The sequence below is a fragment of the Vidua macroura genome, chromosome 10 (assembly GCF_024509145.1).
Source record: "Vidua macroura isolate BioBank_ID:100142 chromosome 10, ASM2450914v1, whole genome shotgun sequence".
NCBI lineage: Eukaryota > Metazoa > Chordata > Aves > Passeriformes > Viduidae > Vidua > Vidua macroura.
Genome location: NC_071580.1, coordinates 1,289,885 through 1,397,280, shown reverse-complemented (window position 1 = coordinate 1,397,280; position 107,396 = coordinate 1,289,885). Strand labels below are relative to the sequence as shown.

The 107,396-nt window shown below is 49.6% G+C and overlaps 1 protein-coding gene and 2 long non-coding RNA genes across 4 annotated transcripts; 1 reads left to right on the top strand and 2 right to left on the bottom strand.

Annotated features, from left to right (window-relative positions):
• Positions 1–11,189: 11,189 nt before the first annotated feature.
• Positions 11,190–12,191, bottom strand: LOC128812243 (uncharacterized). Of its 2 annotated transcripts, none has more exons than XR_008438662.1 (2): positions 11,614–12,191; positions 11,190–11,558 (listed from the first exon to the last, which is right to left on the bottom strand). It is a non-coding gene; the product is annotated as an uncharacterized LOC128812243 (long non-coding RNA). The 2 variants fall into 2 exon arrangements; XR_008438661.1 differs by having other exon boundaries at positions 11,190–11,428.
• A 6,322-nt stretch (positions 12,192–18,513) lies between these two features.
• LOC128812194 (uncharacterized) lies at positions 18,514–21,004 on the top strand. Its single transcript, XR_008438646.1, has 3 exons — positions 18,514–18,809; positions 18,974–19,069; positions 20,806–21,004. It is a non-coding gene; the product is annotated as an uncharacterized LOC128812194 (long non-coding RNA).
• Positions 21,005–53,912: 32,908 nt separating this feature from the next.
• LOC128812216 (lysosomal amino acid transporter 1 homolog) lies at positions 53,913–94,839 on the bottom strand. Its single transcript, XM_053986471.1, is given in 8 exon segments — positions 53,913–54,053; positions 89,174–89,217; positions 90,089–90,224; positions 91,091–91,140; positions 91,143–91,200; positions 92,080–92,162; positions 93,420–93,510; positions 94,648–94,839. Coding segments are annotated over 8 exon segments (795 nt in total).
• Positions 94,840–107,396: the final 12,557 nt, after the last annotated feature.

The window sequence follows — 107,396 nt, the reverse complement described above, 5'->3', positions numbered from 1 at the left end:
CTTTGCACGTCGGGCACGCTGCTCACCAAAAACACCCACGTGCTTCCAGCAGCCTCCTTTCACACAGGGAAAAATCACCCAGGGAAAAACTCCGGGAGAGGTTTCCAAAACGGGGAGGTAAAGATGCACAAAAGGAACGAGGGGCAGTTTGGCTTTCTCAGCAGCTACAGGCAGGCCGAGAGCACCGAGGGCACAAAGCTGGGGCTGATAAAACGCAGTGCCAGAGCTTTATCTTTATGGCCAGCTTCCCCCAGCTCGTTCAGGGAGCAGAGAACAGTCTGAATAAAGCTTTCAGGAGTGCAGCTGCACCACCCTGCAGGCTGAGATCCCACGTGTGGAGGGTGACACCACCCCGGTGCTGCAGCCCTGGCTGTGTGGGGTCACTCGGGGGCACCCCCAGGTCTGTGCAGCCCCAGCAGCAGCTGCCTGCACGTCCCCTCCCTCTGGCAGCTCTTTGCAACTCCCACCTCGGCTTCTGCATCTCCTGGACGAGGCAGGCAGCATCCACAGCGGGTGAGCTGCTCACATCCAGCTGTTCACACCCAGCTGTGGGTGTTTGGGATGCCCAGCTCAATGTGTGCCCTGCACCAGAACTGTCACTCGAGCCTTTTGGCTTCCTGGGTGTGCATGAAGTGCTCTCCTCTCGCCGTGAAACAGGAATTGTGCTCACAGCTTGGTGGCTGTGGGGGCACACTGACCCCACAGTTTCTCTGGGAAACTCAAGTGTTTTAAACCTCCAGTCACCCTCTCCCACCCGGCCCCTGCAGAGAGAGGCTGACAAGCTGCACACTCTCTGTACCAGGGGAAACATCTCATCACTCCCATGTCGGGCAGCCACTGCCACCATTCCTGCTCCCACAGCAATCCAAACCCACTGGGCTCTTTTCCTTCCAGGAGAGCAGGACCCACCAGCCCCTGCTGGGAGCTCCAGCTGGAGTGGAGCTCCACACGGGGGTGGAGTTACCCCTGCTGGAGCAGCTGGGGCTGGGGAGAGTGTTTGGGAAATAAGGATTGTCTGTGTGTTACAGAATCATGGAATCGTGGGATGGTTTGGGTTGGAAGGGACTTAAAAATCATCTCTTTCCAGTGCCCACCCCCTGCCATGGCAGGGACACTTTCCCCTGTCCAGCCTGGCCTTGGGCACTGCCAGGGACCCAGGGGCAGCCACAGCTGCTCTGGGCACCCTGTGCCAGGGCCTGCCCACCCTCCCAGCCAGGATTTCCTTCCCAAATCCCATCCATCCCTGCCCTCTGTCACTTTGAAGCCATCCCCCCCTTGCCCTGTCTCTACACGCTCTCAGAAAAAACGTCCACATTTTGGAAGCAACCAGAAGAAGACACAAGGACCTTTGCTGGAGGTGATTTTAATTCACCTGGCTGATTTTAATTCACCTGGGCTGAATTCTGATGAGGGCTGGCCCAGGTGGCCTCCCCTCCTGGTGTGCCAGAGGATCCAGGAGGGGGTTTGGCTCCCCAGCACAGACAGCAGTGTGCAAACTGTTATTATTAACAACAACACACTTCCCACCCTCTCATTGTCCTTTGAGTAAATATTTAAGCAGTGGAAACTTGGCTTGCACTTCCCCAGACTGGCAATCTGCTGGAAACTGAGATCCTGCCTGGATCCCCTGACAAAATCCCTGTGAACACTCAGAACATCTTTTTCACCACTCCTCCGCTTAATGTACACACTTTAATTATTATGCAGATTCTCCCTTAGGAAATATTTGGATTTGGAAGTGTTTGGCCATGTGGTAATCTTTAGGAAGAAGGTAAACATATTCTTTGTTAAAGCAAATGTAAATAAAGAATTGCCCCAGAATATCTCGGAGAGGTTAAGTGCAGGACAGTGGGAAGCACATGGAAATGTCCCTGCTGTCCCTGGGCAGGGAATTCAGGGATGTTCCCAGTGACTCTGGTGACTGCAGCAGGAATTCTGCTGGGGTGAAGTCCTGGCCCTGTAAGAAAAAGGGAACAATGGAGTAAGGAATTAACTGGGTTTGATGGATTTGAAACCACAGAATCCCAGACTGGTTTGGAAAGGATCTTAGAGCTCATCCCAGCCCACCCCTGCCATGGGCAGGGACACCTCCCACTGTCCCAGGTGCTCCCAGCCTGGCCTTGGGCACTGCCAGGGATCCAGGGGCAGCCCCAGCTGCTCTGGGCACCCTGTGCCAGGGCCTGCCCACCCTCCCAGCCAGGAATTCCATCCCAAATCCCATCTTACCCTTTGTCATCTCATACCTGGTTTAGGTCATCCCAACTACGTGAAGAGGCATTCATTTACAGAGGTACCATGACTGCAACGTCCATCCTCACTCTGCACAGGGAAGTGAGCTCATCCTTCCCTGCTCCTGCTCATTTTTGAGCTGCTTTTCCTCCTTGTCCAACCCCTGCAGTGGGATTTGGGTTATTCCCCCACGGCTGGAACTGCAGGAGAGCATTTCCTGATGGGATCTGGTGGTTTCAGGCCAGTTCCTGACCTGGTGGAAGCAGTGGCAGCTCTGTCCTCCACCCCCTGCAGCAGCACAAGAGGTGCCAGACCCTGGGTGGGTTTTGTCCCCGTTCCATGCAGCTGACAAAGAGCTTTGCAACGTTAAGCAGATGACAATTTTTACATGTGTAATCAGTTTAATTACACAAGCCCTTCACAATATTTTCCTACCCAGGTAACGGATTCTGCATGAATTTCAAAACTAATTTGGCCACATTGGCACAGCTGAAGGAAACAGGAACATTTGCAATTCATGCATTATTTCACGTTCAGATGTAATTATTTTGGATTAATTTCTAATGAACTCGTTTTGCTGGAGATCAAGAACTTCTTTTCCTGGGCTGGGGAAGTGCTGGGAATTTTCCCTGCGAGCTCTCTTGCAGAACATCTGCCCCGAGCTGTGTCTGTGGAACAATGGAGAGGCAGATTTACAGGCTGCCAGCTCTGCTCTGGGCCTGCAGGAAGATGAATTAAGATGAATTAAGCTTTCTCTCAGAAATGGAACATATATATTTCAAACCAATTGTTATTAGCCAAGATACGGCCCGGGCCAGGCTGAGCTCTGTGTGAAGTACTCCTGTAGTAATTACTCCTGTGAGTAATTTATCTCCAGGGCTCTTAAATGTAAGAATTTATTTACATTTTTTTTTTTCAAGTTGTGCCTAAGTTCTTTAAGTGTCCTGCTTAGTTTTCAGGACAATAAAAACAAACACTGAGCAGGATTTGGGTTTGTTTTTACCTATTTCCTGTGTGCTTGTACAGCCATGGGCCATTCATGGGGGAGGAATCTCGGGGGGTTCAGTGGACTTCAGATGTGGTCAAGGAGGAAAAGGGGAGTTTGATCTTGTCTAAGTTCAGAGAACTTGGAGCAGAGGTGTGGATTAATGCTGGAGGCTCAAGTAGCCAAGAGAAAAACTGGAGCAGAAAGAAGAATTTTTGTTCTGCCATTTGCAATTAAAATTCAGAGAATCACAGAAGGGTCTGGGTTGGAAGGACCTTAAAGCCCATCCCATTCCACCCCCTGCCAGGGACAGGGACTTCCACCATCCCAGGGTGCTCCAAGCCCAGTCCAACCTGGCCCTGAAAAGTGCTCAGACTTTTGTGTTTTAACCCCTATAAAACGGGGATGGTCACAATTTCAACATGGAGTTGAAATTGCAAAAATGTAAAGAAAACCATAAGAATTCTGCAAGTTGTTGTTGAGGCTGCACTGGGTGCCTCTGTGGGCAGCACCCCCCTGCTCCTGTGGTCTGAGGAGGAGGATGGAAGGATTGCCTTCAGCCAGCCTTTCCAGAGAAGGAGCTGCAGAATGTAAATGAAAACAAACAAAAAACCAAAACAAAAACAAACAAACAAAACCATCAAAAAAAACCCCAAACCCACAAAAACCCCACCCCCCAAAAAAACCCAAAAACAACAACAACAACAAAAAAAAAAACCAAACAAACAAACAAAACCCCAAAAACCCCCACAAACAAACAAACAAAACAAAACAAAACAAACAAACAAACAAAAAACCAAACCAAAAAAAAATCAGATTTGGGCACAGAAGAAATGCATTGCCCACAAATTGCATTTTTCCTGATTTCTGTACAGCTCTCCAATTGGCACAACCTTGTTTAGCTTCAAAGATCTGAGAAAATGACAGCCCAAGGCTCTTGGATGGTGGCTGAGCGTGGCTCTTATCGCTGAAGTCCTGGGGAATAATTTAAGGCCAAATGTCCATCCCAGCTCTCCTGCTGTGAGATTCCCAATGTTTGCCCTGGGACACCCAGGAAGGCAGAAAATGTGGGCAGTCTTTAGAGCAGTCTCACATGAAAAAGGTGTAAAATTATTAAAATCAGCTGCAGTTCCTGCAGAGAAGCATCCCTGGGAGTGTCCCAGGCCAGGCTGGCAGGGGAGACCCTCCTGGAGCAGTTCTGGGTCAGGAAAAGGAGATGCATTGGAGTTTTTCTGTCTCCAGCTCCTGTTTATTGTTATCTTATCAAAACTTCAGCACTGTCTGCACCAGACTCTGCATGCAGGAAAAACAGCACAGAAATGGCCACGACCTCGTGGTGCAAGGCTTTTCAATCTAATCAAAAACTGAGCTGCACAATTAACAAGTGACACCTAAATTATTTTCCTTTCTAACCCAATAACCGACCCCTAAAGACCCACAATGTGGATTTTTCTGCCCAATTACAAGACATCACCCAAACCCAAGAAGAAAGAAGGGAACTCAAGACAACACCCTGTACCCTCCACCTTGAACCCATCCTAAAAATCCTAAAACCTGAATTTCTCACCCCTGTGACACACTGCACTGCTCTCCACAATCTATTTCACACTTTTGTGGTTTCTGGTTCACCTTGAGGCTTGGGAAGTTTTCTCCATGAATGAGGGTCAGGGTCAGTGCTCCCCTGGGGGTCAGGACACCCCAGAGCAGCCAGAGGAATATTCCAGTGCCCTGGGTTTCCACAGGAACAACGGAGCTTCCCTGTGTGACAGAGTGGCCAAAGCAGCAGGAACCCATCCCTGCAGGCAGGGAAAATCCAGGAGGGGCCATGGATGGGGGGGTGTGGGCAGGGAGCAGCCCCTGGGTCAGGGAGGAGCAGGAGCCAGGAATGTGGGCACGGGGAGTTTGGTGGGATCCATGGACAAAACCAGGAGCATTCCCAGCTCCTCTGGATGCCCGTCCAGCTGGGCACGGTGCTCTGGTTGTAATAAACATCCTCAGGCCGTGCCAAGGGAAATACAGGTTGGATATCAGGAAAAAGATTTTTACAGAAAGGGTGATAAAGTTCTGGAATGTTCTGCCCGGGGAGGTGGTGGAGTCACCATCCCTGTGTGTGTTTAACAAAGCCTGGGTGTGGCACTGGGTGCCAGGGTTGAGTTGTGGGGTTGGGGCTGGGTTGGACTCGATGATCTTGAAGGTCTCTTCTGGTTATTTTGGGAATTCTGGGAATTCTGGGAATTCTGTAAACCCCGATGGATTCATGGAATGTTTTGCTCACTCACCAATTTTTCTCCTGGGTGAAACAACCCAAGGGAGCCTGGGCAGTCTGTGCCACACAGGCTGGCAGTGCTGGCCCTCCCACAGCTTGGAAATTCAGCAGGTAAAGGTGGGAAGGGATATCCCCAGTTTGGCCCTCGGAATGTCATCACCTCGTGCACATTTGTGACCCACAGAAGGACCAGAATCATGGAGTGCAACCGGGAAATTCAATTTTCCTGCTACCCATTAATCCATCATCCATGAATGGCCACTGTCTCCATCATTCCCAGGGACAGGGAAAACAAAACTCCTTCAGGGGATTGGGGGGTTCCTGCAGGCATCACAGCTGGATGAAGGCCATGGAGATCATCCTCCTCCTCATCAAATGTCCTCCTGGCCTTGCACCTGCCGCCAGCAAGGCAATTCCAAGAGTGAGGATGATGGAAACCTTGTTGGAAAGGGGATGGGCAGTGATGGGAAGGAAGACAGAAGATTTCAAGCTGTAAAGAATACTTTTTCCCTCCACCAGGATTGGTACAGAGAGGCACAGGAGCTGCCAACCTCACCCTGGCTACCAGCAAACTGCGAGCATTTAAATGCAATTAATGCAAAGCTGCATTTAATTCCAGCTGTGTTCCCTCATTTGCAGCACGTGGATAATATTCCAGTGGGGTGGGACTCCATGGAAAGTCTCGTGAGCAGCACTCACTGAGCTCTGTCTGTGTAAGTGGGACTTCACAAAGGGTAATTTTTATTTTTGACATCCATTTTAAAGGAAATTCAAGCCTAAGTAACAACTTATGTTCCAGCTCTCAGCAGAGCCATCGGGTCCCCAAAATAAACTGTTGGTTTAGCATTTGTTTGTGTACAAACCCACACACATTTGTCTGCAGAGATCAAAGTGGGTTTCCAGTTTACAGACGAAGCCGTGGCCGTGGCAGAGCTGTGGAAACCCTCCCCGGGTGTTTGAGCAGTGTGTGTTTAAACACAAAAAATCACACAGAGCCCTGGGCTCCGGGGGCACCCAGGAGCCCTTTGTAGGCTCCGTTTGGGATTTCAGAGGGGAAAACATCCCCGGATCAGTCATTTCCCGGCGTCTTTATTTCCCACTCAAAGCGCAGGGCAGCAAACAGCTCTGCCAAAGTGATGTGAAAAGGTTTCCAGCTGCGAGGACGTGTTGGGATCTTAAGCCTCATGCTGGAGCAGCTCCTTGCTGCTGGAGATGAATCCCAGCATCTTGCCCTTCTTCTGCTGGAGGGGAGCAGAGCTCCAGCTGGCCAAAGGGATCTTCCACAGCGTTTTTCCCAGCCCATCCCTCGGGAACCAGCCGTGAGATCCACGGGGAAGTAAAAGTTAATGATGGTTGTGCATCTCAATCCTGGCAGTGCTGGGATTCAGGGGATCAAGGACTGCAAGAGCCTCTGAACAGAATCAGAGTTACCTCGTGTTCAGGCACTCCCCACTGGGCAGATACTTGGAGTAGCAGATGTAGAGTTAATGGTGTTTAATAAAGTATCTGCAAAGGGGGAAACACCAGTTCCATACCAGAGAGAACAGGATGAGTGCTCTGGCTGCATTTCCATGGCCAGTCTGGTTCCATTTCTACCATCCCTTTATCAACATTTCAGGCTTGATTATTTGGATACAACAAAGAAAAAAAAAAAATACCACTTGGGCTCCAGGAAGAGCCCAACCTTCTCAAGGACGTGGTGGATTTTAGCTGATGTTGGTTTCTGCTCAGTGAAGCTATTGGCAGTTGCTGTGTGCGAGGGGGTTGATCTTTAAAGCATCAATTCACGGGGTGTTTGTCTTTCCCCGCGCCTGCTGTCTGCAAATCCTTTAGCAGGCAGAGATCTGGGGCAGTCCTGACCACAGCAGCATATTTTATTTGTTGAAAATCAGTTTTGTATTGTAATAAAGAATATTTGCTGTGGCAGCCTGAGGTTTTTTCTGGAGACTGATTTATACCTGCCCAGACAGCTAAAGAAAAATGCCTTAAGACTTAACTGCACAATTCTATTATCCTAAGTATCGACTCTCAAATTCCTGTAGAGAACTGACTGTGAATTTCTGATTAAAAATGAATTCTAATTAATTTAAGGATCAGAAAGAAACAAAAGGAAAGCCACGAGCTACTACCTGACATCAGGCAGTAGTGAACAGACCATAGTGAACAGATCCTGGAGTCCCAGAGTGGGCTGGAGGGACCTTAAAGCTCATCTGCCATGGGATGCCTTCCACCATCCCTGGCTGCTCCATTCCCCTTCCAGCCCAGCCCTGGACATTTCCAGGTCTGTGGTGGAGCTGAGCTGGATCCCCTGGCAGGGCCTGACGAGGCAGGAAGGGAAACCTGCAGTGAGAGCATCGTGGACAGCTCCTTCCCAGAGTGTCCCCCTGAAGGTATTCCTGCTGCCAGGGGCTCCACAAGTCTGGAACTGGGGGTTCAGCAGCTCAGCTCGGTGATGGGAGGCAGAAATGCCAAATTTAACATCACCAGGAGGAGGTGGAGGGAGGGATGGATGGGCTCAGGGCTGGCAGAGGGGAGAGGGAGCAGAAGGGGAGGGTGAAAAGGCAGGAATGACTCCGTTTGGAAACATTCTGTGTTCATGATCTTTGGCAGGGGGTGACTTTCTGCTGCTCTCTCCTCTCTCCTCACCAGGACCCCGTTCCTGGCTGGTCCCGTTTGTCCCACTGGGATGTTTCTATTTATAGGAATTTGGGATGGCTGTGCAGGGACAGCTCAGCAGCCTGGGCTGGGCCAGCTTAACCCGAGACACAGCTCAGCTGGGACAAGCTTAACTCCCCTGAAACCAGCAGCCCAAGGAGGGGCCTCCTCCTTTGGGAATCTCCTTTCCAGAGGGGAGCTCTGAAAAATGCCCAGGAGTGATTGTGGTGTCCCCCTCCTCCCCTCACCCTGATTTCCATGGGCTCCTTCCACCATCCCTGCCCTGTCCAGCCTGGCCTGGAGCACTGCCAGCATGGGAATGCAGGTGACACGGGAAAAACAAGGAGTGGAAATGGAAAATGGTCACTCACCCAGGCAGAGTTCATTAAAAAAACAGTCCTCAGCCCCTGTTTATTTAACTTTTTGTTTGCTTGTTTTTAATTCTTTAATATAGACTAGTCAGTTTTAATTATTTTAGATGCAATCAGAGCCCCTTTTTTTTTCTGATTTAAACCAGTTATAAATGCAATTTTCTCATTGCAAGCCCAAGGAGTCCCTAAAGCAGTTCCAGATGCCAGACATGGACATTTGTAACATTCCTACTGGGGGGATAACTTTGGATATTGAATCCAAAGCAACAAGTTTGACAAACAAGACACTGACACGTGAAGAGATAACACGGTGAGAAGAAAAAATTCAGTCTGTAAAATTTCCATGAAACTTCTCCAATTTGTACAAAAAGTTTTACAAACGTTGATTTAAGCAAAGGTACAGCTCAAAAATGAAACCTGACAAAGAGTGAAAGAACTGGACTGGGGAGAAGTGGAATAAAATGGAAGGAAGAGGCAAAGGAAGAGAATGAAAAGAGTCAGTAAACAAATGGGGGCTTAAGAAAGAAATGCAAAATGTCAGAGGAGAAAAGCAGAAAATCAAAAGAAATGCCAAGGAAGAATAATTTCAACGAGGCAGGGATAAAATATTGAGGAAAAGTGCAAGAAATACCAGGAGTTACAATGTTCTAAAGACAACAAAACTGTGAAAACACTCAGGAGGAAAGAGAAAATATGAAAAACCCTCATTTTGTATTAATTGTGTTCCCTTTCAGACACCACATTCCAACGCTGGAAAAAACCTGCTGTAATGAGATTATTGTTTACAGCAGGTTGTTTATTCCTCAGCTGCTTCCTGTTCAGCCTGGCTGTGTTTGATCTCATTCTGTCAAACCTTGCAGAGCAGCCCTTGAGTTGCTACCTGAAAATAAAGACTTAATCACGCCAATGGATTTGGAACAAAAACCCCTCATTATGGGCCCACTTTTCCTAAAGGCTTTGTGTGATTCCCCAAAGCTCAGGCTGCAGCTTTTACAGCTCCTGGCAATCCCCAGCCATTGATGTTTGGGGGCTTGGCTTGTTCCTTGACCTTGAGCAGCTCAGGTTTGGGGTGGCAATCACCCAGGATCTCCCCTTCAGAGCAATGCCAAGAAACACAAATTCAATTAAATGTTAGAGCCCAAATATTTAGACAGAATAATTATGTCTAATCCCTTAATGGTTGTTGAAGATTGCCGCCCTCGCAGCCTGGCAAATCTTTGTGTTTTTGGGGAAAAGGACGTTGGAAAACAGGCCTGAAACCCCCCAAAGAAGCAATTAGCTAAATAATCCCAGGGACACACTGAGGAAGCAAGTGGGAAACGCTGTATGGAGATGTGCTTATCGAGGGAAAATGATTTTATTATCATGTGTTTTAAACAAGCAGGCGCCCACATTTTTCATGCGACGGCACAATTGCGTTAGGCACTAAAATCAGATTTTAACATACTTTTAAATGTTCTCCCTTCCCCTCCACTCCAGGGCTTGGAAGCGTGGCTTTTGTCACCATTCCCGTGGCTTCCAAAGGTTCTTTTAACCACGCCACAATTACCAGAGCTGGCTAATAAACCATCTCCTTGATAAACTTCCTCGTTAAGGGGAGCCCGGGCCAAAAAACGAGCCTGGTTCTTTAAAAGTTTATCCCTGTGGCACCATCGTGTAAGCATCCATATGGGACAGTAAAAATGGAAGACGACACATTAAATGACATTATTATAAAATGCAATACTCTTGGAATGATCCCTTATTAAATTAGGCTCTATGATCTGAGATGAATTTCCCCGATCCCTAATCCATCACCAGAGAAATATTAAAAGATAGGTCTCAACTGGCATTAGAATCGCACTCAGTCTCTACTTTCATTATTTTGAATTAGGGTGCTACTGGGGGGAAGCCTCTTAATGAGAATTAGAGTGATTCACTGGCCTCCTTTTGGATTTTGACAAGTAAAATATTAACTCTTCAGTCACAGCTGTCGGAATTAAAATACTTGGCAGCCACAGATGCACAAATTAAATTGGCCTTTATGTTTCCATATTGCTGACCTCCTTAGAGGCAAAAACATCAAACCCAACAATAACAGCAAACCCACAGCATGTCATTCCTTGGAAGAAAATATATTTATTGAAGTTTTTATATTTGTTTCAGTTTTGAACGCATAATTGAACAAATACGGGACGTTTCTACAAAAGGCTCTTATTTTAATTTTGCGTTCTGTAAAACTTCAGCTACAAATCAGTTCCTCTGAACCATTAATCAGGCAATAAAATAATAAATGAAGTTATTTCGGGGATTTCTTAACTGTTTAAACCAACATAAATCAGATTTACATGCAGTGCATCAGTGAAAACATCTTAATGGCTTTGACTGGCATTTCTTTGGGATTGTTTCTCTGGTTTTAATAGATTCTTTTTCTTAGAAACAATATTTGAAAATGCACAATTATTGCAAAAGAACAAGGCTTTTTATTAGCAGCGCTCCAGTTCGGAACAGCAAAAGAAGCTGGAGTTTAGCAATGTCAAGAAAAGATCCTTTCTGATCTTTCTCCCTCTTTTTTGATTTACAGCTGTGGCAGTGGAATTTCAATTAATCTCAGTTAAACGTGTCTCAATTAAGTGCATTTCAATAATAATAAGAGTTTCCAAAGTGGGATTGCAGCATGGAAAAGAAAGGAAGGGCGCAGAAGTGCTGCAGAGGTGGCTTTATTTTTATTTTTTTTAAGCTCTCCTTAAATTCCCTGCTCCATCACACCCACGCCAGCCCGGGGTTTGTTATCCTTGCCTGTGTCTCTGGTCACCTCCAGCCTGTCCCTCCTCCCTAACGATCCCGCATTGATCCCGGCTGGGATGGGCTGGGGACGGGGATGGATGCCCTGGAGCCCCTCACCCTTCCCCACAATCCCGGGGTGAGCTCCCTGCACTGGTCCTGCGTGGGGAAAATCGGGGGCTGTGGCCGAGGTGGGCTCAGGGGGGTGAATTCTGGCTCCTTGGGAGGGGTCACAAATGGAATTCCTCGGAGCACGGGTTGGGATTTGCCGCGTGGAGAGGCTGCAACGCTGCCAGGATGGAGCACCTCGTGTTTGATGGGAGGAAATGGGGTTTGGTACCCACCTGCTGCTTCCCCAGTTTTCACTCATCCAGCCCGTGGAAGGTGGTGCCTCTTCTGCTGCTGACAGGGGAGTTCCAGAGCTGACAACACAGCATTGTTGGAATGTGAAATAATCCAGCTCTGAAACTTTAACATGAGGAAGTATCTTATTCCCCGGCAGGGATCTGCTGGATGCATTTGCACTGTGCACATTTGTTGTTCCTCCTCTCCACAGGCACCTCCCCAGTGACATGGGACACGCTTGCTGTGCTCAGGACAAAGGAACCGGCCTCAAGTTGTGCCAGGGGAGGTTCAGGTTGGGAAATCTGGGACATTTCTTCACCAAAGGGGTTGTCCTGTGCCAGGGCAGTGGTGGAGCCCCATCCCTGGAGGGGTTTAACGGCCCTGGGGATGTGGCACTTGGGGACGTGGGTCAGTGCTGGGGATGGTTGGACTCGATGGTCTGGGAGGGCTTTTCCAGCCTCGACTGCTCTTGGGGATGGTGAGGTGCCCTGGTGGCTGGGACAGTTTAGGGCTGTGACATCCAGCCCTGCCTGGTCAGAGGTCCAACCACACCGAGTCATCCCTGAGCGGGGTCCTCGTGCTGGGGACAACATTCCATCAGCAATCCTAAGGCTCTCCTGGAGCCACTTCTCCATTGTTTTTATCCCTTTTATGACATCATCTCAGCCATGCAAACAGCTCCTTCATGGCATTGGGGCTTTCCTAGGAGCACTCACCCCATCTTTCCTCCTTGCCACGTCCCCACTTGGTGCTGAAGCCCTCCTCCCTCGGAGCACCGCTCCAGCCCCGTCTCAATCCGGAATTCCCAGTCTGGATTGGGGCTGAGAACCCACACAGAGTTTTCCAGGCTCTGTGGTTCCTTCCCGGGCTCCTCGTCCGGAGCCAGGAACACCACGGAGCCACCTCTGCGTGAATTAGTCCTGGGAACTACTTAATCCATCTTCCCTGGAATTAAATGTGCACGGAGAGCTGCCGGGGGCCGCGCCGCGGGCGGCTTTAATTTCTTTTTTAGAAGGCATTAGCAGAACTCGATAAAGGGTCAAGTAATTTCATCCAACTCGCCACCAGTTAGTTAAGGGGAAGCGACAGGGCTGGAGCCTGACGTCGTTACAACCCCGCGGAATCATTTTATACAACAGGAGGTTAAAAATCCCATTTTTTTTTTTGGCCGGAAGAGCGATGGCGGGAGGGACGGCGCCGAGCTTTAACGGATTGCCCCAAACGGGGCACCACGACGGATCTTTGCAGTTTTGGGGGAGGGCCAAGAGCCCTGAAATGAGATGGTTACTTGTGGCACGGCAGCGGCTGCGGAGCCAGGCCGGGGAGCCTGGCCGGGGAGTAATTCCCGGGAATTGTGAGCGGACAGTGGGTCCGCGGGGAGCGCTGGCAATCATGGCGGAAACAATGTTTGCATCGATCAGCTGTCACGGTGATTTATGGCTTCATTTTGCTGTAATGGAGAATTAGTGGAAAGATTATCAGGGACTCAACACTTTGGCTTGTTACCCATGTCCAGACGAGCAATTTGTCTCCCTGAAGCAGTGAAATACTTGTGACAGCTCCAACACTTGCCCTAATTCAATCAAGAGAAAATGTTGGAATTAATTTGTTACAAGAAAATTTAAATATGTTCAGCAAACAGTAACCGCAGAGCAGCAGCTGATTTATTGTGCTCGGCAAGATATCGATCCGCTTCGATCTGGTCCATGTTGAGGTTTTAATGTGTAATAATTTCCAATTTAAAGCTCCTTTTCAAGATCACGGGTTTAAAGAGAGGGCAGGCTGGGTCTCAAGACCTGATTAGGAGCCTGTTGCAATGGCTTTGTCAAAAGCCTGTTTGAATGTAAATTCATAGTTATCTTTTGCACTATCTTTAATATTCTTGACATGGATTTTATTGTGTGTCAAACCTCAGGCCAGCTGCCTGCCACAACCATTAATGAAACATCTTAGGAAATAAATCTCAGTCTTTATACAATATTTTTAAAAACCTGAAACATTAGATGTCAGCGAAAAAGGTGGAACAGCATCCTTTTTTTTTTTTTTTCCCTGCACAGTAAAGCATCAGAGATGGAGCAGTTTTACAGCTCCTCTCCATAATTAGATTGAATTATTGTGCAAATTCTATTATGCCATAAGCCTAAATTCCGAAGTCTGCAGGAATATTTTAGGTGCTTGTACAGATCTGTTATCTTCATTGAAGGTGTGACAGCTTATTTGACCCTTACAGATCTATAATTTTTAAGCTTTTCATTATTAAAACGCTCTCCCCTAACGCCTGTGGGGTGACACCACTCAGGGAGGTGGCTGGAGCGTTGGAAATTTAGCTCCTTATAATTCATGGAGCAGCCGTGGTGGTCTGCAGGCTGTGCCAGCTCCTCTGCCACCCAACTCCTGCAAAACGGGGGGAAAAAACCAAATGTGCTCAATGAATCCTTTCAACCACATTGTTATGATTAATTAAAGGGAAACCCAGGGATAAAACCTTGTTTAATAACCAGCTCCAACTCTGAGTTTTCGCCAACATTTTTAGGACATCAGTGGGTCACATAATTAGAGAGCAATCCTGTTCAACCTAATCAATAAGGAGTCGTCACCACCATTGGACACATCCATAGCCAAGATGGATTTTTTTACTCATTAGTAGAGCTTATTTTAGTTATTTTTAGTTTTGCTGCCTCAGACTGAGCACTGAAAAATCAGCTGTCTTCATTTTAACCGGTTTTGAAAGTATTCCTAACAATGTCTGGGCTGTCCAATGCAGGGTTTGGGCGTCACCAGCGGGCCAGCAATGCTGGGAGGTGCAGCCCCCCAGGTTCTCCCAGGAAAACCCACACTAGGCAGCGGGATTTTTCCCAGATGGTGATGGGAGAGGTGTGTGAACACCTCAAGCCCACCTGGGTGATCCCAGGAGGGCACCTGCACCTTCCCAGTGCAGGGGAAAGGACCAAAGTGCTGGGGAAGCAGAGCTCCTGAGCTCCCTTGGTCACCAGAGCACCTGTATGGAATATCCCCATCCCTAAGTGTGTGCAAAATGCTGTTTAAGGATGAATGTTGTCCCTTCAGACAGGAACCTCCTGCCTGGCAGCCACAGGAGCCACTTCCCGGGCTCTGAACTTCGCTGGCTTTGGAGGAGCCTTTGAAGAAGCAACATTTGGCTTTGTTGTAGTTTTTGGAGATAAATTGTGAAAAATTCCTGGTCCTACATGCAGTTCTGAGTGAAGGTAATCCACAAGATGTCCAACGGGGACCACATTGGGTCAGAAACTGAAGATGAGGTGAATTTGGACAAAACAGCCACACGTTGCTCCCTGGAGACACTCTGGTTCAGGGAGGTGTTTTGGTGGCCTGGCAGGGCAGTGTCACCTGGCACACCCCTGGGGAGGGGACACAGCAGGATCATGGTCACTGTGCTGGGACACATCCCTTGGATGCACCTTGGTTCCCCTTCAGAGCAGCTCTCACTGTGCCCTCGGCCTCCTTCCCAACAAACCCTTCCCTGACTCCTCAGGGAAGACAAAACTGAAGACAGGATTTCATCTGCCAGGGGCTCCAAAGGCTCCCTCGACCTCGGGTGGTGTCTCAGGTGCCAGGATTTAATGCTGCAGCCACATTCCCACCTCACTACTCCCCATGATGGAGCTGAACCTTCCTGAGACATTCTCTCTTTATCCTTCCACATGTGTGCACTCAGTGCCTTTGGTAAAGCAAATACAATTTTATTAAATTCTGTGCATGAGTTGGATCATAAAGGAAAAGGGATTATGGACATGCTGTAGCAGCTTTATGAAGGGAGGTGTCCCTGTATTTCCGAGATTCACTCTGACTGGGGGATTCAGGATTGGGAATTAATATTTTTTTTTTATAAATGCCGTGCTGATATTGTGCTCCCACCTCTGCAAATCCATAATTACAACTCAGTTTTTCATTACAAACTAGAAACGTAAATATTTCTGCGGTCTTTGATGGAATTTAACTTCTGCAGCAAATAATATCTGCACATGTGTTTCCTATCTTGTTCTTTCCCGTGTAATACCAGGCATGCTACAGCCAGTAAAATATTATTATAAAAGTCCCTTTGCTGCAAGTCCTGACCAAAAAATCCACAGCTTTCTATCAGAAGTGTTCCTGAGGGTTCCTGGGAGCCAGCAGAGCTCTCGTGGTCGGGAAGGCCACGGCAGGAGCAGCTTTGTCCTTCGTGGTCACAAGGTCAGGGGGTGTCCCATCCACGAGATCCTTTACTCTGCACCACAGACCCTCACATCTCCTTTTCCTCCCAGTTTTTGGGGAAGCCAGGCTGCTGCTGGGTGATTTTGGGAGGCTCTGAGCCCCCAGCCCCCTTGGAGAGCCAGGCTGAGCATCCCTGGGCTCTGCAGCCCGGCAGGGAGCGAGGGCCCACACCAGTCCTGTGTGACCTGGAGGAGAATCAGGCCCTGACATTTAAAATTGAATTCGACTGATATTTAAAACAAAGATAAACTGACATTTAGAACAGTCCAATTTTCTGTTGTCTCAATTTGATTCTATTTTTTTTTTTTTTCCTTTCTTTCTTCATTTTTCATGGCTCAAGGCCCCACCACATTGGAAGGGGCTCACTGGGGGTCTGCTGCTGGATCATGACCTGCAGGGACCCCAGGGCTGAGGTCTCACTCTTCTTCCCCCAGCCCTACAAGCAAGAAGAAACCTCCTGGCTGACTCCAACGGGATGCAGTGCTATCCTCACCCGTTAATGTGTCAAAATGCAACACCAAAATCAGCCTGTGATCGTTCCCGAGCCGTCGGGAGCAGTGCCAGCTTAAATTGTATTAAAATGTTGGTCAACAGTGCTAAAAGGCAGCATTGTAGATTAATAATATTGAGAGAAATCTAAAAACCTCATCTCATTTTTGGAGCAGCCCTGCATTTGTTTATTTTTTTTTTTTTCTCTCCCTCTCTGCTGGAACAGCCAAGAACTGGTTTGGTTCCTTCTGTGCCTCAGTGAGCCCCAGAAATGAGCTTTTCCAGCTCCCACTCATCAGCGTGGCCCTGCAGCCACGGGCTGCAAATCCCACTGGGGGATGTTGATTTGTTTTTAAAAAGTCCTATCAGAATCTGGATCTGCTTCTGCAATTGTCTTCAGCGCTGAAATACAAGTTTAGGGGCTGCTCACGGCTGCAAACACCAGCATTGGGAGAGGGCTGAGAGAATGGCATTCCTTTCAAGTCAGATTTGCACAAAGCACAAAAAATCCGGGGAAAAATAATCTTTAAATAAGTTACCAGTTGTGAACTTTATAACAGTGCCAGCCACTAACAATAGACCCTCTTGGGGTGGGTTTTTCTCCCTTGCCATAACAATTTTTCCTTTCTGCAAGGTCATTTTAGGTCCTCAGCCTCAATAATTATTTGCTCCACGAGCCGTTGTAGACAGGGCTGTCTTCAGCCTCTCAGCTCGGAGGGAGAAACCCGACCACGCCTTGGGATCCTTCCTAAATCCAACAGAAAAGCCAGAAATGGCTTTATTTTGTCCAGAACAAGGATGACAAGGGGTTCTCCACGAGGCTCTGGCACCTCTTGGGCTCTGCCTCCTGCCTGTGGCCCCGGAGCCGGGGGAAAGGACGGGGCTCTTCCGTGGGGGTGAAGCCCTGGCTGGGCTTTTCCAGCATTCCCATTGTTGCACAGCTGAATCCAATCACTGCTATTTGTTTTTCAAAACAGGGCCCAGCTCCCTGTTGCTGGATGATGTTTTCATCCGCTGACATTTAAAAGAGCTGTTTCCAAACAAGCTGAGAAGGTTTCTAGAATGCCTCTATTTTTAAGGTTTTATCGAAATCAGCTTTTAATTATCTGTTTGGAAATAATTGTTAGTAAACAGCTCCGTGCCTGCTCTGAAGGCACTCACCAGACCTGTAAAAGCCAGCTAAAAACAGCCCATTTTGGGAAAGGAGATGATTTTTCCAAGCCCACAGAGTGATCAGATAATGCTCAAGCCCATGTGCTGCATCCCAGACAACGTGGCTGTGATTTACCATTTCCTTCAGCTCCTGAATCGTTGTCTCACTCAAGAATAAAGGTAGAGCAAAGTTATTTAAAAAAGAAACAGCCTCTTCCTTGGAAAACCCACAGCTGGGCTCTGCTGCCCGGAGGGAGCTCCCAGCAGGAGCAGATTTCAGGAATTTCTGAGCATCCTGTTGTGATGGAGGGTCATTCTGGGGGATGCATTTTATGAACGTTGGGAAATTGGTTTTGCTTGATTATGGTTAGGACTCTCTTCAAATGATCTGCCAGGACTTCAGGATGTCGAGGAAGAAAAGGGAGAAGAAATTAAGGCCTTCAGAAGACATTTTTGACCTGCTGAGCTGTTGTGTCTCCTGATCCCGCCACAAAGAGCTACCAGATGTCCCTGTCTCCTTTCCAGGAGGCTTTCAATAATTTACATTCCCAGCAAAATGAGAAGCCCCAAAACCAAGGCTGACTCACATTTGCTGTGGCCACGGGCTTTGCCCACTTGGCCATCACCACACGCGGCCCCGCGACAACCAATTACTCATAATTAATTATCAGCAAATTGCCAGAGCGGAGTTTCGGCCTCGTGTCCCTAACGCCAGCTCACAATTAATTTAATTCACCCCCCAGCCTAACCCAGGTTTGACTCTGCAGCTTGGCTCACTCAAAGACAACAATCCCTGTGCCTGGATCAGAGGGAAAGGCTGCCCAAACCAGGAATGCTTTCCAGTGAAGCATCAATCCCCATCCCAGGGCCCGGGTGTTGTGCGGACATTTGGACGTTTGTTCTCCCATGAATGAGGAGGTTTTGGAACGGTTGTGACCTCTCAGCAGGTGAGGTGTCAGGGAATCATAAACCCATGGAATGGTTTGGGTTGGAAGGGACCATCTCACTCCAACCCCTGCCACCACGGAGCCGCCCCTGCTGCAGCACATCCAGCTTGCAAAGCTTTTGGCATTTTTTAACGATCTGCCAGAACTTGGCTCTCTTGGCACGAAGGACACATTCTAAACTGAGATGCCTGTTTAAATCCCACCTGGCAGAGCCAAGCTAATCAATTTACCTTATCAAGCTGCAACGTCTAATCAGAGCTCTCCTGACACCACTCCCAAGCTGGGTTCAGCTCGTCCTGGAGGCAGTGTAGCCCTTTTATTACTTTCTACAACTTAATCACTGTGCTTTAAAGACATTTTCTCTGATTTGCTCAAAGGTTAGCCCCTCTGTCAATTTAAGTCAATATCCTCTTCTTTTCAAAATTAATTGCTATTAATTAATCACCATCTGAAGGAGTTTATTGGTATTGATTGGGTCCCTTTTGTGTGTTTCTGTGAGATCTCTCATTGGTCCTCCTCACTGGGTTTGTTTTTCCCCCAGGCCACAGAGCCCCTTTGGGTGAGTGTGGGTTGGCAGTGGCTCCAGACGAACATCCCAAAGTCCAGGAAAATCTTTCTGCTGAAGGATATCCATGGTGTAGGTTCCTCTGGATTTTATGGGATTCTCTGTTCTTCCTGAGTCACTTAAAATATCAGAGCCCTTCTTTCAACCCTATTTGGAAAACAGGTTTTGAAAATGTGTCTCAGTTTTGGGTTCCTGGCACCCTTTTTCCTGTGTCCATGGGACTGAGGAGCTGCTCCAGCACCCACACCTCAGTGGTGTGACCTCTGGGCACAGACTGGGGCCATCTAATCAGGACACGACCACACATCTTTCCCTGCTTCGTGTGCAGTGGGAAGGAGAAGACCTCACCACAAAGTCCCTGTGCAAGGCTCTGCTTCCCGCTGCTCTGCGGTGCTGGCGGGAGGCCGGAGGAAAAAGCATTAATTTCCTTTCCAGTTTTGCACCGTTATTGGCATTTTCTCTCCGACCTTTTTCCCAGTGTAATCATATAGCAGTGGTCAATATATTAAAAGCCAGTTTTCCTTGGAAGCCCCTCCTGGCAATGTGGAGTGACCAGTGTGGCACCATCTTCTTTTAACACCATCTTCTTTTTTAACACCCCCAAACTGGTGTTTGGGGCTGTTAAAAAGAGCCCAGGTCATGCTGGGACCTTACAGGGCTGAGCAGAGCAGGGAAATGCAGCAGGAGTGAGGATGGTGGTGGGAAGAGGTTTCACACTGAAGGAGAACCTGCACAATAAAGAGGTTTTCACAGGATGAGGAGCCACTTAAACGCAGTTTGATCTCAGGATCAGTTTTATTCCAACAAACCTGCTCAGCAGCAGGGCCTGGGACCCTTCAGACCTCCCTCCTGGCCCTGGGACAGCCTCAGGACAATTCACACCTGAGAGGAGAAGCAGCCACACTTCCCAGCCTGGCAGCAGGACCCACCTCAGCTCCTCCCCTGAGGATGAGCAGGGGGTGATTCCTAAAGCAGAGCTTCCCACCAGCTCCCCTGGAAAACCCGACGGCTTTTCCAGCTGGGGGTTCTCATGGTCCCTCTGGTCGGTGACACGACGGGCCCAGGGCACCGTCAGCGTCACTCTGTGTCTGATCCAGGACTCCAGGAGACACGTTCCAGGCTGCTGAGCCTGTCATTTGTCAGCCTCTGAAAAGACAGAATTCCTCCTCTCCAAAGCTTCCCCAGCTCCCCAGGGATGTCGTCAGCGGCTTTCACTGCCTTGAAAAAAATGTCATTTTTCTTTTTAAAGAGCACTACAATTATTATCACCAGGCCTCGGGGCACTTCACCCCAAATCACACAATGCTATTTCGGGTCTCTCTTTTACCACAAATGTTCAAAACCAGCTGCTTAAATCCGGTTTTCAAAAGTGAATTGGGCATTTAGCAGCCCGAGAGTCTCTTGGCGCCTCTGAGATGCTGTGGCAGCTTCCAGTCAGCCAGGAGCACCCAGAGGCTCTGTCCTGAGGCCAGGGACCATGTCAGAAGTGCCTTTCTGGGATCCTTCAGGGTCAGGTGGGACTTTTCTCCTTGCCTCACTCTTCAGGATGCCCAGGTGTGAGGATCCAGCTGTGCAGCGCTGACTCAGGCAGGGTCGCGCTCACCCTCCTCACAGAAAATATGGATTACATTTTGTGTATAAGGCTTTTTGGATTAATCCTTGCTCAATTTGAGGGGCTAATTACTCCTGGGACAGGGCCACAGGAGTCTTTTTGCCTGTGCAGCCTCTCCTGACCATGTTTATGGGTGAGTTTCCCCGAGCACCTCCAAGACTGAAAGCTTTTTTTTTTTTTTTTTTTCACGAGACAGATGGAGCTGTTCTTTCCAGGAGTGAGCAATATTTAACCTTAAGCACTTTCAAATCCGGCCTCAGGAATATTGAGATGAAAGGCTCGTGGCACTAAGCTCCTTTCAAATGGATATTGCAGCAGAGCTGCCTGGACATTTGTCTGGCTGAAGCTGAGCAGTGTTTAACATGCTGCCGGTGTGCCCGTGCTCCTCGAGGAGCCCCGACAAGAATAAATACTCGTCTTTCAGATTTAATTTCCAGCGGCGGCTCCGCTCTCGCTATTGTGTTTCTTCTGAGCATCCTTTATTGGACTTGAAGTTGCTGAGAGTGGCGGGGAGGGTGTGGTGTGAGATGGCTTCACCCTCTCCCTGCCGGTGATGAGGAGAGCTCCTGGGGCTGGGGTGGGACAGGGGACAGCCCTGGTGGCTCAGCATCACCGTGACACTGCTCACCAGCACCGTGCTGCAATGGCCGTGGTTTGGGTGGGAAGGGACCTTAAAAAGCATCTCATCCCAGCCCTGCCACGTGCAGGGACACCTTCCACTATTCCAGATTGCTCCAAGCCCTGCCCAACCTGGCCTTGGACACTTCCAAGGATCCAGGGGCAGCCACAGCTTCTCTGGGCACCCAGTGCCAGGGCCTCCCCACCCTCCCAGCCAGGAATTCCTTCCCAACATCCAACTTAAATCTACACTCTTTCAATTTAAATCCATGAGCTGTAATTATTGAAATGATGATATTCAATCAATGGAATTATAGAGTGATTTGAGTAGGAGAATAACAGCTGGAGAGAATGAAATGGGAAGTAAAAATGCATTTTCAAGAGCTTTTAGGTTTTCTCTTGGCCTGTTGATTCTTTACACACAAATCCTCATCTCAAAGTTGTGCACTGTGGGGGGAAGGGAGTGACTTTCTCCTCAGCGCACAAAACACGGGCACTTCTCAGGTTTTCTTAGGCTCTTGTGTATCCTCTGAGTTTTCCAGGGAGCCTTTTGGCTTTGTCCTCTGCAGTGGCCCCATGGCCCGGCCACGATCTGTATTTGTCTTGATCAGGATATTAAACCCCAGTCGTGCACAAAGCACCGAGGTCCCAGTGCACCACTGTTGAACTAAGAAATCATTATTATCAGCCAGAGGAGAAGGATGGATGATGGATAATGGGTCTCTCCCTGCCCAGCGATCATTACGCTCCTGCCGATGAGGCAGCAACTGTCTTAAGTCCCATTAGTGGATGATGGGCTGTCTGGAAGAGGATCCTCATTGCTGGGCAGGCAGCTCACTGCCTTAACCCCGCCGGGGAGGGACCGTCCCCTGCCAGCCCAGCCCCCAGCGTGTGGGAAAGGTGAAACGGCATCTCCCCTCGAGGCAGAAAAATGCAGAAACTCGAGCTGGAAGGCAACATGCACCTTCCTGAAGGGTCTGCCGGGCAAAAAAAAAATACACTTAGGGACGTGTTAGTGCAAGTCTGAGGGAGTTTTGAGAGTTTATAACTCAGAGGTGTCTCTTGTCTGCGCAGCTCGGCGAGGGTTAAACTCTCCCCGTGGCTGGAGCATCGATGGCCGGGCTGGGGCTGGGGGTGCAGGGAGTAGAGACAGCAGGGTCACCCCGAGGGATGCTCAGAGCTGTGCACGCCCGTGTCACAGCCAGCCTGGGGGTGGGCAGTGAAATGGGAACGAGCTGGACAGCAAAACCTCTTCAGCTGTGAAGGGGAGGTGGAGTGGGAGCCAACCCCAAAGTGATGTGGGAACCACCCCCAAAGTGATGTGGGAACCATCCTCAAAATGATGTGGGAACCACCCCCAAAGTGATGTGAGAACCATCCTCAAAATGATGTGGGAACCACCCCCAAAGTGATGTGGGAACCATCCTCAAAATGATGTGAGATCCACCTCCGAGGTGATGTGGGAACCACCCCCAAAATGATGTGGGAGCCACCCCCAAAGTGATGTGAGAACCACCCCCAAAGTGATGTGGGAGCCACCCCCAAAGTGATGTGAGAACCACCCCCAAAGTGATGTGGGAACCACCCCCAAAATGATGTGAGATCCACCTCCGAGGTGATGTGGGAACCACCCCCAAAATGATGTGGGAGCCACCCCCAAAGTGATGTGAGAACCACCCCCAAAGTGATGTGGGAGCCACCCCCAAAGTGATGTGGGAACCACCCCCAAAGTGATGTGAGATCCACCTCCGAGGTGATGTGGGAACCACCCCCAAAGTGATGTGGGAGCCACCCCCAAAGTGATGTGGGAACCACCCCCAAAATGATGTGAGATCCACCTCCGAGGTGATGTGGGAACCACCCCCAAAATAATGTGGGAACCACCCCCAAAATAATGTGGGAGCCACCCCCGAGGTGATGTGGGAGCCACCCCCGAGGTGATGTGGGAACCACCCCCAAAATAATGTGGGAGCCACCCCCGAGGTGATGTGGGAGCCACCCCCGAGGTGATGTGGGAGCCAGCCCCTCGATGGAGCAGGGGGAGGTGAGGATGCTGCCAGGGCTGGGGGAACAGCTCTGGGGTGTCTGAGCAGCCCTGCGGGCTCCTGGCATCCATTGCCAACCTTGGCTGGGAAATGCCGTGGGAAGGGCCGGGTCTCTCCCGACCCTGCAGCCTCAGAGAGGGCCTCCTGTCACAGCCAGTTCTGTTTTCATGGAATATTCTCCTGTTGCTGTGTGATCCCCGAGACCTGCAGCTCTGCAAGGTGTGGGGGGGGATCTGTTAATCCCAGAATGGTTTGGGTCGGAAGGGGCCTTAAAAATCATTTAATTCCAACCCCCTGCCAGGGGCAAGGACACCTTCCACTATCCCAGGTTGCTCCAGCCTGGCCTTGGGCACTGCCAGGGATCCAGGGGCAGCCACAGCTGCTCTGGGCACCTGTGCCAGGGCCTGCCCACCCTCCCAGGGAGGAATTCCTTCCTATTCACAGAATCAGAGAATCACAGAGTAACCTGAATTTGAAGGGACCCACAAAGATCATCGAGCTCCAGCTGGCACCTCCCACCACAAAGGGTATCCAGCCCAACCTCTGATCTAAGCCTCTCTCAGTTTAATGCCCCATCCCTCTAGAAAAGCGCTTGTGCAGCTCAGTAATTTTAAGTAAACTTTGAGAAATTGAATTTTAAGTCATATCTAAATCAGATCCGTCCCTGGCCTGTGACCTGGGCACAGGGTAATGAACAGAGGTATCTGCTGGGTGTCCCCGGGGAGCAGCTCTTCCCTTGGCAGCTTTGCTCTCAATTACACGGCCCTGAGTGCTGTGATTCATCCTGACGTGATCCCTGGTGATGAGAGCCCAGGACAGGATCCTGTGTTTAGCTGGAAATACATTTAAAAATGCATTCTGGAGGGTTTTCTTTAAATTATTAAAGAACAGTAATTCACCTTTTAAACTCACCAAGATGTAAAGCACTTTATGGACTATCTTTCAAATCGTTTTAAAAATCTTCAGATCCCCCTCTTGGTGCTCTCATAACTATTTAGTAAAACAATAATAAAACCAAAACCAATACAAATGTTGCCTGTTGTTTAGAGAAGTAAATATCCTTGGTAAGTCTTAGCAAAGCACTTACAACAGAGTGGTTTGGATGCAGTCCAGACTGTTCAATAGTTAATATATTATTCATATTAATAAAATAATGTTTGGAAAGGCACCAAGAGTCATAATCTGTGCAGCCAGACCTGGGGTTTAGCAGTTAGTTGACAATTAGTTACCAGCTGAGGGTTTCCCATGTTTCTCTGAGTTTGGGGTGTGAAGAGGATTTGAAGCCATGTCAGTGTCACAGCTGTGATTTATTCAGCATTCCCAGAGTCCCAACCAGGCTTCTCCTGGACCCCGGCGCTGGGCTTTCACCCAGGGGGCTCCATTCATTGTAAAATCAAATCCCAGCGGGACAAAAAGTTTGCAAAGCTCCTGGGTGCCCTGGCCGAGGACCCCTCTGTGCCCCCAGCCCTGGCCAGAGCCCTCCCAGCAGCTTGGAGGGGCTGAACCCTCTTGCCGGAGCAGGGGAAAACAAACGAGCCATTTGTAACCCTTAATTTAAACAGCTCCCGAAGTAATAGTATAAATAGTATAATGCAATTGTAATGGCTGATGAATTATGCATGCAGCCTCTTCCCTCTTTGAATATGCATGAGGCAGGAAATCGCCAAGCGGCACAATATTGCTGCTTTAGTGCTTACTTAGAGCCCTGCCCGGGGCTCTGGGGACAGCCAGCCCAGGGCTGCAGCTCCCCTGGCTCCTGCTCAGCACAGGGATGCTCCAAACCTGCTGAGAAAAGAGCTTCTGCTTTTCCAGCCAGCAGCAAGACCGGCACTTCCAGCCTTGGGCCAGGACGGTGTAAACAGCAGAGCCAGCCCCAGCTTTGTACAGCCCAGCTTAAAAATCAGGATAATATCAAACTAGTTCTAGGAGCTGAAGCAAATAAATTAATTTCAGTGACAGGAATAAAGTGGATCTAATTAGAAGTCCCTCTGCAGTGCCTCATTAGTGTGGTTGGTAAGTAAATGAAATTTCAGCAGTAGTGAGTTGGACTATTTGTCTTGGGGTATTTTTAGGATTCACAAAATGCCAACAAACCGGGTTTTCCTCACAGAAAATTTCCTTCATCAGATGTCTGGGGGCCTTCTTCACAGAGCATGGCACAGCCACTTCATTTACATTCCTCGGGCACTTGCCTTGCTCTCTGCAGCTCATTCATAAATTGAAACAAATCAAAGGGATTTTTGGAGACAAATGGATTTTAGCTGTCTCACTGCCTGCCTGTAACTCCACAGAGCAACGTGCTGCTGCTGAATCTGAACACTTCAGAAACTTCCTCCTTTTCCCCCTGTGAATAAACGACTCTTTTTTCCTTCTGTGGGTGCCACCACCCTCCTGCACAGACACCCGCACGTCGCAGGGTGATTTTATTACAGGCCTGTGCAAGGAGCAGTCATTTGTCAGTCTTATTCAACTTGAGGCAGCTGTTGGTAACCTGCAATCCCAGACTGTCACTCAGCACCGATTTCCCCTGACTTTCAGTGCCTAGAAAGTCATACCCCGTGGTAATTTAATGAGCGGGACATAAAAATTCTGCTCATACCCGCCCAGCAGTGGTCCTGACAGATCATTTAGTGAGAAGCTCTCCTTTCAGGACAGAGCCCTGCGATGGAAAGCGCAAAGTTATCCCGTTAATGATGTCCTCAACACATCAGAACCCCCAAAACCCCAGCAATTCACAAGGCTGATATTTCTGGGATGTGCTGCCGCCTCCGATCCCGTTGTTATTACAACACCACAAGGTCTGGATATTGGGAATTTAATCAAATTAATGGAGTTGCTGTTCTGGAGAGGTGGCTGAGGGACAGGTGCCCTGAGCAGGGAGTGACCTGGAGCCTGGCTGAAACGCTCTGCTCCTTGATGAGGGGAAGCTGAGAGATCCCAGGAGCTCTGCACGTTGTTTGCAGCTTTTCAGGGTTTGTTTCTTGTGCAAAAAAGAGGGGTTTTTGCATAAAAGGTGAGATTGCTGCCAGGGAAAGGTACAGGTTGCACCTCTGTGAAGGCATTTGGGTGCTTCCTGCCTGGTCTTTCCGTCAATAGGTGCTCACAGCCTCCCCTGACACCTGGAATAACAAGAATTCGGAATAGCAGGGGAAAAGCTTCCCAAAAACCTCCTTTTGCAGGACTGGGATAAAGAACTGCATGAGCTTTTGCCCCATTTGCAACCTGAATTTCTCTATTTAACAATAACCCCTGTGATGCTGGCAAAACGTTTGGATTGGGATTTTGGTGTTCAGCTTCCACCTCCAGAAATGCTGGAATTAAACACAATTTTTATGGCAGATTGAAGTGTTCAAGGCCAGGCTGGACAGTGCTTGGAGCAGCCTTGGATAGTGGAAGGTGTTCCTGCTCATGGACGGGGGTGGAATGAAAAGAGCTTTAAGTCCCTCCCAAACCAAACCATTCTGTGATTTTAAGCCTGATTTTAACACAAGAGCAGGCTTGGAGAGGTGGCCCAAAATTGGGGCCTACCCATTGCAATCAATTCTAACAAGGATATTAATTTGAACTGGGCTTTTAAAGCTTTATTAGACTGCAGAGGTTTTGACATCTAAATTAGTATAAAGTTCTTAAAGGATTTCCAGCCAATGGCTGTGATTAACATCTTTATTAAGAATTTTTACATTGATTAAATTCAGACACTTCCATTCTGTTCCACAGTGTAACTGCCTAGAAATTGGGCCACACAGGATGATTCATAAAGTTTAGATACCAGAATAACATCCTCAGGCAAGAATAATTTGATTTCCCCCCTCCCCTCAAACATGTTGCCATAGATTTTCCTAAATGTTTTACAAACAGTTATTAAAAGCACATTGAGAATCTGAATTCCCTGTGGGCAAAATGTTTTTGTACTTAACTTTCGTTTAATTCAAGAAAAAAAAAAAAACCATCTGGTTGGAGTTGCAGCAAAACATGGGAAAATCCTTTCCCAGCTATCACAACAACATCGATGCGAACCCAAAGATTGCTCGTGGCCACCTTCCCTCACCCCCTTCCCTCTGGGGCTGGGCAGAGCCAGGTTTGGCTCTGGGAGCCCCGTTTGGGATCAGGACAAGGCAAAGCTTTGGGGGCTCAGACATTTCCCCCTTCCCAAGGTGAGCTTTGCTGGGTTCCCAGAGCATGCTGAGCCTGTCACCCCGTGGGTGTTTGCACAGTGGTGGCCCTGACTGGACAACCTGAACGATAGAATCGTTATGGAATGGTCTGGAAAGCTCAGCCTGGCACTCCTGCCACGGGCAGGGACACCTTCCCCACACCAGGTTGCTCAGGGTGGTATTAAACAACAAGTAGGTGTTGTGGGGCTAAATGTTCAAAACGTTCTTCCTTACAGCCACCATCAGAGACATCAAAACCACTCCAGCATTAATTTAGCGAGAGTCAAAATATGCATTTATCAGCTTGTGCTTTTAAATAGCTCCTAACTGAGCAAATGGATGGGAATTAAAAAAAAAAAAAAAAAAAAAAAAAAAAAAAAAAAATCCAAACCAACACCCACCACCCCCTTTCAAATCTCCCTTCCCTTAACAGCCCTGGAAATTTTCAATGTCATATTCCTGTGCATGGCTGCCCTTAATCTGACAGTGTCACAGGGATCTATCTTCATTTTCTCACTCTTTTCATAATCTAATCCTCAGCTCTAACATGCAATTAGTGCCCTCCTCGCCCCTCGCATACCAAGCAGGCTGATTGCTACAGCTTTCCCTGTGCAATCCATTTAGCCCCGCGCCTCATAATGAATATGTACATTTGGAGGACCTCGCCGAGGAGGGTCACAGGCAATCAACCTTGAATTCAATTATGCGAGTCAAGGTTAATGACTCGGCGCAGTGGTCGGAGGCAGCGAGGCTCCCGCAGATTAAATCGGGCTGTCACAGCTGCCAGCGCCGCGTGCCGGCGACAGCGCCGGGACAAGGGGCTGGCACTGCCACACCCCATTGTCCGCCTGCCCCGGCCCCAATGGCATCGGGCAGCAGCAGGGCAGGCCTGGGGGGGCACGGGGGGTGTCTGTGCCCTGCCCCGGGGACAGCGCTGCCACCCGGGCAAGGGGCACCAGGCGAGGGCTTCTCGCAGCACGAGGTTTGTACTCCGCGGGAGAAACCCCAAACTCTGTCCCGTGCCACGGTCCCTGCCCTGCGGGAAGCCCGGAGTCACACACTGCTCCCACTTCCCGGCTCATCCCGGGGCCAGCACCCCGCGGGTGGCTCCGGGGCTCTGTGCCCGCTGCGGCCGTGCCAGGGCTGGCACCGGCTGAAAGGTGCCACCAGCCCATGTGGGAGCTGCCAGGAAGGGCTGCTGCCAGCCCAATCCTCACCCTCATCACCCCAAGGACAGATAATGTTGTTTCAGGACAACTTCCCAGCTGATATTTAAATGGCACCCATTTCTTTGATTTTCTCTCTCAGGGGACACATTTTTTTTTTTTTTTGTTTGCTCCAGGACTAACGAGGGTGTAAAGGAGCTGAGGACAGGCTGGAGCTGGGGCTTTGCTGGGAACTGCAAAGACTTTATGACAAATTTCCACACCCATGAGGGGGTCAGCTGCACCCCTGGCTCTGGGGTGTCCCAGCTCAGGGCAGAGGTGTTCTGTGCAATGTGTTCACCCCAAACAGAACCAGAATCCACAGCCAGCCCTGCCTCCCCCTGCCCATCCAAGGCTTCCCACAGGGCTGCACACTGAGCACGGAGTTATTTAGTAGTGCAGACAAATTAAAAACATAAATAACCTTCGACTGTCGGAATCTTTTCAATAAAAACAAATTATGGGGTTTATGTATGTAAAGCAGTTTCGCTTGGTGTGAAGAATCTTTTACAGGTGATTTATGCTGTTATTAAATATGGGACAATTTTTAGAACCAAATCACTGCTGTCATTTGGGGACCATTACATTGTATTTAACACAAATTCTTAATGAATGTCTTTTTCAAAATGTTCTTCCAATGCTTAGATTTTAAAAGAGAAACCCCTTTATTTAAAAAAGATCGTTTTGTTTATTTTGTCTTCTTTTCCTTTCTTTCCACTGGGAGAAAAAACTGGAGAGGGAAAAAGAACAACTGTAGTTCCTATAACTAGGCTGGCAGAGATGCAGCCCAAGACCTGGCAGAGCATTTCAATATATCCAAATTCCTCATCCCTCACTTTGAAACATTTCCCATGCTCAGATGGGCACCCAAGGCCTTCCAGCAGGTGCCCATCACTCTCCCCACTGCCCAGTGCCAGCAAGGATGTGCCTCAGGAGATGGAGTTTTGGAATATGTTCACGAATTCCTTGGTAAAAGCTGAGGATCCTTCTGGGTTTATTTTTTTTTTCTCAGTGTCTTTACAGCCAAGGTGTTCAGCACTTGGTTGTGCAGGGCTGGGCAGCACAGCCATGCCAGGACAACCCTGAGAAACTTACCCTGGAGAAAAGGACATCTTGATGTTTCTATTTAAAAGTCCCAGCTTTCCCCTCTGCCCAGCGCTGCGGTGTCAGGGGAGAGGGGGGAGCCCCCTGAGTGAGGTCAGAGCCAGAAGAGCTCCAGGCTGGGGCTGCTCCATCACCTCCTCCGTGCCCTGATGGCACAGACCACCACGGACCCACTGCTGGGCTCCCCACGATGATGGGACACTTTTAATTGTACTGGTTGTTCATGCAGGAGTCATGAATTGCTCCCTACAAATGGTGATTAAAAGGGAGGATAAAATACAGGTAGGCAGGCTTAAATACATTCCTGCTACTTAGAAACTGGAAAAGGTTGCTGGAGATCTGTTCAGCTGTTCCATCAGGAGTTAAACATCCAGAAATCAGCTCTCCTGGGCAAGAGGAACGAGCTTGTGAGTGTTTGGTTCAGCCCTGGAAATCTGGGACAGACTTAAACTTCCTTGAAAAAAATATTTGGACGAGACCCCATGATGTGTGCCCAGGCTGAGGGGTCAGAAGTCAGGAACTTTGGGAAATCCTGGGGATTGTTCCCAACAGGAGCAGTGCCTGCAAGTGGTGGTGGAAAGTTTAGAGCAAAGACGAAACAGGAGAAAAGCAGTGGGTGCTGCCCGTGGAGAGGTGACAGCTGGCATTAAGGGAAGGCTTTGTTGGTGCCCAGTGTGATTTGTGTGACACACAGATTCCTTCACAGCCCACGGAGACACCTCTCAGGTGTTCCAGGATTTAAATGAGTTGGTTTGGGCTGTGGGGAGCCTCTATTGAGGATTCACGAATCCCCCGCTCCGGCGTGGACACCTCCTGTTATTTCAGCTCCTGAAATGCAATTCTAGCCAAAGCCAGAATTTGTTCCATCATGTTAGGGACAAACAGCAAATTGAGGCTTGTTCAGGAGGGGCAGCGTGACAGGAGCAAAATGCAAACTTCTGAGGGGCTGGCACAGCAAGCTCAGAGCAGATCCGTGTGCTCAGGGAGACATGGAAAACTACTGCTGGGCTGAAACTGTGGAGAATCCACTCTGCCCAGTGTTTGGATGTCCTAATCCTGGCCATTCTCAGACACTGAGCAGTGGCATATTTTAGGATTATCTGATCAGAGTCACTTAAAATTGCTTTAATTAGATTATTGGATATTACAGCTCCAGAGGATGCTGTGGCGATGAATTGGGTGCCTAAACATTTCAGATTTAATTGGTCTAATATAAAATATAGGATCACACCTTCCAGGCTTTATTTCCATTTCTTCCAAGTACCTAAAAAGTCTTGCAGGGAAAAGCAATGAGGTTGTTTTGCCCCATCTAATATGATATAAATGGTTGGCAGGGAAAGGGCTTAGAGAGGAAGTTTGGAAAACAATTTGGTGTACAGGTGATACACTGGTGTGACTGGTACCAGTATCCTTAAATTTCCAAAATAAATTGTTGTAGCAAAATATATTCAGTAACAGCTGTGAGATCAGACATTACAAACCAGTGTCGTTATTATACACATTTATATTAAATTAAACTTTTGCATTAATAAAAGCCACCTCAAACCCAGACTTTGAGACACTTTTCTGGGAGCATCCAAAGCTTTTGCAATGAGAACTGAGAGTTAAATAAAGCTTTCCAAAGGATTTATCAGGTAAATGTTATGGATTGACATGATTTAATTTATGGAATTAGTTTGACTTTCAATTACCAGGCTTCACACTGAATCACTTTATATTTTGAGCTCTGTAAGTAGCACTCCTTACACTCGATCTTTCATTTGGGGAAGGATTATCAATAATTAGACACCGTGGCCTTATTGATCAACTAATCAATAGCCACATTAATCGTCAGCAGTCTGAAAACAATTCACTCTTTGCATGAAAAGGAGTGGGTGCAATCAAATTAACATCCTGTGCCTCACCCCCTGCAGGTGGTACCTTTCTGAGAGAGGGGATCTCTGAACCTGCTGCTGCACACCCAGAGAGCCTTTGCTCTTCTTTTGAACTTCTTAATTAAGTTTGGGTCATTGTTTCTCAATTTTCTGCTGTTGATTTGTCACTAACAATAACTTCTGGCCCAAAAACGTGTTGGATAGAGAGAGAGAGTCTCCAAAGGTGCCAGTTTATCCCCACATGAGCAGTACAGAGGGATTGCAGGGTGAACCCCAAGGCTGAGCTCTCATCCACATCCCCATCACCCCAAAGCTCAGCAGAGGTGAGCTGGAGCTGCCCCCCAAACCAGCTGCTTCACATAAATGTCTCTCTCTGAGTTTTCCCCCTTTAATCACTCAAAATTTTCACATTCCAAAGAATTATACCTGCACGTTTTCCAAGTTACACGGGCTTTCCTCAATCCAGAGTGGAGCACCTGATTAAGTTTGTGTTTGCTGTTCTTGGTCATAAAAAATCATTTATAGCCAAGCCTCTCCATCAATCAGGTGAGACTATTAGGAAAACAACAAACTGCCCAATAAATTATCCTAATCTGCTGTAAAACTGATCTTAGTAATTAATTTAGTCAATTATATTTAACCAGTTGGCAAGTGGCCTAAATAATGTAATCGCATTGGGTTTTTCAGGGAATAAAACCTGAGAGAGCCGTAAAAATCATTCAGAGTAGCATGGAACTGTAATTTTGATTTGGGGTGTGACGCAGAGCAGTGGCTCAGGTGGGCACACGGCCTCAGGCACAAAAAATGGTTTTTGTGGTGGTAACTGCTGAGGGGAGATGGGTGCGAGGCCCCCCGGCTCTGCTGAACCACATCCCCTTCCAGCTGTGGCTTTAGGGGGTCCCTGTCCTTGGGTGAGGGGACTCTGGTTGCTCTGACACCCCTGGCAAGGTCTCAAAGCTTTGGCCCCTGGGGTCCCTGCTCAGCCCCCTCAGCTGAGGGAGAGCAGATGCAGATCCTCCATGTTCATGGGAGTTGGGCCTGCAGGCCTCAGCAGGTTTTGTTTGTCCAGAGTCAAACAGCAGTTCCCGGCCTGGTTCAGAGCAGGATTGGTGTGGTTCTGTGTGGTGTTTTGTGTGCTCATGAATCCTCTGGACTGGCAGGGATGTGCACATCCTGGTGGGAAGGGCCTGTTTGTTTCCTTCCTCTGAACAGGCCCCTGCTCCGGTGTCAGGGCCTGCCTCTGCACCTGGAGATAGCAGCAGCTATTCCAAAGGGATTGTAATGGACACTTGATGGATAATTGAGGTGAAATCCACGTGTTGCAATTTATGGAGTTGGATAAAGGCCGTGATTATGGTCAGGGAGGCAGAGTTTGCTACAGCAAACCCTAAAAAGGACCTGTTGGGGAGGCCATTGGGGAGTGCCCTGTGCAGGAACCACGGCTGGAACCACATTCCCAACGCTCCCCTGAACGCCATCCGTGCCACTGGTGTGTTCCTGCTCCTTGCCAGGCACATTATCCTTGCTTTCCAACGATAAGAACATTTCTCCATCACATCTTCCCATCCTTGACATTAACCAGGGGGCTCATTCCACACTCCCCTCTCCACAAAAACCTGGCAAAGCAGCAGCGTTTGTTCCCCCGTGGTCACCCGAGCCTTCGACTGGGAGCGACTGGATCCTTTGTGTTTAACCCATTGCATCCAGCCTTGGGCACATGTGGGACATGGGGATAGTGGGATTTGCTCTGTGTGATATCAGAGGATGTGCCACCATCGTGAGGGGCTCAAACTGCTGGCGTGGAGTATTTTACCTTTGGGGAGGTAGCAGTTTTGTGCTGTGAAATGGCAACAGGGCTGCTCCTTACCCAGTGTGGTCCTGGGAATGCTGCCAGGGACACAGATCCTGTCCCCACATGGGGGACAGCAGGGAACAGCCAGCCCCCTCCCAATGCAATTAGCATGAGTTACCTCAGCTCTTTATTAGTAGTAGTTGCAGTAGTATAAAACCCTCCAATGTGTACATCAAGACCCGTATCCATACTCAGATCCACACATCCCTGATTTCTTTGCTGGTGGCTGTGAACCAACCTGCTGTACCCTGCAATTCCTCCTGCTCTGTGCATGGCATGGAATCATGGAATCATGGAGTTGTTAATTAATAAAACACCCTCTAAGATCAGGGAGTCAGACCACCCCCCAGCACTGCCAAGGCCACCAGTGACCACGTCCCCAGGTGCCACATCCACACGGCTTTTGAATCCTCCCAGGGATGGAAATTCCACCACTGCTCTGGGCAGCTGTGCCAGGGCTGGACAACCTTTTCCATGAAGTAATTTTCCCAATATCCAACCTAAATCTTCTCTGGTGTAACTTGAGGCTGTTTTCACTTGTTCTTTGGGAAAAGAGACCAACCCTCACCCCGGCTGCCCCTCCTGTCAAGGAGTTGTGCAGAGCCAGAAGGTCCCTCCTGAGCCTCCTTTTCTCCAGGCTGAGCCCCCCCAGCTCCAGACCCTTCCCCAGCTCCATTCCCTTCTCTGGACACTCCTGCAAGATCCCACATCTCCAGCAGGCTCCATGCGTCCATCCCACCCTTGGCAGGTCGGACTCTCAGCACGTGTCGGGGCTCACGGAGGAGTGAGAACCCCTCGACTCCGTGCCCAGGGTGACTCCTGCCTGCCAACAGCGCCGTGCAATAAAGCCTGGCTTAAAAGCCCCATAAACCCAGCAGTTATAAGACACGGAATGATCTGAGGCAGGGCTGGAGCAGAGGCCTCCTGCCTTTGATGTTTATTGCCACAGCGGAGCAAATCGGAACAATGCCGGGCTTCGTGAGCCCTTCTTAGCGCTCGGAATTTCACATTTGTTTCCAATTTTACCAGTTGCCATTGTGGGCTTTCCTTCTGCCATTGTCTGAGGGGTGGCGGTTGTAATTTCTGTTTTGTGCTCCGTAATTCCGAGCAGTCCAGGCCAGGCAGGAACATCTGCATGGAGGGCCCTGCCCTCCTGCACCAGGCCGTGTTGGAAGGTCACTCTCCTCATAAACTTCGTTATCGCTGTTGGTTTTATTCATTATATTTGACATATTAAGCTTCTGTATCTTGGCATAAAGGACACAATATTGCAGCATATTGGCAAGCTCATTTGCTTTTCACAGCCAGTGTTGTGTCCAAATAGCAGTCCCTGGGGAGCAACACGTGGATATAGACTGCAGGAAAATGAGCCTCAGCAGCAGGTGGCCTTTTGCAGCCTAATGAACACGGCAATCTGTTACCAGCACGGCGAGGCTTTTCACCAGACAATTAGGCAACTAAGCATGTAATTATTCAGGCCAACAAGAAGAGCCTCTTCTCTAATTTCATCTTTTCATTGCTGTTTACTCACCCACACTCCCCTCATTAATGAGAGATTTTCCAGTCTATGCTAATTGGTTTCAATAACATTCATTTCAGTTGAAAGGGAGCGATTCTGTTAATTGGGAATCGAAGGCGTCTTTTCATTTCAAGTGCGTCCTGCCATGGAAATCTGAACACTCTCAACAGGTTTGAGCTAATGAAATTAAGTTACACAGCCACTGGTGGTGTAATAGAAATAAAGTAATTTATTTTCACTGAAGCATGTGCTATAGGTCCTGAACAATTAATCCAGCTCGTTGGGGAGAGCCATCGGAGGAGGTGATTTGGAACAAACAAGGCTGCAGCTCCAGAGCTGCTGCTGCAATTCTCAGGGTGGTTTCACTGCCGAGCTCTTCAGCACCACCCAAAATGTTTAATGGGAATGAGAAGCATTTATGGAAACACTAATTCTTTAAGAGCTGTTTGGGAAATAAAGAAACAGAGCGCAGAGCTTGCCAGCCTGTTAAGTGTGAGGGTGGGTTAAAGCACCATAAAATAAACAAATGGGTGTTCCCGGCTCTGAAATCTGAGCCCTCCACAGGGCACGTGGTGCTGAGAGGACTGGGGAGCTGTAATCTGATTTCTCCAGCGCTCGGGACCTGGAAAGCAAAAGGGAACTGGAGCCCAAGAGTCAAATATGTTTGGGTTTTTTCATTGACCACAAGTATGAGGAATTATTTTGAAGGAAAAGTGAGATTCTCAATTATCGCTGTAACTTCTGGTGCTCAGGCTGTAAAGAAAACTTCAGCTACCTCATTCCAGCTTTAGGCTTGAAGTGGTTGATTTTTAAGGTCCCTTCCAACCCAACCCAGTGCAGGATTCTGTGATTCTGCCATAGATAAACCTTAGAACATCTGCAGGGAGCACCAAGGTGGAGGAGGCAGCTTGGAGGTGTCTGAGCATCCTGGCCATGCCCTGTCTTTTCCTTGTGATGGAATCCCAGAACAGTTTGGGTTGGAAGGGACCTTCAGGGTCATCCAGCCTTCCACTGGACCAGGTTGCTCAGAACTTGGTTGTCCTGGAGTGGGTGATCCTAACTGCTGCAGGTCACTGCTGTGGCCATTAATTGATTCGAAACAAATTTGCAGGATGAGAACTACAGTCTCCAAGCAATGCCAGGGATAAAGGATTGCTTTCCATGTGGGAAAAATCAGGGAACTTTGAAAACTTCAGTGCTTCAGTGTGGAGGAGACCAAAGCTGGCACGTGCCTGAATGCTCTCTGGAGCTGAACATGAGCCAAGGGCAGAGGGATATGGAAATCTCTGCAAATTCAGATGTAATTATGGATTTTTAAATGAAGATACAGCATATATTTAAACTATCTCTCGGACATCCAAAATGCATATGCAAAACAGCATAACAAGTACCCCAAACCATACATTTTCTTGACTTAATCAACTTTTAAGGGATACTTTCAGCTTTTCTCACCTTTTCTTCCCTGGCATTAAAGCAGCCTGATGAATTTGACACAAGTGAAAGGACAGTGTACAACTTTTGTTTTTATCCAACCTGATAATGGGAGGTGCTGTTCCAAACCTTTGTGGATAACCCATCCCCTGTGCTGTTCCTCCAGCTGGAATATTTGCTTGGTGGGAGATGCCCTTTCCACCAGCAGGAAAAGGAGCCCTGGTTTGCTGCTCGTGTTTCATCTTGGGTTTATTTATAAGCATTTATGCCAGCGTGGGGGATGTAAATGCTAATGTTGGTTCTTTTAAAACCTGGCTTCCAAAATGCATAATAGGCAGAGCCTGATAAAATAATACTCTGCAGCCTGTTATGAATATTTCAAAGAATTATTTCTTTATTTTGCGCAGAGCTCATCGGGCTGACGTTTGATTCATAGCTGCACAAGCGTACCTGGGGTTGCTAAGGTTACCCAATTTCATTCACCCATGGATAGTTGAGATCTACATAATCCCATCAGATCTTCCACTGCATTTCCAAGTGCTATTGATGAATGGGGCCTTGCTCAGATGATGTGTCCATTTACATGTGATATATCTCACGAGTCCTGTCTTCGGGAATATTGCAGCTGATGAAATTTCCCATTATGTGCACACACAGAAAGCAGAGGTGCGTGGGTTTATTCTCAGCTTGAACAGGCCCCAGAATTAGGAGCCAAGGAGGGTATTTTGTACTTGAATCTCGCTTTTTCTGCCCAAATTGAGAGTGTTGTGACTGTAACACCAGATTGTGCTTTGGTCAGAGTTCTCTGCAGTGATACCATCTCCTGGTTGCCACCAGAAAGGCTCAGGCCCTCACTTCATTGAGCTCACCAGTGACACCCTCAGCACCTTTGAATAGGAAATATCACATGAAAAATGAGCAGCTTTTCCAGCAGAAGTTGCAGACCCTGGGGGATGGCTCAGGTTGGGCATTGTGGCTCTCAGGGTGACATGAACCAGGGGACAACTGGGGTGGGGGGGAAGATGCACCACAGAGACCACAAGTCCTGAGCAGTGCCCTCCCCACCTCCTGAGGACACAGATTGCACACAACATAATTTCTGTGTTCGAAACCACAGCCAAGCCATAGGTGCCCTTTAATTTGAATTTACAAGGGCTGAACAGCAACTGTCGACCCAGAGTGTTGGGAGACAAAGGAGACTTTAACTCCCCCGACCAGCCAAACCCAAATCCCTCTCCTTGTGTCCCTTCTCCTCAGAAACCCAGCCCAAACCACATCACACAGGCTGGGAAGCTCTGGAACTGTGGTCTTGCTGGGACTGGGGTGGGCTGGGAGGCACTGGGGGCCCATGGAACCCCCAGGAGCCAAACTGAAGTGTGGGTGCAGCCAGTGTGGTTATCCCAGGGGAGCAGCCCTCACTGCCCCAGTGCCCTGCTGGGACAGATCCTGTTTGCATAAAAGGCTGAAAATCAAACAAATTTGGTGTCAGTGGGGCGAGGACTGACAGTCCCAAGTCATTTATTCCCGGAGCAGACCAAGGCAGCAGCTGATCTCAAAAGCCAGAGATGTACATCCCAAATCTTCTCAGAGCTATGTTTGCAAGTGGAAGGAGGAAACTGTTATTGAGGCAATCTGAGGCTGGAGCCTGTGCAGCCCTGCAAACCCACGCTGTATTTCATCCTTTAAAAGCTATCACTTTACTTAGCAAGCTGCGTACTACAATTATACAATGTTTTTCTTGGCCCCCAGCTACATTAAACATCCATTTTACAGCGTTTGCTGTGCTCCCCTGAAAGCCTGGCTCCCGAGGAGGGGTTATAAAGGGCGATACTGTAAAAAAGGACACGGGTTCCTCATTAACTTTATAGTTTTACTGCCTTGTTTTGGGGCACCTTCCTTTCCTCCCTTCCTGTGGCTGGTGCACAGCTACTTTACCCAAGCGGATTTGGCTGGGAACGTTTTCCAACAGCATCCTCTGCTCCTGGCCGCAAAGCCCCTCCTAAAGCGGATCCAAAGCCCCTCCTCTCAAAGCCCCCAGGCTGAGCACACAGAATCTTGGAATCACAGAGTCATTGAGTGGTTTGCGTGGGAAGGGACCTCAAAGCCCAACCAGTCCCACCCCCTGCCATGGGCAGGGGCACCTTCCATAGTCCAGCTTGCTCCAAGCCCCGTCCAAATCCTCCGGCAGGATCCCTCCCACGGCGGCTCCCCTGCTATCAGGAATAAGGCACCTCTGCAGCGGCGAGGGCAGAGCTCCCTCCAGAGCCGCCCGCCGCAGGATTTATGTTTCCCACACGTTCCCAGGCCAGCTGGACTTTTTTACACCCCTGCGCATTATCGAGACAGGCAGGGCAGCCGATTAAATCATGTTTGAACGTGCATAAAACCTGTCCTCGTTCCTGCACAGCCTGGCCAGGCACAGGCTCTGCTTGCTGCTAATTATAGCCGATAAAAACTGCCCGGCGCGGCGGAGCCCTCCCGGCGCAGACAACGTCTCGAGCTGTTGATTATTTAGCCCTATTATATATTGATAGCTTAGGATTTATTCCTGAGAGCAGAGCCCAATAGCTGGGGCTCGGCTGGCGCTGGGGAACGGGCTCTGAGGCCGTTAGCCTGGGGTAATCTATCAGCGGGAGGAGGAGGAGGAGGAGGAGGAGGAGGAGGGTGCTCCAGCAATTAGGGAGCAGCAATCCCGGCGATGGGCTATCGGCAGCATAATAGAGATAATGGCTTTTACTGGCCAGGCCGGGCACGGGGCTGCCGGGGAAGCAGTGACATGAGATAAATAGAGAAATGCTCATTAAAAGCTGCTGCGAGCGCGGGCGCGAGGCACCACGGTGTCTGGATGGAGCAGATCCTCCCGATACGGGCGGATGTTGCAGGGAAACCTAGATGGCTGCAAATTTAAGGGCATACATTAAGCTGGTGTTTGTGACAGAATTAAGTTATTTCCAGCCCAACGTGTTTCTTATTACAGCCCCCCGCTCCCTACGATACTATTTTTACTGCCTGCATTGTGAGATGCCCTTTTTTCCCCTCAAGTTTTCTGCCCCAAAACGCCAGATCTTCCCCAAAACTCCCCTCAGCACCAGCGCTGGCTGCCAAGGTGGCCAAGGGCAGCTGAGAGCTGTGGAAAGCTTCAGCTGCAAGGGAGCATCTTCTCAGTGGGGTCAAATGTCCATCACCCACCAACAGCAGTGGTCAGCCAACATCAGGCAGCGATCTCTGCGCTCTGTGGCAGGGACAGGACCCAGGGGTGGCTGGAGCTGGGCCAGGGGAGGGTTAGGTTGAATATCAGGAAAGGTTCTTCCCCCAGAGGGTGCTGGCACTGCCCAGGCTGCCCAGGGAATGGGCACAGCCCCGAGGCTGCCAGAGCTCCAGGAGCCTTTGGACAGCACTGCCAGGGACGCCCAGGGTGGGATTTTTGGGGTGTGTGGGGTCAGGGGCTGGACTGGAGGATCCTTGGGGGTCCCTTCCAGCTCAGGATATTCCATGATTCTATTTTATGAACAGGCTACAGGAATGGTGACCACCCTCTATACCCATTTCTCCATATTTAGTGCAGTCTGCCTAAACAGTTCTGATCCATTAAGGGTTGGAATAGGCTCCAAATGCTGGACTCCATATAAATGCATGACCTGTTCACACGAGGAGAGCTGAGCCTGGAATGGGCAAGTGGATTTAGAGGGAAGCAGCTCTCCAGAATGAGAATGTGCTTTACCTTCATTAGTGTTTAACCCTTAAACAAAGGGTTTGAGGGGTACAAAATTAACAGGTGAATTATGAAGGTACCACTTCACACCCAGGCATAAATGAATACATTTACTACAAACCCCTGAAGATGAGCAGGCAGCAAAGTGTACAGGTTAATCAAGTGTTCAATAATAACTAAATTTATATACTGGTTATAAATTACTTCATTTTGTCATCACCCAATCTGTGAACCACAAGGTATCAGAGAAAAAATTCATATTGGAGTTCTGCTGCCTGAGTTAATGGGAGCTGGGCACTGGAAGAGGCACAGGGCGAGCATCATTCCCTGGCAAACACCACACACATCCCTCTCTGCTCAAAGGAGGCAGCGAAAGGGTCCAGCTTGAAGATTTTCTCCTTCTGAATATTTCAGTTTAGCTGAATATAAATAAATCAGGCACTTCCAGACTCAGCAGGATCCTACCTCCTGCAATATTGCTCTGTCATCCTATTCCTGCCCAGCCTTCCTTCGGCATCAGCCCGGCTGCATCCTTTATTAGTTCTGTGCTCGCAACTGGCCGGGGTAGATCCGGTTACCGGAACTCCCAGTGGCAACTGGGAGCTTTCCACTCACCAGTTTGGCCTCCCAGTGCCCAGGGAAGGCTGGGAGTGGGCCCATCCCAGCAGGGACATCCCTGTTCCCAGCATCAGCCCCGCAATGGGATCAGGTCCAAAGGCAGCCCTGGCACAGGGGGATGCACATGGCCAGCGAGCAGGGACCGTGTCCCTGGGGAAGGGATTCCACCCCCTGGCATGTGCAAAATCCCTCTCTATCCAAGCAGGTGAGGGCTTTTTGGATTTTCTCTCCTCTCCTCTGACGTGGACTCAGTGAGCTCAGGCCTTTCCTGAACATCCCTAAAGAGACAATGAGCTGGGATGAGCTGGGAACACTGGAGGCTGCTGGGATCTGCTGGGATCAGCTGGGACATCCTGGCACTTGCTGGGATGAGCTGGGACGTGCTGGGACAAACTAGATGAGATGTGACATCCTGGCACATGCTGGGATCAGCTGGGATGTACTGGGATCTGCTGGGACATCCTGGCACATGCTGGCATGACTTGGGACGTTCACCACCATGCTCAGCTCCCTGATCCACACCAAAGCTGACTGAGAAGGGCACGGGCATGGCTCTGTCCAAGCATCCCCTTTTCCCAGCATCTCTTTATTCCCAGTCCCTCTTCCCACAGGCCCCAGGGTGTGACTGCTGCTCACACATTCCAGGCAAAGGGGGGGAAGCAGGGATCTGGCAGAGCACCTTCATTTTGGCAACTCCTACATCACCATCAATCACAGCACACAAAACATTGCAATTTTACTGCAACAACAATTTTGGAATTGTTTCCAAAAACACGCCTGAAGGTTTTCCCTGTATTTCTCTGAAGATTCATGAGACCAGGCTATTTTTCCCAAGCAGGCTGAGTTTTACTGGCGTGTTCTGCTCAGCAAAGGAGTGAATCTGATAGTGCTGGGCCGGGAGGATGTATTGATCTCAGCTCTGAGAGTGCCTTGGCTCCGGGTGGATGAGGCCATGCAAAACGCAGATTGATTTTAGAAAGAGCTGCCAGGAAGAGCTGGGGTAGCTCAGGGATGGCAGAGGCACCTGGTTCATTCCTCAAATATTTGTCCACAACCCGGACACCGCTCCGGGGGATGGATGAAGTTGGGAGATGCTGAGATGCGTGGCCTGAGCACCCCTGGTGGTTTTGGGACCAGGGAGGGGGTGACTCCACGTGTCCTGTGGGTCTTGGTGGGGTTGGAGCATCCCCTTGTCCCTCCTTGGGGTCTCCCACACCCTCCACTGTGCCAGACCCAAAAGTTGGACTTGACCCTTGTGGGTCCAGATTGGGATATTCTGTGATTCTGGGATTCTGGAATTCTGTGATTCAGGGATTCTGTGTCTGACCCCCTCAGGTTCCATCAAGACCCTCACAATTCCCAATTCCTTCCCTTCTCCAGGCCCTGATTGGCTTTCTCTTCCTTACATTGGTACTGAAGACATCCCAGGGAGATGACGTGGAGTGGGGGCAATAAAAACCCCAGACTTTGGGAATGGAAGCAGCACCGACCATATTCCTTCAGCCGCACGCTCATTACACCTAATTTGCATGTGCTAATTTCCAGTGCACACAGAGAACGTGGCGAGCAGGGCACCCTCAAAGCTCAGTCCTCCCAGACTGCTGGGAATTCTCCTCTGGCTGAGGGGACTGAAGAACCACGACAGGCATCAAAACCCAAGGGAAACAACAACAAAAAAACCATAGCAGCTGTTAAAATGTCTTGTGTTTCTTTCCTGCATGAGAGAAACTATTTAAACTGGCACAAAATAAATTTAGGGAGCATATTCTTGGAATTACATAGAAAAATACCCCATACGTTTTGGCAGCAGCTAAACATATCCTTAATGGAATTCATATGGGGCCTGGAGTGATCACAATGTTTGGAGAGGAGCCAGATAGTAAGTAATTTAAACATCACAGGAAATTAAATTTTAGAATTCAATTTTGCATAAAGTTTTCTGTAATGAAAATGTCACACATAAATTATGAAGTCTGATTATATTCTTTTTTGACTTTTTAATAAAATAATAGAGGCACTTGACAGTCAAGAACAAATGCATATTTTATGTGAGGAGCATTACGTTAAAGCAACGTCCTGTGGAAATAATGGAACAGATGTTAACACTGCTCTATCAGTTATCAGGTGCTCTGTTCAACAGCTTCAAACACAAGTATTTATTAAAAATGCTAACGGGATTGTCTCCCAGGGTTATCTAATTGTGGGCTTAAAATGGAGGTCTTTAATGTAATTAATTATAGCTGTGGAATTATAGAGTTAGGCCATAATTTATTGAATATGTGGATGTGTCCACATATAAATTATATGCTGCTGTTAATATAGAATTAATTCCAGGCAGGGGGAGAAGGACTTTGGTGAAAACACAAACTTGGTCATAACAGAGCCATAAATCAGAACTAATCCCAATTGTCCCTTCATTTCCATGGAGGGACTCAAGGCTGGCACGTCTCAAACCTCACCCACTCTGGGGGCCATCGAGCCCCTGAGCTGGGCTGAGACCCTGGGGGGACACAGGGACAGCCCCGAGACCCTGCTCCACTGCTGGTCCTGCGTCCTCCACTGCTGATGCTGGACATGCCGGTGGGCATCGTGGTGGGCATCGTGGTGGGCATTGCAGTGGGAATCATGGTGGGGATCATGGTGGGAATCATGGTGGGAATCATGGTGGGCATTGCAGTGGGAATCACAGTGGGAATCATGGTGGGGATCATGGTGGGAATCATGGTGGGCATTGTGGTGGGCATTGCAGTGGGAATCATGGTGGGAATCATGGTGGGAATCATGGTGGGAATCATGGTGGGCATTGCAGTGGGAATCACGGTGGGAATCATGGTGGGAATCATGGTGGGCATCGCGGTGGGCATTGCAGTGGGAATCACGGTGGGGATCATGGTGGGAATCATGGTGGGCATTGCAGTGGGAATCACGGTGGGAATCATGGTGGGAATCATGGTGGGCATTGCAGTGGGAATCATGGTGGGCATTGTGGTGGGCATTGCAGTGGGAATTGCAGTGGGAATCATGGTGGGAATCATGGAGGGCATTGTGGTGGGCATTGCAGTGGGAATCATGGTGGGCATTATGCTGGGCATTGCAGTGGGAATCACGGTGGGAATCATGGAGGACTTCGTGGTGGTCATTGCTGTGGGAATTGCAGTGGGAATCATGGAGGGCATTGTGGTGGGAATCACGGTGGGAATCATGGAGGACTTCGTGGTGGTCATTGCTGTGGCCATCATGGTGGACGTGGTGGTGGACACTGCGGTGGGCATCGCAGCAGGCCACACGTCCAGCTGTAAAGCCCAGCCCTGCGAGGGCCACCAGAGGCAGCTTTAGATCAGCAAAACTGTATCGATTACCAACGAGGCCGGGTTTTGGCCAAGGACATTGCTCTGCAGCCGTTCTATAATAACACCAGCTTGGCTTTGTGGGTTTTTCCATATCCTGACAAAGTCCTTGGTGCCTCTTTCCGCCCAGCAGCACCGGATGGGCATTTTGGCTGGAACTGGCACCCAGGGTTGGATGGGATCCTTGTCCTCCTCCTCACCTTGGGGTCAAAGGGATGCAGCATTCTCCCAGCTATGTTGGGAGGTATCAGGATGCGACCCCAGTGCTGGCTGTATCCCAAAACTTATCTTTGCACGGAGCAGACAGAGGGATATCTTCACTGCTAGCACGGAGATGTCAAAAAGCTGCACCCCTCTGACAGGGGACGTTAAAAAAAGCCAGGCACAGCAGCCATGGGAGCTGACCCAGCCTCGAGGATGGCTGGAGATTCCAGAGGGAACATGCCAAGGGTTTTCCTTGGGCTCTCCACGCTGCCCCACATGCATCCCTGCCCCTAAGAGATTATAAATGTGCCAAGTACAGGCTGAAGAAAGAAAGAAAGATCAATGGGTTTGCAGTTTGTGCTCATACCCAGTTCCCAGTCCCTCACTCCATACTGGTTGGGAATGGGATGTGGGATGGGTGGGAGGGCTGGGGACACCTGCAGCAGCAGCAGTTGGGTGAACAGGGCTTGTGCAGGTGGCTGTCCTTGGAGCTCAGGCATGGGCTGGAGTTTGAGGGGCTGGTGGGGGACAGGAATATCCTGGGGAGAGACCTCTGCTCCTCTCGGAGATGTTCTGGAGATGCCTTTTCCCCTTCCTTGGGTGTCCCAAGGGTTTCCAGCACAAACCAGCACTAAAGGCTAACAAACCCCCCCTCCTGGGCTTGGTGGCAGAGACGTTTTGTCCCTGCAAGAGGAGCACAACCCCCTTCATGCCCCCGCAGCACAACCACGCCGGGCGATCCCAGTTTTGGGGCCGGGCTCTGCTGCGTGGGCAGTGGGACCATCCCCACATTAAATCCTCCTGCCAGACTGAGGAGAAACTGGTGGCATGTCCCTGGGGCATGTCCCCACTGCCATCCCCACCAGGGGACCCGGATTCCTGCAGGAAGGATCCACAGCTCCTGCAGACCCGCGGCCGCAACAGGCTGCAGCCTCTTCCAAACGGCTCGGAAAAATACAGTGGGATTTGTTTGCTTGGATTTAAATGGGTAAATTATTTGAATTTCTCCACCCCCAGGTGAATGATTTAGATGGCCTTGACCCCAGGCTGACTGCAGGGATTAATGTGGGATAATGATTGCTGAGGCTATCATTGCAGCAGGCATCATTAATTATCCTTATTGATTGGAGCTTTCAAAGATAAAGCATTATGCTGACTGGAAAATACCCTCTTCCTGCAAGGTCAAGGCTAAAATAGGGCAGCTAAATAATTGCATTAACAAACAAAGAAATAAAAATAACCTCTCGCAGAGTTGTGTAATTAAGATCCAGTTACAGCGTTTGGCCCTGCCAGCAGAGCGGCCCTGCCTTGTGTGGGATGTGGGGCAGAGGATGGGGGATCTCACAGGATCCTGCCAGGCTCACCTGCAGCCCTGAGGGGATGGGGATCCCTTGGAAATACTCCTGGGATGGGAAATTAAAAGGGTCAGATGGAGAAAATGATAGATGGCCTCAAGCCCTATTACATCACTTTGGGGGTCAGAGAGGGGGGCTCAGATGTTGCTGCTGCTGTCCCTCACTCCCCCCTTTCCCCTCCTGCAGCGTTCCTGAGCACACCAAGCACCTGGCTGCAGTTTGCTCCCACGTCTGTCCTGCATCACTGGGCACCCTTTGCCCCAAAAAGCTGTGTCTGCCCCAGCCCTGGCAGTGTCCAAGGCCAGGCTGGACAGGACTTGGGGCACCCTGGCATGGTGGAAGGTGTCTCTGCCCACGGGGTGGAATAAGCTGGGCTTTAAGGTCCCTCCCAACCCAACCCATTTGATGATTCTATGATCCCAGGCCACACTCCAAAGGAGAAGTCATCCAAATCCAACCCTTAAAACCACCCTGGGTAGGAGGAGAGCACACCTTGTCTCTGGTTCCGTGTGTGCTGGGGGAGAGTGAAGATTCCCACCTCCTGCAGGAGAGCTGAAGCCCTACAAAGTCACGTGATGTCAGAGTTATTGAAACCCCAAAAGTGGCTTTGGTTTGGTGCAGGTGACTCCTGGCCCTGCCACCCCTCTGGCTGCTGGCAGCACGGCACAGCCGGCTGGGAATTACCGCTGCTCTTTGAGGAATGTCTGCCTAAAGGTCTCAGTTGATTTTGTGTTTTGTCATGTGCTCTGCTGCCTGATAGGATGTGATGTGAGGTTGTGAAGTGTGTTTCGAACTGAAACATTTTTTTGACATCCATTTAATTAGAATTATTTTAATTCAGACATTTGTCATTAGGAAAGCAGACGATCTGGCACGCGCTCCAGCCGCCTTCCTGCTCCTCGTCATTAGGAATTCTTAAACCAATAAAAAAAATTATTTAAACACGAATATCAATTTCCATTTAAGGAATTTTACAACTTGGGTTTGAGCTGAGGGAGCCCAGTGTGTATCAGTGGGAAAGATCACCTCCCATCATGGAAAGCTGGGTTATTCATGCCTTACAATGGGTTTCATGAAAGCCAGATTCCCGAGGATGGGAGCATGGGGTTGAGCACTGCCAGGGAGGTTTCTCAGGAGCAGGACCAGCTCCTCGGGATGTTTCCCCACTGCTGGAACAGGGATGAGGATGGGGATGGATAGGACGTGAATGGTGTGCTGGTGCAGGGACCTGCCCATCCTCTGCCCTCTGGCACCCAGGCAAGGGATCCTGCTCCTGGCACAGTATCAAATTCATTCCATGTGTCTTCTCCAGAGCCCTGCAGGAGCACACGGAGGATCTGCAGGGGCTTGAGGTCACACCCTGAAAGGATCAAAGCTCTGGTTCCTCCTGCTGCAGCTTCAACCTCAAGGATTGATAGATGAAACTGAACAGTTTTGATTTCCAGCTGTTTGTTGTTTTTTTTTTTTTTTTTTTTTTGCTGAGGTGATGCAGAAGTGCTGGAGGATGGAACTGTTGTGGTGATGATGGGAGCAGCCAGGGCTGGATCCTGCTCCTGTGCTGCTGGGATTGGAGACTGGGAACAGCAGGAGCTGTGCTGGCCATGGGCCAGCGCCCACGGCAGGGCGGCATCGGCGTGGAGCCTGCCCTGACAGCTTCATTAGCCAGAGACAATCTTTGCAGAGTTAGAGATGTCACGTTGGGTAATTAATACATCCCCAAATATGCAGATTTTCCTGGGCTTCTCGGGCAGAATAAACCAGTGAGCAGCACGGTGTGAGCGGGGGGGGGAGTCTCTCGAAGAATTGTGCCGTTCTTTAGAGTTATCACTCATTATAGATTGCAAAAGGGGGGGAAACTGTGAAAAGGCAACTCCAGGAGCAAAAAGAGTTTGCATTATTGTTCACCCTGTGAAAAGCAAGGTGCAGGATGTAAAGCACCGGGGGAAAGCTGCCAACAATAGACCCCATAGCAACAACAACTTCTAAGGGGGAGCGGGTGGCTGCACATCCCACTGCCCATGCCTTGATCTTGGTGTTCCAGCCCCGGGAGCCAGGCGGCCCCGTGGGGACAAAGGCCCCCCGCTGCCCGCCAGACAAAGGCAGCTCCTTCCCCGGCACAATGCAGCGGCACGGCGTGGCTGGCACGGCTGGCACGGGCACGGCGGGGCTGGCACGGGCACGGCGGGGCTGCCACAGGCACGGCGGGGCTGCCACAGGCACGGCGCGGCTGGCACGGGCACGGCGGGGCTGGCACGGCTGCCACGGGCACGGCGGGGCTGCCACGGGCACGGCGCGGCTGGCACGGGCACGGCTGCACCCCTGCACCCCGACACGGCTGCACCCACGCAGGGGGCACACAGAGGGCCGGCTGGGCAGCAGCAGGGGGCTGCAGGGTGTTGGGATGCAAGGGAGCCCACGGGGGTCCTGTCCCCGTTAGAACGGCCCACGGTGCTAATCAGGGTCCCATCCCAGCTGGCACCATCCATGGTGCCCATCAGGGGCCCATCCCAGTTACCACAGCCCGTGGGGCCCACTGGGTCCCATCCCAGTTACCACAGCCCATGGTGCCCGTGGGGATCCCATCCCAGCTGGCACAGCCCATGGTGCCCATCGAGGTCCCATCCCAGTTACCACAGCCCATGGTGCCCGTGGGGATCCCATCCCAGCTGGCACAGCCCATGGTGCCCATCGAGGTCCCATCCCAGTTACCACAGAACATGGTGCCCATTAGGATCCCATCCCAGTTGGCACAGCCCATGGTGCCCATGGGGATCCCATCCCAGCTGGCACAGCCTGTGGTGCCCATCGTGGTCCCATCCCAGCTGGCATGGCCCATGGTGCCCACTGGGTCCCATCCCAGTTACCACAGCCCATGGTGCCCATCAGGGTCCCATCCCAGTTACCACAGCCCATGGTGCCCGTGGGGATCCCATCCCAGCTGGCACAGCCCATGGTGCCCGTGGGGATCCCATCCCTGTTGGCACAGCCCGTGGTGCCCATCGAGGTCCCATCCCTGTTGGCACAGCCTGTGGTGCCCATTAGGATCCCATCCCAGCTGGCACAGCCCCTGGTGCCCGTGGGGGTCCCATCCCTCGTGACACAGCCCATGGTCCCCATCAGGGGCCCATCCCAGCTGGCACAGGCCATGATCAGCATCCTGGGAACAACTCCCACAGCATCCTGAGCAAAGGCACAGCCAATTCCTCACTCACTCCCCCCCCCTCCCCTGCCCTCCCCCCCCCGTGGGAGCTATTTTTAGCTTTTGGGGGCCTGCTGGTGCCTCTCCCCCCCTTTGTCACCGAGCACAAACCACGGGGTTCAAACCACATTTCCCTCGTTACATTAGCGAGAAGCAGAGTAATTCTGACTCAATTTTTACATGCAAAGGTCACCATTAAAAAGTCATCATTCAGCTGCTCCCAGGGCTGGGTCCTGCCTGTGCTGTCATTAGAGCAGAACTTCAGGAGGTTCTGCCTGAAACGAGTGGGTATTTTTAGCTGACTTTATCAGAGAGGGAGCTGGGGGTGCGTGGGGAGATAAGGGCATGGTTTAGATTTCTGCCTTTACGCTCACTGTCGCATTCAAAAAAATAAACCATAATTTTGATTTTCCACGTCCCTGAGGGAGAGACTGACAAGAGCATCCAGTGCTCATAATTGGATCATTCCTCTGGGAAAGTTGGCTCCTCCACTGAAATCCTTACATGCTCTAAGGAAAATTGCTCTCAACGTTATTGAAAATATTTTAGGAGACTGAAGATTCTGGGGCCTTTCCAATTCGAGTGCTCCGGTCGGTCATGCCAAAGGAAGACAATAATGGGAACCAAATCTGGAGAGCATTGCACTTAATTGGAGCCCGGTCCTGTGGGCTCGGAAGGCCCAGGACCCCCTGGGGGCTCCAAGCCCTCCTCTGGTGGGGACTTGCAGGAAGGAGCCATTGGGACACGTTCCGAAATAGATGCCTGAAATAAATTATTGAAAATCTTTGGGTTTGGGGTATTTTTTTTTTGGTTTTTTTTTTTGTTGTTGTTGTTGTTTTTTTTTTTTTTTTTGATAATGAAAAATTCAAGCGTTTTGACAGGGGTGAGTGCTGGAGATCTGCAAGAGGCTGGTGCAAAACCTTCCTTGCACAATGCTCTCCCCTGCCACTGCAGGATCTCGGAGACAAACCTTTGGGATGTGTGTGAGCAGCGGTTTGCAGCCCCTGTTTGCCTGCTCAGCACGATGAGCTTCCTTGTAGAGATGCTCTGTGATCCTCAGCCTCCATCTGAAGGATGTTGAAGCCAGGTGGGGATCGGGCTCTTCTCTGAGGGAACAAGTTACAGGACAGGAAACAACCACAAATTGCACTAGGGGAGGTTTAGGTTGGATATTAGGGAAAATTTCTTCGTGGGGAAGGTTGTCAAAGCCCGGAACAGGGCAGTGATGGAATCCCCATTCCTGGAGAGATTTAACAGCCCTGTGCATGTGGCACTTGGGGACGTGGGTTAGTGGTCTTGGCACTGCTGGGGGAATGGCTGGACTCGATCTTGAAGAGCTTTTCCAACCGAAGGGATTCTGGGATTCTGCTGGCTCCCAGCCATGATGGGCACTGTGGGGGGACATGCTGGGGACTCTCCCTCATTCCCTGTGGAAGCGATGGTGCCATGCACAGTTTTACCCAGCTCACTTTTGGAGGAAGAGGCTAAGAGGGAAGGTTTTGATGAGATATAGCCTTCCCTGCCTTCCACATGAATTAATTGCACAGTTTAATAAACTAACAGGTGGTTCCACTTCAGAGCGAGCAGATGTTACCCTGAATGAGCCGAGTCCCCCCTCGCCATCCCCTCGTCCCCCAGCTATTCCTCCCTTTCTATCCTCCCCTTTCTCCTCACCTCTTCCCTTTTCCCCTTCTTCTCCCTCTGATTTATGAGCCGCTCCAATATGAAATATTTTGTCTGGGCTCTATGAATATTGATGATGGGGTCGTGCTGATTTGAGCTGTGTTCATAACTTTCTGTGCTTCCTGGGAGCATCCCTTCTCCAGGCTCCGGCGCTGCTCCTCCATCCCGATTTATTCCACGGAGTTTTCGGGAGGCAGCCCCATTTGTTAAAGCTGCCTCTCGCCTGCACATTTGTCTTGGATTATCTCCCGAGGAGAAGACGATAAGTACTTACACAAACCTACGCCGAAATTAAACACACAAAACAAATGAGCCTGGCGTGTTCACATTCTTTCATTTCCAGGGATAATGCCCGGGAGGAAACACTTGTGTGACCGCAGATGGAGGATGGGTTGGGAGCCCCAGGAGGATTTGGGCTGCCCTCTTTAGAGGAAAGCTCTCCTCTGCTTCCCATATGGAGAGAAAAAATGATAGCACTGCTAACGGCTGGGGCATGGCTGGGCACCGAAGGGAAGGAGGAGGTAGCTGGGGATGGAGGGAAGACTGGAAAATAATAATGGGAAATGTTTTGATAAGAAGCGTTGTGGTCTTATACAAATATTCCAAAACTTCTGGAGCCCATTTATCCCCAGATTGAAGCCAGATGACAGCAAGCTGTTTGCATGGGCTGGAATGTGCCTCCAAGAGACACCCAGTTCTCCGGGCTGGGGACCCAGGGGGGAACGTGGGGGCAGCCCTGGGTGGCTCCTTCCCCCCTCGCCTCCTCCAGAGCCCCAAACATCCCCGTCCAACCACGGCCGGGCACTCCTGCTCCCCTGGGACCTGCTCACAGGCACTCACATCCCTCCTGTGGTACAAGGAGAGGCCTCAAATCGGGGCACAATCCTGGAAACCGTGAATGGCGCATGGAAAGCACCTCAAGCTTTTCAGAGGTTGGAGAGGGCCCACCTCACACCAAGAGCCCACAGCAGCCTGGCACATCCCTGTGCCTGGAGAACATCTAAACCACAGCAACTGAGCATTTCCACCTCTCCCTTGACCACCCTCCCTTTTTAGCTTCTCCTCATCTAGCAGGCACCACCACTGAAATTTCCTTTCTATCCCTCCTAAACCGCTTGTGATTTTGAGGAACAAGTGGTAATAAAAAGTGTTAAACATTAATCACTGATTTCCTCCTGGAAGCTCTAAGTGTGATCCTGGTGCTCATTTCCCTGGAGCAGCTGCAGGGCTGGGAGCATCCAGCAAGGACCACAGCACCGTTCCCTGCTGGGGTTTGGCTCTTTACCTCTGCACGGGCAATGTCTGGAACTTGTAGTTTTAGTACAAAAGTCACCAAGAAAATCCAGTGGCACTGGATAAGATCCATTCCTTTGTCAGCAGTCAGCACTGGCTTCTGCCATCAGCCCCTGCATTTGGGAAGGATGAACTCTAAACACTGCAGAACTCTGGCCATTCCTTTGCTCCATCCAGGGAAAATTTCCAAGGAAAGGATTGTCCAGCCTGGCACAGCTGCCCAGGGCAGTGGTGGAGTCCCCATCCCTGGAGGGATTGAACAGCCCTGTGGATGTGGCACTTGGGGACAGGGGTTAGTGGTGGCCTTGGCAGCGCTGGGGGAATGGTTGAACTCGGTCTTAGATTTTTCCAACCTATACAATTCCATGGTTTTATGAGTTTGTGGGCTGGTGCTGGCCCCAGAGGCCGGGGTTTGTTGCACAAACAGAGTTGGCTGATGCAGAGCAGCTCCTGGAGAGCATCGATAGTGATCGGCAACAGCAGGAATGAGCTGGGGATGTGTAATTCCCATCCAGCAGGAATAATCTTCAAAGTCCTGCTGGGGTGCTTTTTGGACGACAGCAGAGTTTTCCCTGCTGGGGAAAATGGGATGCGAAAGAATTAACTGAAGTTGGAATGTTATTGTTTGTGTCAGACTCTGTTAACCACGTTAAAACTATATATAATACTTCAATTTCCTATGTCAAAACTCTCTAATGGGCAATATTCCGAAATCAAAGTCTTGTGGAGCGGTTAATCTTCCGCACGGACAACGCCAAGTTTAAATCCAGTCCAAATGCCACTTCTCAGTCACAGCTTTAAAGGATTATAAATGATTATAATGGTATTTGTCTACTTGCCTGATACATAAGTTCACGTCAATGTTATCTCCAAAATTGACATTCGGTTTCATCTCGGAGGTGAGAGAATAAACTGTTGACTACCAGCTTCAGAGAGGAAAATGGATTAGCTCTAATGTAATTAGGGCTCCATTCACAGATGATTATTTTCGGCGGGCGCACAAACGGCGCTGATAAGGAGCGCGCTCGGCGACCGGGGCACGCTGGGCTGGATTTGCTCTTTATCCTGCACGGGGTGATGGGTCCCTGTGAGCAGCTCCTGCTTCAGACCTGCACAACCTCTGGGCAGTGCCCAAAGGCAGCCACGGCTCCAGCACTTGAATTTCCATGATTTCCATGTGGGTGTTGGTGCGGATGGAGGTTTGCTGCCAATCTTCCTTCCGCCAGGCCAACTTTCATGGGATAAAGTCTCTGTTTTGGTGCCTCCCTATTTCCTGGGCTCTGTCCTAATGTGCCAGCCCCAACATCAATGCCAACATCAACACCAAAAAGCCAGAATCAACACCAAAAAGCCAGAATCAACACCAAAAAGCCAGAATCAACACAAATGCCAAAATCAACACCAAAAAGCCAGAATCAACACCAAAAAGCCAGAATCAACCCCAAAAAGCCAGAATCAACACAAATGCCAAAATCAACACCAAAAAGCCAGAATCAACACCAAAAAGCCAGAATCAACACCAAAACCAAAGGCAACACCAACACCAATGCCAAAATCAACACCAACACCAATGCCAACATCAATGCCAAATCAATACCAATATCAACACCAATGCCATGGTCAATGCCACCCCCACAATGGACTCCTCCAGCTCATGGTTTTTAACTCCTTCCAGCACCCCAAACCCAAGAGACAACTAAAGCCACTGCGCCTTTTTAGTCTGCCGTTTGTCTGTGTGACTCTGTAGCGCTTAAAAATACATGAAAGAATAAGGATTGTCCCTGAGGATAATGGAACAATGGGAAGCGGCGACAAATTAATGGAAATAAATAAATTAATCTGTATACACTGGTGCTAATACAAATGATTTGTGAACGGCATGAAATATTTTGTATTATTTTCAAAAAAAAGCACAAAACCCTTTTCTTTTGCACTAAAAACTCAATTTAATTTTAAGTCACATGATGAATGGTGGCAAATTGAACTTTATTATGAATTCATGAATGCAGTTTGATACAATTGTTCTTTCTGGCCTTTGTGCTTTGAAGACAGTGCCTTCTGCCAGGATATTATTTTTTTAATGTGCTGATTCAGCTGTGATGACCTGTGGTCTCCATGGCCCGTGGGTGCCAGCGGGGTTTGGTGCTGGCAGAGCCGTGCTCCGTGTCCAGCTCGATGCACTTTGGGATCACCGACTGTGGAAGAGCTTCTTCTGCCTTCCCATCCCCTGGCTGGGCAGGAAAGACCCTCATGTGGAGAATTAGGGAGTGGGGATTATTTTCTGAAGACAATGCAGACTCTGAGGCACGAATGTGACTGCGGCGACGCTGCGGCGCGGAGCCTTCGCCTCGGCAGCCCTGGCAGCGGGAAAACGGCTCAGCCAGCCCAGCCTCCAAGGCAGGCTCCAGGGAGCCAGCCCAGAAAACGCCAAGACGTCTCATTTTGGGCCCTGAATTGTTCTGCTGCTGGCCAAGTCCTCCTCATCCCCCGCCTTCCACCCCTCAGCAAGGGGAGCTCAAGGACAGCACTGAGGAGTTCGTCCCTCCCGTCCCCTCGCCGCTGCCCTGTGCTGTCACAATGTCCCCATCACGGAGCCACCAAAGGAGGTGACATCTGCACCTCCAATGTTCACCTGCTATGAAGAATATTAAAACTTCCCATCCTCTGGGTGATTAACGGGAGCCATCGTACTGGCTTTTTAACAGAATAAAAAAAAATGGACAGATAAAAATTATTAAAATCATGATGGGGTTTAAAGAGATCTGTGCACAGAACAGAAATGCAATTTGTGGCTGAAAAATCTGTGTGTACACTCTGGGTGTTTCTGCGGGCAGAGCAGAGCAGAGGCTGGGGTGCAGGAAAGGGACATCCAGTCCTGAACACAGCCCTAACTCCAGCACTGGGCTGAGATGTCTTGCAGAGACTTTGGCAGTAAAATAACCACAGTTAGAACAACTTTTCCTCTTCTTGTTGGATACCCCCTAAATTTAGAAAAATTTCAGATGGACAAATTAAAAAGTACATTTGAGATAAAATACACAGTCAGACGCAGATTTAAACTCCAGATCTAACTCCAAAACCACTTGCAGCTTGACATGGCACAATGATTTACTGTGCTCATGATTATATCCTGTAGGTAGCAGCTCTGCAAGTGGGAAATAATTCAGGCAGGGATGTGGAAAGGGAATAACTTTTCTTCTGAGGGCAGGACTTCAAGAGCAGCAGCACAAAGCCAAAGCCCCACAGTTTGCAGTACTTGAAGGGGGCTTATAAAAAAGCAGGGAAGCAACTTTTTACACAGGCAGATAGCGATAGGATAAGGGGGAATAGCCTTAAAATAAAGGAAGAAAGATTTGGATTAGATATTAGGGAGAAATCCCTTCCTGGGAGGGTGGGCAGGCCCTGGCACAGGTGCCCAGAGCAGCTGGGGCTGCCCCTGGATCCCTGGCAGTGCCCAGGGCCAGGCTGGACAGGGCTTGGAGCACCTGGGACAGAGGGAGGTGTCCCTGCCATGGCAGGGGTGGCACTGGGTGGGCTTTGAGGTCCTTTCCAACTCCAGCCATTCTGGGATTCAGTGATTCTGAGCAATTCCAGAAGCAATTCCATTGGAGGCTGCTCCACGGGATGGAGGTGCAGGTTGCTATTGCACCCCTCCAGCTCCTGGGATGAAAGCTCTGCTCAGTGACTGGGGGGTATTGAACAATTAACCAGCAGCAGTGCAGGGTGATGGTGGTGATGATGATGATGATGCTGATGTGCATTTGGGATCCTGACCCCTCAGAGAGATTTCTCCCCATTCTGCACTGAAAATGATATAATGATATAAACTCTCCTTCCTCCATGCACTAGGAAATGTTCTGTGAAGGCCCTTCATAAATAGCCTGTCCCACCTTCTCAGATTTAATTATGAAAATACTTGGAACACAATAGTCCTTCACATGCAGGGCTCATTTTCTAATTGAGTTCTGATATGGATACACACCCAGGAGACCCTCGGCTGATGCACACAACAGATGGAGGGACCGAGCCCTCTCTCCCCTCTCCCTGAAGCCAAGTCACAGCAGGAGGATGTGTCAGATGTCCGGGCTCATCTCTCCAGCCCCTCCTGCCCAGCAGAGATGGAGCTTGTTCAGGACTGGCCCTGAAACGTCCCCGCAGTGGCCAAGGGGGATGGGGGGCAGAGTGGGGGCTCCTGGGCACTGCAGCACCCGTCCCTCCCTGGGAACCACGTCCTTGAGCCTCTGTGAGCGACCTGTCACCGACACTTCCCCAGCTGGGTAGGTTACACTGGCAGAATGAATTCTGAGAGAAGGATCAAACACTAAACTGGAAGCTGAGCCAAGCGGGGCGAGGAGTCCCCGGCTCGCGCCGGCGCGGGGCTGGTGGGCAGCACATCAAGGGGGGGATGACACCCCGGTGATGAATTACTCACTCCTCTAACATTGCCCAGCTGGAGTGGCTGGAGCAAGCCTTAATTTACTATTTATAAACCTCTCCAGCTGTATTTTCCTAGGCAGAGCAGCTGGCTCGTTGCGGGAGTGTGAGGGAGGGGATGTTAACAGGTTGGCTGGCGGCACTGCGGAGCGTTTGCAGCGGCGCACGGAAGGGGTTCATGTGCAGGACAGCACTGAAAACCCTCCTCCAGCCAGGCCAGGCCTGCAAACCCCCTGGGGCCAGCCTGGCCTGGGGGATCTGGACAGTTCCTGGATAAAGATGATCTTCCTGTGATGATTATGGTGAGAAAACAGCTCAGCAAGGCCGAGCCCAGGGCTGGTGGTGCCCTCCATGTGAATGGGGGAAAACCCCTCGTTTTTTTCACCCCCACTGTCCTGGGCAGCCTCTCCCCATCCTGCTCCTGCTCTCCCAGCTCACCCCCACAGCACCCAGCCCCAGCAGGGACTCAGGGAACTGGGAACTTCCCCACAACTCGCCTGCTTCACTGGGAAAAACCCCACAGGGGAACAGCAAAACCCAGCAGAAATAGAGGGAAATGCCACCCCCAGCCCTCCCCAAGGGTGTGCAGTTGCTGAGCTTTGTGCTGGGTGACACATCCCCACACTCTGCATAGGCTTCTCCCGCCGCTGCTAATGCAAACATTTAATTTTGATGATTTATAGCACAGCTATTAAAAAACTCTGGATTACGCTTTGGAGTCAAGGTCTCAGCTCCAGAGCACATTTTTATAGAGTCAGCATCTCTGTTTTTAAAAGTTATACTTCAATATTAAATATGACTTTTTTTTTTTCAGCAAGTCAATAAAATCCCTTTAGAGCAGATAATAAACTCATTTCTTCTGGGCTGGCTATTGTTTCAGGCCTGGGTCATATCCTGAAGCCTTTAAGGCTGTTCTTTGGCCTCTCTGATGAGGAATTTTGAGTTCAAACCCTCCCAGGCACTGCCCGAGCAGAACAGACCCCCAAAGCAAGCCTTCCCTCAGACAGGCTCTGTTCCTCAGCACAATGGGGTTCGCAGAAGAAATCACCAAGCTCTGGCATAAGAAGTTCTCCAAGCTCTGATCCCTCTCCCGTGGCTGTCCCTGGGCTGCAGGGAGATGCCCACGGTGGGGTTTGGTGGTACCAGTCCCTGCAGGACACAATCCCACGTCTGGGAGTGGATGGAATCACTGTGGAAGTGCTGCACACTAAAACACAACTCCTGCCTTTAAGGGCAGACGAGTGTTTAATGTTTTTACAGCTCTCAGAATTACCCTGTAATCCTATTTATTTTCTAATACAAGTTTCTGTGGAAAAGGGTATCACAAGATAAAATAGAAATTAACTGATTATGAGGATTGTCATTCTTTAAGTACATATTTATCAGGCCATTTGCTCATTCTCTTCTAATATCTTGACATAAGAGTGTCAAATTAAACACTCCCCAGATTAGGATAATACCCAGCACTTTTGTAGCTTTCCTATCTGATTTGCAAAGCTTTCTTCTCTGCAAATGCACTTGAAGTTGGAGCTTTACAGGGCTTGATAGAATTCATTTCAGGATTAATAAGCCTTCTCTGAACCATTTAACAAAATCTCTGCAGCATCCTCGCCTTGAATGGGGAATAGATTCCAAAGAGCGCTTTAATTAATTTGTCTAATTAATGGAGGGAAATGGAGGTTGGTTCTTCGCTGCAAATTGGTTCATGTTCATGGCAGCCAGTGTCAGCTGGGTTCCAGGGGTGGCCCAGCCCCAGCTCCCAGCACACGGGGTTATCTGGGGGGGGGTTCAGCTGTACACGAAATTTCGGCGTCTGGGCCCACGTGAGGCTCTAATTACTTTTGCCACGTTGCCTTTGTGCAGTCATTCATCCGCAGCCCGTCCTTATCTTGTCATCCCCGGTGTCATTAGCGGTGTTTGAATGCATTAGTGACCGAAGGCAGGTTGGGCAGGCAGCGATTAGAGCGGCGGGCCCTGAGTGATGTTTGAAATACTGGGCTTGTTCTGCTCCTTTCTATCCAAACAGGGGAGGTGCCGCTCCGAGGGGGACGCGCTTCCCGCTGATATCGGGCGCGATCGCTTTCCCAATTAACCCCCCGTTAACGAGGCCGCGGTGTGCGGTGTGCGGTGAGACGGGACACGCGGTGCGGGGCTCGGCAGCTCCCCTGGAACAAGGGATGTGCAGGGAAAGCAGCGTCCCGGCCCCCTCACGGCTCCCTAAAAGCTGCTTCTGCCTCCCTGAGTGCATCCCTGATCCCAGAATTGGGTGGGAGCCCTCAAAGCCCACCCAGTGCCACCCCTGCCATGGCAGGGACACCTTCCACTGTCCCAGGCTGCTCCAACCTGGCCTTGGGCACTGCCAGGGATCCAGGGGCAGCCACAGCTGCTCTGGGCACCCTGTGCCAGGGCCTGCCCACCCTGCCAGGCAAGAATTTCCTCCCGACGTCCCACCCAGCCCTGCTCTCCATCAGGGTGAAGCTGCTCATGTGCAGCTGTGGCAAGCCCTGCTCAGCTCAGAATCCTCTTCAAGAGACGTCGTGGTGGAGGAGGCACCTTGAGCTCAGGGCTCAGGGCAGGCACATTCTTCTTTCTTTCAGGATTTTTCATAGAGGAGCACAGAGAGAAGAAAGAGAAAACAATTTCTATTTCTGCTCCTTGTTTTCCCCATGTAGAATGTATTTAGAGAATTGTTTCCCTGGGGTGTTTGCTTGGTTGGATTCTGGTGAGGATTGTTTGGGGCTGGTGGCCAATCCAACCCACTTGTGACTGGACTCTCAGAGAGGGGCACGAGTTGTGAGTGAGTTAGATATGGGAGTTAGAAAAGCAGGTTTGTAGTTTTAGTATCTCCTTTAAATAGTATATTAATGTATTATAGTATAGTTATAATAAATAAATCATTCAGCCTTCTGAACTGGAGTCAGACATCAGCATTTCTTCCCCCTGGGTTCACCTGCATTTACAATACTCAGGGGACCACGGTGGCTGTGCAATCCCACCAGGAAACAAGAGCTTCCCAGGCTGAAGGACATCCCTAACCCCAGAACACAGCTGTGGAGTGTCTATGGACAGAGCTTGTGCTGTCCTGATTTCCGTGGTGTGAAGAAGTCCTGCAGCATCCTTACACCAGGGAGCGTGGGGGAAGAAAGGGAAAACAGCCTTGGGGGCTTTGGATTGGGCTCAGATTCATGGAAAGGATTCTGTCCCATGGCTGCCTCCATACAGAGCATTTTCCTGCCCCAAACTCCCAGTGAAATCCCTGAAGTAGGAAGTGTGTGCTCCTTCCTGGCTCCCACGGCAAATTAAATCAAATACTTGGACAATTAGTACAATCCTCCTGTCAAGGGAACGGCCTCCAGACACAGCAAACACACTGTATGTTTGATAGATCTGAAAAATCTTTATAGTCAAGATATTTTACACTGAGCCACATTGATTTCCCGTCCATTTTTTTTTATATCAGTGTGCAACACCAGTCCAGCAAGGAATACAATAAATACCAGCAGTGATTTATCTGAATGGCATTCAGCAGGCACTTTGCAGTCACTCAGTTCATAGCCTCAGCATAAATAAATCAACACCGAAACAAAAGCCAGCACGTAAATCCCATGTACAACCTGCACCCTTCTTGGGATGGAAAATCCAAGGGGAAAACAGAACCATTCCTGTTGGAGAAGCTGCACATCTGACTCCCCTTGCTCAGCTAAGAATTTGCTTTTCTTCTTTCATTAGATTTTGCAAAGATATTACAGCATTTCTTCTGCCAGTCCTAACAGCAAAGGGCCCCATTAGCCCACGAATTACCTGGAAACTCAGAAAAGGCCAGGCAGGAACAGCTCCAAAGAGGCACAGAAATGTTCTGTGCTCGGAATCTGGGGGATGGAAATGGGCAGGAGGAGATGGCAGGGAGGAAGGCTGGAAATTAAAAATAAAGGAGAAGGAGAAGGAGAAGGAGAAGGAGAAGGAGAAGAAAAATGTGAACAAAATTATATATATGCTATATAAAATATAGAATCACAGGATCATTAATATTGGGAAAGGCCTTTAAGACCATCAAGTCCAACAATTAACCTAACGCTGACACACCCATACAGATGCAGTTAATTAATGCCACGGTGGTGTATTTCAGCTGAGTTTAAAGTGTCCACATTCAGTGGTTCATTTACCCTCTAATATTTAAGATGTTCAGATGCCTCTTTGCAGCAGATGTTGGTGCTTCCACAGTTTCCTGCAGCTGTGCATGGAAATTACTTTTTCCAATTGATTTTCTAGTTAATTTAAAATAACAAGACTAACGGCCTGTGTGCTAAATTCAGTATGAAAGTGCATACTTTAAAATGGACTTAAAGCAATTTTAACTGGAGATATTTCTTCAGTCTGCCTGTAGGGAAAAAAAAAAAACAACAACAAAATAAAATCAATTTTAATTTAATTTGGAGGCCACAAACCAACTTCCCCGCTCACTGCTTGCTGGGAGGAACACGAAAGGCTGGGTTTACAAACAGGATTTGGGACAGGGAGCCTGAGAAACCTGTTGCATATCAAGCAATTTTAATTTTTGCTCCTATAAAGGCTCAGATGCTCGCCCAGATCCAAGGGGATCACCAAAGCCAGTTGCTGTTTCAGGGCTCTGGATATGAAGAACAATCCTAGCAACCCTGGAGGCTCCCTAAAAGCCCTGTGGAAGTGCAAAGGATTATTAGAATCAGATCAATGCTCGTATATCTGCCGCGAGCCGCGTTTATTGTGCAGCAGCTGCGGCGTGGCCGCCGGGGATCGGGATCAATGGGTCAATCCCACCTGCCCAGTGCTGCCTTTCCGTGAGAATTTTGGGATCCTCAGGCTCTAGCAGCACCTCAGGGGGTTCTGAGCCAGGGTTTGCACAGCCATGGGGCAGGAGCGTGGGCTCAGACGAGCCCCCTTCGCTGCTGGCTCCGTGGCCAGGGCAGGAGCGGGGAATGATTTTCTCTCCCTCTTCAAGAAAACAAACATTTTCTTTCCCGGTTCTCCTGGATGTGGGAAGTTTCTCCCCGTGTTTCTCCACAGCTGCAAGGAGGGAGGTTAATGCTCTTTGCACCCTGCAGCAGAGCGGGGCTGCCGGCTGCTGGGGCAGATCCCTGATCCCGAGTTTACCACCTTGCCAAAACAAACCCAAGCAGGGATTACAGGGATGAAGTGCGAAAACCTCAGAGAGGCAAAACTCTCCAGCTCATGACATCCACCCTCACAGAGGCTGTGCTCCAGTTTGTGGAGCACGAGGTGGGACAAGGCTGCTCCTTTCTCCAGGGCCAGCGGGGCCGCCCGGCTGTCAAACCCCTTCTGGAAACAAACTCACAATATGAGTGTGAAAGCCACCAGGCTGGGGGTGGATAAAAAAAAAAAAAAGAGAATAAAAAACCATATTAGTGCAGGAAACTCAACTTTGTCCTTTTCTTCCTCTGGCAGAATTTAATAAAGCCGTGTCCGGGCCTAGCGCCGCTGAAAGCCACACGAGCCCCAAGCAGCACCTCGGGGCGGCAAGGCTTTATTAAAGCCAGGCCTAGGGAAAAACGTGTGCTCCTGCACAGCTGAGTCACCAACAGAAGCCCCAAACAACCCCCCCTCCTGAGCTGGGGGGCTTTTTCAGCAGGGCACATCCTCTGATTTGAAACTCTGAGGGGGAAAGGGGGAACAGCAGCCACGTCTGGGGTGGGTGAGGCAGCTCTGCTCTCATGGTGGTTTCAGGGTGGGACTGGCAAAAGTGCAAGTAACCCCCCTTCTTCTTAATCCTTTGGGGAATTTTTGTTTTCCTTTTTTTTTTTTTAATTTAACTAGGAGGGGTTCTGAGGGTTTAATAGGAAGAGCATTCTCCTGCAACCACAGCAGCCCTGCCCTGATGTGCTGGGCTGAGAGGCTGTTGGGGCGTGAGACTAGATTTGGGTTGGGTTAAAGTTCAGGTTTGGTTTGGAGTTTGGGTTTGTGGAGGAGTTTGATTATTTTTGGTTTGGGTTTGGCCTAGGGTTGGGTTTTAGTTTGGGTTGGGCTCAGATTCAGGTTTGGGTGTGGGATTTATTTGGGCTCAGGTTCGTGTTTTGGTTGGGCTCAGCTTTGGGTTTGGTGTAGGCTTGGTTTTGGGTTGGGATTTGGGTTTTGGTTGGATTCACGTCAGGGGTGGGTTGCATTTAGGTTCAGGTTTGCTTTGGTTTGGTTTTGGGTTGGGATTTGGGTTTGGGTTTTGGCCTTGGCTTTGAGTTCATGTTCATGTTTTGGTTTGAGATCATGTTGGGCTCCCAGTCCAAGTGTGAGCTGAAGTTTGGGACAGGAGTCCAGGCCCCTTTCCAGAGCTGTCCCCAAGCTCCAGAGGGTCTGGAGCTCAGAGTGGGACAAGCACCAGGGCCAAGGATCCCAATCCTGCTGGGCTGGAAGGGGTTTGTAGTCAGAGTAGGACTTTCCCAGGGCACTTCTGAGGCAGAGCCTGTCAGAAGATGAGTTTTCTAAATGACTTTCCTAACTTCTCTTTTGGCTCCCGTTGGTAATTGGTTCATTTCCAGGTACTTGCAAGAATGTAAATATGGAATGAATCAACTTTTTCCACATTTTCTTCAGCAGCCCTTTTATGAAGAACAGATTTTCCACAGAGGAAATTAAAAAGTACATAAAACTGAGAAATCATGGTGTTGTTGAGAACAGCATCAGCTTTCAATGTCACTTTGTAACTGGCAGCACATACTGTATTCCAATGGCATTAATAGAAACTACAAAGTTTGTTTCAATTAGCTTCGTTTTTCTTTCAGAAAAGGAATTATCATAAATCCCTGAAATAACATTTGTCCAAAAGAGACGTGTAGCGTTACTTTAGAAATCTTTTATGTCTGTTTTTATATTACACTTCCTTGTAAAAATGATGATACATTGATTTAATAAATGCACTTGATTTGTGTATATTGCTGAAATTTAGAAAAGCCACGACACAGCTCTGATTTCCTGTACAAGGCTGTCAGACTGCTCTTCTGTGGTAAATTCTGAGAGAAGGCTCTTGGCAACTTGTTCTGTGCACGGGCACGTCCGTGAGGAGAAGATGGGGCTGCTTTAGGATCTGGGCAGATTCCTTTGGAACGACTTCTAAAATATTCTTCCTTCCTGGTGCATCTGTCCACGTGGGAGGCCTTGGACCTTGTGGGGGGTGATGGGTGTGGACAGCCCCGAGCCTGGGAGTGACCAGTCCAGCCCCACAGCGGGGTCCTGGAGGATCCTTCTGCATCAGCTTTGCAGCTGAAGCATCTTTTACCCCACACGGGTCCCCAGGCTCCGGCCAGAGCGTGCCCAGGCACTGCAGCACTGAAAATCATCTTCCTTTAAGAGCCTAAACAAACCTTTCCTTTGGACTCCGTGCCAGGGAGAAGCTTACAGCGTAGTCAGCCAGTTAAAGGGGATTTTTAGATCTGATCGTCTCCGCTGTGGTGATGATTTGCTGACAGCTTTAACGGGAAATGCCCCAGGAGTGGTGCCCATGTAAAATACGGCACGTCGTGGTCTTGTTTCACACCAAACAAACACAGGCATTCATTTCTGGGGGTGCAGGAGGCAAACCCCAAATCTCTGTGGCGTGGGAAGGAGGCTGGATGGTGTGGGGAGAAGGTGGGATGGTTGGGGAGGAGGTTGGGTGGTTGGGGAGGAGGTTGGGTGGTTGGGGAGGAGGTTGGGTGGTTGGGGAGGAGGTTGGATGTTCAGATGGAAGCTTGGATGGTTGGGGTGGAGGCTGGATGTTAGGGAGGAAGTTGGGTGGTTGGGAAGGATCTTGGATGACTGGGAAGGAGGTTGGATGGTTGGGGAGGAGGCTGGATGTTGGGAATGCTTGAGGAGGATCTCAGATGGTTGGGGAGGAGGCTGATGTTTGGGAAGGAGGTTGGATGTTGGGGAGGAGGGTGGATGGTTCAGATAGAAGGTTGGATGGTTGAGGAGGAGGCTGAATGTTGGGGAGGAGGTTGGATGGTTCAGAAGGAGGTTGGATGGTTGGGGAGGAGGTTGGATGGTTCAGAAGGAGATTGGACAGTTCAGAAGGAGGTTGGATGGTTCAGAAGGAGATTGGACAGTTCAGAAGGAGGTTGGATGGTTCAGAAGGAGATTGGACAGTTCAGAAGGAGGTTGGATGGTTCAGAAGGAGATTGGACAGTTCAGAAGGAGATTGGACAGTTCAGAAGGAGGTTGGATGGTTCAGAAGGAGATTGGACAGTTCAGAAGGAAGTTGGATGGTTAGGGAGGAGGTTGGATGGTTCAGAAGGAGGTTGGATGGGGTGGTTGCTCTCTGGCTCCAGCCCCACTCTGGGGAAGATTCACAATGGGCTGGGGGGAGCCTGCTCTTAATTAAAATCTCCCAAAGGTCTCTCCATGCAGCTGACAACAGATATAATTTATCTTGTCAGCTGTCCCCACATCAGAAGGGCACTCTTTGAGCAACAGTAATAATTACATTAATAAAAATCATCCCTGCCTACAATGTGGAGCAAGTTGTGGCTGCTCCCCTGCCTGAGCCTGCCCGGGTGGTGGAGCAGCTCCGGGCTCTGCTCCCCGGGACCCCCTCGCTATTCCTGCTCCAGGAAAAATGGATTTTCCCAGACGTTTTTTGACTTTTCTCAGGAGACCATCCCATATTCCCTGGGCTCACGCTCACCACCCGAAATGGCCCTGCCTGCACGGAGATGTTCTGGGGAAAAGAGCAGTAGATGCACATTTGCTGGGAATTACACAGGATGAAGACAATTATAGGATGAAGACAATTAGGGCATGAAGCAGATCTGATCCTGTTTCCACTCCCAAAATCACATTTCCTAGTTTGCTTTTGCGGTGCTCAGAGTCCATCTCGTGTGTGAAGTGCTGCCCACGGCGTGGCCCCCCCGTCCCCATCTGGGAGCAGAACGAAAACCTCACCCAGGGCTCTCCAAACCCAGCCCCTCGCTTTGGGTTTCTCTCCTTTTCCAATGGGAGAGCACAAACTCCTCCCTTCCCCAGCGCCTCTAGAAAGTTTTATAATTTAAATCACGGCTGAACTTCTGGATTTCACTCCCAGGGGAGCAGGAGGACGAACCCCACGGGCACTTGGGCTGCGTTCCACATGGGATTTTCCATAATCTCCCCAACAGCCCGGGGCCGCGGCAGCTCCAGCCCGGTCCCCCTTCCCCTGCCTCCATCGCCTCCTCTCCAGCGCCCACCGCAATTATCATGCAAACCAGCACCTCGCAGCTCGTTAAATGCCTTTCAAACCTGAACTTCCTTGAAGTTCTGAGGGGTTTCAACACATCGCTCCCCGTTTGGCAGCGTTTTCCCCCGCGCCACAGACGCGCAGGACGCGCAGGAAGGCGCTGGGACAGCGGCAGCGCCGCGTCGGGAGTGTTTACACGGCTGTTGTGGCAAACGCCGCCGCGCTAATTTATTCCTGTCCCTTAAATTCTGTTCGCAGTTGTAAGGCAGTCGGATCCCACCCATGGGAGCGTGTGCCCTCGTGAAACACAATTACAATGAGAATATCTCATTATCTCATTGGCTTTAGCTTACTCTTCTGTTACCATGGTTTCAAATACACAGAGGAGCCTGAAACTAAGCGCGCTGCTAACAAAGAACATCTCCTTGTACAATGACATCAGATCGTGTCGGACAGAGCAGACTTAATTAAACACCCGCCGACGCAGGGCAAATGCACAACTTGGGGACACTTTTAAGGCCGGCACCTCCCGGGTGCTGCGGGAGCTCCGCCGAGGAGCAGCCGGGTGGTTCCTGTCGGAGCGCAGAACACGGGCGGTGCTGGCGATAAAATTGTTTATAAAACGCTCTCTGCCCTCGCTGAGCCCTCTCCCAGCTCTGCACGGGCGCTGCCCCGGCGGAGCACGGCGCTGTCCCGGTGCGGGTGACCCGGGGCACTTGGGGTGCCGCTCCGGGCAGGACAGGACAGGACAGGACAGTCCAGCCCAGCTTGGCCCAGCCCAGCTCAGCTCAGCCCAGCCCAGCTCAGCCCAGCCCAGCCCAGCCCGGCTCAGCCCAGCTCAGCCCAGCCCAGCCCAGCCCGGCTCAGCCCAGCCCAGCCCGGCTCAGCCCAGCTCAGCCCAGCCCAGCTCAGCTCAGCCCGGCTCAGCTCAGCTCAGCTCAGCTCAGCTCAGCCCAGCTCATCCCAGCTCAGCCCAGCCCGGCTCAGCCCAGCCCAGCTCAGCTCGGCTCAGCTCAGCCCAGCTGAGCCCAGCCCTGCCCGGCTCAGCCCAGCCCGGCCCGGCCCAGCCCAGCCCAGCCCATCCCAGCTCAGCCCATCCCAGCCCAGCCGAGCCCAGCTCAGCCCAGCCCAGCGCAGCCCAGCCCAGTTGAGCCCATCCCATCCCATCCCATCCCATCCCATCCCGGCCCATCCCATCCCATCCCATCCCATCCCATCCCATCCCATCCCATCCCATCCCAGCCCAGCCCAGCCCAGCCCGGCTCAGCCCAGCCCAGCCCGGCTCAGCCCAGCCCAGCCCAGCCCAGCCCATCCCAGCCCAGCCCATCCCATCCCATCCCAGCCCAGCCCAGCCCAGCCCAGCCCGGCTCAGCCCGGCTCAGCCCATCCCAGCCCATCCCAGCCCAGCCCAGCTGAGCCCATCCCAGCCCATCCCAGCCCATCCCAGCCCAGCCCAGCTGAGCCCATCCCAGCCCATCCCAGCCCATCCCAGCCCATCCCAGCCCAGCCCATCCCAGCCCATCCCATCCCAGCCCAGCCCATCCCAGCCCATCCCAGCCCAGCCCGGCTCAGCCCATCCCAGCCCATCCCAGCCCAGCCCAGCCCAGCCCAGCCCAGCCCAGCCCAGCCCAGCGCCCTTTCCCCCGGGATTCTCCGGCCCCCGGGGAAGGGCAGGGCCGGGCAGTGCCCGGAGCCCCCGGTCCCAGCAGCCGGGGGGCTCAGCCGCGGCTTTCCGGCATTAAAAATTCCACAAATCATTTATTTACCCTGGAGTATATCCGGTGACATAATGTGACAATAATGACATCCCTAGTGGTGTTAATTGATTTTGTCCTGGTAGAGGAGGTAATTTGGCGTCCACAGCAGCTTCTAGATCACGGACCTACTGATTGTCTGCCGAGGTAATATTACTGTTAATGAAGAGAAAACACGCTTTCCTCTTTAAAAGACAAAATGCTAATTAGGACAGACAATAGAGAGTCAGGGGTCATTTATTATTTTTAAACAGAGAGTTAATGCCAAACGACTGGCATGGAAGTGCGAAACGACTGTAAATTAATAAGTGCGATTCCTGGCTCATAAAATCCATCGTCGCTGTTAAATAAAAAGAAGGGCATTCATGAAATATTCCGACCATCGGAATACTTGAAGGTGTGAATAATTAACAGCCACAAGTTAACATCCACCAGCTTGTAAAAGGTCTGATTAAAGGCAGTGCTCATCAGCCACCAAACTATCACAGCTCGTCGGGTCAACATCTCCTAATTAATGGTTTCTTATTAGAGAGATAAAGCGTGTTTTCTGGGGAGAATTATTTTTAAAAAGGAACGAGTGTTTTCAGTGTAATGCGTGGAATCATTAAAACTCGTTTAATGGGGCTGAGCCGGGCTGGGCTCCTCGGGGGGCGTTGCTGGGGGCTCTGCTGGCACCGGGGGCTGCTGGAGAGGTGCCGGGGCAGAGGCTTCACCCGGAGCCTCCAGCTCAGAGCTGAACCGTGCTAAAACCCAACCCCAAAATCCACAGTTTCAATTTTCCTGGAAAATACAGCAGCACCTAAGCCAGCACCCAGCTCTGGCTGATGGTGCACCAAGGCCTCATTCTTGTTCTGTTTTAACCTCCCCAGCTGAATTTGTGTTTTTTATTTACCTCCAGAAACACTATTTATTTACATAAAATAAACAAACAAACAAATTTATGTTCACATTCACCTGTTGCAAAATTCTCAATAGCAGAAAGAACTGGCACCATCCCAAACTCAGGATCACCACTGAGGGGCTGCTTTCTTGACTTCTACTCCTTTTGCTGCCTCATTAATAGAAATAATCCTATTTTCAAAAATGGGTTTGGAGTTTGGGATTTGTGTTTAGGATAGTGGTTATAACACTATGTGACCTAGGTACAAGGGAAACCAGGAAAGGAAAGCAAGGAGCATTCCAGCATCCCCTCACAGCCTCTGGTGTCACCCACCGGCCCCACTGCACCAGTTTGGGAGGAGAATGACTTGTGGCAGAGCTGGGAATTCGGGCCTGAGCCCCCCGGGCAGGGGGTGCAGCTTTGTCACCACCTAAACCACAACAACAAAGAGCTCTGGTGACAGCGTGGCCCCGAGCTTGGGGGTTTGGGCTTTAATTTACCTTTTAAACACCAGTTTCTAAGCGGGGACCTGCATTAAAGCATTGCCTGGCGCTCATTTGCATTTAAAGAAGAGAAGTTCAAGCTCTTAAAGCTCCAAATTCTGCACAGAGCGGCGGCTGATGAACCAATATTTACTCTGGATTCGTTTTGGGGCCTAAATGGCATTTTAGGAGCTGTTTTAATGAGGGAGCACTGCGCATGCCCCCGTGCTGTTTTGGACTTGCTCTAATGATCTGGAGGCGTGGCTATGCTTTAATGATCCGCTTTAATAATTTATCAATAGAGTTTGTAAGTGCTAATTTGCACTTTTAGGTGCATATTCTCCTTTTGAAGCCGCCACACAACCCCCTATTAATGTTAATGGGAGTTGTGCTCACATTAAAAGGAGATTATACCCCTAAGGTGTTTAACATCTGACTTAGCCAGGGCTGAAATCGCAGTGCTGAATGTCACTGCTTTCATTTCGGGAGATGCCTTTTGGTGGGGCTGTCACCACACGGGGCAAAGGCAGCTTCAGACAAGGAGAAAAACTGGGCACCGCTAAGTCAGTGCACCGGCCTTGACTTCTTAGGCTCGGGCTTAAATCCAGCTGCAGGGCGAGGTCGGTGATGGAGCAGCTCCAGAGGGTGATGGTGTCACCCAGCGCTGCCACCAGAGCCACCGAGCTGTGGGCAGGGGTTAATTTATGCCCAGGAAAAAGTGGAAGGGCCAATAGTCTGTGAAAGCAGATTTCCTCCACCAGTTTAAGAGAGGCTCTTAAATCATTTCTGGGGGCAATTTTCGCCGTGGCATCAAATTCCTGCGTTTATGAATTGACATCTAATTAACGGCAAGGAGGTGAGGACCTGTGTTTCTCTCCCGACTTAACAAATCACTTCGGCAGAAATTTAAATCCTATTTACTGCGCTGGAATTAAGTGGGTTAAATGACATGGCCAAGGATCGATGCAGGAGGGTTTCTGCTCTTAACCCTTTCCTCAGCACACACCTACCAAAACCTGGGGTTTGGGAGATGGATGGAGCAGCAGGGAGTCATTTGGGTGCCCTGGGGTTTGCACAGGGATGTGTTGGCTGAGAGAGAGGAGTGTGTGGACACAGGAGAGAGGGATAATTAATGACTAAACCCCATCTTGTCCCGCAGAAACGGTGTCAGAGCTGTCCCCAGCTCAACCGCTCACCTGCATCACCTCACTGAGGTTTTCAGAGTCACTCTTAACTCCTCTGGAGGGATTTGGGGAGGGATTAGATGGAATCCCGGGGGTCAGCTGGGGTCAGCTGTCCGGGCTGGCTCGCCCAGCTCCTTGTGCAGCCCCAGCTGTGCAGCAAAGCCCTCGCTGCTGTGTGAGCCCTGCTCAGCAAGAGCACAACCGGCCCTGGGTTATCGGTGCTGCTCCCAGCACAAATCCCAGCCTCTGTGAGGAGAATTAACTCTGCCGCAGCCAGGGCTGCCACGCGTTCAGAGCGAGCCTGCTGATGAATTATGCATTTGCCCCACCTGGGAGTTAATATTTACCATATCTTGCTGAAATCCATTAGGAAGAACAAACATTGTATTTATCCAACACGCTCCAGAGCCGTTCATTTGCATCCCTGCCCTGAGGAGCAGCAGCCGGGGAGGCTCCGGGCTCTGGAGGGTCCTGGCCAGGCTCAGCCCCGGCCGCTGAGAGCCCCGGGCCGGGACCCTGCGGGTGGGACAGCCGGGAGGTGACACCGGCTGAGGGTGACGGCAGGGACCAGGCTGGCAGGGCTGAGGGCTCGGTGCAGCCCGGGCTGCTGCACCCCAGCACCCCCAGAACCCCCGGATCCCCCGGCACCCCCAGATCCGCCGACACCCTCAGCAACCCCAGATCCCCTAAAACCCTCAGATCCCCCTGAACCCCCAACCCCAGCACCCCCAGATGGCTCAGCATCCCCAGATCCCTCAGAACCCTCTGAACCTCAGTGCCCCCAGCTCCCCCAGAACTCTCAGAACCCTCCGAACCCCAATGCCCCCAGTGCCCCCAGATCCCTCAGATCCCTCCGAACCCCAGTGCCCCCAGCTCCCCCAGAACTGTCAGAACCCTCCGAACCCCAGTGCCCCCAGTGCCCCCAGAACTCTCAGAACCCCCAGCACCCCCGGATCCCCCGGCACCCCCAGATCCGCCGACACCCTCAGCAACCCCAGATCCCCTAAAACCCTCAGATCCCTCGGAACCTCCAACAACGCCAGCACCCCCAGATGGCTCAGCATCCCCAGATCCCTCAGAACCCCCAGAACCCTCCGAACCCCAGTGCCCCCAGTGCCCCCAGAACTCTCAGAACCCTCCGAACCCCAGTGCCCCCAGAACTCTCAGAACCCCCAGCACCCCCGGATCCCCCGGCACCCCCAGATCCGCCGACACCCTCAGCAACCCCATATCCCCTAAAACCCTCAGATCCCCCTGAACCCCCAACCCCAGCACCCCCAGATGGCCCAGCATCCCCAGATCCCGCAGATCCCTCCGAAACCCAGTGCCCCCAGAACTCTCAGAACCCCCAGAACCCCCAGCAACCCCAGCAGCCTCCAGTGCCCTCAGCACCTCAGCAGCTCCAGAATCCCAGTACTTCCAGTATCTCCAGCACCCCCAGTGCCCTCAGCACCCCAGTGCCCCCAGCGCCCCCATAACCCCAGCACCCCCAGTGCCCCCATAACCCCAGTGCCCCAGTAGCCCCCAGCACCCGCCGCAGTGCCAGCACGGGCAGCACCCCAACACCCGGGTGGCTGGTGCCCAGCTGGGTGTGGGAGGGGGCCAGGGCCGGGTTTGGGGAGCCGGGGAAGCAGAGGAATGCTGCTCTGAAAGGCTCGGAGGTGCTGAGGAAGGGGAGGCCCGGCCTTTGAGGAGAGGAGCGCATCTCCCGCATTTCATCTCGCTGCAGGAGCGCGCCTCCCGCTCGGCCGCGCTTCAATCGCTCCGCCAGCGCCGCGTTTGAAGATGTCAGGGGACAGCGGGGCTCTCTGTGAAGCGAGTTGCAAGAAAAGAGACCGATCCCTGTCCCCGCTCTGAGACGAGCTCTTTAAAGCCTGCAGGAACGCCCCAAAGCGGCCCCGCTCCCCTTCCCGGAGCGCTCCGTCCCTGCTCTCACCTGCCCGGCTGCTCCAGCAGGGGAAGGAGCGGCGCTGGGCAGGCTCGGGAGTCCACAGGAGCGCTCAAACAACCCTTTTCCTTCTTTCTTCCCACTCAGTAAGGGAAAAAAAAAAATTAAAAAGTGACCTTCTTTCCTTTTTTCTGACACCGTCTCGAAAGCTGTGTTTTCTGCAGGGCAGGAGCTCCAGCAGCCCCCAGGGTCTCCTCTGCCCACCCAGGCAAATCCCGGGCAGGAACTGCTGGGCTGAGATAATCCCGGTCCTCAGTATCCCGGGGGGGGCTCTGCGGGGATGGAATGCAGGGAGAAAACGGAAAATTCCTTCCCGAACACCAGGGATGAGCCTGGGCTGAGGTGGAGCCTCCGTAGGGCACATCCATGAGAAATGGGAATGGCTTCACATGGAGACAGGGCAGGGATGGATGGGATTTGGGAAGGAATTCCTGGCTGGGAGGGTGGGCAGGCCCTGGCACAGGGTGCCCAGAGCAGCTGTGGCTGCCCCTGGATCCCTGGCAGTGCCCAAGGCCAGGCTGGACGGGGCTGGGAGCACCTGGGACAGTGGAAGGTGTCCCTGCCCGTGGGACATTGGATGAGCTTTAACGTCCCTTCCGACCCAAACCCTTCTGTGATTCTGTGATCGATGCTGCTGAAATAATAAGTCAAATATTGATATAAATATTTAAACTTCACTTAGGGCCTTCAGCGTCTATTTACTCCAAAGCATCCCCTTGGAAAGTTTTGTCGACATGATCTGCAAGTTAAACAACTTTTCAAAGGACACTCCAGGGGCCGCACAAAGGACCCGAACTCTCTCTGTTGTCACGGGTTTGTGTTTTAAGCCAGGTTTAAAAGGGGCGGTGAGTGCGGGGCGGGGCAGCGGCGGGGCCGAGGGGCGAGGGCCGGGTGGCCGTGCCCGGGTGGCCGTGGCCGGGCTGCCAGCAGAGCCGCGGTGGCTCCCGGCAGGGCCGGGCACTCGCCACAGCCCGGGGAGAGAGGAGCACATGAAAGCCGGGCTGGATTTGCCTTGCAATGACAGCTGCATATTAATCTAAAGAATTTCTGAAAAATCAAAAAGACATTTTTTCAGCAAAATACACCCCTAGAGCCTCGATCCTAAAGCAAGGGAATAAACTTGAAACAGGATTGATTTCATCTTAAAGGGAATGGCTCTTTGAAATGCTACCAGCTGCAGTTGTCTTATTTGGTTTTCAATACTATAACAAAATTGTGCCATATTGTGTCAAATAAGGAGATAATATAACAGCTTTAAACAAATTTTTGTAATTATGGGATCAATCGGGAATGAATTAAATCCGCGTGCATTAGGTAAGCGGTGCCACTGAATACTGAGTAGCTCCAAATACGAGCTCCAGTGGCAGCCGCGGAGCTGCGGGCTGGGTGTGACAGCAGCCAGGGGACGCGGGGGACGTGGCAGCCCCAGCGGGTGCGCAGGGCAGCACGCCGGGATTAAAGCTAGAAGGGTAAAAGGGGAATTTCCCCCAGCAGCCCGTGCCAACAGAGCAGTGCCCAGCTCCAGCTGCCCCTGTGCCAGGGCCTGGGCAGCGCTGGGGCAGCTCCGGTGGGCTTTGTTCCTGGGAATGGGAATGCTGCTCCAGCACGGTGCTGGTGACACACGCTGGGTGCTCTCACTGCCCTTGTCCAGCTGGGTCAGGGATGGGTTTGTGTTCCTGCAGCCAGCTTAGGTGGAAAGGCACTCTCCAGTAAAGCTGTGTGCCCCACGCAGGCACCAGACTCCCGGGATTTACCTCTGGGTGTGTGGAATCACACAGAACAGGAATCAAACTCCTGGGGATTTACCTCTGGGTGTGTGGAATCACACCAGAGCAGGAATCAAACTCCTGGGGATTTACCTCTGGAATCACACCGGAACAGGAATCACACTCCTCTGGAATCACACCAGAGCAGGAATCAAACTCCTGGGGATTTACCTCTGGAATCACACCCAGAACAGGAATCAAACTCCTCTGGAATCACACCAGAGCAGGAATCAAACTCCTGGGGATTTACCTCTGGAATCACACCAGAGCAGGAATCAAACTCCTGGGGATTTACCTCTGGAATCACACCAGAACAGGAATCAAACTCCTGGGGATTTACCTCTGGAATCACACAGAACAGGAATCAAACTCCTCTGGAATCACACCAGAACAGAAATCAAACTCCTGGGGATTTGCCTTTGTGTGTTTGGAGTTACACCTGGGGATTTCACACCAGAACAGAAATCAAACTCCTGGGGATTTACCTCTGGAATTACACCAGAACAGAAATCAGTCTCCTGGGATTTACCTCTGGAATTACACCAGAACAGAAGTCAAACTCCTGGGGATTTACCTTTGGGTGTTTGGAATTCCACCTGGGGATTTCACACCAGAACAGAAATCAAACTCCTGGGGATTTACCTCTGGGTGTGTGGAATCACACCAGAACAGAAATCAGACTCCTGGGGATTTACCTCTGGAATTACACCAGAACAGAAGTCAAACTCCTGGGCATTTACCTTTGGGTGTGTGGAGTGACACCAGAACAGAAATCAGCGCCAGGCCATGCCCAGAGCTGCCCTCCTGCCCTGCCCAGGTTTGTGCTGTCCAAACCCGGGCACTGATAGCAGCGCTGATAAGAACCACACCCCAGTTCTGGTGCATCCAGAGATGGTTTTACAAAAACACCAAACAGGGTCAGGGTTACCAGAGAAGCTCCTTGGCTCCTCCACCAAACCCTGCCGCTCAGGGGTGTGGGGCCCTCGCTCCTGCCATTTAATTACTTGTTAATGAACTTCTTTTGCAAATGAAGCACCGAGGGGCCCTTCCAGGCGTGATGTCACCCTGGGACCTGTGGGTAGAGGTGCCCCGGGTGCTGCACGGAGCAGGGTTGGATCCCTGTGTGCTCCCAGCAGGGACTAGTAAAACTATTATTTGGAAAAGCTTTCCATATTTAATATTCTTATATAAACTGGAGCATTCCAAATCAGGCCTTTCTGCTCTTTCAGTGAGCGGGGAATGCTGTTAGGGAATAATACATTAATAGCTGAGATGCTGCACACACTCTGCTGAGGCTTTTCTGCACCACTTGAATAATTCTGTTGATTCCTCCACTTGAACATCAAATTTGTATTTGAGCCGCTCCCTTAGAAGCTGCTGCCACAGCTGGAGCTGCAGGATGAGTTAAAACAAGAATCTGTGAACACAGGCAGCACAGGAGGGGGGGATTGTGTGCAGGAGTGCTCCTCATCCCTCCCCAAAATTGGGCTCTTCGTTTCTTTGTACTCTGTTTGCTTTCCCATTTCCCACACTTCCTTCCCATTCCCGTTTTCCTTCAGGGCAGCAGCGGAGAGCTCGGCTGGGACAGGATTTGTGTCGAGCATCAGGAGCCCAAGTTTGGCGTGGCTGGAAAATGCAAACCCCATTTTCTCTTTTGGAAAGCAAATACCAGCAGTGGGAGGGATCAGGAGCTGAGAAATTTTGCAAACCCCGAAATTTTCAATATAATTATCCAAAAAATCCCTTTCCTGAAATGCATTGCTCCCTTCACCTTGAGCAGAATCCAGGGACTCCAAACTCCTGGAGATGTGAGGACTGAGGGAGCACCACCAGCATGGAGAGAAGCAACCATTCTCCTAGAAACTGGAAATTTAATGTATTAAAGACCCAAATTTTAATTTTTTGGTTGCTTTTGAGAGGATTGAACAGTTTTTCCTTCCATCCTGCACAGACCTGGGCTCCTGGGCACATCCCTGGGCACAGCCTCCCCCACACTCCCAGAGCTACTCCCCAGTGCTCCAACCATCCCGGAGGAGAACTCTGAGAGGAGCTGGGTCTTTTCCAAAGGAATTTCCAAATCTCCTCCTCTTTCATGTGGATTATTGGCTGCAGCCTTATTATGTGAAAGGATTGATAAGGAATTTGGGCTGGTGCTCCTCTCCCAGCAGCACCTTCTGATGATTTAATGATGGTTCTGAGGACAAAGCTCAGTTCTGACAGCTCAGTCACCGTTGTTCTCTGGCTCCGCAGCCCCATTGTCAGTTCAAGAGCAGGATTTTCAGGGAATGCATGTCTGCACTGCTCCCGAGCAGTCAGTAATGGCATTTCTTCTGGAACACTTGGAGGTCTGGTGGGGGTCCCTGCCCCAGCCAGGGGTCGGAATGAGATGGGTGGGAATGCAGCGCAGGGAATGCAGGGCAGGGAATGCAACCAACATAGGGAGTGCTGTGCAGAGAATGCAGCACATTGAATGCTGTGCAGGGAGTGCAGTGCAGAGAATGCAGCACAGGGAGTGCTGTGCAGGGAATCCTGTGCAGGGAATGCAGCACATTGAATGCTGTGCAGGGAATGCAACACAGGGAGTGCAGTGCAGGGAATGCTGTGCAGGGAATGCTGTGCAAGGTGTGCTGTGCAGGGAATGTTGGTGCAGGGAGTGCTGTGCAGGGAGTGCTGTGCAAGGTGTGCTGTGCAGGGAATGTTGGTGCAGGGAGTGCAGTGCAGGGAATGCTGTGCAAGGTGTGCTGTACAGGGAATGTTGGTGCAGGGAGTGCTGTGCAGGGAGTGCTGTGCAGGGAATGCTGTGCAGGGAATGCTGTGCAGGGAGTGCAGTGCAGGGAATGCTGTGCAAGGTGTGCTGTACAGGGAATGTTGGTGCAGGGAATGCTGTGCAGGGAGTGCTGTGCAGGGAATGCTGTGCAGGGAGTGCTGTGCAGGGAGTGCAGTGCAGGGAGTGTTGTTGCAGGGAATGCTGTGCAGGGAATGCAGCACAGGGAATGCAGCACAGGGAGTGCTGTGCAGGGAATGCTGTGCAGGGAGCACAGTGCAGGGAATGCAGTGCAGGGAATGCAATGTAGATAATGCAGCACAGGGTGTGCTGTACAGGGAATCAGTGCAGGGAGTGCTGTGCAGGGAATGCTGTGCAGGGAGTGCTGTGCAGGGAATGCAGCACAGGGAATGCTGTGCAGGGAGTGCTGTGCAGGGAATGCTGTGCAGGGAGTGCAGTGCAGGGAATGCTGTGCAAGGTGTGCTGTACAGGGAATGTTGGTGCAGGGAGTGCTGTGCAGGGAGTGCTGTGCAGGGAGTGCTGTGCAGGGAATGCTGTGCAGGGAGTGCTGTGCAGGGAGTGCTGTGCAGGGAGTGCAGTGCAGGGAATGCTGTGCAGGGAATGCTGTGCAGGGAGTGCAGTGCAGGGAATGCTGTGCAGGGAGTGCAGTGCAGGGAGTGCTGTGCAGGGAGTGCTGTGCAGGGAGTGCAGTGCAGGGAATGCTGTGCAAGGTGTGCTGTACAGGGAATGTTGGTGCAGGGAGTGCTGTGCAGGGAGTGCTGTGCAGGGAATGCTGTGCAGGGAATGCTGTGCAGGGAGTGCAGCGCAGGGAATGCTGTGCAGGGAATCAGTACAGGGAGTGCAGTGCAGGGAATGCTGTGCAGGGAATGCTGTGCAAGGTGTGCTGTGCAGGGAATGTTGGTGCAGGGAGTGCTGGAGTTCCACACATGTTTCGGATGAAGGCTGGCCACGTGCAGCTGGTGCTTACAACGTTTTACATCGGTGTGGATTATCCGTCTGTCATGTTGGGTATTAAGTCACCCTGCATTGCTCTGCATTCCCTCTTAGCTCAGGGATGGATGGAAAGGCAGGGGAGCACCCTCCCCACCCTGCAAAGGACCCTGTTTTCCCATATTTGCCCTGGAAGAGCACACCCTATAATCACTCCACCACGCAAAATGATTCCCATTTATTGCACTCAACAGATCCGGTGTCGTTTAATTAATTTGGGCTGCAGAGGAATGATCAAGCATTCACCAACACCTTCACCTTTGGGACTGCCAGTGAGAAACGCTCGTGCTGTGCAGCAGCCAGGGCCAGGACAGCATTCCTGAGGGAAGTTCTGCGTGGAGAGGAAAGTGTCCCTGTGCCCCTTGCTGCCACCTTAAGGACAGCAGTGAGTTTGGACAAGCAATGGGCTGCCAGGAAACGTCTGTGTGAGAGCAGTGAGGACTGGCAGGGAGGGGACACAGGCTGGTCCCAAGTGAAACAGCCGAGAGAAGCACAAAGCAGGGCAGGACAAACCCTGCCAAGACGCTGGGGAGGATTTCCATCGCTGTCCCTGCATTCCGTGAGGGTCCAAGTGATTCCCAGCACTGGCAGCCAGAGCTGTTCCTGTGTCCTAAGGATCTCCTTTGCAGAAGACATCAGTAACTACAACACAACTAAAATCCCCCCTTTTTAAGGGTCTCATCACACTGAAAACTTGTTGTGACAGCGCTTTTACATAAGAAAACAAGAATTCATATTTTCTACATGATGCAGCACCAAAAATCACATTAGCAGAGAGTTGGAGCGAGAAGATCAACATTTATTACGTCCCCATCATACACCTGCTTTTAAGTATGAGCTGGAATATTGCATAAAGAGGGTTTAAAATCAAACCTGTCTCCAGCTTTGTGCTTGGGGCAAGTTCTTGCAGCGCCGGCACCGCCGGGGTCGTGTTAAATTTGCTGCGGGGATCCAAAACACAACTCAAATCATTTGTCTGTTGTGGTTTGGGAGATGGAAGAGGGGAGGAGACTGGGAGGAAGGACATGCTCCAAGGCTGGATCCATCTGGATTAGAGATCAGAATCTATTCTGAGTGCTCTGTGTGAGCAGCAGGGTTGGCACCCACAGCCACCTGTAGATTTTGGTGCAGTGCAGAGCCCCTTCCAAGCCCTTTCACCTCACACTATTTCTAAATCCTAAATGTCACTTTGTCTCGGCAGGATGTGGATTTTTCCCGGGGTGTGGATGGGCACAGCAGGAGCCTGGGGGTGACTCTGCCTGCCCTGCTTGCACTCCCACTGCCAGGAAAAGGCAGCAGGCAGGCACAGGAGAGTTACCTGCACAAGCAGTGCTGGGATTTGTCACCAAACATTTTTGGGGGCATTTTCTGTAGCAGTATCAGCTCGATATCCAAGCATTTCACCTCCCAGGAAGAGCCATGGCCCCTGAACTCGCTGTTTGCAGAAGTTCCTGAAGTTTTGTAGGCACTAACACACAAAAGATGTTGGTTTTCTCTGGGAAAACTTCAACCCATCCCGTCCCTCCAGCCCCTGGCTCCCCACCCATCCCACAGCCCAGCAGGAAAACCACGGGGATTATCCAGCAGGAGAGAGGGAGAAACATCCCCATCTGTGCAGGGAGAGAAAGCAATAAATAACAAATGAGATCTGATTATGTAACACAATCTTATTTTCAATGTGCAGACGAACGATGCAATAATAAATCACACCTTGATGTTTCACCAGCTCAGAGCCAGCTCCAAACTGCAACATCTGGAGTTCTGGCTGAGCCTTCCAAATTCTGGGGGTACCTGGACCCCGAGGTTCACCTCCAGCAGAGATAGAAAAATGCCAAGTTTTAGCTCCCGTGGTTATCACAGAAGTACGAGCACACAGGGTTTAACATCACCCCCGTGGCAGTGTGCAGCCAGGGCAGGATGAGTTAGGAACAATTTCTGTTAAAGCACTAGGAAAGTCAAGGGACAGACTCAGAGAATTGTTCAGTTTGGAACAGCCCTCTGAGGTCATTGAGCCCAACCATTCCCCCAGCACTGCCAAGGCCACACTGGCCGTGTCCCCAAGTGCCACATCCCCAGGGCTGATAAACCCCTCCAGGGATGGGGACTCCACCACTGCCCTGGGCAGCTGTGCCAGGCTGGACAAGCCCTTTCTGAGCAGAAATTCTCCCAATATCCAACCCTCCCCTCCCCTGGCACAGCCTGAGGCCGTTCCCTCTCCTCGTGTCCCTGGCAGGGATTTGTGCAGAGCCACAAGAGCCCCAGAGCTGTGCCAAGGGATGGGGTCTGTGGGCATCCTCTGTCCCCCCCTCCCGGGAGAGACACCCCCAGGCCACACCTGGAGCACGTTTTACTGCTAAGTGTCTGATCTCTGATCACCTGTTTGCCCTTTTGGCCAAACCGGGTGAAAAGTTTGCTACAACAGCAGCGGCCCCGTGCCCAGCCACAGCCGGGCAAGGTCGGGAAAGACACGGGCAGAGCTGGGGCGTGCTCGGGAAGCAGAGGCTGCAAAAACGAGCGAGGCAAAGCAGGGCCGGGGTTGGGTTCTCGTGGCTCCGGGAGCTCCGTGGCAGATCCACCCCCGGGAGCAGCGGCAGGAGCAGCGGGTCCGTGCTGGAGCCGCAGCTCCGCAGGGTTTGGGATTCACGGCTCGGCAGCGCTGGAACGGCAACTGCTCCATCTGCTGGGAGCGGCTCCGGCCGCGGTGGGATGCGGGATGTGATGTGGGATGTGGGATGTGATGTGGGATGTGGGATGTGATGTGGGATGCGGGATGCGATGAGGGATGTGGGATGTGATATGGGATGCGGGATGTGATGTGGGATGCGGGATGTGATGTGGGATGCGGGATGTGATATGGGATGCGGGATGTGATGTGGGATGCGGGATGTGATGTGGGATGCGGGATGTGATGTGGGATGTCGGATGTGATGTGGGATGTGGGATGTGATGTGGGATGTGATGTGGGATGTCGGATGTGATGTGGGATGCGGGATGTGATGTGGGATGCGGGATGAGATATGGGATGCGGGATGCGGGTGTGATGAGGGATGTGGGATGTAATGTGGGATGTGATATGGGATGAGGAATGGGGGATGTGATGCGGGATGCGGGACATGATGAGGGATGCGGGACGTGATGAGGGATGTGGGATGTGATGTGGGATGTGGGATGTGGGATGTGATGTGGGATGTGGGATGTGATGTGGGATGTGATGAGGGATGCAGGATGCGGGATGTGATATGGGATGTGGGATGTGGAATGGGGGACGTGATGAGGGATGTGGGATGTGATGTGGGATGCGGGATGCGGGATGTGATGTGGGATGTGGGATGTGATGTGGGATGCAGGATGCGGAATGGGGGATGTGATGAGGGATGCGGGACGTGATGAGGGATGTAGGATGTGATGTGGGATGTGATGAGGGATGCAGGATGTGGGATGTGATGTGGGATGTGATGTGGGATGTGATGTGGGATAAGGGCTCACAGCTCTTATCCCGGCAGAGTGGCAGTGATGTCCCGGCCAGTCCCGGCATCCCGGGGCTCCCAGTATCCCAGGGAATCCCAGCTGGAATCACCAGTCCTAAAGAAACCAGGCTGAGCCAGGCCAGCTGCTCTCGGGCTATGAACACATCACTTAAAAGAAAGGGGATTTGGACCAGATGTGAGGGGGAAATCCCTCCTGGGAGGGTGTGGAGGCTCCCCAGTTGCCTGGCTGTGGGTGCTAGATGTGTGATGGGAGAGGTGGCCCAAGCCTGGCCCCCTCACAGGGGTTTCTGTGCTGTGCAAAGTGCCTGATGGATATGGAGACACCCAGACATGATGCTGGAAGAAGGAGGGAAGAAATACTTCCTTGCTTTCTAAGCGTGGCATTTTTGTACCTCAGCAAATTGGCGTCGCTACCACCGGCAGTCCTTACTTTAAAATATGGGCATTTCTCTGCTGGAAATGCTTTCCTGCACTATTTCCTTGACCTGAAAGCTGGGAGTGCCAATACATCAGCGCTGAAGTCTGCTGAGTGCCTAGAAATAAGGGGATATCATCTCCAAAATGAGTGCCCACCAGGCTCTGTCAGCTCTGCCAGCACGGAGCAGCTCTTTGCAACTTTGATTTACTGGCAATTGTTGGAAAAGGAGCAAGCAAGGAATGAAAACCCAATATTTCCATTACCGTTTACTTAATAAAAAAATATTGTAGGGAAGTCAGACATCATAAAACGCCCATCCTCGCTCTGTATTTACAGGGTCATCCAATAACTTGAGCCAGACCAGTAATCAATTTTAAAAAGCCCTTTGCAATTGAAGGCCCAGACAAGTGAGTGCTCCATATCAATATTCCCAGAGCAGAGCAGCAGCCACGCTGCCCTGGATCACCCCAAACACGGCAGGCTGAGTTAGAGCCCTCAGAGGGACGAGGTGGCTCACAGGGGCAGGCTCCATTTCCAAGGAGCTTTTTGGAACACTGAGAAATTCCTTCTCCGACGTGCCCAAGAGCTCTTCTGCACTGTCCACTCACAGAACACCTTCTCTCTTCATGTGCAGGGGATTTTTGCCACCGAGCTCTGGGATTCTGGCCAATCCACAGGGCAGAAGTGCTGCCTGTGGCAAGAAAAGAGCAGCTCTGACGAGGGGGTTCCTCCTGTCCCCCCTGCCTTGGCTGCTTCTGGTCCTTCCCATTGTCACAGGATCACAGAATGGCTTGGGCTGGGAGGGGACCTCAAAGATCACCTGGCTCTGGCCCCGTGGGCTGGTGGCTTTAGGGCTAGCTCGTGTCCAGCCATGGCCAGCTCAGAGCTGAGGCTCTGCTCGTGGGCAGCTCGGAATGTTCAGCTTCCTCAGAGTCACTTTGGGCCACATCTACGAGAACTTCCCTTAGGAGGAGAAACCTCAGGCTGCTGCTGCAGAAATCAAAGCTCAGTTCCCAGCGAGGGCCGTTCCCTCTGGATGTGTTCCCACCCTGGGAAACAGCAGAACAAGGGTTGGGCACAGGCAGAGCGAGTGGGCCAAGGCAAGGCCACACAATCCTGTTCCTTCCTGCTGTCTGCAGCCACCCTCCCAAGGCATTTTGAGATAAAATGTGCTGTTTCAGGAGTTGCTCATTCTGAGGCTCGTGGAGAACAGTGCCTGGTCCCTGAATCCCCAGGGAGCAGCAGGAAGTTCCAGGGAGCAGGAGGGGCCCTGCTGGAAAGTCAAAGCAGCGTTTCAGCCAGAGCCACCCAGCATCTCTCATTTCCCAGTCCATGGTTTAATCTATTTTAATGATTATCAATACTGATGGTGAGTGTAATCACCTTGTCTGATACAATTGCTAGAATCTAAAAGTCAACTTGATTTTAATGGTTTATCATTAGGAGTATTATTTAGTCGGATTAAACTGGTCTTAATTCCTCCGCAGTCATTATTTAAAAGCTGTTTGGAGCACATTAGGGCGACCCCCCTCATCCTGGAATGAATCAATGCCCTGTCTCCGTCCCATCTATTTCCAGCAGCCTCTCACAAGCAGCCACACGATGGACACCGAGGCACTGGAGGCTGTTAATATTCATGAATCCTCCCCCCTGCCATTCAGCTGCCCTTAACACCCCCCAGCAGGGGCTGGATTGAACTGGGATGGGGCTCCTTAAGCCCCGGCAGGAGGGCTGGGAAACTCCCGGACTGGGATTTGGAAAAGCTGGAGCAGCTTCCAGGGGACAGGTCCAGAGCCTTTGGAGCGAGGCTGTGCTGCCAGGGAATGGCTGGGAGCATCCCTGTCACCTCCCAGGGCCAGGGGACACAGCCCAGGGCAATCCCAGTTCATCCCAGCATGGAACAGGGAACTGGGAGCTCCAGGAGCAATCCCAGTTCATCCCAGCACAGAGCAGGGAACTGGAAGCTCCAGCAGCAATCCCAGTTCATCCCAGCACGGAACAGGGAACTGGGAGCTCCAGCAGCAATCCCAGTTCATCCCAGCATGGATCAGGGAACTGGGAGCTCCAGCAGCAATCCCAGTTCATCCCAGCACACAGCAGGGAACTGGGAGCTCCAGCAGCAATCCCAGTTCATCCCAGCACAGAGCAGGGAACTGGGAGCTCCAGCAGCAATCCCAGTTCATCCCAGCATGGAACAGGGAACTGGGAGCTCCAGCAGCAATCCCAGTTCATCCCAGCACAGAACAGGGAACTGGGAGCTCCAGCAGCAATCCCAGTTCATCCCAGCATGGAACTGGGAACTGGGAGCTCCAGCAGCAATCCCAGTTCATCCCAGCACAGAACAGGGAACTGGGAGCTCCAGCAGCAATCCCAGTTCATCCCAGCCTGGAACAGGGAACTGGGAGCTCCAGCAGCAATCCCAGTTCATCCCAGCATGGAGCAGGGAACTGGGAGCTCCAGCAGCAATCCCAGTTCATCCCAGCATGGAACAGGGAACTGGGAGCTCCAGCAGCAATCCCAGTTCATCCCAGCATGGATCAGGGAACTGGGAGCTCCAGCAGCAATCCCAGTTCATCCCAGCATGGATCAGGGAACTGGGAGCTCCAGCAGCAATCCCAGTTCATCCCAGCATGGAACAGGGAACTGGGAGCTCCAGCAGCAATCCCAGTTCATCCCAGCATGGAACAGGGAACTGGGAGCTCCAGCAGCAATCCCAGTTCATCCCAGCACAGAGCAGGGAACTGGGAGCTCCAGCAGCAATCCCAGTTCATCCCAGCACAGAGCAGGGAACTGGGAGCTCCAGCAGCAATCCCAGTTCATCCCAGCACACAGCAGGGAACTGGGAGCTCCAGCAGCAATCCCAGTTCATCCCAGCACACAGCAGGGAACTGGGAGCTCCAGCAGCATGGATGCTGTCCCAAGGCTCCTGAGCCCAGGGATCAGTGTTCTCCCGAGTTCCCAGCCTCTGCAGGGAGCAGGGCTGTGTCCACCAGTGGCTTTGGAATACAGGGGTACCCAAAAAAGTTTTGTACCCAAAAAGTGGGAGCAGCTTTTGGTGCTTGCAGAGGATGCTGAGGGGCTCGTTAGCAGGGGACAGAGGGAATGGGAGGCTGGAGTGACCAACATGGTGAACCAACTTCCCTTCCCAGGAACACAAATCTGGGGAGGGGGAACACCAGGATGGACTTGGGAAAACCTCACATTCCAGGAGAAAGGCAGAAGGTGCAAATAAAGCATAGTTTTCTTATTTTAGACACAGTTTTCTTATTGAACAAGGCACCAAACCTGGGATGTAACAACCAGGAGTAATTCCAGTCTTGGAGGAGTTTGCTGACAATAACAGAGAACTGTTGGTGGGGTGAATTTGTTTAAAATGGGATTAATTTGTTTAAAAATAAAGCCGTAGAGACATTTTAGATGTTTCCTTTAGTTAATGAGATTTCCATGATAGTAAAAACAACGAAATTAGCAAACAATGCCGTTAATCTCGGATTACAAGCAGCACCAGGGAAGAATTAGTAAAATAAATCAAAAAGATTTAAGGCACTTTGCTCTCCAATAAAGTAGCTGGGATGGGAGCTGTATGCTGTGTTTTCCTGGGATTAAGGAAGAGGTGATCAGGATCTACCTTTCAGCCTTTAACCTGGAATGTTTGAGCATGGAAATAACATTTTCTCAAGCCAAAGCCCCGATGTAACCCATGCACAGTAATGACTTATATAAGACTTCTCAGTAAAGAACCACCAGTGCTTCACATGCAAAAATCCAAATTCTTTTCAGTCAAAAGCCTCAAATTAAACCACAGCAACTTTAGACACCCCACATTTGGCTGTTCTAACCAGCAGTATGAAACGGGGATAAAAAGACAGCCCAAAATAGGATTACACAGAGCAGCAATAAAAGGAGAAATAATCTTTGAAGAAATGATGGAAGAACAAATTCTAAGGGCTTTAAGAAGGAACAAGTCATGGTTTCAATCACAGCCAGGCAGGAGATTGCTAATCTCATGTGTACAGCAGATAAATCTGGGAGGACAACAAATTGCACTTTAATTTATGGGCTGAAAAGGTTAATTTTTAATTCCCTCCACTCACTCCAGAAACCAGGGAAATACAGACTGAAACAAATATAGCAATGGAGTTCTCCAAGGCGGATCCTCAAAACACAGGGAAAACATTTCATTTTTGGTGGGTGCTTTTGGCAGGAATTTAAATACAATCCATTGAATCCATTAGTTTATTATTTAAAAACTAATTTATTTTTGATTAGTTCTTATTATTTAAAACCAAAATTTATATTGTGTCCCTTTAAGTTACCTGAAATCAAAGGTGCTTCTTGATCAGCCTACAAATGTAGAAAAGGAGAAGAGAGGCTGGTAAGGAGAAAAAGTTATTAAAAATTATTTTAAAAACTCTTCTTAGCAATAGCCCAGCAGGGCCTGGTCACAACACACAATTCTCATCTCCTGCAAAACTTCCAGGCAGTCAAATTTCCAGGCACTGACACTCAGACAACAAATGACTCAACATTTAGAGCTGTTTTCAGCAGGAGTTGTGCAATTTCACATAATTATTTATCCCCATTGTAAAGCAGACCACTGAAACACTGCTCCTCTGAAAGGAATTAACAAATGTGTCCTTGTCCTCTCTCCTGATGGTAAAATCATTGCCTTGGAGCACAGACAGCCCTTAAATACAAAATAATCACAATTCCCCAGTTTTGCTGGGTACTCGAGGAGTTTTGTACTTGAGTTCTGAGTTTGGTACAAACCACTTTGGCTTCTAACAGAGGCTTCCCCTGGGAACTGGGAAAATCTCTTGGAAGTCCCACCATGGATTAGAGAGTGACAGAATCTTGGAGTTTTTAAGGTTGGAAAAGCCATCCCCAAGCCCCTGGACTGCAGCACCCCAAGCCACCACGTTGGCAACAGCCCCAGAGCTCTGCAGGTGAATAAATGATAAACACGAATTATGTGCAGCTTTTCAAAGAGCATTTCCAGCATGTTTTTGCAGCAAATATATCAGCTGCTTCTTTAAAAAAAAAAAAAAAAAAAAAAAATTTTAAAAAGCTGAACTGCCAAAATACAGAATCCAGGAACTTTCAGACCTCAAGACAGAAGCCCAGAGTGGAGGAGACACCCAAAGGGTTCCAGGGTAAACTTTCCAACAGCCACTGAGCTACTGCAGCAAATTTGTTCCATTAAATTAAACAACGTACTGGCAATTTAAAAAAAAAAAAAAAAACTGAGATGAATTTCAAAACTGAGTTTAAAAACTGGAGGCAACCCCAAGCATTTACAGGAGTGCAGAGAAATTGAATTTCTGCCTGGGAAACTCTCCTGGCTCAATTGTCAGGCCAGGCTTCTATTTTTAGCCCAGTAATTAAATTGCAGAGCCTGGTGTTTTGTGGAGGGTTAGAAAGGATTCCAAAAGTGCAGGAGAAGTTTGTGTACAGCAGCTTGGCTCTTGCTGAATAAACTCTGGCTATCCACTCACAGCCTGGCCATGTTTAATGAAAAGGAAAACATGTGGAAGAGCTGGACACAATTCCCAGACAATAGGGAGATGTCAAAGCTAAAAAATAAGGGAAAAATCTCAGTAAAGGGTTTTTTTCTGAACTAAACACAAAGCAGAGTTGTTTGGGTTTGGAGGGAGCAGGGGAGGAAGGACCCAGGGGAGGAAATAAGAGGAAAGGATGAAGTTTTCCAGAAAAACTTGCACTTGATTCAGGCTCTTAGAAGCTTCAGGATGGTGCTGCTCCAAGACCAAGGGCTGGACTGATTTAGGATTTTCAAACATGTAGGACTGCAGCCCTGTGTACAAGGGAAACATTAAATAGTCATGCACAGAACATAAAGCTCCACTAAAATCCAAACCTGGATTTAGCATCCCTGACAAGCTCCAGAATACCTCGAGGAATCCCAAGCATCTCCTGCTGCAAAGTGGGAGGAAACACTGACTGGAAAAGGGAATTCTGTCCAATTTATAACTGAAATGTGCAGTGATGAAACTCCTCTCCAAGGGAACAGGAGGGCAGCTCATGCTGTACAGGCCATTGGCCACTCCCATTAATTATGGGAACAACTGGCTGTTCGTGCACCCAAACCCCTTTAACTGCAGCCACCAAAGCCTTGGGGTGAGGGTGTTGCTATCCTTTAACCCAGGCTGGAGGGGCTCTGGGGGAATCCTGCCCTGGAGCTGCTGCTCCAGCCTGAGCAGGAGCCCATTTGTTTCCAGGATCAGTCCGTGTCAGATGGAAGCACAGGAATAGTGCAGCAGACACAGAGTGAGTGAACTCTTAATCCTGCCTTGGACCTTGAGAAACGAGGGTTTATTTTCCACCTAATGAAACTCCGGACACAATCAGGAATAAAGTCGACCAGAATTAGGCAATTTCTCCTCAAAACAGACTGTTACACAAATGCCAATGATGAAACACCTCCCTCTTAGAAATTAGGACTTCTGGGGCTAATTCCTGTTTTCCAAGACCCAGGTGAGCCCCTCCTTTGGTTTCTGGACTGAAGTGATGGATAAATTTGTCAGATTTTTATTTTCTTGCTTGGCAAGAGGCAGCAGTGAAGCTCTTTTTAAAAGCAGTGCCTCCCTTACCTTCAGGGCTCTCCAAGCAGGAGGTCTGCTTTTGTTTTCTCTTGATTACAAATACTGCATCCATTCCCAACCAACACTTTATACTTGACCAGATTCCTGTAAGCTCCTCAACCTGATTTGGAAGCATCTGTTTCCAATACAATTTGAACTGGAGGACTATTAACAAGATTGGATTCAGACCCCAATCAAGGCAGAACCCAGGAATTGATGTCATGTGCAGGCTGGCACTGCAGTCCCAGGGCAGGGAATGGGGTGGGGGGGCTTTGGGGGCAATAAAAAGCTGATTTTCAGAGTCTATCATAGAAAAGCATCTGCAAATCTGTACAGAATGTACTGTGAGGGTCGTCAAAATCAAGTTCTGAGGGGTTTTGGGTAAATAAATACTGCCTGGTTTATGTTTCCAGCTGGGGGCTGGAGCAGGAGGAAGTCAGGACTTTTTGTTCATGGAGTAAATAACCCCCTGAATCCCACAGTCTGCTCACAGAATGCACTTCCCATAACAGATAAAAGCAGAATTTGTTTCAGAACAGGCCAGGACCCACAGTTCAGTGTCCCCAGCTCAGTGGGGATTGTGTTCCACGGTGCAGAAGGTTTTACCCAGCCCACAGCCTGGGGCTGGGGAATGGCACAGGAGTTTCAGGGCCCATCCCGAGGCCAGGGCTGTCTGGTCACTCCTCTGATTGCAGGGCCTTCTGAAATTCCTTTAATCAGAAAGACAACCCCGACTGGAATCATAACTTCTGGGAATCAGAGCTCCTGGAAGAGTTCCAGGTAAATCTGGTGAAGAACTTGCTTTTAGTCTGGAATGGATTAACACAAAATGCCCAGAATCCCTCCTGGTTCCATCCTGGTTTATGGCTCCAGTTCATGGGGTTAAGCCCCGAGATGTTTCCACACACAAACCTACAGGAAAAAAATCAGAAAATCTCCTTTTTTTTGCTCTTTGAAGTGCAAATCCAAGCTCTGGTAACAAGACAGGTGACTGTAATGCACAGTCCCAGTCCATCCTTTTCACCAGGTGTTTAAAGCCAAGGTACAAAAGTTTCTCCAAAGATTTTGCTTTTCATTTCTTGAGCACAAAATGCCAGTGCTCCACTTGGAAAGATCATAATTAACAATAACTACTACACTGGGTATGATTAAATTAAATATAAAAATACCACAGCACCATGTGCAACCCCTCCCAACTTTTAGTGTCTACTTATTGACTCCAAGTTATAAATGAACCTGTTCAAAGTAGCTTTAATATTGGCATTTTCTGTCAACTTGCTATTCTTGTAAGAATTATCATTATAAAAAGGGTACAAATTATTGTTCAGCAAGAAGGTTTAATTATCAGGTTAGAAAAAAAAATGTGATTTAAAAAAAATCCACTTCATTTCTGAGTTATTTTTTAATAAGCCTACCCTGACTCTTTAGCCGTAGCAGGAAAATTATACCAAAATATCAAGGAACAAAACTCCAAAGCTCCCAGTGAGCCAGGTGTAAGAGCCCGTGTGAAGCCCCTCATTTTCCATTCTTGCCACGAGAAAGAATCCCTTCTCCCACTGCAGTTCTGGCTTAGAACAGGACACAGCACGGGTGGAACCACTGAACTGTCATGCTGGCTGTTCCCAACAAGGCCTGGTAAGAACTTGGCAAGGAGTTGGCAAGGACTTGGCAAAGACCTGACATGGAGCCAGCACGGGACAGCCTGATGCGCGGCCTGCTTCTCTTCTAATCTCCGTTCTTAAGCCCAATGAACTTTTGGGGTGATTCCCGTGGTCCTTCATTGAAGACCCCTCATCTGCCTCGTTACCACTGTGACAAAGAAAGAATGAGAACCCTCCTCCCAAGGACTGAGACTGAGACCCCTGCTATAGGGAGGAGGGGAAATTGGTGCTCTGACCACTAATGACATGACCTGTTTCCCTTCAGTGATTCAAATGGACTTATTCTTCATTGGATTCGTCTTGCTTTGGTGGTTTCTGTGGACTCACCTGTTCCCTCAGGGCGATTACAATGAACTTTCATTATTACACTTGTTCCCCCCCTCTCTCCTCTGTGGACTATAATTGGAGCCCCGAGTCGGCCAGAACTTCGGAGACTCCCCCGACACGACAGACGGATCCCCATCGTCCGGAGCACTGAGGATCTCGCCTGTGTTGGTAGCTATTCCCATAGCCCTCTTCTCTCTCTCTATCCTTCTATCTCCTTTCTAATCCCCCACTATGGCATTTACTCTTTTGGCCCCTAATAAAGGTGCATTTGTTGTGATTAACTGACAGTCCCTTGTTGTTTGCCTTTGTTGCACTTTTGGGATCGGTGAAAAGAACCATCACGACACCCCGCAACAAGCGGATCGTGACACCAGGGAAGGTGGTGAACAAAGCAGAGGGCCCAGGAGGATTTGGGGTTTGGCATCTTTAGAACAAGGCTCAGTCCACAGGTGCAGTTTCCCATCATGGCCAAGGCAAAGAGCAGGTAAAAGGTGCCTTCTGTGCATCTTCTCTGGAGCTAAACACAAATTTTATACACACATCATTAAAATAACAGTTTTATAAATACAAAGAAATGTTAAAATGTACCCACAGTAGCCAGTTAGAGATAATTTGGGCACTAACCATTCCAAGACTTTCAGTCATTCTTTTCATGTCTTTCTGGGGCTCTGAATTTTTGGAGTTTCAGCACAAATCACTGAAAATTCAGGAACTGTTACAGTGCTTAGATCTCTGGTTAATGCCATTTTTGTGGGAGTGCAAACAGCAGGGACAATCTGTTTCCAAATGGTAACTAGTTTTTAAGGAATCTCTTGCTGTAGCAGTGTATTTAGCAGATCTGTTTGAAAATACTTTGCCATTCCAGGTAGAGAGGGAATATCAACAAGCTTAAAAATTAATTAATCACTTCCACAATGAATTAAAATGTCTGTATATAATTGACAAAGTAAAATCTTCTGGTCTTTTGATGTGTTTGTTGGGGTTTTTAAAAATATACTGATAGTGAAGAGGTTGTGGTGAAAGGTAATGGCACCTTGGCTAAGACTTAGAACTAATTTTCCTCTAATTCTAACTTTTATTGCCATGATGGAATAGTTTGGAGAAAGAAAAGGGGGGATGCCACTTGCTCATGGCAACAATCATAGAAAGCAGATTTCTGCTGATAAATCCAGCTGTAAATTCTTCCCCTGCCAATCAATCTTTTTCCAGCAATCCAAGACCAGCGCTTTCCTAAAATTCTCATCATCCTTCTCTGAATGGGGGGAAAAACCCCATTATTTTCAGTCCCAAAAGCAAAGTAGGGGTTTGAGTTGAGGAGGGCTCGGTGTGAGGGAGAACCCAGCACTGGAAGGAACAGAAAATCAAATAAACAAGTGCCAAAAAGCCACTCAGGTTTTTATGGAGCTGAGGGAATCTGCTGCCCAGCAAAACACAGGACACACAGAGCCACAAATGAAGCCTGGCATTTCAATCAGGTCAGGAGAGTTCTGGACAAGAAAAGCACATGGATTTTGGCAAGAACGCTCAGAGGCATTTCAGAGGATTAAACTGAGTCCACGGCTGAGTTTGTGGACAGAACTCCTTTCAGGCAGGGCAGTGCTGCTCTTCAGATGACCAGAGAGGGCTAGGAAGGGTTTCATCTTCATCTCACAACAGTGCAGATCAAAACTGGTGCCAGGCTTTTGGGATAAGACACTGGTATCAATCCAGTCCTCCTGCTAAAAAAGACTGGGCACAATAACTCCAATCAAAATGAAAAACTGTAGCTTGAGCCACAAAAAAAAAAAAAAAAAAAAAAGGAAAAAAAAAATTTAAAAAAAAATCATCCTGTCTGGAGAAAGCAAACTACTCATTTTTCACAGTTTAAGAGTTGCTGGTTTTCTCACTCTGGCTGTGTTTTGAAAATAAGCTGCCTCCCTGCTGGGCCGTGCTGCTGGATTACAATTATTTCCCTGGCATTAGCAGGAGGGCCATCAAACTGCTGGAATGGGCTGTGAACTTTCCTGCTGCACTGACAGCACCAGGTACAATGGTGATTTTCCACTTTTATTGATTTTTTTTTTTGTGGTCTCCACGTGGATGTTTACAGCATTTCCCACAGGCAGAGACACAACATTTGTGTTCTTTTAGTTCAGAGCAGCGCATCCTCGGGGCCCAAAGGACACAAGAAGCCTGGGAAGGCACTGAAAGAAGCAATTTTATAACTTCTTTATTTTGGGATGGGTGGGAAAAACCATCCACAAACATGATTGCTAGATCCTTGTTAAAAAATCCTCATTTTTTTTTTTAAGTACACAAACTTTTCAAGACTGGGTGGGATTTTTTTTTTTAATGGAGACAGGTAAGAATTGACATTATTCCTTGGGATTGCTGGACCAGAGGGCAGTGACACTCAGAGCTCCACACCCTACAATCCAGGCTGTGCCCGAATTCCTCAGGCTGGGACTGCCTGGAATGACACACAAACAAATTGGCTGAAAAATAACATCTGCTGTTGATTTGAGGTCACTTTCTGTTTGCAGTACAAATATGCAAATGCAAAGGTAGAATTTCATGTCTCTTTTTCTTGGCAGCAGTGGAAGTTCCACCTCTTTTTTCTGGGCTCTGTGCCCAGCCCTGCTCACTGTTGTAGTGCTGAGGGTGGCAGTGGAGGAACTGCTGGGGAACTCCTTGGGTGCACAGGAAATGTCCATTCTCACCTTCTCTCTTCTATTAGAATTATGTATGCTAACTAATTTATGATTAAATAACAGCTAATGAACAAAACTGATGAATAGAATGTAACTTTCTTTCCCACACATGAAGTTTTTTGATAAAAACCTGCAAAAGCAAGGATGTATGGGATGTGAGTGAGTAAAATCTCACTGAGATGTTGATGACTGTGTCAGTCTGGACCAGGCAGGGGCTGTTCCATGCTCCAGAGCCTGCGTTTGTTTCCAGAGGAGGCAGCAGGAAGGAAATCCCTCAGCACTGCCCTCTCTCCAGGTTTATTATCACTTCCATATTGACTCTGCTTTACCCCCATTTAGTCTGTGGGGAGGCATCTGGTTTACTTCAGCTTTTTGTTGCCTCTGCTGTACCATGGATTTTTTTTCCTTTTTTTTTTTTTTTTTCTTTAATTGATGAGTTAATGTTTTTGATTTGATACAACATGAAGAGAGCTGTCTTCCATTTCAGACAAAACAGTAGTCCTTGGGCAGGCTGAACATTCCAGCCACCACCAGGATCTGCTCAAGCACAGCTCCAGTAATTTCATTCCCTGGAATATGTTTTTTTTAAATGCATATATTGAAACAGAACACATGAGGATGTCAACATATTTTATGCTATAAGCAAAAAAAAAAATCCCACTTTCAATCAACAGGGAGGAAATCAGCTGAACCCCACAAAGAAATGAGGCTTGGTTTCAACTCCCACACATTTCCACAAAAACCATGGAATCAGTTAAAATATGGAACCAGATTCCAAAAATCTATTGCATTTTTTATATCAACTGAAAGTAATCCATGGAAAATATTCACAGATGTGTGTGGGTCAGAAATGAGAAGGAAGGGAAAACTGGAGGCAACAGGTCTCGGATCTCCAGAATTTGTACACTCTATTTTTGGATGCCTCTGAAATAAAATGTATTTAGGTGCTGTAGGAAAATCTCTCAGTAAAGACTGTGCTACATCATGGAGAACATTTTATTGTTGTAAAAACCTACCTTTTGTCACCTTCTGATTCTTGAGTTTACAGTGCACAAATTGTGAAATCATAATTAGGTTCTTGCTCACATAAAAAGCAGCAGTGACAATCTGAAGGAAATAAAACATTTGCTTGTTCAGTCGGAAAATAATTTGAAATTATCTTCTCTCAACTGCACAGAAACATTGCTTCATGATCATAATGTGCATGACAAACACCAAATCACTGCCAGAATTAAACATCAGTGTAAATACTTGGGCAATACTGACTTGGTTTATAGATGGCAGAAATAAGAGAAGCCTGTGTTAAACACAGAAGGGCTCAGAATGAACAGAGAGCTCACAACTCTGCTTAAGCCCCCAAATTGGAGAGCTGTGACTCAGATTGACAGTGAGGACAGGGAGCCATCCCAAAGTGAGCCCACTGGCCATACCTTGCTGAATTCCATGCTCACAAACATGACACTTTTAATGGACAGCCCCTCTCCAATTAATGTTCAGCTCACATTTCTGCAGCTCAACAGCTGAGCAAGCGTGGTTTTATTTCACTTGATCTCCACAGCCCCTTTAACCAGGCCAGTAAATGATATCCCCGTTATGGGGACAGACTTTGGAGTCAGCCCCATTTTTTTCCCAGGCATTTCCAGCTGCTGGGATCATTCCCCCTCTCCCTTTGTCATGTCCTGCCTGCACGTCTGAAACCTGAACGCAGTGACCGAGTGATTCAGCACTGTGCAAGTGCCAGCTCCAGGGCTGCTCCTGACCTTTTCCCAACCCAAACTGAACTGGCAGGACAGGATTGCTGGGAAAGCAAGGATTTAAATAAACCTTGAGCCAGCTTGAGCTGCAAGTGCACACACAGCTCGGGCTGGAGAAGATAAGAGAGGAGAGGTGATTTATTCTCATTTGCTCTAAGTGGCAGAGATTAGTGTCAAGTCAGTACAACAGCACAGTACATCAAGCTCATTTGTCAACCACCAAATATTTTTGCAAACATGAACAACATGCTTCTCTGGCATATTATTCTATCTGTATTATGCAGATAGAGGAACATATCCAAGATAAAATTAAAAAAAAAAGAAAAATAAAAAGAAAAAGGCAGCTTTTGCAAAAGGCTTCGGGCAAGATTACTCATGTTTGAATGTGAGAACTGCTTAAGACTTTCAACTTCGGGGAGTGCAGCAGGCAGCGAGCAGACAATGGCACTGAGCCCTGCTCCAGCACTCCCACACATCCCTGGCACAAAACCCTGCAGGAGGTGCCACATCCAGGGCGCTCCGATCCGTGCACGATCTGCTGCTCTCTGCTGGGAGGGACGGAGAGCAGCTGAGGAGCCACCACTCCTGCATGGAGCTCCAATCCCTGGAGCTGCTTTCTGCCTCCGCTCCCACCCCCTGCAAATCCCCAAATCCGCCGAGGGATGCTGAACGTCCTCTGCATCAGCTGCAGCAGCTGCCAGCCAGCCCCAGTCTCCCAGGAACCTGCCAGATTCCAGGGAATAAACACAGCCCCCGTGAAGGAGGCATCACCCACGCAATGCTCGCTCCTCTTCGCTCCTTACAGACACAACCTGGACTTCCAGGAAAGAAAAATACTTTGTGGATCCCACATGTAACACTCCAGATTTATCACTGCAGCATTTTAGTCTGAGCTGACGAGCAAAGTGAGTTCTCATTTATTTCACTTGATCTCCACAGCCCTTTCACCAGGCCAGAAAATGATATCCCTGTTATGGGGACAGACTTTGGAGTCAGCCCCTTTTTTCTTTCCAGGCATTTTCAGCTGCTGGGATCATCTGGTGGATGAGGTGGTTGGTGACACAGAGGGGCCAGAAATCTGCTACAGGATAAGCTAAACCAGGGAATTTATTGGAATCTAAGACCAGAACTCTGATTTTTCATGTTCCATGTGATGCTAATAAAGTCACATTACTTTCCTTAGAGGTACTTACCCAGATTCTGCTCACTCTTAAAAGATATATTTACATAAAATATTTATCTATTTGTTGGTTCCATGCAATTAATTTGGAGATAATGCTATGAACAAGAAGTTATGACTCAGATTCCAGGTGAGCTTTAAAGTCACTAAAATCCATCCAGCCCAATCAGTGACTCAACACAGTGTCAAAAGTTTATTTAAAAGTGTTATTTAACACTCCACAGGAAACATGGGAAGCATAAAAAACTTGCAGAAGGCAAATGTGGGGTGATCCTGCCCCCAAAATTCCCTAAATGATGCCACCATTATGCACCAAACATTTCAAATCTTGAAAAAGTTTCAAAATTTGTTTTCACAGAGCATCATTCTCTGTAAAATTAGAACTCACTTTGCTCGTTGGCCAGAAACTCCTTTTTCTTTCCATGAGACTTCAGGTTTTTTGTGGCTTTAAATGCTGGAACAAGTTTCCTGCAGGAATTGGCTGACTCACCAGAGAACTGTCATCATTGGACCTAAACCAATTAAACAATAAAAATACATTTATACACTGAGAAATCACCTGAGCCTGGAGGATATATTCAGTTTATTCTGCTTATACTGGGGAAGTCATTAGACTTTGCAGCCATCTTTGAAAATAACTTTTAAAGTTAAAAAAAAAACATTGCAAGTAGTGTTTCAAGTACTTTTTATCCCATTCTGGCACTGTGCAGCTGAGCAGGCTCACTAAAACAAGACATGGTATTTAAATTTGACTTTTGGGTTGTTATTATTCAAAATTTATGCAGCAGAATATTTGTGTTAGCAGTCCCTGAGACTATAATTTTAGTATTACAAAAATTGCTACTTTTCTTAAATCCCTGGCAAAACGTCCTGTCCCAGGAAGGGCAAACCCAGGGATTCCACATGAAAAGAGGATAAGGAGACTGCCAGAACATTTCTTTGCTTCCTGCAGTATTGAAGTTGTCAGTGATGAGAAAAGCATAGAATGGTTTGTGTTGGAAGGGATCTTAAAGATCATCCAGTTCCAACCCCCAAATTATAAAATTATATTTAAAATGGTTTATGTTCCTATAACAATTCTTTGCCTGTAACCTCATATTCTGTCTTTGATTGCTGCTCAAATACTGGTTATTTTCATATGGAAAAGTTCCAGAGAAGGTGTGACCTTGGACCCTTGGCCCCATCCCTTTCTGCAGAGGTTTAGTGCTTGTCCAGCTGCAAACAATGTTGTGGTCCAAGGTTTATTTAGGAATAAGGAATCAGTAACCCGAGCCTCTTGCTTGGACACTTTTTCTCATTTTAGTATCTTACTCTGGAGTGAGTAAACAGAAATAGACAATGGTTTAGACGTGAAATCCACGTGCTGAGGAACAGCCTCCCAGTGCAGGGAAGGAAATGCAGGTTTCCCCTGGAATTTGGGAGATTTGCCACAGCTCCTCTGCCTTTCCAGCTGCTGTGAACATCCCTGCGCTCTGGATGTCAAATACCCAGGACTGCAAGTGATGTATGAGGATGTCAGATGTGGGTTTGGCTGGTGTGCAGGGTCTTTAAACTGCACTTAAGAACAGCTCAAGCCCCAAAAGGGGTTCAGTTTTACAGTGTTCATCATTTAATTCCTGCTGGGGAAGGAAAAGGTGGAGCTGGGCTATGGAGTAACCAGGGCTTCTGGAAGCATGTCCCAGTACCTGGGTCACTGGATTTTGGCCAAAACTGTTCTCTGAAAGCATTTTAGACACTCCTGGTTGTGGATTCTTCTTGGCCAGATGTCACCTGGAGACCAAGGCCAGTTGCCAGAGAACAATCCCAGTTTATCTTAGCCTGGGATAGTGGAGAGTGTCCCTGGCCATGGCAATGAATGGGATGAGCTTTACCATCCCTACCAACCCAAACCAGTCCGTGTTCTTTGACTCTGTGACCTAGGATTTTACGGTTCATTAACAATAACGAACCAAAGCACAGAACAGAAGGAAGAGCCTTTCTGGAGAGCCCAGCATCCCACCCTGGAGATCCGCATCCCTGCGGGAACGGGGGTCCCGGGGCTGCCCTTCCCCTTTTCCCTGCGGAGCCAGCGGGTCCTCGGGGGAGCCAGGGGAGCGGCACAGGCAGGACAGGGCAATAAAACCGGCAACGGCGCCGGCAGCGGCAGAGGCAGGACACGGGAATAAAACCGGCAGCGGCCCCGGGCAGCGGCAGCGGCCCCGGGCACGGACCCGAGCGGGGCCGGCACGGACCTGCAGCGCTGCGGGTGCCGCTGCGGCATGAGGCGGGCTGGCCTCGAGGGAGACCCTGCGGGCGAGGAGGGGAGCACGGGGAAAGAGGAATGGCCGGGACGGCCGCGGCAGCACCGTCCGCCGTGCCCACAGCCGCCCTGCCCTGCCCTGCCCGCCGCCATCGCCTCAGAGCGCGGGCGCGGGGCGCCCCCTGCGGGCGGGCGGGCGGCGCTGCGGCCTCAGCCCGCCTGAGGGCCGCGGGCCGAGCGGCTGAGGGCCTGCAGCCCCCGCGGCCTGAGGGCCGCGCTTTCATCGCTGAATGCCGGCCTGGCGAGGGCTGGAAGGGCCCACAGACGGTGCTCTGCTCCCCGGGTGCAGATGTGGCCCTCCAGGGCTGGGCAGAGGGGCGGCATCACCGCCTTGGCCTGCGGGAAGGGGCAAGAGCACCGTGAGGCCTTGCAGCAGCACCCGCCTGCTCGCTTAAACGTTTCATCTGGCCAACAAAGACCGCAAAACAAAGCATTCTAATTAACAATGCGAGGATCTTCGTAGGGATCTTTGTCCTTTAGGAAACATAGAATGGTTTGGGGTGGAAGGACCTTAAATCCCATCCCGTTCCACCCCTGCCGTGGCAGGGACACCTCCCGCTGTCCCAGGAGGATCCAAGCCCTGTCCAGCCTGGCCTTGGACATTCCACAGATCCAGGGGCAGCCACAGCTCTGGGAATCTGTGCCAGAGCCTCCCCACCTGCACAGGGAAGGATTTTCCCCTAATATCCCATTTAACCCTGCCCTCCTGCTCAAGGCTAGTCCCCCTTGTCCTATCACTCCAGATCCCTGTGAAAAGTCCCCCCCCCAGCCTCTTTGCAAGCCCCCTTTAGGTCCTGGAAAGCCAAACATGAATATTTTAGAATATTTTGAGAAGGAAGAGTGTTGTATAATTTACTGAATTTTTAATAGAGTTTTACTTTTTATTCTCATACAGGCTCATCATGTCAGCGGTTGCTGCAGCCTAGCTAATTAACACGGGGCTGGGGGAATGATTAAAGGCAGGCTCTGGGTGTCTGCATTGTTCTACTTTAATTGCTGCTCAGGCAATGATTCAGTGTTGGTTTTGGCGCTTGAGCTGCGTTTGTCTGGCACGGTGAAATTCCCTGTTACGTGCATGACACTCACCTCTTGGGGATGGGCAGAAAAGCAGGAGGGTTTGTAACAGTTCTGGTGGCAGGCTTGTGCAAGGAATAGGTTTTGCTGTGTGGGGAAGACCAGGCTGGAGTGGAAAGTGTCCCCTGCATCCCAAGCACTCCGGGATTCTGTGGCTGTAGGAGGGGAGCTCCTGGATGAACTGACCCTTCACGCAAGCACGTTGTCCAGCTGGCCTCAATCCACCCCTGTTTCCTTTGGATCCCTGCTGTAGCCTTGTCACAGGTCCTCTTTCTCACCTTGTCACCTTTTGCTCGTGAATGTTTAAAAAATCATGTTAATCGTAGGAAAAAAAGGAGCAAAAAAAGCAATTTGTATGTGGAAAACCGGTGTACAGATACCTCTAAAATCCTTCCAGAGATTAAAAAAAGTTTTCAGAAACAGAGATTGAGATTCCTGGGTTCATCCAGGCCTGTTGCTGTCCCTGTTCCTGAATAAACACATCTTTGATGCCACGAGCTGCATTTCATGACACTCCCTTAAAAAAGAAGTGACTAAAGAGAGGACAATGTGGAAGACAGCCAATTACTCCATAAATGTAAACGACATTAAAAGTGGTGTGTAACATTATATATTTATGGCTACAGTTTTGTTCTGCTGTCACATAACAAAATGAATAATGCATCAGTCCAAGAACTTGTCATTAAGTGAATTTCTTTGTTGCCTCGCTATTAAAATATAAAAATCCTTTGTGTGTGTATATGTGTGACATTAACCCCTTCTGGGAGCAAAATATAGGGTGGGTGAGGGCAGTGTTGGAGTGGCAAATCAAAGTAGATTTTATTATTTTACAGGTGGGATAATGTTAAGGATTTGAAGACATTCAGGAAGGTTTGTTTTTTTTTTTTTTCTGTGGATGAGAGATGATAAATGCACTTCACTTCTGAAAAACAAAACTCCTCAGTACAAGAAGGACAGGGATGCAGTGAATCCAGGAGAGAGCCGTGGAAATGGTTCCAAATCCAGCTGGAGGTGGCCTTGATGGTCACTGGAGGCACCTTCCAGTCTCAACCCCACTCTAAGGGATGGGACACTGAATAATTACAGAGATGAGACTCGTACTCAGATGGTTAAAGTTCAGCTGAAGAATTTGCTGAGCTGAGATCTGCAACTTCCTAACAACATCTCTGAAGTTCATGGTGTCCACCCCCAGCTCCCGTGGGTTTCAATCTCTTTTCCACGTTGTCTTCCTTTAATCCTTGTCCTGCCGAGGAGAGAGGGGAGCATCGATTTCCAGCCTGACAAGGGAGACCAGAGGGCCGATCTAACTGCTGATTAGGAGAAAATTGCCTTTATGGTTGAAGTCAGTTAGACTGGATATGGAATTTCAGGCCCCAGCTGAAATCCTCGTCCTGTCCTGAGAGTCCTGCTGAGGGAAAAAAAGGAAACCCTAATTCGGTTGAATGAGGGTGAAACAATTTTGGTGTTGTGCCTCCCAGGCTCCTCCATGTAGATGCACGTGACGAGTTTGCACCTCTCAAAAGTAAGATTAAACTTATCTGAAATACCATTTATCTCAGAATGCATTAATCTGATTTTTTTTTTCTATTTTCTCCTATTTCTCCCTAACGTAATTGACAGCAAAATTGAATTGGTTTCCTACCGAGTTGGACTTGAACGGTGAACACTGAATTTTCTATTACTTGGTTTTAATGCAATGTGTACACCTCACGATTTGATAAATTCAGACCTGCTGGGGAAAAGCCAGGAACCACATTTTGGACACAAAGGATCAGATCTTGTTTTATTTCGCAGGATCTGCTGGTTTAAATTTTGAAGTTATGAGAGGAAAATGGTTTCTCTGCAAAATGCGTTGAAAATTCAGGGAGTTGGTTTCTGGAGCAGGAGGTTCTCAGGTCAGGGAGGATGTTGGAGGAGAAACAAAACAGAGACAGTGATACCACCCAAAAAACCCCAAAACAACCACCCCATAAATAAACCCAAACTAACAGAATCCCCAAAACACAGGGAAACTGAGGAAATGAAAACTCAGTGAGGATTGCTCAGGAACAGGACAGGACAACATGAGCAGAGCGAGAGAGAGATGAAAGTAAAGAGATGCTGCCTTCAAAAGGAGACATTTGAGAGAGCAAAGAATCATTAATTCAGACACTGGAACAAACCAGTGACCTGGTGTCCTCTGCTCCTAACGGAGTGGGGAAAAGTCTCTGGCTAATGAGTAATTTCCTAATTGTGGAGTGTTGAAAAGCTTTGCTTAGGGAAGCAACATCAGGACAAACATCAGGTGAGCCTAGACCTGACAGCCCTTGCCTCAACAGGTTTGGTAAGCTCGAGGATTTTCCAATCCAACATTCTCATGTTTTTTCATGTTTATTTACAACAAAGAATTCTACAAATCTAGCAAACAAAGCTTTGCCTGCCAAGCCACTTCCACATCAGCGCTGGTATTAATTTATTTAAATAACTTTTCCTGGGAGGTGCTGCCTCTCTGCTGTTTTCCCCTGCCTGGTTTCCTTGTGCTCCCAAGTGACTGCTGCTGCTCAGCTCTGCTGCCGCTGTGAAATGAGGTGCTGGTGCAAGCGTGCTCCCCTTTCAAAGCCCTGTGCTCCTCTGAGGTGCAGCGTTCATGATGGAAAGCTTGCTCAGCAGATGTTTTAGGGGTTTTAGTGCCTTACTGAGGCATCTCTCCGTAGCCAGGAGGAGAACCTGTGCTTTGTAGAGCAGGTAGTGCTTCTCTCCCGTGTAACTCAGCACAAATCCCTGTATTCATTTGCACTGCTATGGATTAGCTGGCTTCATTAGCAGCTTCAGAGGCTGGGTGATTAATATTAATAATCCCTGTTAGCCTATAGACTTAATTAGGGCGAGAAACAGCTGGATGCTGTGCGGAACCAGCCCTGGCTCCAGACGCGGTGTCTCTGCCCTGATTGCTGAGCTCTTAACTCGGGCAGCTGGGACCGCCAGGTCCTCACGGTTGCTTATCAATACCGCTCCTCCTTCCTGCTTCCAGGACCCTTTTAAAGGCTCCTGGCTCCTACCCAGGACCTAGCAGCCTGCTTGGAGCAGTCCTCGGAGTCGGGCGGGTTCTTTCTGTGTGGGATAGCCGCTTTTGCTCTCCTGGGTGAGTTTTCCTCCCTGCTGCTCTCAGGGACAGAGGGGTCGTTCCTTGGGCTGTCAGCAGCAGCTTCCTTCGTTTGTTCTGGCTCTCCTCAAAAAAACTTGTGCGAGCCGAATGCTGCTTTTGACCCCTTGGGGTGTTACAAAATGGGAAAAGCCTACAGGAATGTGAAAGGGCTCCTTAACGCGCAGAGCTGCAGCTCCGGTGGCTCCCACCCAGCAGTCGATGTTGGGTCGGGTTCAGGGTCTGAAACCCCGGCAGCAGCGGAGTTATGCAGCTCAATTAGCACAGTTCATAAACTATGCAGCTCAATTAAGGAAGCCCTGTCTGTGGAAAGCCAAGCCAGTGGAAGGAGATGCCTGAAGTAATAAAATATGCGTTCAGTGGGGAAATGGTGCAGGTGGTTAATGAAAATGTTACCTGAGATGTGAAATGTGGATGTGTGCGGGGATGTAAAAACAAGGCTGGGTGTGTTTGAGTTTGTCCAAAGGGAGGCTGAGGTGACTTTTTTGTTGCTTGTGAGTATTTTGGAGACCTCTCTGAACCAGCAGTGCTTATAAAGAAATGAGTATGCAACTTTTATTTGTGATAAACTTTATCACCGCGGTGGCGCAGCAGCTGTTGGGTCAAACAGCAGTGCCAGGGCTTGGCTCCTCCAAGACCTGGGTCACAATCCCAGGGTTTTATTCAGGGAAAGCCTCATTTCAGCAGGGGCTGTGACTGTGGCTGCACAAGGTAACTGGAGAATAAGGGTTGTTATCCCTTATTAATAAGGAGAATAAGCAAGACTTGGTATGGAAACAAGGGGAACGTTTACATGGTCCTCAAGGCTGGTTCCACCACAATCAGGGGGGCGCTGCCTGATTTTACGAATATGAATGGATTAGGGGAATGTTCATGGGTGTCCTGCTTGGAGTGCAGATATTTAAAGGCCATTAATAAGGGATGCCCTGTCCTGGACCCGTCCCCTGCCGAGGCCACCCCAGCAGAGCAGGATTTGAGACTCGTGATTTATCCCATTCCAGATTTCAGCCTCAAACCCAGACGATTATTAGCCAAACTGAAATCCCCTGGAGGTGTGATCTGAGTCCTGCACAATTCTTCTTGGTTTGCCACGGCTGATTCCTGGCATACAACAGGATTTTGGTGTTGGGACAGGCTGCAGGGACATCAACCTGATTTTGCCATTAGCCTTTTATGTTGGGAAGGGAGCGAGTTCTTATGAATTCCCAAAATTAAAGAGACTCCAGCCTGACTGTGAAATTAATAGAGCTATCAACCCCCCTCTGTCATTATACAACAATTGTTAATTATTTACAAGCAAAGTTCTGCAAGAACAGTATTGTAGCTGTCGGCATTGTCGTTATTAAAATTAAAACACTTTGTCTGGGTGGAAGATAACATGAGTCATTTTGGTGAAATGTAATTGAAATGTAATGAATATGGAATATTCTGTTGCTTTTCCCCAATTAGTCGGAGGGAGAACAATAGCCTGTCTCTTCCCTAACAAGATGTTTGTTTTTAAAAGTCTAACAAAATAAATATTTCCAGGGCTTTGCTGAAAAAGGGCGTCATTCATTGCAGCTGTTGTACTAAAAATTAAAACCAATTTTTTTTTTTCCAGGATGGGGGAAAACCTATTTTCATAAAGTAAATTCTCTTCTTTCAGCTGGTGAAAGATGTATGTGAACCTTTTTGCTTTATTACCACAATGTCTTGGATTGTCTTATTACTGCAGCAAAGACTTTAAAGCTCATCTTGTTCCACCCCTTGCCATGATCCCAGGTTGCTCCCAGTCCAGTCTGGCCTTGGGCACTTCCAGGGATGGGGAATCCACAATTTCTGGGTGATTTTGGCTGCTATTAGAAGTCAAAATTAGGTTCATGGTGAGCAAAGGAAGTTCTGAATTCCTGCTGTACAAGGAATAAAGTTGTCATCAGATGCAGAAATAAAATCCAACCCCCTGCCTGTGCTCTTCTAGTCAGACCACCCTGCCCTGTGACATTTATTATGTTAAAATCTCTTGTTTAGAAAATGAATTTCAGAGTGAGAATATTTCTGTCCTGCCATTATCTCACAAGCTTTTTTAGTCTGATGGAAGTGGGAGAGGAGCCAGCTGTGTTCCTGTTGTTCCTGAGCTAAAAGGAGGATGTAGAAAACACACCATTGGATTTCCCTTAAAGAACAACAACAACAATAACTTTGTTAAAAGAATGTGTTCACCCCCCATTAATTTTGCATTTGATTGCCCAGGCTGTGGCGCAATGAACAGGAGCAAAAAAAGCCATTAGGAGGAATTGCCATCAAAACTGAGGACCTGTGTGACTGCATGTGTATTCTAGGGAGCAGATTTTTAAAAGAACTATAATTTATCTACTCCTTCAGTAATCCAAAAGCCCTAACAAGATGTTGTACAAACGTTTCCCCTCATTATCTTTGGGCAAACAGGCTTTCCTTTCTCCCAGCAGCTGCCCAAGGGTGCTTGACCTTACACTTGGCCGTTCCCAGTTGATTCCTTTGATATTTCTTTGGCTGTTGTTAGAAAAATGTCCTTGCTGGGACACTCCCAGTGGGGGTTTGCTCCTGTGCTCTCCCAGGAGAGGAGGACACAGCCAGGCTCAGATCCCTAGGGTGAGTTTTAGTTAAGCTTGACTTGGTGGGAATCTGGAATTCTTTTGTCAGAGGGAAGTTAAGGGGACAGGTATGGGCGTGCTTGGTGGGGAAGGATCAGGTGTGTGCCTCTGGAATGCTTTGGAGATCGTTTCTGTTATTACAGCTGCCAGGCTCTGGAGGTGCTCAGGGAGGTCCCACCTGGGCAGGTCCCTTTGGAAGGGCTGGCTGAGGTTCAGGAGCTGGTGAGATGCCACAAGTGTCAGCTGAAAGGTGCATTTCCTCAGTGTCCTGCTCTCCCCTGACTTCTCTTTGGGCTAAAGCTCCTCCAGAGGCACTGACAGGCTCCAGCCTTCGAGGAGAGGCCCCAAAAGTAATATTAACTTCTGCAATTTCCTTGTTACTCTTAAGCAGGTTATTAATTAACTGAATGTAACCACTGGCTGTTGATAAATCCTTTTAACTAATTCAAATTCCGTAGCGAGCTGGGAGCACTTTCACTGGATCTGCTGCCCAAGTTAAGCTGGGTGAGGAATTATTCCTGATGTGTTTTCCAGGGTTGGGGCAGAGGGAGAGAAGATATTTGTTTGCTTGATTCCACATGACAACTCCGGGGTAACTGAATAGACTGTACGGTCGGCTTGACAGGGCTGAGCACCCGCCAGCAGCCTGGCTCACATACCAGAGCCAGGGGGATGGAAGGGGCACTGGCAGCTGGGATGGAGCCCATCCCAATTTCTCTAAAGAGAGCCAATTTGCCATCAATTATTCACGTTCTTCTGAGGTCTCGCTTCTGAGAGGTATGCATAACTTAAATATGTGTTCGTGTAACAGCTAGAATAATGAATAAATTGCTGCGAGGAGGGGAGTTGAGGAGCAGGGCTGAGTGTTAAATAATGGAGGGAGTTTGGAGGGAATGTGGTCGTTGGCAGTGAGGCTGTGCCTGGGTTTCTCTGGCTGCAGGAGCTGTGGGATGTAGGAATGTATCGCAGTGATGCCTGTGGGAAGTGCTGTGGGTCAGCTGGGCGTGCCAGGGAAGGAAGAAGCAGTGTCTGTGTGTGGGACATGAACCTGCAGCACCCCTGGACCCTCCTGGGGCTCAGCTGTCTCCTTTCCCCTCGCCGTGCCTGGGGACACTTTGTCCCTGGGCTCCAGAATTAAAGCCTTGCTTTGGGGGAGCACGCCGGGGAGCTGCTGGTCCTGTTAAATCACCAGCTGGAGAAACACTGGGGTGGATTGCCAGGTACCCGTGAGGAACTTCAGGACATTCAGTGCTTGTCTGGTGACTGCTGCTTCAGGAGGCTTCGAGGTTCAGTGATTTTTGCATTTATTTACTGCTCTAGTCCAATTTTCCCTGCCAGAGTGGCGTTCCTCATGACAGGGTCCCTGTATTCTGACCCTGTAGTCCCCTCATGCTCTGCCCCATTTCCTCCTTCACTCTCTTTAGACAGAAATAGACATTATTCCCTTTGTAAAAAATGAAACCAAATTCTTTTTCTGTAACATCACTGCGGTCTTGAAAATAAGTCACAGATCTAAAAGCTCATTAAGCAGCCTTGAAAATGAGCAGCTTTTGATGGCATCCTTGTGACAGTGATGGAATTGGTGTTTGTTATGTAGTAATTTATTCCATTTTAGCACTGTGTTGTTTAGTTTAGCCTAATATTTTAATATCACGGAGACATTTCAACATGGAATTCTTACAAATCTGCCTTACTGATGTTAAAAATGCTATGTCTTATGAAGTGTTATATAAAGCATCAGTGTGTGCTGAACCAGCAGCCAAATATGATTTCTTCTAGATTGAAAATCGGAGAAAACTGTCTTGACAGCACCCAGATTATCAAGTAATTTATGTATATAAAAAATTGATCAAGTCGTCTGTTTGCAGCAGTAGAAGCTGCCAAGTTCCTGAGTACATTCCTACCCTCTGCAGCAGTGCCTCCTGCACGGGTTGTGCAGCCAAAATTGCCTGGGAGCTCGGTGAGAGCTCGGGCAGATTCTGGCCCATAAACCTGCTGATTAAACCAGTTCATCACAGGGGAGAATATTCCCACATCTGGAAGGACCCTGAAGTGCCTTCAGGCTGTGGTGGTGGCCCAGCCCTGGAATTCTGGTAGGAGAGATCTCTTCCAAGGCTCTGGAATTGCTGATTGTCCTGCAGGGGCCTCCACAGGGACACAGGTTCCTCGTGTCCAGGAGCTGGATGCTGAGAGCAAGCCAGCTCCCAGCACTGCAGCGAGGTGTTCCATCAGTAAAAACCACTTTGAACCCCTAAAGTTAATTTTAGGGGTTAAAGTTAATCAGTAGACTTCATAATTTATCATTTCATCATCTGGCCCAGCTCAGCATCCGTGGGGTTTCAAGGGATGTGAAGTGTGGAAACCTGTCCTGACAGAAAAAAAGAGAGAGGCTCATAGGAAACAATGGTTGTCTTGTGGGAAGATTTTAAATATATGCAGCTGATCCCATGGGAACTGCTGAAGACTATTCACCCTGTGTGAAAATGATGCTCTCTCAATATAATCTTTAATCCTTTTCTTTCACTGAAAAATGTGAGAACTTTATTTCCAAGTTTTGAAAGAATGCTCTGCTTTAGGGAGTAAATGCTTTCCAAGCATAAAAATAAAATAAATTTTGATTGGTGCAACACAGAGGGGAAAGGTTCTCTGAAATATCTTGTAATATTCTGTCCATGAATTGTATATGTGGATTTCTTGGGAAATGTATCTGGGCTTTTTTATTTTTTTTTCCTGGGTTGGTGCAGGGGGGAAAGGAAGCATCCATCAGTCTTGGCAATATGACAAACTTCTGTAACTCTTTGAGACAGCAATTCCACACAATTCTTTCTTATAAGATGGGGAAGAAGAATTTCAACAGAAGGGAATTCTACCTGAAATTCAGATTTTATTTTTTTTTTTTGAGGATGATTCTAATCTTCCTGCCATTCACACAAAA